General features: G+C 31.0%; 7 protein-coding genes across 15 annotated transcripts; 1 reads left to right on the plus strand and 6 right to left on the minus strand.

Annotated features, from left to right (window-relative positions):
- Positions 1–249: 249 nt before the first annotated feature.
- LOC113523501 (uncharacterized) lies at positions 250–1914 on the minus strand. Its single transcript, XM_026909484.3, has 2 exons — positions 1513–1914; positions 250–913 (listed from the first exon to the last, which is right to left on the minus strand). The coding sequence occupies exons 1-2, from the start codon at positions 1836–1838 to the stop codon at positions 685–687; spliced, it is 555 nt and encodes a 184-aa protein (XP_026765285.2). The 5' UTR covers positions 1839–1914; the 3' UTR covers positions 250–684.
- A 1570-nt stretch (positions 1915–3484) lies between these two features.
- Positions 3485–12117, minus strand: LOC113523335 (mitochondrial ornithine transporter 1). Of its 5 annotated transcripts, none has more exons than XM_052895673.1 (8): positions 11858–12117; positions 11511–11599; positions 11016–11099; positions 10488–10588; positions 10267–10413; positions 8731–8863; positions 5210–5407; positions 3485–3701 (listed from the first exon to the last, which is right to left on the minus strand). In XM_052895673.1, the coding sequence occupies exons 3-8, from the start codon at positions 11083–11085 to the stop codon at positions 3580–3582; spliced, it is 771 nt and encodes a 256-aa protein (XP_052751633.1). In that variant the 5' UTR covers positions 11086–11099; positions 11511–11599; positions 11858–12117; the 3' UTR covers positions 3485–3579. The 5 variants fall into 5 exon arrangements, with proteins under 5 accessions (XP_052751633.1, XP_026765064.1, XP_026765062.1 ...); XM_026909263.3 differs by having other exon boundaries at positions 10488–10732; positions 11863–12116; XM_026909261.3 differs by having other exon boundaries at positions 10488–10732; positions 11858–12116.
- Positions 12118–16112: 3995 nt separating this feature from the next.
- On the plus strand, positions 16113–20200 carry LOC113523416 (histone-lysine N-methyltransferase Suv4-20). The gene is made up of 3 exons (XM_026909385.3): positions 16113–16407; positions 16725–17056; positions 17138–20200. Exons 2-3 carry the CDS (start codon positions 16736–16738, stop codon positions 18893–18895), a joined length of 2079 nt encoding a protein of 692 aa, XP_026765186.2. The 5' UTR covers positions 16113–16407; positions 16725–16735; the 3' UTR covers positions 18896–20200.
- A 3216-nt stretch (positions 20201–23416) lies between these two features.
- Positions 23417–28109, minus strand: LOC113523580 (RING-box protein 1A). Its single transcript, XM_026909574.2, has 5 exons — positions 27901–28109; positions 27787–27814; positions 25005–25126; positions 24383–24468; positions 23417–23763 (listed from the first exon to the last, which is right to left on the minus strand). The coding sequence occupies exons 1-5, from the start codon at positions 27991–27993 to the stop codon at positions 23751–23753; spliced, it is 342 nt and encodes a 113-aa protein (XP_026765375.1). The 5' UTR covers positions 27994–28109; the 3' UTR covers positions 23417–23750.
- Positions 28110–30962: 2853 nt separating this feature from the next.
- Positions 30963–47641, minus strand: LOC113523502 (proton channel OtopLc-like). Of its 3 annotated transcripts, XM_031907551.2 has the most exons (11): positions 47528–47641; positions 46624–46746; positions 39219–39335; positions 38652–38769; positions 38117–38204; positions 37725–37933; positions 33625–34056; positions 32607–32822; positions 32017–32240; positions 31482–31680; positions 30963–31175 (listed from the first exon to the last, which is right to left on the minus strand). In XM_031907551.2, the coding sequence occupies exons 1-11, from the start codon at positions 47599–47601 to the stop codon at positions 30987–30989; spliced, it is 1989 nt and encodes a 662-aa protein (XP_031763411.2). In that variant the 5' UTR covers positions 47602–47641; the 3' UTR covers positions 30963–30986. The 3 variants fall into 3 exon arrangements, with proteins under 3 accessions (XP_031763411.2, XP_031763412.2, XP_052751620.1); XM_031907552.2 differs by lacking the exons at positions 46624–46746; positions 47528–47641 and adding an exon at positions 40433–40771; XM_052895660.1 differs by lacking the exons at positions 46624–46746; positions 47528–47641 and adding an exon at positions 39834–40131.
- LOC113513878 (piggyBac transposable element-derived protein 4-like) lies at positions 43831–46048 on the minus strand. Its single transcript, XM_052895661.1, has 2 exons — positions 45925–46048; positions 43831–45819 (listed from the first exon to the last, which is right to left on the minus strand). Exon 2 carries the CDS (start codon positions 45189–45191, stop codon positions 43995–43997), a length of 1197 nt encoding a protein of 398 aa, XP_052751621.1. The 5' UTR covers positions 45192–45819; positions 45925–46048; the 3' UTR covers positions 43831–43994.
- A 3677-nt stretch (positions 47642–51318) lies between the features above and the next one.
- LOC113523367 (proton channel OtopLc-like) lies at positions 51319–71363 on the minus strand. 3 transcript variants are annotated; one of them, XM_052895670.1, is made up of 14 exons: positions 71208–71363; positions 63202–63305; positions 58367–58528; positions 57086–57250; positions 55358–55472; positions 54790–54892; positions 54385–54495; positions 53833–54281; positions 53642–53741; positions 53248–53420; positions 53057–53171; positions 52483–52637; positions 52242–52388; positions 51319–51522 (listed from the first exon to the last, which is right to left on the minus strand). In XM_052895670.1, the coding sequence occupies exons 2-14, from the start codon at positions 63303–63305 to the stop codon at positions 51349–51351; spliced, it is 2073 nt and encodes a 690-aa protein (XP_052751630.1). In that variant the 5' UTR covers positions 71208–71363; the 3' UTR covers positions 51319–51348. The 3 variants fall into 3 exon arrangements, with proteins under 3 accessions (XP_052751630.1, XP_026765113.1, XP_026765114.1); XM_026909312.3 differs by having other exon boundaries at positions 54385–54498; XM_026909313.3 differs by lacking the exon at positions 71208–71363 and adding an exon at positions 63565–63816 and having other exon boundaries at positions 54385–54498.
- Between the last annotated feature and the right edge of the window lie 63343 nt (positions 71364–134706).

Here is a 134706-nt window from a genome sequence, read left to right on the forward strand (position 1 = left end):
TTTTTTTTTTTTAACAAAAATAACATTCTAAAAATCTAGTAGCGTAAAAAAATAATTTAATCATTGATTAAAAAATAGGGATAATGGAAACAAATTATAAAACGACAGAGAGCTCCTTGACAGGCATAGTGCATAATACGACCACTTTTTTTTTTGTCTTAATTTTAATATTTTTTAAGAAACAGATCTTACGTATACATTGTACAGGTAAAATTAAGAACACACCATATTTAAAAATATGTTTTAATGCCAGTGCACATGGGGCCTGATTAAGGGTTAAAATACGCATATAACTCTATCAAAATGTTAGTTCAATAATTGGGTACAAAATGTTTATAATTAAAGTAGATATAGTGTTCATCTATAAGGCAGAATCGCATATTTTTAACAAATTACTTTTTTATAGTAGTTTAGACATGCGAAACTATGGAGTTTTAAATATGAGTAAATTCTGAAATAGGTATATTTGATAATTATAACAAAAGTTATGGACCAACAGTCGACAACAAGTAAGACCTACAGAAAAGCGATCCAGTGTTCATTTATTAGTTACACTACCTTAAATAAATAAAACTACAGGGCCGTTTTAGATAATTCAAATTCATGTTAATAGATTAAATTAGGCGGTAAGTGCTTAAAAGTATGTATTTAGGTATTTAAAATAACGATTAACAAAGCGAAAAATTATACAATACTAAGAAAATTATCATAACCTATCGGATATGTTTCCGAAATAAAAAAGTTATCTATACATGTTAAAATGGGACTGTTATATCGTCCAAGGTACGAGCCACAGGTAGCAGCACCCAACAATATGCCAAAAATAAAAGCTACAGCGATTAATACCAATAGTATATACTTGTTCTGTTTCAAAAGTAACTCTTTACAAGAGTACAGAAAATCATGCAATGGCCTGAAAACATACAATGAATAAATAAGTATTCTATCTATCCGTACACGCGGATTTCGGAATATAAGTTAAATCTTCAAGAGTACAACTGTGAAATGCACATTAAATTTGGTGTAGTAATTTTTGTTACGTCACCAAACATACAGAGATTTTTTTTTTTTTAAAATTAATGTTTGGATTTTCAATCGTATAATTTTTTCCTAAATACGTACAAACGTTGTCGAGTTACAATGTAATTAGTATTCGTATATGTTTAACAGAATGTTTATTATATATTTCAACTATCATAGTAAGTTCCTTAGTTCTTAGGAAAGGTAACGCATGAAAAGTATACTTTCATCTGACACAACGATATTGTCTGTTATATTTCATATCTATAGGCGACAGTTATCACTTTCTATTAAGTAGGCCGGCAGCTTGTTTGTCATTCTAAGTTGCATAAAAAAATTAATATTCTTTCCCCTATTTAGACCAGCATTTTCATTTTAAACAATTTCTCATATTAACATTTTAAAATAATGAACATATAGTTCGTTCTCTTTTTTATTTGGTATATATATTAAAAATATGGGTCTTAGAATATGCTGGTAAAAATTAGATACCTGCTACACCTTGGATTATCACTAAGTAATTTATCAGTTTCATCTAGAAGCCTTTGAAGTTGCTGTTGAGCTAAATTTATAACAGGGCACTTTTTATGCAAAATATTAGCCGCGTCTGCTTCTTGGTCCACTTCGCAACTGCAACCAGGAGACGAGTACACGAAATCATCGTTTCTTAGATCACTTCTCGGAGATCTCTCATTCATTTCAACATTCAAATTTTCCCTTGGACTGTGTAATTCGTGTTCTTGTGCTCTGCGATTCTTTTTTAACGTCTTTCTAGAGTATCGATATATATTCTGTATTTGGCAATCGTCAGACGACATAATAAAATGTTTTAATGATTATCACAGAATTGGAACAGAAATAAATAGAAATAGAAATTTGACAGTGCTAGTCACACGAATTTAAACTTCGAATAAATTACGTGTATAACCAAGGGTTACAACAAGCAACGATACCATAGATGATAATAATACTAACCTAGTTTAGTGTACTTTGTTTCCATTTGTATTGTAAAAAAATCGAATCGACTTATAAATATTGGAATATCCTCCTATACCTCTTACAAGACAAATCAAAACATAAATTTCTAATTTACTTTGACAGTTATAATATACCTACGTAACTTTATTTTTTTAAAGTATGATAATGGAATGGTAATTCCGCCTGTGTTATTGGTATACGATACCCCCTCTGTAAGATATGATAAGTGAAAATGAAAGCAGGTCAGTCAGCCCATGGTGAAGATTTCATAGAGAATTAACTAAAATGATTTTCAGAGGGAACCGTGTGAAAATCAACCTGACAGGGTATATCTGCTAGCATTATATAGGGCTGTTAGATTCCCATTACTAACAATAAATGTTATTAGGTAAGAATTAAGTCAGATCAATTGGCCCATTATTCCCGATTCAAGATTCCTGGGTTTCCAATGTGTTCTATATAGTATGTTATATAGCCTACCTATATCACGATGGGTCAGAGACTGATAGAAATGAAGACAATTAGTCGTCAACCCCATTTCTAATGATGGCAAAAATGATCTGACCGCATCCTTATTAGCACAGCGTAATCCGACAGCAGAAGCACCCCGCTATCGCTATCGGCTTATGGTATCATTCCGTTTTCACTCAAAAAATACATCAAAGACACTTTACTTGAAAATACTCTTAGGTGACGTATAAAAAACGGATGTAAATGCAGGCGAGTAAAAATTTACTAATAAATGAATCTGTAAGCGCATCTAGTGTAAGTAGGTACATTAGAATACAATAAATCAATGAAAACAAATGCATTTCTAAACATAGTTAAGTTAGAAAATAACAAAATGTTTTATCTGGTAAAACGATAACTGTTATCGCTTCATATAAATAATGACAGCATTGGAAGCAGATTTGGGTCTGTAATCTATTTACGGGTCAATAATGTATAGATAATAGAGTAAGAACTGGATATCGTTGCGTCACAATAATAGGATGTGGTACATATTTACTTTCGCTGGCTATTTAGACTGTATATTTTGTTAATAATTTACGTTCAAAAAGATCCTTGTTTTTAGATGTAAAATCATATTGTGAGAAATTTCAAAATGCGTATATAATACAATTATACTAACCAATTTCTTCCAACCCTTAATTCTAGCGCTATCTGGAATCGGATCTTCTCGTACAGTGGCGCTAGGACACTTTGTTCTGGTTAATCATGGGAACTAGATTCAGTGATTTTATTTCTTTGATATTATATGCTAATCAACTATTGATTAACATAAATTTGATGGGGTTATTTTATTACAAAGTTCCAATAATAATTTTCCACCTCCATCATAAGAGCAGTCAATTTAGTGTTTTAAAAATTGAATAAATCGTCTTAAATCTAAATCTGAAAAAATAATTAAGTACCTAATAGGTAGTTAAAATTATATGAAAACTTTTTCAGCAGTTTCCATGTAATGTACAGATAAATAAAAAAGTTTCTGGGTATACAATTGTAACAGTTTTTATTATAATATTCAATATTAATTACAACAGTAACAATAAAATAACAACGATTTTAACTATTGATAGTTTAGTCACCAAACGTGTTGTGCATAAATTTTTTTGAATATTCGTATACAACAAATAAAACGGCAGTTGCTGGTATGGTTCTAACTAGAGTGGGCTTAAGTCCGTTATACAACGCTAGTATGCCTGAAAACAATGGAAATATTTGAGAAATCAGCTCATATATACACTTAAAAGATCCTAACTAATTAAAAAATTAATATTAAACTTAAAAAAAAATAACTACTGTTTCGATTTGAAATACATGATACGGCAGTAGAATGGGTTTGGAAGTAACTAGTCTGGCCATAAATACTCTTACATAAAAACTTTTCTTTATTTCAACTTTTTAATTATTTTGAATAAGGGAATACGTTTATAATTTTAAAAACTTTGGATTTCGCGCCATTTCACATATTTTTTCTTGTTCATTATCAAATTACAATATGGAATGGGGTGTTAAAGAAAATAGGATTGCAGTAATCGCCTTGAACAAAGTGGGTATGGACTCGCTGGTCATATTGCAGACACTTCAAAAGCTTGGTATCAGCCGTATGTTCGTATATCGTACTATCAACAGATACAACAACACTTCCTTCGTCGAAGGCCAGAAAAGATTGGGGCGGCCGCGTGCTGTTAGAACAACAAAGGTTGTCAATGCTGTTAAAGCCAGAATTCGTCGAAACCCCATTAGGAACCAAAAAATATAGAAATGAAGTTTCCCGCTAGGACTCTGTCACATTATTTAACATATTATAAAACAAGATCTAAAGCTCGGTGCTTATCGTCGATATACAGGACATGCCCTAAATCAATCTTTACATTTAAATAGAGTCGATCGATCAAAGGTGAAAGTTACAGAAATATCCTCTTTACAGATGAAAAAACTTTCACAATTGAAGAACACTACAATAAGCAAAATGATAAAGTATACGCTCTCAGTTTTAAAGCATCCTGCGTCAGTGATGGTTTGGTGGGGCATATCTTATCAAGGAGTCACAAAACTACATTTTTGTGAAAAAGGAGTGAAAACTTCAGTCAAAGTGTATCAAGATACAGTCTTGGATCGTGTTGTGAAACTTCTCAGCAATACACTTTTTAAAGATATACTGTGGATTTTCCAGCAGGGCTATGCACCTGGTCACAAGGCACGAACTATCCAAGCCTGGCTTAAAACCAACGTTCCGGACTTTATAAGAGCTGAAGACTGGCTCTCATCTAGCCCAGACCTCAACCCTTTAGACTTCAAATTATGGTCAATTTTAGACGGCATGCTGCTCTAAACGACACAACGACATTGAGTCTCTTAAAAAATCTTAAGCAGTGGCGAAATTTGGAAACAGTGCATAAATCAGGTGAACAGTCAACTTGTTTTTTAATGTGGGTACCATAAAAAAAAATTCCTACGTCCTTTTATGACCCTATAATATTTTATGACCTATTATAAATATGACCGTTTCCTACCATTGAGTGCCCTCTTGAGATACTTATTTTAGCCCGAGACTTTGTCCCTGTGACTAGAATAAACTTATTGAACGAGATAAAAGCAGATTCTATCCTTTTCCATTTCAAATACCACGAATGCTGTTAAAAGCCATGAGATCGTATCTCATATGCACTTTCACATTTATATAATTGATAAGAATTATACAAACCTTCTTTTTTAACTATTTCATAGCCGACTGTTAAAAACTTTTGACTTTGATTTGATATCTGTACTCGAGATTTAATTACATCAGAGGGAAATATAACAGTCCATAGAACCAATCCACCGACGGCTCCAGAGATCATCGTCTTTACAAAACCTATGTCATCTTTTGATTGGCCTGGTTTAGTAAGTAAGCTTCTTGTACCTGTGAATATTATCAAAACAAATTACGATTACGCCAAGTTACGCAGTCACTTATATATAATATTCGGCTTATTACGAAAGGATATAAGTAGGTAATTGGTTTGATTCCATATACAAAACTTGCTAATTTATTTAGAACTAGCTATATTTCGTGGCTTCGCCTGTATAAATCAGTAGGTATAGTATTTTTTTTGCTTTGAAAGCACCTATATATATATATATATAATATATATATATATATATATATATATATATATACGTATATATGTATATATATATATATATATATATATATATATATATATATATATATATATATATATATATATAGTATATATGTATATATATATATATATATATATATATATATATATATATATATATATATATATATATATATATATATATATATATATATATATATATATATATATATATATATATATATATATATATACAACACAGGGGGCAAACGAGCATGCAGCTCACCTGATGGTAAGTGACTACCGCCGCCCATGATCACCCACAACACCAGCAGCATTGCAGCCTTTTAAAAAGGAATATACTCTTTTTTGAATTAAACTTTTGTTCTATTACCAATACAGCGCACACGACGAAAGATATTTTATAGCATTTTTTACACCTTGAGTTACGTTACTAAAGTTTTAGTAAGGATCCCTAATCTTTTCTAGCAATAAATATTGACAATTATTGACAATTAGCAATAAATTTTGAAATTGGCAAAGTAGTTTTTGAGTTTATTCATTACAAAAATACATACAAAAATACAAATCTTTCCTCTTTATAATATTAGTGAAAATGTAGTAATATTAGTGAGTATGTATGTATATCAAGTCTCTCATTTGCTTGTGATTTTGAAATTGGGCATAAATTCATAGATAACTTTGATATTATACTTCGTACATGGTGACAGTTGTAAGTGTTAAATAGCACCATCATCAAAACAATACCAGGGAAGCAGAACAAAATAAAACTATCGCGCGATAAGTGGTAATACTCGTAGGCCTATTATGGGAGGAAAGGATTGTTAGTAAAGAGATGTGAAAACCCCATTGCTAGAAATATACTCTATCAAGTTGACGTTCACGCGGTCTTTCCTGGAAAACATGGTCATTAATTTTTAACGAATTCATCATGATGACGTGACGTGACAGGTTTTTTAATGGGCGATAATGGAATTGTAATCTCGCCTGTCTTATCGATATACGCTGGCGGGGTACCACTGAAGGATGATGGCTGAAAATGAATGCAGGTCAGTTAGCTTATAGTGATAGATAAACCGTGGAGGTCGGATTGGGTATATCGCTACCAATAGAGGACATTAATCAACTATTCTCCCGCGCAACGGAGATATAATAATAAATTTATCGAAAAACACGGTATAAGATTTGGCACATAAAAAAAAAATCTATGTCTTTTTATGAAAATCGAACTCCACACAAAACAGCACTCGTCAAATCGCGTTCCAATGCATCTCTTTTTAAAGCGGGCGCCAGTGATCGTGTCGCGACTTGTCAACAGTGCCTCTCGCTCTTTAGAAACGGTTGTGTGAAGTTTTAAAGTTTTTGAGATATTCAATATTTAGTCGTCGTTTCGACGAATGGTTAGTGTTTGTGTCACTTTTCATATTTAAACAAATTTTATTTCGCAGTTTTCTTTGTGATGCAAAAGACCACTATCGGAAGAAGATAACTGATGCTATTCAGAGAGTGAATTATGCTGAAAATGAAGATAATGATTTAATCGGTGATTACTCGTCGTTCGAAATAACATAAACATTCTCCGATCGACGTCACAAACACCACTTGATTTAGGTCCACATTAACGGACATGACACAAAGTAAACGTGGTAAAAAATGTTTGGGCCACCAGCAAAGGACGTTCTGCAGAGCGCCGATTAATCCTAGAAAACTCGAGCTGTTAAGCACTGGTGTTGTTCAGCCAGTTCTTTACAGATGAGATAGTGGACATCATAGTGAAGTGGACGAATGAAGAAATTGGTGTCAAAAAAGAAAACTATGACCAATTATCTTCCACGCAGAATAATACGTGTAACGAAGGCTTATCGGCATTCTAGTTTTGACTGCAGCTCTCAAAGACAACCATTTTTCGAAGAACTCTTCAACACTGAGTATTCTGGTACAAGATACGCATGTTACGATTTGTTACTTTTGCGATGTCTTCGATACGACAAAACGTTTCGATTCGACAGAAAGATGATTTTTACACGATAAGAGAGAATGGGAAACTCATAACTAAGTGTCGAGATAACTAGGAAGCAACGTCACAATTGATGAGCAACTGTTGGCCTGTGGGAGATGTATATATATATATATATATATATATATATGATCGACTGTGCTCCATATCTTTTCTTGCTTTGGGAGAAATAAATATAGCATCTATGTTACGAACAGAAACGTGAATGATAAGCTTCTAACCCTTGGCGAAACAATTACTTCTGGAGCCTTATAGACTGACAATTGTGGGTACAAGATCCAATAAAAGAGAAATTCTGAAAGATTAGGCAAAGTAGTTTTTTGATGGTTTATTCATTACAAACATACATACGCGCGAAAAATACAAATCTCGAGACACATAAGCCAAATTTATAATATAAATGAAGATTTGACCAGATGTGTTCGGTGATGACTTGTTTAACTTGTGATTTTGAAATTGCTTGTATCAATAGCTACATAATTCATATGGTAACTCTGGTACAAAAGATAATGAGCCGTTGTAATTATATGAAAGAATTGCATTCCCAATAGTGATGGATGAAACACATGCAAAGCCCACAAACATACAAAAACGAAAATACAAAATGTAAGATTGGTGATGTTGAAGGTGGGAACTGCGTGGACGTCGAGAAATGAGTCTGTATCAACAGGTCATAATATAAGAAAAAGGTAGATATTGCTACCAATAGAGCTGTTAATCCATTTGCTCCCCATTAATGAACATAAGATTGATCCTATTGCGCAGACAAAAAATAGCTTTTATATATTTTTTTATATTACGATCTCGCTATAAGTACTTAAGAGAAGATATTTTTTTTTGTTTAAATAATAATTTTATAACGTTTTTTTGACATGAAAAACACGGCCTTATAAAAATGATTTATAAATATTTCTCATTACTTTAAAAAATGTCTATGTTATTTAATTGTTCAGAAGAATTTAGATAAAAATCAGCATAATTCACCTAAAAATACCACGTTAAAAACACAAACGACGAATGGTTAGTTTTAATAGGGTACTCTGGAAGGTTAGTGGTCTAGGGTTAATGGATGGTTGTAATTACCTTCATATCCTCCAAAAAAGAAAAAATATCCTGGCATTTCCCTCATGATTGTCGGTACAAGACCTCTAAACAGTCCTTGTATTCCATATTGTCTAAAAATTTGTTGTGTTAACTGTAAGGGCGTCACTTTAATCTGTGAAAATATAGACATAATGAATTAATAAGATATATTATATACATAATAAAACATAGTTACTAATGACGATATTACATGAAACGATTGGTATATGTTGATAATTAATATTATATACAAACAAGTGATAAGCAAATTATGTTCTTTTAATTTAGAGACACACAATAGTTTTAGATATCAATTTTGAATTCGTAACTTTTATAATTTTACTCTTGTCTATCGAATTACAATTTTTGTTTACGATAATAGCATTAAATATGCAATTTAGTGGCTGTTATGTCTTTAAATCACTAATTCATGCAAAGCGTAATTTTATTCAGGGCAAGCGAGTTTAATATCATGTCGAGTTCTAGTTCAGAAGATATAATTATTTGATTTTCTTTGCATCTCCGATAAAGAAGGAAGCGTAATGATATTTACATTCTATTGAGAATAAAGTCAATATTTATATGTTTATGATTTGAAGAATTGATGTTTTTGAGACTTTTACATAAATTACAACAAGATTTTGAACTCGAGTATGCATAATTATCATAACGCATTCGTGATGAGTCAATTGTCATCGTCATCATATCAGTCATTAACTGTTTATTACTGAACATAGGCTGCCATAAGAAACGATTCCTAACCACCAGCATCTATTGACTCTCTGCCATGCATTACACGTCATCATTTACGCCACTCAGGACTTTCCTATCAGTCGTTAGTTATTTGAGTTATTTGACCAACCCTTTGTTACTTCGATTTGCTTATCTTTCAGGTTTGTCAGTCACTTTAGTTCTTCAGCAGATATCCTCATTTTGTTAAGTCAATGATGTATTTCAAATACATATAATACTACTGCCCATTCACTACTTCTTATGCTACTGTGTTAGGTTGACTGGAAGAAATCTCTTTTAGAGATAAGTTCGTCTTTGCTGACATTGTTATTAACTTATTGTTGTTATCGTATGTTTTAGTGCAATAAAGAATATATATAAAATTAGTAGTGAACATATGATTTCACACTTATCAATATAGACATGAAACATAAAGGTATTTTTTTTAATGTTATTGTATACTAGTTATATACTACATATATATTATATACTATTGACTAAAATTTTCATTGGCAAAAGACTATGCGATGATGTATTATAATCAAAATCCATATACTTCATCTTGTTTTTCCTTATTTGACAAAATAATAACATGTTCATTAACTAAAAGGTCTTTATATGTAATTGATTACCAATATATTGTTGATATTTATTATTTCTTACCAGTTCTATTATTAAATGAGTAATATCAGATTGTTTTATAAATATACGTACTGTATGTCTAGAAAAAGCAGCATAGCAAGTTAAATACTATAACTATACAGCTTATTCTACTGAGAATTAATAAAAACAATTTAACTTTACAGCTGTCTGTGAGCCTTGCACGTTGACCTCCCTCATCGCTTGCAATTGACATTTGATCAGTTCTGTCGGGCACAATGTGAATGATGAGAAGAATGCGGCAAGGAAACCTGCCGATGCATTACCCAATGCTGAGAGCTGCTCTACACTCTAAAACATACTTTTATTTACATAATGAAAGAAATGGAAAGATAATGTATTATTAAAGTTTGTTAAACAATAACCTGTGTTCCTGTTACTGCACACACAAACTTCTGGCAGTAACCATAGGCAGCAAACAAAACTGAGTTTTCAGCAACATTGGCCAAGATGGCAGGAGTTGTGCCTGCATATAAACCACGTATTACACCATCACTTCTAAGAGTTTGTTTCAAACAGTTATACATTCCTGTATAGAGATGTGGGAATGTTTGCATTTTTACTTTTACAGTATCTAAAGGTTGACCAACATACACAACTGCAACACCACCTGTCAACACATTATTAATAAATAACATTTAAAAGAAACTGTTTAGGCATAAATTGAGATTGCATGCATGCATTGCAGCATGGCAATAGTGATACCACTTAAATATTTCTTTAAAATTTCTAATAGATTATGACTCTATATTTTTTACACATTACTAAAAATCTCACAACATAGACCTATTTACAGATTCTTTTATATACAGAATGCTCAGCATGTGAGTTAATCTCACATTTGACCAGTTTTATTTCTATATGCAACAAATAATAGTAATACTGAAATTTACCTAAAGAACCCGCAGTGAAGTCAATGATACCATTCTTCAAGTTTCCAGATGTATTAGCAGAGTGAGCCATATTTAATATGTATTCTTAAATAAGATAAAATAACATATTAAGTATATTAATTAATTTTGAAGTTAAAAATCATTCTACATAGTGCTCTAATGAGATCTTAAAAAATCATCAAAATTAATATATAATTGATGAAGATATTGCATAACACCACAAGCAAATTTTGCTCCATAGTAACGTAGTTTTAGAGATGATAAAAATAATAGATATTTATAGTTCATTGTAGTAAGTTATACTGTATAATTATATTGTTATAATATAAAAGGAAAACAGAATGTATACACTTGTTAAGAGAATTTTTTATCAGCCAGGATGTGGAAATGCATGATATGAGAGAGTCCTTTCCATTAATTGTTTGATGAATTATTTTAGATTTATTATACTATTTCAAAATCTTGAAGTATATAAGGTTTTAGATAAGAACTTACATAAGATCCGTCCTCCAAAGTATACAACTCTGAAATGTCCAGTTTTATATTTTATACCTATTCAGGTATCTTTTTATTTAGGCTAGCTCCTGTTATCAAAATAAAAAATATATTTTTCAGTGGAAATACGGCTTCTGTGAATGAGACTAGATAAATAATTAAGTAAAACTTACAATTTAAACTTATAATTTTTTTTTAATATAAAATTAATATTTTAAGGATGCCACTAAAATAAGTAGCATCCATTGTCTACTGATATATAAAAATAATTGATATATAAAAAATAAAAACATATATATTTCAATGTGTTACTTTTACATAATTTATAAATTTTGGATAAAATTTACCTTACTTTTTTCGAATAAGCACCTACATACAAATAAACTATTGAATAGTTATCACACTTTATTGCAATTAATATCAAAATTCAAAACTTAATTCTATTTACTAAAATTTATATTAGTCAATATAAAAATGTCTCACTGTTAGGTTATGATAAAAAATTCATTACAATAGAAAAACCAAACAATTTATCTCTGAAGTATTTAAATAATAATTTATCTTATCTGTGATTTGAATTGAAGCATGTATCTTTACGAAAAGCAAACTCTAAAAAGTGTTGCCATAATCGTGCAATTCCATTCACAGACCAAGGAGTATAAAGCAAAGATAGAGATGCTTACCTATGTTTATTAGAGTTAATGATATCAATATAAACATCGTTACAAAAATATTAAATTAAAGTATGGATAGAAAGTAAAATCCGTATTATAATGCTCATTGCATCTACTGTTATCGATGGTAGATGATTTAGCAGGCTTGCGCTAGACCGTTACTAAAATAAAAATAAAAAGATTCAAAGAGATAGAGTTAAGATGAGATTTTTTCTAAATCAATCAGCTGAGTATATCTAGCACTTAAATTATAAAGTATACAGATTGCAATGCACGAGATAGAAAATATAATAATCTGTATAATCTGAGTGAGAGAAAAAATAGGATAATAATTTTCACAACATAGGCTATAAGCTGTTTTGACGAGAGAATGAACGAAATAATTCAATCCCAATTATTTTTACGTATTGAAGTGGTAATTTCATTTCAACACATAAAAATAATACTTTCAAGTAAATGTAGTTAGTTATAATAATTAAGAGTGCTTTATCTGAATGTAATAAATAGAGAAAACACAATTTCATGTTTTATGTGAACAACATTTTAAATGCAATATTTAGAACCATAACAAATATTTTGCATATGAATCGACAGAGAAAATTATCACATTTAATTTGAGCCTTATAAGTTAATATTTCTAAGGCTCAAGTATTCAAATGAAAATAATAACAAATACCCATTATATCTACAAATTTTAATTTCAAATTCTCGATTGTATCGATTCAACAAATTGACAAAGGTAACAGACTATTATCTAATATATAAAATTCTTGTGTCGCGGTGTTTGTTACCAAACTTCTCCGAAAGGACTTAACTGATTTTTATGAAATTTTGTGTGCATATTGGGTAGGTCTGAGAATCGGTCAATATCTATTTTTTCATAGCCCGCAATGATAAGTGTGACCCACCCTTAAATTTTAATTTTTTTGAAAATTTTTTTATTTTTATTATTTTTATGATTTAGCATTGAAAAATACATACAATTTCAAATTTTTACCCTTTAACGATCAACCTCTGTTTTTTAATCGCGATTTTTATTTTCCAAAATAGGGTTGCAAGATGGCAATAGAATATAATAATTGTAGTACGAGAAATTATTATGTATAGTTTATAATTATAATTTACTTTAATTATATCTTTTTTCTAAATTTAAATTAATCATCAACTCCTACCGGTCGATAACTGATCAACTACCAATCGATCAGTTACATCACGTAGTAGGGATGAGAACGAAACCGGCCTACTTTTTCTCACTTTTATTCTTACAGTTTTCGTCTATTTTTTTTGTGTTTTATATGTGTCTCGATCCCAAAGACTGTTATACGTCATCATATCATTTTAACTTTTCAGTGCAAATTTTATCTTTTAAGTTGCTATTAAGTGGTCATTGGTACTATGGACAAGGCATGGCCGCACTGTCATGCATTTAAATTTAAAGCCAGTCGAGATGTGTTGCTCATCAGGAAAGTGCAACTAACGGAAATTGAAGCACTAGTAGAATCATTTCATGGCTTATTTATCGGTACGGATCCAGATTCTATCATGTTCCTAAAGTTAATTAGCACATTCAATTCATGTTTTCAAATGACGTCTTTCAGAGCAACAATACTAACTGAAAATATTGCTGCAAACGGTCAAAAATTTAATTCTACGTTCCAAATCAAAAGCCAAGTTTATTACAAAATGGGCTTATTGTTGCCAATGCTAAGAAAATTTCTTAAATTTTTACTTTATGGGTGGCAAGGATTCCAATCGCGCACTTGACGTGGATTGTGTATCGAATACCAGCAAGATGCAAAGTCGTCGAACAATCAAATTTAGAGTCATGCAAGATAGAAGAACACAAAGATCTGATCAACAAATTCGACAAAACAATGCAGATAATGAAAAACGTTTATCGAAGCCAGCATTTTGAATGGCAAGTGGAAAATGTATTGCTACCACAAATCCCTATGATTCCTATTCATTCAATTTCCAATTAGATTCCCAAATAGAATGACAATCAATAAGTCACAAGGCCAAACGTTGTCTGTTTGTGGCTTAGATTTGGGTATACCATGCTTTTCCCACGGACAACTACATGGGGCATGTTCTCGCGTGAGGAAACTGTCTCGCTGAGAGATTATTCTTTCTTAATTTTTTAATTATTAGTAGTAAAATAAAAAATAAAACTATTATCGATGTATAAATAGCTATCAAGAAATGTAGTTTAATATGTATTTGTTATTTTGAATAATATACTAACTTAAATAAAGTATATTTTAATTGCCTACAATGCTTCATTCCTCTTCTAATTATAATTACATCCTAACACGCTTATAGTGAGAGGAAAGGGATTGTTAGTAATGGAGACTGAGAATCCCATTGCTAGAAATATACCCAACCATGTCGACCTCCTCGCGGTTCTCCCTGGAACCTATCATGGTTAATTCCTGATGAATTCATCATGATGGGCTAACTGGCCTGTTTTCATTTTCATCTATCACCCTTCACTGGTGCTCTGCCAGCGTATCTCGTTAGCGCAGGCTGGGTTAGCCTACCATTTTACTCATAAAAAAAAAAAAAAAACATATAGTGTTAGCTATTTTTGATTGAACTAAAACACCTATTTTCTAGAAATAATGTATATGGCAAAACAACGTTTGCAGGGTCAGCTAGTATTGTATAAAGACCACAAAGTTATTAATTTTTTAAAAATGTAATTATTTTACAACAGTTATTACATAGTATGTACATACTACATACTCGTACAATTTATTATATTACATATGTACTGAAGTTAAATAAATGATTATTAACTTTAAATTACTAATCTATTCTTATAATAAATCTGTAGAGAGGTCAGTTCTGTACATGAAATATATATCCAAAGTTGTGATCGATACTGATGCCAAAATTGCAATCAGTAAAATTTTTGTCTGTCTGTCTGTATGTTCGTTATAGAAACAAAAACTACTCGACGGATTTTAACGAAACTTGGTACAATTATTCTTCATACTCCTGGGCAGGTTATAGTATACTTTTCATCACGCTACGATCAATAGGAGCAGAGCAGTGAAGGGAAATGTTAAAAATGTCCACCCGTGCGACGCGACGCCGGGACGGGCCGCTAGTAATTAAATAAAATTGAAATTTTCGAGTTTCGATTTACTGTATACAGAATCGATTAATTATCTAACTATAGAATTTGTAGCTACTACGCTACCTTTTGCATTTCACGCACACAAGTGTACTATATTTTCGTCTCGTTTTTGTTACTGTATTGCCAGTCTGTTAATACGTAGTACGGTATACTAAGTTTAAGATCTAGCATATTTGTATTCTTTAGTAGTTTATATATATATATATATATATATATATATATATATATATATATATATATATATATATATATATATATATATATATATATATATATATATATATATATATATATTTATTATTAAATTATCCTGTAGATTATGGTAATTTTTATTTTATGAAATGGAAGAACCAAAGGGCTCTAGGGTTGGTGTTATTTAGGTTTCCCATACTGTTACTATAACAAATAACTCCAGTTTAGATATAAATCATACTAATAAGTCATATAATTTAAACAGAAAGGAGTTTCGTTTTTGGAATATATGTAGACATTGCAATAAGAAAAAGTGTAAAAATTATACTTATAGCTTTGACTTTGAAAGAGAAATGGCTAATGGCAACCCTAAAAAGCCGAGGCCAAAGAAAGAAAAATTAATATATTTTTGTTGCTATCTTTGTCGTACTATGTAAAGTATTTAATAAATGATTTTCTTCCAAAAGCAATTGATATTTTAATATAAATTGTTATACTCAAATTACATTTATATTATTTATAATATAACCTTATATATCATAAACTTAAAATTTAATATATGTAAGAAAATAGATAGCTATCTTTACAAATGCAACCGACGTAGACAGACCATATAGTAAAATACAATCATATCTACGGACTGAAAAAAATTAAGCACACGAAAACATGGTTGTTTTTCAGCTTTCCTTGGGACTTATTTTGAAGTCTGTTTGATTCCATGTTAATTTGCACTAATTAAGAATGAAGTATAAAAAGCGAATTTAAAGTTAAATGACTTGCTATGTAATTATATATGTAAATAACTTCAGGTTAGCGTCTCGAAGTGCTAGTAGTTAGTAAAGTTGTTACTCGGATTAAACATGATTCTTAATCGTATTAAATGATTTATGTAAGTGTTATAAAGAATTTATATATTTTACTGTGTTGATATTTATGATAGTAGATAGGTTTTTTATGCTATATATTGAAAATAATGTCAAGTTTTGACGTGTCGTTTTTTGGGTTCATGTTGGGCCGCCATGTTTGTCCTTTTATTTAATAGAAAATTGTAAAAAATGCTTTGAGAGTCAATATTATGTTAAAGTTTTACCATTACGTGACACTCTTAATAAATAAATATTTATTTTAGTTAAGATAAATTATTCTGTAATTGGAAAAAAATTGTTATTAACCGTTATAAAAAAATCTTGCGTCCTTTGTGTACAGGTATTTTCAGAATGGTTGTTGGATCAGCAGCATACCCAGGGAGGCAAGTACTCCACAAAATGCAGCCGATGGGAATGACCCCTCGTGAGCTCTCAGAATACGACGACTTGGCTACGGCACTTATTGTGGATCCCTATTTAAATATCACTACACACAAAATGAACATTCGTTATAGACCTATCAAAACAAATAAGGAAGAACTTAAGCAAATAATTAAGGAATTTGTACAGACTCAGGATTATAATAAAGCATATTCTAAACTAGCCAGTGGTGAATGGATGCCAAGACATTTTAGTAAAAATAAACATCAACAAAGCAAACTTAGAGAACATGTAAGTATAGGTACATCATAATTGTAATAATGAATGAAAGATGTTAGTAATAATAAAAATGTTTTGTTATTTATATTTCAGATATATCGTTACTTAAGGGTTTTTGATAAAAAGGCTGGCTTTGTTATAGAACCTTGCTATAGATATTCTTTAGAAGGCAGAGTTGGAGCTAAAATTTCAACAACAAAGAAATTTTTTAAGCATGAGAGAATAGATTTTCTTGTTGGTTGTATAGCTGAAATGACAGAGGATGAAGAAAAACAACTTCTCCATACTGGGAAAAATGATTTTTCTGTTATGTACAGCTGTAGAAAAAATTGTGCACAGTTATGGTTAGGACCCGCAGCATATATAAATCATGATTGTCGACCAAATTGCACTTTTGAGGCTACTGATCGTGGCAAGGCATTTGTTCGTGTCTTGAGAGATATTGAGGTTGGTGAGGAGATTACTTGTTTTTATGGTGAAGATTTCTTCGGAAATGGTAATTGTTATTGTGAGTGTGAAACATGTGAGAGACGTGGGAAAGGTGCATTTTCTGTTAAAAGTGCGCATAATGATGAACAAGCTACAAGATACAGATTTAGAGAAACTGATAATAGAATTAATAGAACAAAAGCTAAACAAAGTCAAAAGATTAATGGGAAAAATTCTGAAAAACCCCGATTGACAGGTAGACAAAATTCTAATATAATATCTCCACTCAGTATGAAAGAAATGAAACAGAAAGGATTGACAAAATATGATGCTGAACTTTTAATAGCCCAAGGTTGCATTGCAGATGTTGCAGTCAATAAACAAACACAGGGCAGTAGGGAATCTTCTACTTCAAGCCGAGGTGAGAGATTACGACGTAGGACTGATAGTGGTCGTACTGCAAATGGTATTATACCACCTAGAGGTAATACAAAACGTCGGGCACCACCTTCTCGATGTTGTAGTACTGCTAGTTCACGTAGTAGTAGAGATTCTCATAGTGGAATAGTGTTGAGAAGTCACAAACGTCTTGATAATTTTGCACAAACTACTTGTGCTAAAATGAAACAAATTTCAAAAGATGGGTCGGAACTGAAAGAAGAAGGGAACCTTGAAATACCCAAAGGTGAGCCTGATTTGCCTAATTCTTTAGAAACAAATATTATTGTTAAAACTGAACCCATACATGATGTACAGAAAGAAGATAATTTTGTTTTGGAAGATGTTTTTAATATAACTAAAACAGAATTAGGGCACACAGAGAGTGAAAGTAATGTAAAAGAATCTCAGCAAATGAGTTCACATAATGAAGGAAGAATGGAAAGTCTGCCAAATAATTCTGATATTAAAGAACAAAAGACAGATGACAATGATGATTGTACAAGTGATAATGCATGTTCTAAAAGTGAAATTTATGACTTTAGAGAAAATGTAAACCCAAGTGAATCAAAGGAATGCAGATTGAACAAAAATAAAATAGATATAAATAATCGGACTGAAGAATCGAAAAAAGAATTGGACACTGCACCACCTTGGTTGGTAGATAATTCTAATAAGAGCAGTGAGTGTCCATGTACTCCACCACGTAGAGGTTTAAAGTTAACATTACGTGTTAAGAGAAGTCCTGTTGTAGAAGAAGTAATGGATTGTGGTGCCACAACAGAGGTGCCTGAATATGAGGTGTTGCGGTTGGAAGGTGTGGATCCTGAGACTGTAAGACGTTTAAAGAAACGCCGTCGATCGAAAGATCGTCATCGAAAACACAGTCCCATCCGTCCCTTACCCCCCATGAAACGCTTAAGATTAATTTTTGGCAATGAAAGTCGTACTATAGACTTACCTACTGCTATATCGGCAGACTGACAGCCGCAACTACCTTATGGTTATTTTTCCACCGTTATTATTCAATTATTAGTTTAATTTTCATTGACTAGGATATTTTATCTAGTATTTATTTTATGATGTGAACTTCTGGTTTAAGTATTGTGTGATAGGCATCAGATTTTTATTTGATGATTCCAAGAAAAATATTTATTAAAACAAAAAATCAGAAACTCTAAAATTTGTTATTTCATAGCACTAATTTATTATTTCCCGTTTTTATAGAACCTGTTTATGATTTGCCAAATAGGCATGTCTGAATTATGTTAGATCATATTATGTATAATACATAAACCCCCAAATATATACAGGGCGGAATAGAAGGGTATAACAATCTGAAATGCAACGGTTGTAGGTATGTATTTGTAAATTTAAACTATTTACCACACATTTAATGTAAGTAAAAACCAATCAATGTAATATACCCTTCTCGGCCACGTGATAGAGTCAATCCATGATTTTTTAGATGTTTTAAATTTTACAAATAGCCGTTGGGTTTTAGATTATTATATCTTATACAATGTCTCATGTAATATCCATTATCATATGGTTTTGAAAATATTGCTTTTATGTAAAACATTACGGCGATAAAGAATTTACACAATTGTTGTACTTTGCAACAAATTATATTTTAAATTAGTAAACTTTCTTATTTAATTGTCATGACATAGGCGTATTTAAGGTGATGGGAGGGGGGGGGGGATGGTTGTAGCTATTTGCAAACATCTTTGATAGTATATAATGTGCGCCTGATTAAGGGGTTGAGCCTCTTGGAAAATTAATCTTAAATACGTCGATGTAAATTAATTATTGCAAATAGGATATAGGTCTGACCGATAAAGAAAGCTTATATATTAATAATTGTGCTGACGAGATTTATTTGAATATTTACATTTAACAACGGAATTACTGCGAATACAACTTTACCAAATAGGTAGTTACATAAACGTCAATATTGTTTTGTGTTAATAGGCTTTCATGTAAATGATTTCGTTTATCACTTTCGACTGAACTAAACAGAAAAAAACAGTTTTGTAGCTATCACGAGTTTTTGTTTGTCTGTGATATTGTAACATCAGAACTGTTGAACCGATTCTAATGGGTTTTTTACTAAAAATCGTTATTTAATTCGGTCTTTCGAGCATAGTAAAATATTAAATAAATTCTCTTATTTTTCAGAGGGTTTATGTGTGGCATAGGCTAGGTGTAGTCAAATTTAATTTAAAGTGAATTTCTAAATATTATAGGTTTTTGAGTATATTTTACAAGGACTGATTCTATCTACACATGTCACGTCACGTCAATGTATCACGAAGAAAGAAATGTCCAGGTTTGGCGCAGTATTTGATCTATTTTAATTAATTTGACTTGTTAATGTTTTGCAGGTAGATAATAAATAGGTATTTTTTTTACTTTCGCATGTATGTCCGACGTGGCAGTCAAGTTTAACTCGTAACATTATTCAATTTTATTATGTAAACAAATTTCTATGTATATAATATTGCTAAAAACAGAATTATGAACCTAATTGTAGTTTATCATAATTGTTAGTGGTATCTACCAAATATGTTTTGTATCAAAATGCAGTTTTCCATGAAACAATACCTATATACAAGTGGACAAAAGATCCATTATGTAGGTACTTACGTAATTGGTGCACCAATAATTTATTATAGATTTATATAAAACTTATAAAAATATTTCACGCAAGTTTAGTTCGACATTACATGTTTTACAAATATCTACTAGGTACATGTTCATCCGAATCATTTGAAGTTTGCATTAGATGTCGGCGGCTCACTGCAGCACATAACCATTTTTTAAAACCTTGCGTTCATATTGTAGCTAGGTACCTACGTAATGAAATTATACAATGACAGCATCCAAGACATAAAATACTGTGTAAAAATTTTATACGACGGAAAATAAGCATACAGCTTGACTGATGGTATGTGGCTACCAAGGCAATACTGATGATGTGACGTGTTTGCCAACGTAAAATTGTGGAAATGATAACACCTCGAGCTTTAGATTTGTAAGAGTATTATTATCTCCATTATTTAAAAATGTTTTGGTTTAACATGGTTAAAACTCATTTCGACCATTTTTTTAATTTACTTACAGAATGCTTAATAAATACCTACTTGGTAAACGTTGGTCACATCAGTAAGTACTATGCGCATCATTTATTGGGCAGATAATGTGTGTGTGGTATGGTATAATGGTTGTAATGTAGTATCTGTAAAATAAATTGCTAGTAAATGAACTAGCTTTTGTGATATTCCTTTGTGGAATAGTATGTAAAAAGTAAATTAGTCGAAACAAGTTGCATATTGTTGACAAATAAGCTATTATGAAATATTTTCATTTAAGTAATCACAATAAAATGCCTCAAGTTTCTATTATTTTAATTACTTACCCTATGCGTTTAACTGGAATGCACCTTCAAGAGTACATCGCTAATAATAACAGTTTCATTTTTGTAGTAATAAGGACGAGCGGCGTTATTGCTAGCAATAATATCCTATAAGATTGACTCACGCAGTTCCCCTGAAAACCATCGTGGCTTATAAATTCGTCACCATGGGTCTAGATATGTTTTCGTCATTTGCCAGCGCCAACTGGTAGCGCCCCAGCATACAAATAAGCGACATTCATTTTATTTACATATTAAAAAAATCTTATCTTTTGATCCTATGGGAAAAATAGCATGTGTAGTTTCTGACATTATACATAACACTAGTCCTCAATAGCGGGAACGTCATTGACTGCATAGTATATACTGTAATGATCAGCCCGTTTACTATTTCCAGATAGTAGTATTTCATTTGGGTTAAGGGATTCTTAGTAATGGTGGTCACTAGGTACATATAAACTTTTCTAATGGATGATAATGTAATGGCAACCGCCTGCGCTAACGGTATACGCTGGAGGGGTACCAGTGAGGAATGATAGATGAGAATTAAAAGGCAGGTCAGTTAACCCATCGCGATGAATATATCTGGAATTCAGCACGATGGTTTCCAGGGAGGGGGACCACGTGGAGAACGACCTGCCAAGGTATATTGCTAACAACAGGACTGGAAGTCCATATCACTAATAATGTTTTCTCCTCAACCATAGACTTAGTATTAATAATCTAGGATAAAAACATTACGCCGACCCCAAAATTTATATAATTGGGTTGTTTTTTTTTATGGATAAAAATGGAATGGTGTACTCGTTTATGCTAATAGTATCAAGGGCGGTACATCAGTGGAGGATAAACGATGAGAATTTTTTTATACCACGAAGGTGGCAAACAAGTATATATGGTACACAGTAACTGTAGCCTATGGAAGCCTGCAACAGTAAGAATCTCGGGTGCGCGTTGCCGACCCTGAAGAAAATTGAATGTACCCTTTTTGACTCTTCAAAAGTATACTGTAGTCTCTAGGATAAATGACAGGCAGCTTGTTCAACAGTCTTAGCGTTCGTGGAAGAAAACAAACGACACTGTACTCGACAATTAAGGTTCAAGCGTGTGGGGATGAAATCCTTGTCTATGGCGATAATAAGTGGTGCAGTGATTGTGGGCATCATTTCAAACAATTCCTCAGAATACAAAATAAGAAAGCAGGTCATTTAGTCCGTTGTGACAAATTCACTGATACTTTTTATGGAGGACCGCGTGGGGGTCGACCTTACAGAGAGGAATCCGGAAATACCTAGGACGGGATATTAGTTACGTGACATTAGATTGTTCTTTAAATATCTCAGATAAAATCTGAATTCTCATAATTTAATTGTTTCTTCATATATCCTTATATAGCTTATGTACATTTAAATTTGATCTTGAACAAGTAATTATCACTAAAAGATGGAGTTATTTTCGACCAAAAGGAAAACTTATACTAAAACCGTAGCTGTCTCACCCATTTCTTGCCGTGAAGCAATTGTTTGCATGGCTGTATTTCAGTTTAAAGAGTGGGATATGAGAGTAAAAGTACAGGGTACATAGGAATATGACAATAGTCCCTGGAATGTTATCGTACCAGAATTACCATGGATATCATAGTGTATTATGCGGTGTCCATGGTGTGGTGTCATGACTACAGCAACGGTTACCACACTTGAAGACATTAGAGTGATTCTGAGGTGGATTTCTCTATAAATCTATTAATTTAATCTTATCTTTTGATTTTCGCGAAATTACTGTTTTATGGACAATCATGAGCCAAATTTATAATAATTATGATTCAAATTAATATTAGAAATTTAGTTCATATTGGTCCTTAGAATAAAGACTTCACTATGATATCAAATTGAAAGTTTAATTTCAGAGATAAGTTTAGAGAAATGGTTCAGAATAGATCCTGTTGTAAGTGCAATTACTTTTTTTTTAATAACTTCTAACCTAATATTATATATGAGCTCTAACAATATAGAAGTTGCCTCATTTCTACCTTGAAATTTTAAAGTTGCTTAACATATTTCATGGTTTTCAGTAGGTAAACACTACAATGCAAAATGTTTTAGTAACTTTATTAATTTACAAAGATTCCAAATGTGTGTTCGGCACGCTCTTGGTTTTTTCTTTAATATATTACAGTAGCAACATAATTTCAAAGTGAATAAATTGTTATCCAAAAAAATAAACATTTCATATTGTCAGTCAGAATATTTACTATTTTTATATTCTTCTCGTTACAAGGTATTTTTTAATAAAACAATTTTACAGTAATTCGCGAAATTAATAATGAAATTCTAATATTGAGTAATTTTATTAAGAACTTAATGCGATTAAGATATTAATATTACGGTTAGATCTTGTGTTTGAGTCATGAAGCCAAGCCCTCTAATGTCCATACCTGTAATAATGAATAACAATTAATGAGCTTCGTAATTATCTCTATTTCTCTTCTACTAATATTATAAAGAGGTAAATGTGTCATTTGATTTGGATGTTCGGGGTAATCTCTGGTACTACTTATCCAATTTTGAAAATTCATTCACTGTTAGAAAGGTATATTATCCCTGAGTGCTATAGGCTTCTTTTTATAAATTAAAAACAAATATTTTCAATAATTACAATAAATGTAATTACAGTCGGCAAAAATTTTATAATATGGCGTGCGCTGCCTGATCTATGTCACTCTAAGATGTTAGGTAGATTCTTTACGACAGGGATCTAATAAAAATTAGGTGTTTGTTAATGTTTGCTTGGCGACCGGAGGTGGTTGGCACCTTACATAAGACATGCCGTCAACTGCTTTTCATCAACCGATTTGAAAAAGGAGGTTCTGAATTCGGCCGTATTTTTTTCATGGTTGTTACATAAAAAATATGTCACGATATTAATATCTCCGAAACTGTTCAATCAATTTTAATGTAATTTTGTAAATGTGTATTGTTTGCAGATAACGGTAAAGAGCAAAACAATATTTACCGGATCAGCTAGTAATATAAGAAATAATATAAATATCTTACTTCTGGAACTCCCATTCTCTGTTGTCTAAGGGACAAACTTGGCGCGTTTTCAACCAACGTGAGATGCAGTGGAAATGAAAGGCATGCTGAAAAAGATTTTTAAAAACATTTTATTATCTAATGAAAAATACTACGGCTTCATTTAAAATAACTTAAAAATTTCAGAATTAAGAAACATTTTTACAGAAATATCTAAATATCTCACTGATTATTGATAGCTTTTTGACTAAAAAATATTGGTTTCCTGATATAAAAGATATTGCAGAAGGAAGAGATTTTTTTTATAAATGTAGAACTATAATTTGCACCTATAATCATTATTTAATAACATTCATTGTCTAAGTGTATTCAATCCAATGTAATATAATGATAAATGTATGGAAATAAATTAAAAAGAACATTTTTATTTTACTATTATAATTTCTTAAAATCTAAAGCTCTCGATCTTGAGGCGTAGATCTTATTTCTAAGTAAAAATTCTTTAAAATACTGATAAATTTTTTTTTATTCTTCTCTATAAGTTGAATAGTCATTATATTATTAGAATCACCACCTTATTATGATATAATTTATTTATTTATTCGCATAATAATGTTTTATTGATAATTAGATTATAACTTACATTACAGACTCCCCATGCAACTGTACATTCCTCGCTGGTGGCTGATGCTTGATTGGCTTGACACTCTATACACAAATCCATTATATGATTACGGCAGATGGCGCAGTTATCCACCACAATGTCTAAAACAAGCAAACTCATCACATAAAAAAATTTAGGCATTAAAATTCAATTTACATTTTGTATTGTGTATTAGGTTATACCTATATTTTTTAAAAACAATAATCTATAATATAAAAAAATCATAAGAGTGGCAGTAAATGGTATGTAAATTGCCTAAACAGCTTATGTGGGCCATTGTAAATGAGTCGAGGTCATGAGTCTAGTATAGCCACACAAGCTCACCCAAGAGGATAAATATCAATTAAATTATATTGAATTCCTTTAAATTTATTTTTATTTATTCATTTTATAGTTTATTGAACTAGTTATAAAATAAAAAAAATATAGAAAATTTTAATGCAAAGTGACACAAAATGCAAACTTATCCCTAAGCAATATAGATAGATATATCGTTTATTTGTTTGTTACTAATCACACACAACATGTACATAAGAATAGATAATACATAAAACAACATAAGATTTATAAACGTGTGTTATTATGTGTGATCTGCAGCAATACAAAAAGGTCGAAGCTCAGCGTGTAACATTGTTCAAGGAACAAAACACTGATTTTCAGCTTTAACCCATTTGAGAGTACGTGAAAATAATAATTAAAATAAATATAAAATAAAAAGAGCAATATTTTTGGTGTGTGTCTGTGCAGTGTGTGTATAATAAAAATAATGTAAATAGTTCAGAGTATAATTTGATATAATTTTAACTGAGTGGTAAGAATAAAGCGAAAAAAAAAAAAAAGAAAATATTAATAAGAGAAACATAGAAAAAAAAATATATTAAAAATCATTACATGAGATTGCAACCGCTAGCTAAGAAATTTCTGTGGAATGCCTAAAATTTGTTTTTTTAATAAGTATTCTTTGTGATGTTTTTTAAAACTGTGTACGGTAGTCAGATGCCTAAATGGTGGCGGGATGTTGTTCCAACATTTTGTTGCTTGGTAGCGGAAGCTGCCAGTAAATGCTACAGTTCTGTGTACTTGAAATGATAATTTCAAACAAATGAATCTGCATCCAATTTAGTTTTTTAAAGAGATAAACTGGCTGTTCACTTATCTTTCAGATAATCTTGGTGTTGGACATTAAGAAAAAAGACAAAGGACAGGTGGTGCACTATTCATTTTTACTTTTTAAAATTACATATTTTGCATATTTATACTGCAAAAATAAATATTTATTACAGTCATAAATTGGGAAAATTAGGTTTCTATAGATATTCACAGATTTAAATACTAATGATGCTTTTCAATATCTGTGTATATTATATTCTAAACAATTTTGTGCATGATATTGCAAAGGGTTACAAATCACTTTACTCATGACTTCAGTTGACCAGGATAAAATATAGTTTATGCGATTCTGTACCCCAAACAATGTGTATACCAAAAAAATTTCATAATTATTGGTTGAGCTGTTTAGACATCAAAAAGTAAATAATGAAGAAAAAAACAAACTCATTTTTCACATTAATAATATTACTAAGTATAGAGGGATATAAAAAAATATATAACTTCCAAAAACTAATACACATATACTTGAAATTGAGAAACTTGATTTAGACAATAAACTGTGAAGATAATTTTGTGTTATGTTTTACACTATTCTTTTTTTCTCAGCTGTTACGTTATAATATTTAATGACAATCCTAAAAATTAAAAACACATAAATTTATTAATAATAAGGTTTAAAATGATATATTAATTTAATTAAGTTTGAAATAGGTAAATCCTTACTTTAAATTAGAAGATGAAGATGTAATAAAAAGTTTAGAATTAATATGCCTTAGTGGACCAGATATTTAACACATCATGTCACCATCTAAGATCTACAGGTTCCATTCCAAGAGTTTTCTGGTATAAGTATGTATAAAATATATTAAATAGACCTGGACATTATTACACAGCACTATCTAATCCCAAGCTTGTAGCCAGAGTTTGCACTATGAGTATAGAATGTATAGTGTCTATTTATTATATTTCAGGGCAATTTTTTTTATTATATTAATTTTATTGTATTTATGTGTTAGTGATTAAAAATATATGAGATATAAAGCTCCATAACCTACATTACCTTAACACAATTTTTTAAAAATTTATCTTGTGAGGCTTAAGAATAAGATACATGTAGATAGATAGATAATTTATTTGCATCACTTACAGCACACAAACAGCAAAAGATACAGAAGCAAAGTAAAAAAAGATAAAAAAGATACATGTACAAAAGATTAAAAAAAAAAATCAAAAATAAAATCAGAATGTATAAAATTAGTAAAAATTTTTTTCTTCATGCATGTGCCACAGTAATACAAAATGGCTTATGTATGTACAAACTAACAATTTGTTATCAATTATTATAGAAGTAAGAGATTTATTTGAATTTATGAAATTTGCACAGAAATGATAGTTTATAAAGTTTGATGTTACTATTTTGACAAAGTTGAGTGCACATTATGTGAATATCTAGTTAGAAAAAATAATAAAATAAATTTTATGATGTCCATCCTATGAAGCATTACCTGTACATAACTCATCATGAAAAATACAATACGCATTAGGTACTAAATCATGCAAATCTTAGACAATGTAATAAGTGAATAGAAAATATTTGAATTTTAAGGTTAGTTTTTGTATTTTCTGATATAAAATTTAATGACATACATACCCCAGGCCCACAATGCGACGGCGTTCCACTGTAATAATAGGAAATAAACAAATAAATAAACACAAATAACACTTTGCATGAGTAACATGACAATGCATGAATTGTTATTTTTACCTTTTTAACTTCGAATCTTTTTTTATCTCCTTTACCACTACTCGAGGAAGCCATCTCGACTTCTTCTTCATCAACGTCCATTACAGAAGCCATATTTTTTTACAAATACCTTATTTTATTAGAAATTTATTTAATTTGTATACAAATTTGAGGGCAGTTTTGTATTGACGGAGAAAAAAGAAGACAATACTACAAAACTGACATAAATCATTGCGTTATATGGGAGTGAACACTTCCCTTTCATTAAGAAGATTGGAAAATAAATCTATGCAAATATCTAGAAATAAGAGCATGATAAAATAAACAACTAGTTTCTGTATTTTATGACTAATTACAATTAGTCTTTATGACACTGTTAAAGATCGAATGAAAAAGGTTATAATGAAACATTTTTAAACTCAAAGAATTGGATGCATAGATTTTGTTTTTTAGTTTGAAGTGACTTAGGCCTGGAAATAGTAAATGTCAATCAGACAAAGACAACAGTAATCATCAAGCATGACAGTGAGAGCCTTAGAACAAGGTATCTTTATATTTATTATGAGAGTTACAATAGTTAATCAAATCGAAACATTGAATCAATCGATTTTTTATTTGCATTATTATTAAGTTCTATTGAAATAGACAATAAAAGTAGGTAGGTACTATCTCCCAATCCTCAAATACCTCGAAGTCAAGAATCCAAGCAAACTGTAAAATACGTAATCAGGCGGTGGGATGTTTTTGATCGAAAGCACGTTACTGACGATCATTTAGACGCAGCTCTTAGCAGCTTTCTAAAGTAGCTGTAAGTTTGGAAAGTCGCTAGTCGTAGTTCGTTGACTGTTCAATTTACTTCAAAACGATATACATCTATCTATGTCTGTTTAAACACATGTTATGTGATATTTTCGTCCATTGCGAGTCTATTTTGATGGTTCTTCTACCTATTACCTGATTATAGACCAGATATGCATTAGTACGAGGGTCAAACTGAAAGTCCTTAGAAAATAAAAAACTGATTAAATTAGTAAGTTTTTACCTTTATTTTATCTTTTCAAAATAGTATCCATTCCCGTCAATACATCGCTGCATCCGATAGAACCACTAAGAAAAGCACTTTGTCCACTCGTCCTTAGGGATCTCTTCCACGGTCTTCTGAAACGTAGCCACAGTTTCCTCGGCGTCCATAAAACGTTTTCCTCGAAGTTTTTCTTTTATTTTTCGGAATATATAAAAATCGCATGATGCGAGGTCGGGGCTATAAGGCGGATGACCCAGTAGTTCTACGTCTGAGGTCGCCAAATAATCGATCGTTTGCCTAGCGGTGTGCAATGATGCATTGTCGTGGTGAAAGAGAATCCTACTGCGAGGTCGTTTCTCACGCACTTTTTCCAAAACACGTAACAAACAATTGTTACTGTACCACTCTGCTGTAACTGTTTTTCGATCCTCTAAAACAATTGTCGTGTAATGATCTGTCCTTCCAAAGAACGAGGCTACCATCTTTTTTCCCACGCTTCGACTTCTCTTTACTTTAGTTGGCAACTCGGAAGGAAACACACACTGAGCTGACTGTCTTTTAGTTTCGGGATCATAACAGTAAATTCAGCTTTCGTCTCCCGTAACTAAGTCAAACACAGAATTTGAGTCACCTCCGTTAAATCTTTCATGTATTTCACGGCACCAATTAACACGACGGAGTTTGTGAGCCTCGGTCAAATTATGAGGTATCCACCGGACGAAGCTTCCTGACCGCCAAATGTTCATGGAGGATTTTGTGCACTTGACTCATACCAATCCCTAAGCTTGCCCGGATCTGCTGATAGGTCACTATTTTGTCAGTCTCTATCATACGCCGCACAACACTGATGTTATCATCAGTCGTCGCCGTAGAAGGCCGTCACTCACGCACATCATCGGTGAGATTAGTGCGACCACGTTTAAACTCATTAAACCAGTTGTAAACAGTGGCACGAGACAGGACTTCATCGTGAAAGGTCAATCGTAGTCTATTATAACTTTCTTGTTGACTTAGAGGACATCGAAAGTTATAAAAAAATCATCGCACGAAAATTTCCTCGTGTTAATTTCATGATAACGTTACACAGACTATTTTCAATTTGCCGCCAAACCGTAAAACATTATTCGTAGTGTTGCATTTTCAAAATTTTAACAATTATTTTAATTATATTGCTTTCAAGTAGCCAGTTCTAAAAATTTTCAGTGTAGCCCTTGAATCAAGCTCAAAACAACTTGCTATCTATATTTTCTTGTTGTTGTTATAAATGTGAAAGCTTGTGAGGATGGATGAATGTTTGTCGCTCTAAAACTACTGGGCGAAATTCATTTAAATTTGGTTCACGGATAGGTCAGGTTCTAATGTACTACACAGAATACTGTATACCTATACTATAATAATTCAAGCGGGCGAAACTGTGGGATACAGCTAGATGATTATATCGATTAATCATTAATATCTATTGTTTATAATTATGAATTATAAACATTCTACATAATTCGAATACATATACATAATGATAATTAAATAATTTTGAAAGATGTTGATCAATATTAAATTAACAAAAATCAACAATTAAACATGTAGGAAGTAATAAAAGAAACGAAACCGCGTGGAGGTTGATCTTGCAGTGTATATTGAGGGAAAAGAAGAAGGAGAGAGATTACTAGAATTGAGAACTAGCAGCATTCAGGTTCATTTTTTATGTCTAGGTAAATACCTCTGTTATTTTATATGTCTACATGTGGATTTCACGCATAGAGATAAGTAGATATTATATTATTACTATGAATGTGAAAGTTTTTAAATATATTTTTGTGTGTTTTGTTACTCAATTATGTTTAAAGGATTGAACAGATTTTAATGAAATCTGGAATATGGTTATGATACCCATATTCCATTATATTACATATCAATTTACGCAGGCAAAGGCGCGGGGTAGAGTAATAAGTAGGTAATACCTATATCATCATATCAGCCTTTAACTGTTCACTGTTGAATATAATACATATATTAATAAAATCATACCAGACAAAGGTATACAACAAAAAAAAATACGAAATAAATATGTGTATTACATTTTTATTTATGCTACGTGATTTTTTAATTCAAAATCTTGCTCCTCTAGGCTAATATCATTGTTATATTTTTTTCTTTTATATGAATTTTTCCAAATTTCATAAAAACACACAGTAGCTTGAAATCTGTAGCAAACGAGAAGTGGTACGGATACGTGTGTGATTAATGTCCATGCCCAGACGCCAAAAAATTCCATCTGAAAATATAAAAACGTAGGTACATAATTAATAAATAGCTAAATAATTATCTACGTAATATGGAACTAATTAATATTGTTATAAGGAAGCGTTTTACAAAGTGATGTTCCGAACTTTTTGTCGTGTTTCGACTTATATTTAGGAAAAATATCAAATTTCACGCGATATCTTCACCACTTTTAAACAGTTTTTGTTCAATATATTTGAAATCGATAGAATTTTATTCTTGTTTTAGTTTCATATGTACTTGTTTGCGGAGCAAAATGTATGGGTTAATTACGATTAGGTACTTTTGTACAGCGTACCTGCAGTGGATGAAATTCCGCTCTAGCGTTTTTGACTCGGTTTAGAAGCCATAGAGCAAAATTTCCAACGAGAAGGAAAGTCACTAGTTGGCGTCCTGGGCGGCGGCCTGTTGTTTCTTCACATCTACGAGACCATGCGTCTAATATCAGCAGGGTCTGACAGGAACATTGTATTACTGCACATAGAGGCACTAAAATCCTGCATAACAGAAGTATATTCGTTAAAAAAAAGTAGTAAAAAAGAAGGAATCACCCAGATAATATTTCGCATATGTATGTAAGTAGCTAAGTAGGTATAATATGTATGACATATTTATGTGTTGTTGAAACTGACAGTTTAACGATTACAAGCGTATCTTTAGTTTGTTATTTTATTAAAAAATACTATCACCGCGCCTCGTTATAAGAGGCTTTATACGGTTAGTATGTACTATATATAAGAACCGCAGTCTTTCTACACGTCGTTGGCATCGAGCGTGTATCAAGCTCCTTATTAAAAATTTTACAATTCGCTGTAAGTATAAAATATAATCACCGAGTAGCTCGCCTCTCTACCGAGTATTTATGCACCAGAAAACCAACACCAATAATTTGAAACAAATAGTATAAATAAACGCCGAATTGAGTGACCAGTAGTAAAGCATGTTCTAAAGGCAATGCAGATACAGTTCGTTTTAGTGGGAGCGTGCGTATGCGCTGAAGACATGCACCGGATCCTACTGTCATTAATACAAACAGTATTGTCTCCCAAATATTTATCTGAAAATAAAGATGATAATAAGAATAATGTTGTTGTAAGTGCCGTGGCTTAGTGTTATGCTATACAGTCTTATAAATCCCAAAAGTCCTGACTTCGAATACGGCTGACGCCAAATGAATGATTAAGGTTAAAAACTTATAAATTATTGTCGTATTAATGTATAATTGAATATTGTACAATTGATTGCAAAATGCTTAAAATTTGCTTAGGTAGTTTGCTGTAATGAACTTCAACAAAACCCTAGACAACGAAGCAAAACCATAGACAATGCGCAATTAGCTTTTTTAGTGTACATGTCTTACAGTACGAATATTTATTTAAATAGTTTTCAATATATTTATTGGTATTAGACACGTGATAGATACCTGTAGTAGTGCTAGTTCCACATGTTTTTCCTTTTGAAAAAGACCATTAAAAAGCATAAGACTAACTATGGTGCCAGCTAGTACTACGACTCCCGCAAAAAGCCCCCTATGGGCACTCCCGCAGTCCACTGAGAAATGGTTGTTTGATTTTATACGTTCACAACATTGCTGTACTTCTTTGTTTAAAACTGCATTAGGAGGTCCTTTTAGCCATTTCTGAAACAAAGAAATTTTATTGAAATTTAATGAAGATGATTAAATCTGTCCAATAAAGCGTTTTATAATTTGTACAATAAAAAATTCATAATATTGATTAATGTCATCTCGCATTTGTTTCATCCACCTTTTTTTAAATGGTACAACATTCAAATAAAATTTAGGTTTGAGTATAAAAAAAATGTTTCCCTTATACAGGCGTTTATATTTATTTCTACATAGGTTTACGCTAATTGAAAATTACGTATAGTAATACATTCAGTGCTAAATTTGTTGATGAATAAGCACATAACGTTCCTATTTCTAATTAAGGCGGAGAAGCTGAATAGAACAGATTTGCAAAATAGGATTCAGTAGGATAGAGTGTCTATAACGTTGCTTTTTAAATCTATTTTTAAACACCATAATTACAATTTAGGAAATACTGAGATTTCTTTATATTTATTGAATTGGATTGATCTTTGTTTCTTTTTGTTCTATATTTTAAGACCGTTTATATTGAATTGTGATATCGTTTATTCATATGTAGTACCTACTAATTAAACAAAACAAAAAAAAATAACAAAATAATTTTCAATAAGTCTAAATGTTTAGTTAAAAAGTGTTTGTTGGTTTAACACTTACTGTATACACTTTAAAATTTCGGAAAGGATGTTCGTAACATATAAAATATATGATCAAGCATGAAATATATGATATATAACAAAAAAATATTACATATTATATATAAATAAATTAAATGATGTGAAATATAAATCTGTGACTATAACAATGAAAAAATGATTTTATTAAAATAACTTACTGATCCAGGAACAGTGCATATATCGTTCCATATGACGATGATAATGATGGAACACAAAAGGCTGTACTCCACACCACACGACCTTAAGTAAGGATTGACGCTCCTTATTAATGGTGTAATCATATCAGAGACATTACAGCTCCAATTCTGTTTCTGCATTGACACATTTATGAATTCCATGCCATTTTTTGGATTCTGACCTCTAGGTTTTTCAATAAAAGTTACATTATCCAGTTCATCTGTTATTACTACAGTTTTATATGCCCCGCTTATGTTAGCGTACCGAAAAAGTGTCGGTCTATCATACGCCACAGCGACTATGTCGTCTCTTGTTTCTTGGATAACAACGTTGAACCATTCACATACATTTGTTGCAATCAAATGCATCAATCCAAATTTGTCTATTACTACGCCTCTCATTGGATCCAGGATCTGTAAAATAAAACATATATACTGCAATCCAGGTTACATAAATAATATCTATATTATAAAACTATCTAATAAATATGAATATTAGTAAGCTAAAATTAGAGAAATAAAAAAATAAAATAAAAGCCATGTTCTTATTTAATCTTATGTATAAATTCATGAACGCCACGTTCGGAGACATGACTTATTCTTCAGATGGTAAGTTATTTAGAAAGATTGTACCTAAGTATTATTATAGTATTTATGAGATATAGGACAGTTTAATTCGTAAATTTGAGTAGAATTATTTTACTTGCGTTTCCAATTCTATATCTGTTTCTATACAGCAATGTACAGGAAATATCTACGTATATGGGGCAAATTAGAAACCAGTGCTATTTACACTGGGTTTTGGTAATTATTTTGGATGTTAAAATTAGCTTTTTTTTGATATTCCAGATTAATATCTAATAAATTATTTTTTAAGTAAATAAATACTTGTATTTAAAAGGTAAACCGTACCTAACTAGGTATTAATTAATTTATTTAATGGTAATGCAGAAGAGGCACTTTGATAGTCACGACGTCTTCTGTAATGACTATAGCGCTATTTTTGTCTATAGACGATGATTTCTATTTTTCTTTAGATAGACCGTCAGCTTGTTTGCCATTCTGTTTTATAAAAATATATGTATTAGGTAATTATTACTACCTACATATTTTGTAGTTTGAAATCTCAGAGATGGCAAACTATTTTGATAAACTGTTTATTCATTAGCATGCGGATGTTAACATAAAATATGAATGCACGTGATATATTTATTAGTCTTAACATGATAAACATTTTAGGTACATATGAGTATATAACAAATACATATTTGTTATGCTGAGGCATGTAAGGAATAGTTGTCTTATAAATATACGATTAAAATTTCTTTCCAGGGACGCATAAATTCAGCATAAGCATTTTAAAAATAAAAAAATTTAAAATGCTAATGTTTTGTTTATGCGTACCTAATTATAACGGGCTGTTGTATATTTTATTGAAGTATTTACATATATGGTGTATAAGAAAAATTGGCCATATGAACGCAGCCATACTTTGTTTTATAAATAGAAAGGTATATACCATATATAGCCGTGTGGTCCCAGCATAGAATCGGCCACCCCTTCCTTTCCCGTGGGTGTAGTAAGAGGCGACTAAGGGAGGACGAGGGATGGGCAGCAGCGTCTCTCTTAAAACATCTCCAAAGCCTAACTGCGGTTGCCAATTTGCCTGCTAAGCGTGGCAATTACTGACAAAACTTCCCAAGGGGGAAGCTTATGCGCAAAAGGGGACTGTTAAAGGCTAATATAATGATACCAGATAGAGAAAATTGTTATCTATATTAATATTATAAAGAAGTAAGATTTCATTTTAGTATTTATAATATTTTAATATTTCTATTACCTATAGAAATTTATATTATCAGTGAGTATAATGTGGCAAAACTAGTTATTTTGATTCAAAAACTACTACTGAACTGATTTTGACAAGACTTCTATGGAACCAATCTACAAGTATATTCCTTAAGTAGATAAATAAATGAATTTTCCAAATCGGTTTACAATTGACTGAGTGATGAGGTAACAAACATGATTAAAATTTGTTTACAGGAAAGCATAAATTCAGCATAAACATTTTATAAAATTTTAAAATAATAATGCTTTGTTTATGCATACCTAATTATAACTGGTACATACTGCTGTTTATTTTCCTGTAGTACTTACATATGGTACACAAGATAAAAATGACCATATGAACGCAGCTTTACTTTATTTTTATGAATACAAAGGTATATACCATATAGAGAAAATCGTTATCTTAACGTAATAATATTATAAAAAAGAAAGATTTGATTTTAGTATATTAAAAAAAAATTGTGGAACCAATTTGTAAGTATATCCTTTAAGTAGATAAAAAAAAATTCCAAATCGGTTTGCAACTGAGTTATGAGGTAACAAACATGAAAAAAATGCAACCGAATTGAGAACCTCCTAATTTTTGAATTTGGTTGAAAACGGGCTATTATTTATAACTTATTTTTTTTTTTAAAACATTTGATTTCACAAAATGGCATTAATGCAACCTAAAATATCAAAATTTTGCCAATTAAAGGTAATATAAAATACTAATTTATTTTTCTGTCTATTCGAAATGTCTAGGCGAAACCGAAATGGTATTTAATAATAAATACATAAAGTAATAAGTAAATAAAATACAAAGAAACACAAGTAATTTTTAAGCTTTGGTTTATTATTAAAGGAAAAAAAGACAACAGAAGTTAAAAAGTTAAAATGCAACGATAGGGCCGTCATTCTAGAATGTAAATTTAGCGTTTATATTATACTATAAGCATAGGTGTTTTTAATACTATAAATTTTATACATATTTGTTTTTTTTTTAGATGAAAATGGAATGGTGGTTTGCCTGCGCAATCGGCATGCTCTGACGGGTCACAAGTGATAGATAATAAATGAGCATAAAAAAATATAAATGAGCATAATAGTTGGCCGATTATAACGAGTCCAACAAGAATTAACCACGATAATTTCCTGAGGTGACCACGGGGGGTTGGTTTGGATCTCGTTACTAATAATCCCTTTCTTTTCAATATAAGCACATGTTATTATAATATACATATTATATAGCTAGGTTTTTTGACGGGATCACAGTCTGCCATCAGTTTCATATACGAGTATCCCAAGCTAAGATTTTAAGGCACTTTTGTTTTGTTTTAACGTCTTATTATGGAATTATGACTAAGTAACGATAGACAGATTAAATAAATGATGACGAGTTAGTGGTCTCTTGGCTACTCGTGTTTGTCTATTTAAAAATTACTTTACAAATAAAGTAGGAGACAAATTACATAGTAGTTAGCTTATCTCATTATGCTTTGAGTAAAAATGTTTTAGAAATTTGTTTGTAAGACTAGGTACATACATGTACCAACACTTAATTTATACATATCAATATTTGATTAATATAAGCGGTTAATAAAATAACTTGTGCTTGACATAATTAAAGATTTGCTCCGAAAATGATAGCATTAATCGTGGCACAAAAACACGAGAACAACACAGTGCAAAGACTAGATATTAATTGAAAGAGAAGAAATGTCAACGACCTCATCTGCTTGACTAGAAAAAAACTATTTTCTAGTTAAGAAAACGAAGATCTATTATTATAAAAGTAGATCTTGGGATACTGACCCTAACATATATGATTCACTTAGATTATATAGATAGAGCATCGAGTCTCAAAAACGGGTCAACTTTTTATTAGCTAGTTGTCAAACTAGCTGACTTGTTTTTTTATTAGTGTTCTATATACTTACGCACACAATTTATCTTGACGTATTTATATTTAATTACTTAATAAATAAAATTAGTATTTACGTATTAAAAAGATGCATAAATTATAAGACAAAATAAACATAGAGGTTATAAAAGAACCAGTCATAACTATTTATCATGTAAAATTATATGAAAAACTTGACCTGCTTTTCTTGAAGGATTTGTATGGAGATGGTCGGTACCCCAAATTGACTTATTTTTTAAGTAGCACACGTTACTTTACTAATTGAATTTATAATATTAGCAATAGGAAAAACTTCTTACTTTAGCAAAAAACAAAATATCATACTCACATCTGTATATGAGAAGATAAACACCGTCTGGGCGACCATGAACAGTACGCGAAATGTTGGTTTGATGGCAACAATGATTAGTTGGCAGTCGCCAGTGAGGTCAAAGTATCCACCAAACTGTAGGCACGAATAGATGATGGAGCCCACACTAAACCCAGCCACCCCCATATGAAGATAAAAACTGCCATATCGTGTACGCCTTGCTTTTTCTGTAGACAATAGTTTGACTATTTATTTAAATAGATACCATTATCCTCAATTTTATTGTATGACCAAAGAACTGTTTTACAATAGTCATTTGAAAATAATTAGGTACTTTAATGATTTTAGATTATTTACATACTACATAAAATTTAAAGAAGCGTATGTCTAACACATAAGTATTTAAGTACCGTTTTTATCCTTTTTCGCCATCCTAAGGTGATAAAAAGTGTAAGCAAGGAACGCCATACTGACTACGTATAGATACATTGTGAATACCTGCAATAATAACAAGAAAATATTATCTATACTTATATAAAAAGCACAAGAGTTTGTTTGAACGCGATAATTTCTAAAACTACCAGTTGGATTTGAAAAATTTCTCTTTTCATTTGATAAGGTCATTTCTTGAAGTAGGTTATTAGTTATTCAACGTTATGATACGAGCACGCGCAGCTACGGGCCACAGCTAGTTAGCAGTAAAAAAGTTAAGTGAATTGATTTTGAAGCATCAGTTTTTAAATCTATTTCTGAATCTAAATTTTCAATTTCACACATATTGCTTAGCGAAATCGTTAAATAAGTACATATGAGTATCTTTGTCAATTACACGTCTATTTTGATCATTCTATCTGTTATCGACAGGCGGGAAAAATCTTAAATAATAATTCTAAAGTGAAATATTACTTACTGACTAATAAACATAATAATAAAAATAATACTTACATCAGATGTAATGTTTGTGTTAAGTTCATTTTGTATAGTGCTGGTCACAGGGAACGCTACTCCTAAAACTATTAATAATTTCGCATAAAACGCTGATAATACTACTGTCATTGACTCGCTGAAACAACATGAAATATAGAACTAATTATTGAAATTGCATAAACTGCAAATATGATTCAGATGAGTAACGACTTTCGTTAGTTTGTTAAATACATTGTGGTAGGGCTAAATCGATAATGTTTGTATTGAAAGATAAAAAATTAGATTATGTAGATTATAATTAAAATATCTAAAAGTGATGACAATTGACACAACCATTTTCATGCTTATTAAAAAGTTTTTGATTTGATGAAATGATACTTGTAAGAAAATAAATAAAGATCATCGAAATGATGGATTGGTTGTGTAAATGTTATGTTACGGATCATGAAGAAATTATTTCTTTTAAATATAAATTGGAGAAGAAAATGGATGAACCTTATTTAAAGCTACGAAAAAAATATTATGTCAGTAGAAATTATGATTAAAGAAATAAAACGAATGTTTAAATATTGTAATAAAACTTACTCTCCCTGTGAGAGTGCTCGTCTTGAAGGCGGCCGTGGCGGGATGTCATCGATGCTGGAGGAAGTGCTAGCAGGTAGAATGACGCTCAATCGTGGCAGTGAATGCGGAGATTGTTCACTGGAAAAATTTATATTACAAATAGGTATAGTTCATAGGCATATTTAAATAATTATGCTACAATAACGTAATATTGGTATTAAGTCCGCCAAATATGCATATATCCACTCTGTGCGTTAGTTTAAATAAATAAAAAGAAATAAATAATGACTGTTTCGTGTTTAAACTTAATATCTATACATAATGATTATTGTACTGTTGAAAATATGTATATTCTTTATTAGAACAGCAATGCCATGTTTTATTTTTTTTATTGTAGAATAATAAGTTGAAATCAAATTATTTACAAAATTTTGGGAAACTTTTATTGTAACTATTTTATGAATAGGCTATGTAATGTAAATGGCTTCTGTTGACCTTGCTACAAATTAATTTAATTGTAGTTATATATTAGGTACTGATAATATGCTGTACTGTAAAGTGTGCTACATGTATACTTATAATCCCTTTTTCTCAGACATAGTAGGTACACAGTATGAAAATAGTTTGTAAGATTACCTTAATCAAAAAATAAGTTGGTTGTAGGTAACTAACTAATCTACATTCAATTATTTCTACTGAGTTCTAAACAAAAAGCTATTTTAAAATTGTTGTTCGTTTGTAGATAGGCAATCTAATGATTTATTTACTGGTCTCAATTAGGGCGAAAAACATTTAATAATTCTATATTAATTGTGTAATCAGATGCACACCTATAGACATTGTTTAAGTTACTTTTTTTATTAAATTACAAATCGTTACAAATATTTGCATTGAAAGTATTGCATAACATTTATTTATTTTGTAAAATATATACTTAATAGTCTTTCTGTATGCTCAGTAGGATTAGAATAGGATTAATTACTTATCTGGATTAATTTGACATTAGTCATACATCATTTTGTTATTTTCCATGCACTCCTGTATAAGGATAATTTGTAACAGCAACTTATTTTTATTTTCATTCCAATTCAATAACAACTTAGATTGAAACAACTATGAAAAATTATAGAGTAAAGCAACTGATGATATAATATTACAGCGGAGCGAAGTTGTTTTGTTTTAGTGAACGTTTATCGACTAATAGTGGGTTTTAATGAAGCGCTCGTCGGACTCACCTTTCATCCTCAGGCACGGAGAGTAGCGGCTCAGACCTCTCCCGCCAATCACGTCGCTCCTTCACCGTATTTTGATTAGATTTATCTTTATTTTTCATTTTTAAGAATATTCTTAACTCTATTTAACTATTCGTATAAATCACCCGATTAAAATTCAAATGAACAATATGATTGCATCATCAGCTCATTATAAAATCCTTGCTAATAAATGAAAACTATAATGTAGGTATATAGATTGTAAAACCATTTGTTAAATCTTCAGTATAAGCACACAGTGTCGATAGTCGTGGTGCAAACCATGGACTGTGCGCTAAGGCCCCTCTGAAGTGAGTAATACTGGCGTGTGTAAATAATTAGTTATAATTTGTGACAGAGGTAATATAATATGTAGGTTAAGCATGTGAAAGACAACCCTATTAAAATAATTGAATTATGAATAAATGGAATGGTACTTGTAATATTATGTTTAATAAGATTTTTAATATATTTATGTTATTTTATTAAAAGGTTTTTGGATGTTGCTGTGAAATAAAAAATGTATTTATTTGAAAATATATGTCAACAACGCGAAAGTTTAAAATTAATATATACTAAATTTTATCATGTATAAGCTATTATAATATTAAAAATATAAATTAAATATAAATAAAAATATTAAAAATAATTATTTTAATTAACACTTGATACATATTAAAATACATAAATAAAATTCTTTCTTTCTTACATACTTATACTTTAATTTGAAAGATAAAGCATTATAAATATTTAATTGGGCTTATTCGTAATATCAGTTTTAATTCCACACAGATTTACACAAGTTCACATAATATACAATATTTATAGAACAGTTTTGTCTCTTTTAAATAGACTGTAACATTAAGTTAAAAAGCTCAAAGTGAAACTAAAAAAAACATATTTTTAAATTACAATTAAATGAAAAATCAAGGAATGATTCCTTAGCATAAAGTAGGGGCCTTTTATTTTTATAATGTCTTCTTTATGATTTACGATTGATCTTTAGTGAAACAGAGTTCAATCACGTTGAAATATTTATGTTCTTACGTGTTCACTGTAACACAGCCGCGAGTATGCGTCATATTGATTAGATAGTCATATCACACTAGGTAATAAATTATTTCACCTTGTAACAATGACAACAACGGAAGCTTTTTAGGATCTCTTTTTTATTTAACAACAATGACTAGGCACACGTTATTTATCTATTAATATATCAGATTGAGAAAGAGAATTTTGTAATAATAATAATAATAATCTCAGTAGATAATAATAAAATATGTACCTAATCTCCGTTTCAACACTACCATTTGTAAAATTTTTTAGCTCTGAAGATTTTGAGGTTAATCATGTAAATACGACTATTTTAAGTGTATGAAAATAAAATTTTCATTATAGGTAAATAACTATTTGACAAAAATTTAATTTTGACGCTTCTTGGCTAATAACTTAATTAAAAAAAAATTTGAATAATAAAATATTTTAGATTTATTCGTTCATCTTTTACCCCTGTCACAATTACTACGGGTTCGGTCATGCTTTGTCGTGTTTTACTCCCTCTTACTTTTGTGACAGAAGTCCAAATATATTTTATTTCCGTTTGCAAGATTAAGATTGACGGACTTTTGAACAAACTTTCAATTCCCGTGGTACTCCTTCAAGGGAATTTTCGAAAATTATTTTTGAAGAGGCGCCTACGCATTTTCTGTGGGATAAAAATATAAAAAAGATAGTCAGCTAACCGTAACTGTAATGTGTTGTTGATGCGTCATTTTTTCATACTGAATGTTGAAGAGGATAATAAATGTTTAGTATAGGGAGGAAATCTATAGGTTTTATATTAAATAATTTTCTGATAATAATTTTATTGTCAAAAAATTTTGAATGAATTTAATTTGTATTTTTGTTTTAATTTTTATTATTTTTATTATTTATTAGTAACCTTTTATTGATTTCTTTTTCAATTTTTGTTCCTTCTGAATTAATTAAAATACCTGTGTAACTTTTATAACTCTTTAAATATCATTATTCATGTAAAACTATTGAATAGGGTTGTATAAAATTTGGTACATAGTTATGTTATACCCTAACTTAACACAAAGGATACTTTAAGTTCACGCGGGCGGAGCCGCGTATTACAGTTAGTTATCTATATATATTACGATATTATTTCTAAATACTTTATTTTTTTAGGATACTCTTTTTTTTATAACACAGGGGGCAAACGAGCATGCGGCTCACCTGATGGTAAGTGACTACCGCCGCCCATACTTATACCTAAAATGGTATACACATTGACGGCCCATCTAATGGAAAGTTATAATTGTCGGCTATAGACAAGAACAACACCATAAACAATACAAGATATCCTATTTTACCCATGGTACCTCTCTTGTGTTACCATTCCTGACGACTACTATATTATGTCTCCATATCCTAAGTCGTATGGTCCGGTATAGAATAGGTCACCCCCTCCTTTCCCATGGGTGTAATAAGATGTGACTAAGGGATCTTATGGTGCAGTGTCCTCAGGAATGGCAACGCATGGGGGGTATCATGGGCGAAACAGTATACTCTGTTATGTCCATGGTACTGCTCATGTCTATAGACGACGGCTACCACTTTCCATCAGGTGGGCAGCTTGTTTGCCATTCTAAGTTGTATAAAAAAAAGAGATAGATTCCTTTTAAAACATCACGAAAAGCCAAACTACGGTTGCCAACCCACCTGCCACATGTGGTAATTATTGGTAAATATCATGGCAATCCCCATATGGGGGAAGCTATGTTCAGGGGTGGACGCTTAATGGCTATTACAACAACAACCTTGTAATAGTACCTAGTAGGTTCGTGGATTTAAAATGGTGGAAAATTCAAAATGGAGTTGTAAAAGTTTCTTATAAGGTTTACAAGTTGTAAGGTTTGCAATAATCTTGTTTGTGATAGAAAGATAATATCTTTCTTCAGTAAAATATTGCAGCGCGCAAAAAGTAATATCAGAATCAAGAAAAAGAGGATTTATTTATCGTTGCAGTAAATCTGCATCGGCGGTCAGAAACTTGTCCTCACGGGTAATTAGCGCCGAAGGTGTCACTTTCAGGCGGCCTTACTAACGAGCCACATATACCGACCGTCTCTCGTCGCCTGCACTCCTCGTCTCCTATGCGATTAATTAGACGTCCAATTCCAAACGGTTTTAACCCTAGACCACTAACCTTCCAGAGTACCCTATTAAAACTAACCATTCGTCGTTTCGACGAACATGTTTTTAACGTGGTATTTTTAGGTGAATTATGCTGTTTTTTATCTAAATTCTTCTGAACAATTAAATAACATAGGTTACATTTACAAATAAAAGTACAAAAAATAAAGTAATGAGAAATATTTATTCAAACTTAACATTTTTAGTAAGGCACTTGGTTTTCATGAGATCAAAAAAACGTTATTCTTTGGAAAATTAACAAAAATATTTAAACAAAAAAAAATCATATTCTTCTCTTAAGTACTTATAGAACGAGATCTTAGTAATATAAAAAAATATATAAAAGCTATTTTTTGTCTGCGCAACTAGTGCAGAAATCAATCTTATGTTCACCGCAGATTGCGATGCTGCACTGTGAGCAAATGGACTTTGTCATACGCCGTTTCTTATAGGAACATATACCGCAAATTTTCCTTTTTCTTATATTATGACCTGTCGATACAGACTCATTTCTCGACGTTGACTGCACTTTGTCACGATCACCACCTTCAACATCAGTACCAATCCCTAATACATTTTGTATTTTCGTTTTTGTGTGCGTGGGCATTGTGGGCATTTGCAGTCGTGTTTCGAGCCACGGTTTTACAAGTTGGGAATGCAATTCTTTCATATAATTACAACGGCTCATTATCTTTTGTACCAGAGTTGACACATTATGGCAGTAAATTATGTAGCTATTGATACAAGCGATATTTAGCATGTCGTAGAAGATGCACATGGGCCACCGATTAGTTTTTCTGTTGCAAGTCATCACCGAACACATCTGGTCAAAAGTGTCCACACCACCTTTTGTGCTGTTGTAAAATTCAATCAAATTTGGCTTATGTGTCTCGGGATTCACTGTACCTTCTTCATCGCAGGAAGATAGCACGTAGACCATTTTTGACGGCTTCGGCTTGTACGAAAGAAGCGTAAGCGGACCATTATAGCAAAACATGGAGGTATTTACATTCCTTGAGCGACTATTTTTTATCTCTTCAGGAATTTCTCTTTTATTGGATCGTAATGTACCCACAATTGTCAGTCTATAAGGCTCCAGAAGTAATTGTTTCGCCAAGGGTATCGACGTAAACCAATTATCCATGGTTACGTTTCTGTTCGTACCATGGATGCTTCGTGTAAGTTCCTTTACAAAGTATTCTCCCAAAGGCAAGCCTCCAGTATCAGTGCCTTTTCCAAGATATGGAGCACAGTCGATCATATATTTAGTGCCGCTATCACAAAGCATTTCTAATTTGAGGCCATACTTTGCAGGCTTGTTCGGAATATACATTCTGAATTTACATCTCCCACGAAATGCCAACAGTTGCTCATCAATTGTGACGTTGCTTCCAGCCTCATAGTTATCTCGACACTTAGTTATAAGCATTTCCCATATCTCTCTTATCGGTGTAAAAGGATCATCTTTCTGTCGTTGTAATCGAAACGTTTTGTCGTCGAATCGAAGACATCGGAAAAGGAAAGCAAATCGTTCTTTACTCATACATGAGACGTATCTTGTACCAGAATACTCAGTGTTGAAGAGTTCTTCGAGGGATAAATGGTTGTCTTTGAGAGCTGCAGTCAAAACTAGAATGCCGATAAGGGCTTTGATTTCTTCGTTACACGTATTATTCTGCGTGGAAGATACTTGGTCATAGTTTTCTTTTTTGACACCAATTTCTTCATTCGTCCACTTCACTATGATGTCCACTATCTCATCTGTAAAGAACTGGCTGAACAACACCAGTGGATCCACAATACCCCTAACAGCTCGAGTTGGTCCTCTAGCAACCCGAATAATATTTATAGTAATAATATTTATATATGACGGTTTTTACCACGGATATTACTTTGTGTCAATGTCAATATGTTAGTATTTGAACTTGAATTTTCTTGACCTAAATCAAGTGGTGTTTGTGACGTCGATGTAGACGGCTCAGGAATGTTTAGTGAGCTATCTTCGCGATCTGACGACTCGTCTTGAGCATCACTTTCCACATAATCATCTTCTAAATTATCTTCATTTTCACTGCATGAATCCTCCGGTATGCTCGTATCATCCTCTTCTAACAGTAAACGAGTAATATTTTCTTCCGATAGTGGTTGTTTTGAAGCCATCACAAAGAAAACTGCGAAATAAAATATTCAATTTAAATATGAAAAGTGACACAAACACTAACCATTCGTCGAAACGACGACTAAATATTGAATATCTCAAAAACTTTAAAACTTACCTGCCGCACACAACCGCTTTCTGAAAGAGCACGAGAGGCACTGAGTTGACAAGTCGCGACACGATCACTGGCGCCCGCTTTAAAAAGAGATAGCCTATTTTGTGTCGCGTATTCGTCGATTTGACGAAGGTTAGTTGTCCAGGGTTAAATACAAACCCTTTTAAAAATATTAATGATAATGAATTATGTTTTTTTTTATACCACTGAGGTGACAAACAAGCATACGGCCCACCTGATGGAAAGTAGCTACCGTAGCCTATGAACACCTGCAATACCAGAGGTATTACGCGAGCGTTGCCGACCCTGAAGAAACCTCTTTACCCCTCTTTTGAAGAACCCCATGCTGTAGTCTCTTGGGAAAATCTCGGCAGGGAGCTCATTCCACAACCTGAGTGTTCGTAATATTAATTTAATATCCAGTACTATCCGAAGGGGAATTCAAGACATTCCAGAACTGCTGTGCATGCGTGAGATGAGTTATGACAGTAGAGTAAATAGTATTACGTTAGGTACCTTTTGTCAATATATGTAAAATAGTATAATTTTATCATACCAACCTTTAACTGTCTACTGCTATCTGCGTGGGTATAGAAATACCCATGCAGATAGCCTTTGTATAGAGTCCCCATCTAGTTTAATAAGTTTTTAGTTTCAAAATTATATTTATGTATAAAATACTTATATTTTTTAAATACTTACCGACTATTGCGAATTTTCCGTTCCAAAGCCCTGGTGCCTGGTCTACGGGGAAGATAGCGATACGAGGTATGGTCGTAGCGCCCTCTAGATGTTGAAGCTTTGAATATGTTTGCTTCGCCTGGCCTGTTAAATTTCATTGTATGTTTAATCAGTGTATTCTCTTGAATAAAGTTACTTTTTATGTTCAAGTTATTTTGGATAAAGTAAAGCTATCACTCAAGAAATGGCGAAGTGGTAATATTTTTTTTATTTTATATAAATATAAAGTGCAAAATATAGAGGTTGAGATATGATTCTATCTTCGAATACTTGGACCACTGTTAACTCTTGGATGAACTGACCTTTATTAATATGAAACCAACACGAGAGTGGACTTTATTGATTGCAAAAATAATTAACAATTTCAGTTTGTAATTAATGAAGGTATTGCAAAAGATACATGTGATTTGACAATCTTCTCCTTTTAGAAATCACTTCTAAATATTATATATACTGGAAGGAGCAAAAAAGCTGTCAATCTTACTAACGAAAAATTATCACCGCCACATGTAGAGATGAATAATACAAAATACTTTTTTTGTGTTACTAGTTTTAGAATTTATATAAAAGTCGAACCTTGCACTTTCATTTTCATCATTTGAATCCTAATAAGTATTATTCAAACTTTATGGAATGCTATTGAAATTGACTGTTTTTATAGGAAAAAATATAGGTCTTAGAACCTATTTTTTTTATTAATATTATAAACTAACTTTGTCTTACTTTTTGCATAAATTTATTGCTATTTATTATCGCTTCTACTATTTATTGAAATTATTATAATTAGTAATTATCGAAATCTACATTAATAATTGTATAATTTTTATTTACTTACGAGTATAATGTGTTTGTTTAATATACTCACCATTCTTCGTCCTCTTGAATAATGTCTTCCATGTTTAATTGAAATATTTGTATTGACGGATTTAGATTTCTCATCTCTTTTTCGCACAATTAATTTCTCAACAATAAGGTACCACTAGATCTTGTGAACTCGTCACAGCAATAATGCGGCATCCGACATAATATTCTCTTATCTATGACCGTCGCAGGCTTTGGATAGTCTCAGATAAATGTTGATGTAATCCAAATCATGGCCAAGGTGTTGAGTAGATTGTTACTTCGTTAATATTTGATATAATTAAATAATCCAGTGTACAATTAATATCTGCCAATTGATGTTATGACTCTACGAGATGGAATATCGGCCGACTTCTATAGTGTGAAATTTGAAAAACTGAATAGATATGGTGGGTAATTTTGTAATAAAATATTTAAATATGAAATAATGTTGATCATGGATTATTATTAATTAGCTCTCCGAAATTTTATCTGTTTCAACAGGATAAAAACAACCTATGCTGGAATGGAATGTATATTTCTGTATTAAATTTCATTCAAATTTGGTCAGCCATTTAGGTGTCTTTTAGTAATAAATAACAAAAACATTTTTACAAGTATTTATAATATTAAGTAGGATTATATCAATCAATACATATAATAAAATCGTAACTGGTCGCTGTCTGTACATGTAAGATATACAAGAAAAACTATTGTAGGTGGGCTTTATGAACGCAATAGAATCTAAAATAATGATTTTAAGAATTTTTGTCTGTTTGTCTGTACGTTTGCGTGTGTTAATCTCAAGAAACGGTTTAACCGATTTGAAGGCAGTGTTTACTAATGCATTGCGCTTTACTTTACTTAATATTTATTGTTTGTTTTATTTCAATCCGTTACTAAATAAGAAAGTTATGTTAATCTAAAGGATCGCATATAAAATGCTATAAAATAACTGATCAGTTGAATTGGCTGAAACTTTATGAAGGTATTAGGTACGTAATTATCATTTAAGTGTATAATACAATATAAGACCAGAGACATAAAGAGTTCCAATGGGAATGATATACGGGAACTATATAGTTAAAAGCGACTTTAAAAATTATTTGAGCTGACTTTAAATATAAAATAAAACATATACAGCGTTATAGAATGATTTCATTATTTCATTAAATATTTAATCTAGAACGGAATATATAATGAAGTGTCTAAAATATTAACTCATTGATTGGTAATTAAGCTCAAATATTTATCCATAGAATAAATCGTTTACCCATTTTTAAATATACCTATAATATAGTCAATTGTGTGACCTACTAATATTCCTCGCTAATATTCAACTACAACTTGCACTTGACAGGTTTTATATAATTGCTATTCAGAGCCTTTGTACGAAAACCACAAATGCATGTCACTGCATTGATTTTGATGCGTGCAGTTAATTATGATCTAAACCTAATTAGAAATTAAGTTCAAGCCAGTGGTAAGTATTCATTAATACGTTTAAAAATGCTTTCACGACTGTAGTCTAAACAGGGTACTCTATTTGTTTATGACACAATTAACTTGGTTCTAAGAATAAAAAAAAACTTTTTACTTAATTGGAATGCATATTCGAAACTTACATGTTTTTAACTGGAGAGTTAGTAGAAAAATTTGCAAAAAGTTTTAGTGCCGGTCAGTATCAATTTTATATTCAAGATATTTGCCTTTGACAGTCAGGTAGTTGTTTGCTTTACATTATATATAAGCATGCCTAGTATCGAAAATAAGTTCATCTGATACGAAACGAAACTATTTCTCGAGATATGAATTGCGACAAAACAGACAACATATTGCAGACAACTGTGATGACCATGAAAAACCGATATCACTTACAAGATTTACATTATTTCCCTTAGTTTACATATGCTTTGTGAGAAACACACTATGCTCTTTGGTATTAGTACATCATGACATATTCTACATTTAGATAATTACCTATAGTTACTTACTTACTGAATTAATGTAGATAATTCGCGGCATTGTTGCAATCGCATTATCACTATTATATAGGACAAAGGGTTTCGAGTTAATTTCCACATCGTGCTCTACACCATAGATATAGATTTATGGTGACGACAATAGATACCTTAATTTTTAAAAATGTGCCATCCTGAACGGCATTAATAAGCACGGTATGTTAATTTGTATAAATGAAATGCTAGGTTTGATTTTCATTCGGTAAATTTTAAGCTAACGAATTGTGGTATGTACTTAGTTTTTTGCTGTCTGCTTTTTTATAATACAGAGACTTTTAATTTATGGATGTAGACATTGATGTAGTAATAAATATCTTTATAACCATTTTAAATGGATGTCTGAAATATTTTTAGACTATTTTGATGTAAGTAGAAAGGCAAATTTTTTTGCGACATCGATTTAGATAGTTAAAAGTTTCGTAAGTACATGCTGACATACGCGATAGTCCTTCCATTACTTCCTTCAAAAGAAAACTGAATTCACACCTTTTAACCAATAGTACATGATTGAATTGAATGAATTCTATGCGCTTATACATATGTATATACATTTATCTATTTACTTATTTATTTATTTATATATTTATTCACAATTTGTGTTTGTTGTATTTACATTATTTTTACTGGTACCTTTCCTGCACTAAATTACCCAAATTAAATTATTTTCTCTCTAACTATACTGGGTTGGCTGGAAGAGATCTCTTTCAGAGATAAGTCCTCCCTTGCTAACAAGTTGTTAAACTAATCGTCGCATGTATTGTTTAAGTGCAATAAAGCATATATTATATTTAAATGTAATAATTATTAAATAATAATCAACTAGAATATACGTAAGTTATATCGGTAGTTAGTAGGTATATTAAAATATAATCTGTTTAGATGTATACCTGTGGCTGCTGTACGTAATATGCAATTAATAAATGTTACAATTCTTTTCTTGTTTCGGCTATTCGATCATATAGTTTTAAAATTAACTTTATATTATTATTACTATTACTCTATATTTGGTATGATTTTTAAATTTAATTACATGTGAAGATTCATAAAAAATATACCTTAGCATTTTAATTTTTTTTTACTTATATGCCTTATTAGCATTGGGCTAGACACGTTATTTCCCTTAAAAGTATTTCCAGGTGATTTGGATGCGATAAGTTCTATTCTTGATCAGGCAATATTTTAGGAAGGCTATTTTTCAGAATTAACTCAGGTTTAGGCTTGTTTCCAGATATTTGTCTTGTTCATTATATTAATGAAGTACTCAACTGAATAGACCAGTAAGTTCAATTAAATATATTGCCTGCAAAATGTAAATAATTAAACCTTGCCGGTCAATTGGTTATAACGCCGGCACCCTAGATAAGGCATGTGAAGTTTTCATGGTGACATTATCTGAATAAACATGATGTCTACCATGTTGGAAATTAACGAGAAAAAATAAATTGTCATTGTATATTTATAAGATGCTGTGAGGATCAAATTTACTATGAGTATTTTAAGACCTTGTTTCTTATTAAATTCAGACAATAAAAATATTTCTACAGATAGTGGTCAAAATAATGTATTATTTTTAATTTGTAAGATCAAACGTAAATAGATACCAATCTAATCATAACTCTACATATGTCTAGTATTATACATGCCAGTTTATCTGTTTATTTCTTATCGCCATAACTGTAAAAACAGCATGAAATTTGGCATATCAAAACCTATTCAACGTAATCAAAACCTATTAGATAAATACAAAAGAGCAGGTTATAAATTGATATATTTGGAAGTAAAAAAAAAAACAAGAAAAATTTCATATACTTTATTAATTATAATTTTATACATCCAAGTATATTGGTTTATTCTTGAAACTGTGTCGCCATATTTCAAAGAGGCATATAGTAGAGTGAAATCTGTAGAAGATGGCGAGTGGCATAGAGACATGTGTGATAATAGTCCACGCCCAAGGTCCATAGAATGACAGATGAGCTGGCCTGAACTCCGCTCGATTCTGTAATGGAGATAATTAAGCAATTACTTATGCATTTTATTCAGCACAGATATTATATTTCGCAATCAATATTGAGACGTTGTTGATTTAATTTACTTCACTGCATCATCATTTTAAACATTAATTGTCTACTTCTGAACATTTTCCTTTAAAGACTATCATAAAAAACCGTCTTAGTCGCCTATGTCTACTGACTGATTCAGATTTTAGTTTACCTCATTTAGTAGACGCTATTTAACCATATCGGTTATCAGTTCCTTGAGCGAATAATAAAGTATACTAGAGCGAAAAATATACTATACTACTAATATTAGTACTAATGTAGAAAATTATAATTATATTCCAAAAAAAAATGTTTTTGATTATGATGTATACATAGTTAAATCGAAATGCGATTGCTGCTTCACTTTTTTATTAATTGGTGTAGAGTTATTGTTTGTAATAATAATTATATAGCAAGTGTAGCAAACAGTTTTAATATATATTCATTCAAGTTTATATATATATATATATATATATATATATATATAATTGTTGTTGTAGTATTATTTATATTGTTATTATTTGTATTTATACCATATATATACGTTTTGATAAGAAGATAGTTTTTTAGTACTTAAACGAACATACATCGTCATCAGCTAAGGTGAGTTATAGGTCTAATTAAATTTACACTATTTGTTTGCTATTTCTATCAAGGTAAAATGAATGTACATTACTTTCTCAAGAGTGTTAATAGCCCACATTGCCATGTTAGCGACGAGTAGGAATGTGACTAGTTGTCGTCCAGGCTTTTCTCGCCTTTGTTCTGATGTGGTACTACGTCGCCACCAAGCATCTATTATGAACAGAGATTGTAATATAGTCTGCAAAGGAAAAAATAGGTATTATTATAATTCTGATTAAAAATTAGAACGGTATGTTAATTAATAAATAAAGATACACAATTTCTGTACCCACCTGATTCAAGGATAAAAACTCTGAGAAAAAGCCGGTGAGGCCTGCACCCTGGTCGCTCTGTAAAGTATGGTGACAGCCTATCAAGCTGAACATACAATATACGAACATGCCCGATTGCGCAAGGATCAGGAGCGATGTGTCTAGTCCAAGAACCGCTGAAAAAGTGAGTTATATATGTATGTATATATAAATATTTAACTTTATATATTTCATGTTACTGAAATAATTTAAGATTTTGTTTCACAAAAATGCGACTTTAATCCTGGCAAAATTAATATGTGGTCAAATTGGAATAAAATCCTTTCATTCTAAAAGATAATTGGGTCAGTATTTGGCAAATATATCGGGTAATGTACTTACACATAAAAAGGCGTAGTTCAAATTATACCTACTTTTCTTACGTTAAGTATTTGCAAAATTCTCATTAGTACGCCACGGTTTCATTTTCTTTACATTTACCTACGCTTTATATATTTGTTCTGTGTTTATTTTCGATATTTATTGGCTATGTTTTTGTTTTAGATAAAGTTTGTACATTTTATATAAAAGTAACTTAAAGAGATCATTAAAATACCTTCTGATTTTCTTTTATACGGTAGTACTCTCATTTGTTTAAGAGCAGCCGCTGCAGCTATGAGAGTCAAAGAATAAAGCACTAACTCGCATATATTGACTTCGAATATAGCATCCTGAAATTTTTAATAAAGTGATTAATGATAAGTTAGTAGTGGAATAATTTGTTAAAAAATATAAAATACTATTTACATTGACGGTATCGGGGTTGTTCACTAACACGAAGAACATGATGAGAGATATAATGGTGATGACGATAAGCAGAATCCCACCAAAGAGGCCACGGTGTGCATGTGAGCAGTCTACGGAGAAGTGATGCAGAGCTGCGCGGCTCCCATGCGGAGAACTCACCCCTAGCATACCCGCTGTAAAATAAAAGCAAATGTTTAGAATAGTTACATAATGCGGTAATAAAATACGTAAAACAAAATTTTAAGACAGGATAAGTTACGATGAATTTATTATGGGGCACAAACCGAAACACCAAGACCGACTAAAAGTATTAAAATTTATTTTCTAAATTGATTTCACCAAGAATCAAGTTAGATTAACGAAGTCATCTCTATTTTTTAAGTAACAGTATTACCGAATTGTTGAAGAATTTTCTCAGGTGTCACAGAATTATTACGTGACTTGGCTTTGGCATAGTTAAATTTTTTTTCAAAGTCCTCTGGCGTACACTTCACCTAAAAATTATAAACATGATTATAGTTAAATATATTACAAATATATAATGATATTAAATCTAAATATTTATGTTCAGTATAGCAGTAGTACCTCTTTCCACATTTCATATAAAATGACAGCACAAATAAGAGAATATTCAATGGTGCATGGAAAAAGAAAAGGAGATGCGTTTTGTAGAAGTGTTCCCATAATGTTAGATCTTTGACAAGGAATTTCAGAGGTGTCATTGAGGTGGGTGCTGTTCGAAATATGATGAATTTCTAAGTGATGTATCTCGTGTTTCGTTTCCTCAACCAGAACATATAACCATTCACACAAGTTGGTGGCTATCATATGCATAAATCCGAATCTCTGAATCAACTTGTAACTGCCAGCTTCGATGTCTTTGTTTGTAAGAAAAATGAATTGCATTTGCGCCAGTGTTAGTGTCATTCGCAGACCAGGAGTTATAACAGCAAGAACGGACCGGCAACGATCTGTTGTCTCAAAATATTCGCCGAATTCTAATCCACTGTATACCATAGAGCCAATACCGAAAGCTGAAAAAATTAATAATTTCTTAAAATGGTCGAGTCGTACATAACAAACGTAGGTATAAGAAAAATGTAGCCATAAGAAAGTAATGAATATTTGATCGCTTACCAATAGCACCTAGTCTTAAATAGAAACTCCCATAACGAGATATATTGCTCTCCTTCAATTTAAGTTTCTCGCCAGGCGTCGTTTTGCCATTTTTTTCTTCTTTTTCAGGGTCTTCTGTAAATATTTTAAATGGTTAAAACACTAATCGTTAGTGATAATTAACAATATCTGTATTTACATATTTGGAGAGGAATTTTCCGGTACATTAATACGAATGGCTAAAAACGTTAGTGGAATGGAAACTGAAGAAGGCAATATTCTTTGCAGTTGTAATTATGCAAACAAGATGTGATTTTAATGTCGCATTTTGTAAAGCAAATGTGGCTAATTACTGAAGTGTGTAGTTGTTTTATTTTCCCATTTAGTTATTTAGATTAAACGAGCTAAAAATAATTTATGACTTACCGTAGGTATGTATAATTAGGTTTACAGCTTTCTGGCGCATTAGAGTTGCATATTGAAATATTACGAATAGAAGTGAAACTAAATAAAGATACAAGTAAAAACCCTGAAAACGAAAAATTTATTTTTATTTATAGAAATTTATAGAAATTATATATTATATATAAAATGATTATATATTATAAAAATAATTATATATAAAAATATTAAACAATACATAATTTAATGATGTACATTGTTAGTAGTAATACCGAAAGCCAACTTTTTGGTGATAGTTGTTCAGTTTTCTAAATAATATCACTGGCGGTTTTTTAATAGATGATAAAGGAATGTATACGCTGGTAGCGCACCAGTGAGGGATAATAGGTGAGAATGAAAAGGCAGGTCAGTTAGTCCATCGTGATACATTCAGCACGATGGTTTCCAGGAGGGATCACGTGGAGGTCGCCCCGACAGGGTATATTACTAAAAATGGGTTGGTAGTTCGCATTACTAACAATCCCTTTCCCCCTGACGGTTTAGTGCACCTATTAGAAATAATCCGGTGAGTTAGTATATTAAATCTATGTACCTGATAATATGCGTTTGGAACACCATTCGCGATAACTTCAGTGACAGGAAAAGCTAGACCAAGAACAACTAACAGCTTGGCATATAGTGCAGATAATGCTTTGCTCAGAGCTTCACTGCAAATTGAGAGTGTAATAATTAGTATACTATCTTAAATCAATCAATACATATAATAAAATTGTAACTGGTCACTGTCTATATATTTTATATGTGATTCTTTAGATTGGTATAACTTTTTTATTCGGTTCATAACCGATTGAAATAAAATAATTACTAAATATTAAGTGGAGCAAACCGCTACTCATCAGAGAAAACCACATTCAAATCGGTCGAGCCGTTTCTGAGATTAGCGTGAACAAACGTACAGACAAACAGACAAAAATTCTAAAAATAATTGTTTTGAGTTTTATTGCATTCATAAAGCCCCCTTATAATAGTTTTTTTTTATATATCTTCCATGTACGATTTTATTATGTGCATTGATTGAATTTGATTGCTTAATTTTTTTTTAATATATAATATTTTATTTTAATAATAATTTTTAAAACACAACAGTGTTGCTTTTATAGATAATTTATAACATGTTTGATAAGGAGATAGGTATACTGTGTGCCAGGAAATAATTAAGTGTATCATAGGTTGTTATTTTGTCTCTATCTAAGACGAATGAAACTTGAGAATCTGTAAATAACAATCCTAATAGTCGACGTAACGTAATAAATCTAAACAATGAAATCACTATCCTCTTAGAATAGTTTAATAATATTAACAGTTATGTGTAGCTGATTAGATCAATTTATAAGCATCGGTTACGCTTATTTGAGTGCGTCACCAGTATATGTATTGAAAACAATTCCACATTTTAATTACATTCATGTGGAGGTGTTTGGACTGAATGTTCACAGAGGCATTGTCAACCTGTCTGTCTATTAACAAATAAAGGGTGTGCTTTTGAACAGTGTTGACGCGTTGTAGGCGCTACGCATTGTCGGCAGTACAAAGAGGTCGCTGTAATGTTATTTAACTGGATTATATTCAATTCTAAATAGCTCTGGCCTTTGCTTATTAGATTTATAATAAGAAAAGGCCAGAGATTTTGAAATGATTTATCGTATTGATCTTATTTTATCATATATATATATATATATATATATATATATATATATATATATATATATATATATATATATATATATATAAGATCAAAGAGGTCATTATTTTTGGATGGATAACAAATATGTTTCATATTTGACATTATAATATTTTTATATAGTAATATAGATAAGAGAATAATACAGAAAGATATAGATGCCATTTTTATTTTAGATCTATTACAAGTTGAGAAAATATTGTTTCTATAAAAAATAAACGTCATTTTCAGATAATAATGTTATTTTTTAATTATTCTGACATCATTACTTGAGGTAGTTGCACAATATGTAGAAAATTATTTTAACTATGGTTATACATGATCTAAGGTTATATAATACTTACCCTAGGTACCATAGGTACCTATTATAAATATATACATAAGTACCTAGATAACCAAAATAACCTACGCTAATTTCAGCAATTATATAAACCAAATGATATGTTTTTATTTCATAATTCTCCACATTATACTCATGGATTCACTAAGATAAGCCAACAGTAAGCCGCAGGCAATGTGGAATCAGAAACAAAAGCCAGTGGTAGAAATTAATTGGACCCGAATAACAATTAGACTTACTGTCCCAAAATTTCTGCAGCGGAAGGCGGATGTTCGTGAACGGTGGAGGCGACAGAGGCTCGCGAGTGTGGTGACAGCTCGGACAGGAACCGTCGCTGCGTTGCGGCACATAATGCAAGCGCCTGCGATGGCCGCCGGAATGCTGCGATGATTGCTGACGGTCGTCTATGTGTGGATGTAGTCATATTAGCTAGCCAGCTAGATATTTACAGATTTAATTCTCTTAAATTTGAAGAGGCATTGTACAGTTTAAGTCTATAGCGTAATATATACTGAACCCACCGATCTGACGTGACCGGGCTGACGTGCGTGCGTCATCAACATCGATGTCATAGGTACACAAACTATAGATGTTCTCATCCATACGCAATTTTGTACCGAAATTTGTACCTGGGTGTACATTTACTATAGTAATACTTCTCGCTTTGTATGAGTACAATCCCAATATCTATTGATATATGTAATTAATATTATTTATTTGTATGTAGCGCAGAACATGGGTTATGAAATTTATTAAATGCCATAATATCATCATTGCAAATGCATATGTTTTTTTAAATATAGTATATATTGTGATGTAAATAAAGTAACTAGTTATAGCTAGATACAATTTCTAAGAAAACGTATACAACAAGTATTCTTAAACTGTTATTTCTAAAAAGTATAAGGTTAGTTATAAAACGTGTATAATTTACATTATAATAGTAACGATAAATAAATCCTCCAAATATAGTCTTTAAATTGTTAAAAATAGAGTAAGAGATCAGTTGTACTCAAATTTTGCGCACTAACCTTTGACTAAAGTTTTGACTCGAATATTTTTTATGTACGTCAGTGTTACATGTATTTGTAGAATATTTTTTTATACTTTGTACATTCTAGAAATGTTATGAAGATATAGGTAGATTGTAGGTCTTTTATTTAAAGCTATAAAATTTGTCTTCAATTTCTTAAGAGAATTGGCGTAGAATTTGGTAAATGGAATTAAAATTTCGACCAAAATTTTTTCGCCTAATCTTCTAATTACTTAATTGGTGTAAGAATATCTAATATCTACGTTTGCAATATCTCTTGTAGTGGACGCTGCCCAAATTATCTAAAGATGATCCACATTTCACTGAGTATGTTTGACTAAAGAGTTTTGTACCATATAAATACAAAACAATCCTTTACAATGCGACTTCATCTAACTGTTTGCCACAGTGGCATATTTCACAAACTAATGCTATCTTTTCTTGTAATATACAATATACTAAAAATAAATATTATTTGATTAGTTACCTAGTATTAAGGTTAGCTGCGAGCTTGCTTTCAATGTCAGAAGACATCCGGCGGCTGTTGGGCTGTGAATGTGCGTGCTGCACCAGCGGCTCCGCGGGAGTCTCCAACATGGCGCGGGTGCGATCTCGGAGTCGCCCCAAGTCCGAATAGGAAGATTCATCACTGCACCATAAATAATTTTTTTATTGCATATTTACATATTTTTACATACAGCGAGCTTCATGCTGTAAGTTAACCGTTAGGTAAAAACAGAAGGCGATCTTATTATTATTGTGATTTACTTTAATAATTTAAGAAACTAAACAGATATAAATATAATTATACCCAAAACTGAACATTGTAAAAGATAAAATTGTTATAAAGTATAATAATTTGTCTTGTACTTTTTAAAGGTTAAATCAGTAATAGATTACTGAAATAACATTTTCTTAGATTACGTCATTAAGAAAGTGCATGTAAAAAATTACTAATAATACGTCTTATAACAATTTTTTATTATCGCTGTAGAAACTCGGTTAAAGGCGAGAAATAGCAAATGTATTATATTGGTACATCACTTCTATCGATGTTCAAAGTGTACATAAATATCTCGTAAAAACAAAATATTTTCCAAAGTTAAGTAAATATCTGTTGCGTACATAACGCCGTAGGTAATATCAGTACAAAGCAGTCTATCAAACGTCATAAATATTGCTGAAGCTTGTGCTGCACCGAAATCTCTTTGTAGGTGTATATGTATTTTACATTTCCCTAGATTCATATACAGTGTGTTGAATATTTTTAGGATAAATTTCGCTGATTTTATAGACTACAGACATTACGGTAGGGTTCCTGCTAAATTTGTATGCCTAGAGGCAGGTTAGCACGGCTTTATATAAACAGATATAACTTTGAACGATCGGCTTTACCGATCCTGTATGAAATCATGTTGTGCCAGTAATTTGGCTGATATATTATCATCATTATCATTATGTCAGCCGTTTACTGTCTACTGTTAAACATAGACCTCTCCAATAAGGGGAGCTTTACCAGCAATTGTCACCCTTGAAAAGCGGGTTGACAAATGCGATTAGATTTGGTGTTATTGTAAGAGGGATGCTGTTGCCCATCCTTTGACTAATTCCCTTAGTCGCCTCATACGAAGCCCATGGGAAAGAAAGGGTTAGTCCATTCTATGCCGGGACCACACAGCATGGATGATATGTATAAATGCACAACTCATTTTGTCAAATCAAGTAACGTGAATATTTATTACCTTTATAATATAGTTTAGGATAGAGCCAATTGGAGAAATATACATAAAACCTTGACAAAAAATGAATTTTTTTAAGTTACAAAGAACAAGAATTGATAGTGATAAAATGAAAGCCGAATACCTAGATCAAATAAAACTGGTGGTTGGTCGAGAACATTGTGTTACGACTAAAATATTTTCAAACTTAGTAATTCGTAAATTATGGTGTAAAATTATTAATCATCAGACAGATGATTCATTAGTCATAGGGGTCTAATTATAAATTCCGCTTGTTTGTTTACTCACGTTATACTTAGGTGTCAAGAACTATTTTCAACTGACTTGATAAAGAAGGAGATTCTCAATTCGGTTGTAATGTTTTTGTTACCTCAATTAATTTTTTTTTTTTAGAATGGCAAACAAGCTGACGGTCCACGTGATGGAAAGTGGTAACCGTCGCCTATAGACATGAGCAGTACCATGGACATAACAGTACACGTACATACTGTTTCGCCCATGATACCCATCATGCGTTGCCATTCCTGAGGACTCAGGTGTTATTCCTCTGTACCCAGTAAATTCACGCCATATCCCACCCTTCAAACCGAAACACAGCCATGCAAACACAACTGCTTCACGGTTGAAAGACGAATGGGACAGAGGTACCCAAGCAATCGACTTTTGTACAAAGTCTCCCTCCCAATTGTACAACTCTATCAGTTATAAAACGATTTGAAAAATTCTTTTTTTATATGAAAGAATATACTTATAGATAGGTCCTATATAAATTTTATTAAATTGGTACAGGAGTTTAGTTTTAAAATGGAAATAACTAGTTGTGGGACAATTGAAGTCTGCTTTTTGTAGAACGCAGTCTTAAATTATTATAAAGAGATATTTATGTATATGATTACTTTTTGAATAACATTTTGTCGTATTGTCTATTTTAGCAAAATTAATAATTAAAAAATACCACAATATTAAAATTTATTAGTACTTTAATATTAATACTATTAAAGTTTTATTGCTTTTCTTTTTATTATTGAAAATGTGCATCTCGGTTTATATTCAGCAATTTTTATGAATAAAATTAACAGTGCAAAAAATTATATATATTATAGACAGTTATTTTTGGTAATATTGTTATATCCACATGTTATGAAATACTACATCTATTTGCTTTAAAGTTTTACAGCATAAAATCATTAAATAAAATAATATTGCGGCACCCTGTGATTTTTATATTTAGGGAAATGGCGCTGTAGGTGTAGATATTGAACTATTTGGACTGCATAGTTGAGCGCAAAATCTCCAAAATGTGCATCCGTTCGCCGGAAATGTCTCTCTAAGCTGAGTTGTATCCACTCGAACCTTTTCTGAATATCAAAATATACGCGAGACTTTATTCATTCTTTTCAAACGTATTATATACTTTTCTATTTAGTGATTTACGCATTTTCTTTTTTCCCGTGGATGTCGTAAGAAGCGACTAAGGAAACTTAAAGGTCGAGGAATGGGCAGCAACGTCCTTCTTAAAATACGAGTATTACCAAAGATCAACGGTTGTAAACCCGCCTGCCAAGCTTGGCAACTATTAGCATTACCCTCTTTCATGGGGGGGAGGGGGGGTATGTTCAACAGTGGACTGTTATAACGAATTGTCTTCCACGTACGAAAGTAATTATATATTTTACTATCCACAGACGTATATCTGGAATCATACATATAACTAAAGCCAAATAATGTATGAAATTTTCAACATCATTTAGTTTAAAATAAAAAATTCTAGTCATATTAATTTATGTAACTTTGAATAAACTAAATGATCCTACTTTTTTATTTATATTCGTATGAACAAAGTCGTGAGATAAAGCTATAGTAGTAATAATAGACTATATATATGTATATTGCACGTAACAGCCCTAGTGTTGCAGGTGTCCATAGGTTACAGTGATCGTTTATCATCAAACGGGTTGTATGTTTGTTTGCCACCTTTGTAGTATAAAAAAGAATTCCACCTACAGCTTCGCTTATTAATTTCGTTTCAAAATTTGTTCTTTAATTCTTGTTTCTAGACATAGTAATGTCGGGTGTGTTTTGAATCAATTTCATTTATATATATATACTGCTTACTTATCTAAATTAAAATATAAATAAATAGAGGGAATGGACAATCAGTTATATACGTTAATATTTTTTATTTAGGACTAGTTAAACTGGAACAAGTATTCAATATCCCAATTCAATGGGTCTTATGTGATATCAGATCTTGAATTTGTATTTAACGAGATCAAATATTTAAAAAGTCATACTTAAAAAAGATTCTAGCAGTTGTAAGATGAACTCATGTAATTTTGCTTACGATATAAACAATTACAAAATATGTTATTATAATTAGGAACCTTTTCACTTTGTCCTCAAAATAAATGGTAAGTGATAAGGAGACGGTACCTTAAATTAATTTTGTAATATATTTCAAAGATATTACTTATACATACCTACTTAAATATATTATACGTACAACATATGATGTGCGGTACTCAATTTGTTCTTTGATTTAAAGAGAATTTTTTAATTGGTGTAAATAAAATACTAAACCCGCTTGTGTTATCGATATACACTGGCAGGGCTTCAGTGAGAGATGACAGGTGAGGATGAAGCAGGTCAGTTGGATAATAGTGGCGAATTCGACTGGAATTAATCACAACAGTGTTCAAGATGAACCGTGTGGAGGTCCACCTGATAGGACATATAGCTAGCAATAGGGCAGTTAGACTTATCTATTAACAATACTTTTCTCCCCGGTTTAAAAAAGTTTGTGTCAGTTATTTATTTAATATATAAACCTATGAATTTAACCATAATAAATAAGTTTCATGATCTATTTTTATCAAGTTTAACAAAACATACAATATTTTGCTATAGAGGAATATATCTGTACATTAATATGCCTAACATACTAACATAGAGGTAGGGGCAACATAACAGATTAAAAAACATAAATATCGTGAAATGATATGATAAAGCTTAAGATAAAACTGAACTAAGAGGACAAAAGAAAATACAATTCAAAAGAAACTTTAATTAAATGGTTAGGGCCTGTATTACGCTTTGTTTATGACAACTATCTGGTGTCTGCGATGCGACGTATTCATTTCCCGTGTTTTTCCAAAGAATAGCTTTTCATTTTGCATTAAGCCGCCAATATGATTAACTGTAGGTACTTATTTTACAATATTATAGGTATAAATTATTATAATATGTTTATTAGAATAGTTATTTGCCTCAACTTGTTATAGGTATATAGTTTATTTTCTAATTATAATACATTTTAGCTAATCTTACCTCTTTATAATATTATTAGTATTAGTATATTAATATACGTTAAGATTACACTACGAGAAAAGCTGTGTAGTATAGATAAAGTAATAAATAATCTTTTTTTAAGAAATTAAAAAATAGATTATGAGAAATATATGTTAATGTATTATAAATTTTAAGTAATAGATTGTTATAAATTTACTAAGTGATTATAAAGTCTTAATTAAGATGATATGTGAATAATGCTGAATATAATATAACAATGTAGTAAATATCTTACCTATCGTTGTCATTTTCCTCGTGCACTGTATCCATGTCTGTGACGGTGAGGCTCGGACGCGACTCGTTTGCGTCGCACAGCGGCCCGCGTTTGCCTGGACTCATCTACCAGTATATAAAATCACATTATTACTTTCATGTCCTCTCTTTTGAATTCCTAAATTGCCTTTCGGTACGTTCATTAGACGGAATTTGTTTGTGATCTCACAAACAATGGTGACTCATTATATTTTACGATTGAACAACCGCTACAGATTATCCGTGTACTCACTTTTTGTTAATATGATTTTGTGTTAACCATAATTGTTAGAATATAACTTAAAAAATCCAGAGTATATGTAAGTATATAAATTATAAATCGTACCTGTCTATCAAAATCCTTAAATGTTTGCTATATTTTTTTCTGGAATATTTTTTCATTGCCCTAATCTCAGAGGCAACACTGGGGCGTTCTACGTAGGTAATTGAATTGACACGGTACATCCAAATTGCTTCCAGTAAATGTTTTTTATTTTATTTTCCCATTTTTTGTCATAAGGTAAACTAGATAAAGGCTATTCGAGGCCGAGACACGCGACTTCAGCTAAAGTGAGCCTACTAACTGTTACGATTCTGTGTACTTATCCATGTGCTTACTTACTGTCAACCGTAGGCTTTAACCAAGTTACGTCATTTATACGATAATCCTTTAATGTCTGATTGTTTATGTCGACAACGTATTTTATTACAACGTATTGAGAATTACTTCATGTTTTTAGAGCTGACACCTTTGAGCCATAGTCGGTTTTGTCTCGTTTTATGAAGTATAAATTATTAACTTCAGAAAATTGTAAACTTATTTTGAGGCAAATAAAATTATTTATTATTATTAAGACGTATTCTAATTAAATCGATAATCTATTTAGGTACTAAATAATCATAATCACCTTACTCCAGAATTTGTGAGACTGTGAAATACTAATATTAAAATATGTATATAACATATATAACATACTGAGGTAATGAATACCAAGCAATGTCTAGATCCAAATATAATTTGATGAGTCTGTTAAAGTTTTAAAGTCGAAAAGTTAGATTTACAAACACATGGAATTTATCATGTTTATGAAAATTTTGTCAACACAACATAAAATGTAGAGGGTGGAGTTTGCAGGTAAATCTTATGTATAAATAATAAGTAAAGTAAAATAATTATTCGTATTAGTTACAATTAATTAATAATTTGTCCTCAAAATTATTTCAAACTTGTTACAATTTTAAGCGGAAATAGAAACTATAGAATATTTTATATCTTAAATTACTATAGATTTATAATAATAATAATACAATTTTTATAAGTTGAAATGTACAGTCTTGTATTTTCCAACACGTAGAGTTATAAAGTCTTACTTAAAACGTTAATAGATATTTTATTTCTTTTCGAACTGTTTCATATTGCGATATTAAAGAAAATTGTCCAGAGTACATTATACTAAAAATATATATAAATAACATACATCTTTTACTTCCTTTATGCGCTATAATTATTTTAAAATTTTTAATAAATGTTGAATAAGAATTTTTATAATGTAGTTTTATAATCTTTTTTAAATTTCATAGTAAGACAGTATAAAATTATTTATATCAACTAAGTTAATGTCTTTGGAATCTTCTTTATATACGTGAATAACGATATATACAACACATACATGTTGAGTGTGGCCGTCATCGATATCACGACTGCGATGTAGAATAGGTACTTTTATTTTAATGTATACAAAGTGAGATTAAAGAGTAAGTTTGTTTGTTTTGCGTCCGTCGGTTGGTCCGCTCTAAGGTTGTTAGGTTGTTGAATAAGTTTCTGAATTAAGAGAACTGAAAGTTTTCTCATCTCGAGATTACAGCAAAGTGTTTACCGTTTGGCTAGGATGCGGCCGCGTCGCGTCGCCCGGCGCGGGCACCCACCGCGCGCTCTGCGCCCTAGTCATGTCTCACGACGCTCCCCCTACATATACTTACTCGATATCGTCTAATTTATTTTTTAATTGCTTTCTTGACTGAAATTCATAGCCATTATTCACAGAGCGTTATCGACTCAGTAATATGTTCTATGTAAAGAAAATAATGAACTAATTATGTTTTCGTTATTGCAATTGTAACATTGTAAGAAAATAATTTTACCTTACTTACTCGTATTTTAGCAAATTCTTAATTCACTTAATGCAATGATAAATAATTTAATATAATTTAATTCCACGAAAAAAAATATTTTAATCGTAGCAAAACAAAACAAAAAATTTTAATTGTAGCAAAACAAAAAAAAAATTGAAAAACCAAATTACTGGACCGATATAATTAAAAAAGAACTTTCAGATAAAATGGAATTTTCCAAGTTGGTTTATAACTGATGAAATTATGAGGTAACAACAAAAAATTATAACCGAAATGAGAAATTCCATCTTTATTTAAATCGGTTGATAAATGCTATTTTTTCTCATAAATTTTATACTTTATACCAGTGGTTATAGGAATCATTTATTAAATCTCATCAAACTTAAAATCAAGTTGACAATACTTAATAATAATTTAAAGGCGATAATCGTAAATTAAACTTTTTGATGTTATAATTTTTCTACACAGAATTCTAAGTAGTTTAATGAGCAATAAAAATCTTAGTTCGTAGATTCTTAATTAGTATTTTAAAGTTATAAATTTTCATGTGTATATTTATTTACTATATATTATATATAGTTTAAAACTTCAACTTTAGCGTATGATTTGTGAAATTTGGCTTTTAAAGTATAATGCTACATATGAATAATTTTAGCGCGACAAATATCGATATTTATACATCCCTACCGTTGAAATTCTTGGTATTTTCATAAAATATTTGCGTGAGTGTATCGCACCTGATGCCGTGCGATGTCGCTGCACTCTAAACTTTTAAACTTCTGTGATTTACGTAAACAAAAAGCCACTTACAAATATTGATGTAAAAAGTAACTTTTAAAGAGGCCTCTTCTATTTGCAGGAATTTAGTGCTTCATTTTTTTATCTTAATTTGCACCATAATTAATTTTTACTGATCTATCAACGTAAAACAAAAAATGCATGGAAAAATGGATCTAAAAATTTAAAAGTTTGCAGTTGTGGGCAAAATTTTAAAATAATTCCAATTTACGACTTTTTTATACGACATAATATGACATGATATGATGCTATACGATACGAAACGATACAATACATACCCTTGTATTAAAATGCATTCAAATCCGAAATAATAAAAATATCCATTCATACATTCCCAAAAACTCGCTTTTATACCAATACTATAAATGAGAAAATGAATTTTTATCTTTGTTGTATTATGTCTTAGCGCTTTAATTCCTCATTAATCATCATGAAATGTAGTATTAAATCGGACGAAGTCGCGAATATATACTAGTATTAATATAATAAAAAAAAAAACTTATTACTCGTAGTTTGACGTTTTTCTATTTTATAGTAAAACTTAGCCATTGCCTGCAACTTCGACCGCGTTATCTTTCATTTCCATAAGAATCATGAGGATGATATATGTAACATCCTTTTTCAATGCTCACTTATAATATGAATGATATTTTTGTAAAAAAATCAAGATTATAAATCTACGGATTTAAAATGTGTACCTATAAGTCCTATACGTATAACTATAAGTCGAGGTTCATAAGTTTCTGGTATTTAATAATAAACTAATTTCAATAATATTTTCTCTCATCTCGTATCCGTTTTATTCCTAGTTTTATAAATTGTAACAAAGTGCATTTGAAGATTATTGAGCAAAAGAATTGCTTTAGGTACTTTTATTTTTATTAAACGAATATAATAAATGGTATAGGGTTATTTATATAATTAGAAAATACTTTCACCAAATGTTTCTGGTGAGTTCAGATCTAAATAGAACCCACCTAATTATTATAATTTGTACTTGTTGGTGTAAGTTTACGAGTATAATTAGCAAGATTTTTTTTAAGAAACTTTTTTTTTTATAACAACGGGCAAATGAGCTTGGGGCTCATCTGATTGTAAGTGACTACCGCCGTCCATGATCACCTGCAACACCAGAGGCATTACAAGTGTGCTGCCGACCTTTTTAAAGTTTTTTTTTTTAACTTAGAATGGCAAATAAACTCACGACCTTCCTGATGAAAAGTGGTAACTGTTGCATATAGGCATAAACAGCACCATAGATATCACAAAATGCAATGTGTTGTCTATTTTTTGTTTTACAACACAGGGGGCGAACAAGCATGCGGCTCACCTGATGATAAGTGACCGTCTATGATCTCACAACACTAACGGCATTGCAGGTGTGCTGCCGGCCTTTTAAAAAGGAATATGCGCTTTTCTTGAAGGTTATGTTGTCGTATCGGGTCAGAAATACTGCTGCTGGAAGTTGATTCCAAAGAGTGGTTGTGCATGGAAGAAAGTGCCTTGAAAAACGCACGGCGGAAGACTCGTCCAGACGAAATATTTGTTTATAGTCCTATCGCTAGCAATATATCTTATCAGGTTGACCTCCACAGTAGTTCTCTCTGAACACTGTCGTGCTTAATTCTAGTCGAATTCATTACGATGGGCTAACTACCCTTTTTCATTCGGGAAGAAGGGATTGTTAGTAATGCGGACTAAATAGTCGCATAGCAAACAATATAACCTGTCAGGTCGACCTCCACGTGGTCCCATTGAAAACCATTGTGCTGAACTCCAGGTGTATTAATCACAATGGGCTAACTACTGCGGCTGCTTTTTCATTTTAACTTATCAATACTCACATCACCTCTCACAACACGTATACCTTTAGCACAAATGGGGTTACTATTCCATTAAAAAAAAACCCTTTCTCATCCTTACCTAACATCTCTCAGTGGTACCTTGTCAGAGAATACCGATAACGCAAGCGGAATCACTATTTCATTTTCATCCATTAAAAAACCCGTAAAGGAATTTTTAATAAATAATAAGATCTGCTCTAATTATTTTATTATACATAGCTACTATGATATTAATTATCTTAATATTATTATGATAATATTAAGATAATTAATATTAAGATAATATTATGATAATAATTATATTAATATGATATTATCTACGTATAAGTATACGAGAATAGGTGACCTTTTATGTGTTAATCGATTATTATAATGCATGAAATGCTATAAAATTAGACTATATTTTCTGGTTAATTTTAAACTTTAACCTATAAATTTTATAATATTATGTTTTAATTTTATGATGTTAATAATGAACTCGTATCTTATCTCGTATTCTAGAATTTTTTTATATCATTCAATAAGACTCAGTTCAATAATAATATCCTATGTAATTCTATTTTTATTTGAGGGAAATTAAAAATAGTTTCAATTTATTATAAGCTGAGCATTTGTAGGTAGTTTATCTTTCTGATATATGGTTATAAAATTATACGCTTTTTAAACAATAGGTATATCATCATCATTATCATCTCAGTCATTATTTGTCCACTAAACATAGGCTTCCTCCATAGACATAGATAAGAAATGGGTCCAAGGCACCTGCATTCACTGATTCCCTGAAATGCATGGCGACTATCATTCCGTCTAATGGGAATGAGGGAAAAAGATTGTTAGCAATGGGATCTATCAGCTCTATTGGTAGTAATATACTCTAACGGGTTGACCTCCACGCGGTTCCCCCTGGAAACCATCATGGTGAATTCTTAATGAATTCGTCACGATGAGACAACTGATCTGCTTTTATTTTCACCTATGACTCTCACTGGTACTTTGCAGTTGTATAGTATATCGATGGCGCAGGCGGGATTACCATTACATCTTCACTCATTAAAAAAATAGGGGATCGACTTGCACTGTATATGCGTATATATTTGTGCAATAAAATTAAAATACTTGAATATATAATATACATTTTGTATATTAATTGAGCTGGATTGAAATAAATTGAATTACATACGAATGATTCGTATGAAGTAGATATTTTACCCACCAGATCAAAAAGCCGCAATACAGATTTATTGAAACAGTAATGTTATTCTTTGGAAATTAATATACTTTGAAAATTGTAAAGATAGAAAATCATTTTAACTCCGTACACTGCGTGTGCGATAAATAAGTAATATTAAGCAGAGAGCACTCTGCACTTGTTAACACCGTGTGTCGTGATCACTTCCAATTTGCATCTGTACTGTACATATTATATTCAAAGTGTTATAACTAATTTTACAAATATTATATGTATAACCGCGAACCATAAAATTACAAGTATTTATTTTCGTTATTTCTATTACTCTGTTTATTTTTATTCTATTAAACGATAAATTCTATGAAACAAAATAAATTGACGAAAAGTGAAATCTATTGCTTATAGATAAAAACTGTGCCAGCTTCTTTATTACATTTAAGGACCAACATGGCAATTGTATTAGAGATTACGCAATCGGCTACTATACAATTGATACTGCGTGATGTCGAACTAAGCATTTAGAACATCTGCTTTTTTAAAAATCTATCTTTAAATAATATAAATTTGAAAGTAAGATTGTCTGTTTGTTATATCATGGTACACTAATGGCCCAATCAATCGTAATAAAAATGGGTATGTACGTAATGTATGGAACAGAAAAGGACATAGGCTACTTTTTATTCTGGACAATCAATATAGTCTGGTCGCGTAGACGAAGTCGCAGGTAAAGACTAAATGAAATAAATAATTAAGTTTTTATTATTAATTTCAATGACATTCTACCTATATTGATGAGCAAAACACATTAACAGATATGCCTTTTATTACTTCAGTTTGTCTTTTTTTGTATACCACTGATGTGGCAAACAAGCATACAGCTCACCTGATGGTAAGCGGTGACCGTAGTCTATGAACGCCTGCAATACTGAAGAAACCTCTTTATCCCCCTGATTTGAAGAACCCCATGGTGTAGTCTCTTGGACACTTTGACAGGGAGCTCATTCCATAAAATGAGCGTTCGGGGGAGAAAACATCTCCGAAACCGCGTTATACGCGACCATTTAGGCTCTAGGGATACTGTAAATCTCAAATGATACTTGTATATTACTTGATACTTGTAGATTATATCGATTAGTCATGACATTTAAGCGTTAAAAGGTAATAAACAAATTTCATATTTGTAATATTAGTAAAGATTTTAATCTTTAAAAAAAATTTAGATTTTAACTGTAAGTTGTAGGTACATAGATAATATTTTTATTATTATTTTGATTATATTATTATCATTACAACCTATTAAGGCTCCTGTGTAAATATTTTCCCATAAAAAGAGCAAATAATATGTAAGCCAGGAAACTTGGTATAGAGTTTTATTACCTTTTTCTTGTCTCACTGTACTGTATTTTGTTCTCCTAACACTCTTGTAGTATGAATTTTAAGAGTTAAATAAATATTAAAAATAATAAATAATTCTTATCATAATGCAAAGAAATATAATATTTATTATTATTTTTATTATTAATTATAATTCCTATTAAACTAAATATAAATTACTTTAAATGAAATTACATTTGTCTGTTGATAGATGTTATATAGAAAAGCTCCTGGATAATAATATTAGATTTGCTTCAATTTATTTCAGTTACATTAAAAAAGAAACCGTTATAAATAAGATACTACGTCTAATTTATTTTTCAATTAGGCTTGGGCGTGTTTTTTACTTGTTTACGATTCGTTTCGGTGTGGCAACTACCTATATATGTTTAAAGTGATTTTATTTATATGTACATAAACATTGTTTAATACCCTTAAAATATTTTAGGAATTTCGCTATATACTTAGTCATTCATATAATTGGAAAAAGTAGAATAAATAATTTGCAGGATTCTCCAGAAAGTCAAAATAAAATATGAAGTTATCTATGATAAAATGAAAAATTGTAGAGTTTTCTTCATCCTTTATTGATTTATCGATTAAAAATAAATTAGGGATTATTAAAATTAAATAAAAAAAGGAAAGACTTACCCTAAGAAAATCAGAATTGTTATATAATCCAAATAAAAGAACGAACTATTTATAAAGTAAATAGTACGAATTTACTATGTGAACACCATCCTCGTCGCTCCACTTACTGAATTTCGACGATTTCGTTCGGGCCTTCCGTCTCCGTGCTAATAAATATATTAATTTTAGTTGCACGACTTAAATGTTTAGTATTGTGTCTTCTTTGTGGTCAACTGTAAAAATAGCTACATTTTTATGTGGGATTTTTTAATTGTCATGTAAAGCCAATGAACTTCGTGACCGCCAATTGTTTGTGTCACATTGTGGCGAAGATTTAATATATTAAAACCTGAGATAATACTAATTAGGACCATTATTAGATTACACTTCTGCAAATAATAAATTAGCAAACTTTTATTGTTTTAGTTACTTTATGATTTACAAATTATTTATTTGTATTTGACAACAAGTACCTATAACCTATAAGTAGTAACCTATTTTAGAACATTTTAACGTATTTTTTTAAATATAAATAAAAACACGTACTACTAGAAGAGAAATCTTTTTTATTTAAATAAACTTAATTTCAAGTATTTTTGAATAGTTATATTAATAACTATATATGTATTTGTTTCAAAACTAACATAACTAGGCACATGAATAGTTTTAGATAATGATGAGGCCGTTAATTGTTCAGTTTTATATAATAAATTCTTGGAATTATCAATATCCTAAAGAATTCTTTCTGGTCTCGTATTGTCGTTTATAAGGCATCATGGCTATTACATGAATATTTGTAACATTCATATTATATATTGTCGACATTGCATTGAAAATAAGCTGGTGATAATTATTCTGAAGTTACTAAATTATGTTATTTAAGAGACGCTGTTGTGACGTGTGCACAAATTTGCATTGCTGGATTTTAATATGCTTTATAAAACATGGACGACGCACGTTATCGTCTGTTATAGAATCTATATTAGTAGAGATATCGTGCATAAAACATTAATTTATGAATATTGCATACAGCACGATCTAGACTCGATAATGACATAATTATCAATATTCTAACTTTTATACGACTGCAGGATAACATCGAAATCATTAGCAGCTTTATAAGGAAGTGTTCGATCAGCACCTTATATTTTTATCAAAGAAATAAAGTTGTAAATGATGAAACATTTTAAGCTCTCCATACTGATACAGTGCACCTGGTTGTCAAATTGAACACTTCTTTTGAAAAAAGTTAATGATTTCTATTTCTCTCTGTATATTGTTAGCAGTACTGTGACTGTGGAACGAGATTTTCCCTAGAGACAACAGTATGGGGTTTATGGGGTTCTTTTGAAAAAGGGTATATTAAGGTTTCGTCAGGGTCGGAAACGCACACGTGACAGTTCAGTGTCACAGACGTCCAGAGGCTACAGTGGCCGTTTACCATCAGACGTGTTTTATGCTTGTTTGTCATCTTTGTGGTATAAAAAAACTATATATTTAGAAAACTATTCTGCTAATCATGTTATTCAATCGACTTCAAAAAAAGGAGGTTCTCAATTTGGTTGTGTTTTTTTTAATGTTGTAAATCAATTTAAAAAATTCTTTCTTTATTTGAAAATATATCCTCACAAATTGATTCCATAGAAATTTTATCCAAATCCGTTCAATAATTTTGTTTTAAATTAAAATAATTAGTTTTGTTGCAATTCAAGTCGGTTTTTTTTTGGAACATAATTTGATTATATTATTAAGGATAATAATAAAAACATAGGGATGTTTTTTTATGTATCGTAATATATTACAATGAAATAAACAAATAATATGTGTATAATATATGCACAATTTTTTTAATTATTTAGAGACCTTATCAAAATTACTATGATATAAATGATTAGACGTCTATCACAACGCAGCAGAAGTAATAACGTATTCCGAAAGATTAGTAAGTTGTAGTGGCAATGGGTTATCTATATTGCTTGAACGGTCAATATCCGATGGTAGAAAAGGTTTCTTAAATAGTACCCTTAGTACCAATTACAATGTAAGACAACTTTGTACAAAACAAAGTAAGAATCTGAAAATTGTAAAACAGAGTCAATGTATGTAGGTGGCAAAAAGAAAGTTAAAGAGAGAAAGTTAAGTTAAAGAGAAAGAAAAACGAAATATGTTGAGAACTATTGTCAGCAGTGGTAAATGATGACGAATCTAAAAACTTTTAGACAAATATTTCTTATGTTAAATTTATTTATTAAAATTTCTAGAAAAAAAAGGTCAATAAATTCTATGGAGAGGAAACCGCGATATCCCTATTTTGATAATGAACTAATAACAGTTAAACTTGACTGCATTTTTATTTCTGTATGGTAACTATCAGTACATGAACTGATTACTGTCGTATCAAAGTTATTTACAAAGGTGCAGGGTTTTTAGTTTACAGGCATGGACATGTTCAAAGCTTTGCTGTCGACCACAGAGTTTGTACGTCACGCGTAAGCTGCTCTAGTGACGCTATGCCTACACTGTCTGCAACCTGATTGAAAATGCTAGGAAATGAGTGAAACTTTTGATAGTCAAAATTGCACGAGTACCTATTAGTACTTGAATATTGTCGAAAATCTTGATTTTGAACTTAGCGGTAGTAAATCCAGATTTATATGCTGTTACTGTGGCAGATATTGTGCATCTAAAATACAAGAGAAGGATATAAAAAAAACATAGGAAAATTTACTTTCAAATTACTAAAGTTATTGTAGTAAAAATATCACTTATTATAATACATACATTATCGTCCACCAATCATATTAACTATTATAATGAAATACTAAAATGTAATAAAATAAAAAGAAAAAGCAGATTGAAAGTAATGCACGTTAAATGCCACAAATGTCGTAATTATAATGACATTAATGAATTAATTAAGATACTCCCTTTTGTGGCTATGGGCAGAGCTTTGCGTAAATATTTTCTAAGCGACACAAAGGAAGGCGCGCTGATGCCGCGTGAAATTATGTTCCGTAAAATGAAGTTGAATTTTTTTACTCTCCTTTGACGTTCAAAGTTGTCAGAGTTAATTCAATTTATTGTCTCTCTTAAAACGAGACTCCACAGTAATGTTATTTATAGGGTTCACCTACGGCTTGTTGGCATGCCCCGAAAAGCGAGTGCAGAAGCGCACCGGGCGCCTAAGTGATTCGATACACGTTCAATATGTTTCATTAGGGAACAGCGCGTTCGCTTATTCAATCATATCGGAGGACGAGGCGCGCGCGCCGCGCAACAACGCAACCTTTCTCTGCACTTCACTCAATTCGTACATAATCAGTTCTTCCGAGTCGGTAATGGTATACATTCAATTTATAGACTTGGGAATATATTCTCCAATATATGCCTCTTAATATATGTACCTATACGTTCCATCAAAATGTTATATAAATAATAGGCTATATACATATTTGTTGTTTCGTTGGGGTGATTTCTAGAATAAAAGGTTACAGATGTGGAATCCAATTTTGTTGGAAGTGAGTGAGGTTATTGTAATTGTAGTGTTTCCTTCCGGCGGCGGCACTGAATGCGGAACAACTCGAGGAGAAGCGTTTCTTCTCGAACGTTGTCTGCGTCCGCTGCCACGGGAAATGGTAATTACCGCCTAATCTCGCCGGGAGCGTAGGCGGCCCGACGTCCGGATATGAACTTCCGTTATGAACAATTTAGCGCGCGAAATTGGACGACGGCATGCTCTGCATTCAGCCTATCGCAGGTGAATCATGTGATGCAACTAGGAGCAGACGTGTGCACGTACGGTAGGTGGTACCCTATTCATAGCACTTGTGCGCCCGCGAATCACTAAACTCACCCTCACTGAATACAAATCTTATCTCTCTTTACAGAGCAATCTGTACGAAATTGCATTTTTATTCAATTTAGAAAGTTAAGTGTGGAAATTTGCTGTCTAATTTATTTTACAGTACAGCACGCAAATTCCCGAGACTGAATTTTAGCCTTCCTAAACACGTAACTTTCCTGAACTGAGAAACATTGTAAACCTTTTAAGCGAAAGTTACGTTTAGCTATTTGAGAGGTAACATCTATATGCTTTTTAGGGATCCGTAACCGAAGAGAAAAACAAAGTCAATTGTTGTCACTCTTATGTTTGTCCATTTTTCCCTTAAGAATACGCAGTCGATAAAGAAAAAAGATTCCTTGGAATATAATGCATCGCGTTATGGAAAAGCTATTACAAATATGAAAAATTACTGAGGCATTGAAGTTGATGATATTAAATATTTTAGTTAAGGATTCACGGAGAATACGAAATACATTATTGGTGAAGAAATATCAGTCAATGTTGGAAATATAATAATTAGTGTTATGGGAAGTCATTATAATTCAAGCCACAATACAGGTAATACACATAGTAATTTACCTCACTTTTACTACATGCAAAATGTTGTTTAGTATATTTACGATAATTTAAGATTTTGCTACAAAAAAAATACCTGTTTAACTAAAACAACTTATTTTTATTTAAAACTAAATAAATTACTGACCCATTTGAAAGTATGTTCTTTCAGATAAAAAAAAAATCCAAATTGGTTTAATAACGGTATCGGTTTAATACGGTGTAAATGAGAGCGTTATGAGGTAATAAACTGAATTGAGAATTACCTCCTTTTTTTAAATCGGCTGAAAAAGAATTGTGAATGTAATGAAGCGGTTAAAATATAATAAACGGAGATGCGAAGAAACTATGTACCTAAGGTAATAAATCGCGTTTGTAATTGTCAGAGCGAAAGTGACTGAAAAAGAGAAAAAATCTTATGAATTCAAAAAGAATGTGTTGTTGCAAATAAAAATTATAATAAAATCTAATGATAATTATATAAAACGGGTAAATCTAATTAATCATATAATATATTACTAGTATTTTCTTTAACTTTAATATCATGATTTTCAGAAATAAGAAAACAAATGAAATAGGCAACTTCTAGATAGCGTATCAAAATAAAATTATTTTCAGGTACGCAACAGTGAAAATCTCATTCAAATTGGTGCAGTATTTACATGTATTCTAAATATTCTAAGAAATATTATTTTGATTACTATTGATCTTATCAAGATTTATCATATAAATTTTTCTAAAATATTTCCTATGTCAGACACCGTTTAGTTACAATTTTATTATATGTCTATCAATTATATTATATGTATCATTATAATGACCTTTTTTATTAGTTATTCATGTGTGTAAATACAAGTCACAGTGCAAATTATTTTTCGAAGTTTAAAAAACACAGAACTTATAAGAGGATGGACAGACCTGTGGAATGTAAAGTCACATACTCCGATTTCTAGTCAGTTAATAAATTGTTTCTGGCTTTTATTTCTTCTTCATTATAGACAGTGAAGTGCAGCGTAACTTTAGAAAAGTATGGATTCTTCTATCCATTACAAAGTTTGTTATGTCTGCCTTCTATAAGGATAGGCAGAAACAATGGAACGCGAAACGCTTTGATTTAAATAAGCCTGTTTCGCTTCCTCCACAGTCATCAATCTTTTCATATATGCTTACTGGTTACGTGTCCTTTTAATTTGGCCCTTATTCAGCACTTCGTATATTTGACCGATATATGTCTGTTTAGAGCGATATTTATATTTATATCTTATTGATATCCCTATCTTTGCTTCATTTTTGCTTAATAAATCTGTTTCGTAATTTTTCTTTCATCCATTCTTTCTAAATGGCCAATCCAACAAAACATTCCCTTTTCGATTTTTGTCCGTACATCGTCTTTCAGTCCACACTTCTTTCTAATCATACTGTTTCTTACTTTATTTTTTAATATAATATCACACATACTGCTCAGAGTTATCATATCTATAGCATTTATCTTATTTTCATGCTACTTTTTGTCATACCCACGATTCGCTTCCACACATGTGTGTTGGCGTCAGTACTCCCTGAAATTACAAAGTCATAATAATTATTATAGAAATAAGGATAGATAATATTGATACGATCACTTTAAATGTTGATAAGTAATTGATTAAATAGCGTTTTATAACAAAGCTATTAAATAAGTGCTTCCATAGGTAAGTAAGATAAGTAAAATAACTGACTGAGTTTTACATGAGGTCTCAAAACTTTTTGTAGTGAAAGAACTACGTTGAGAGACTTCGAATTGTTTTACATTCTGGTTTTGATGGGATCACATTTCTTTTTGTAGGTCATGATCTTCTTTTTCTCGGGTAATATATGCATATATATCTTGTCTGTCAACTATAAGCACGATGAGTTATTTAAATAAAAGAACGTAATTTTTATTAAATGAAAAATTATGGTATTAAAATGAATAATAAAATATCGGGGTTTTTTATTTTTTCCTTCAAGTTTGTCAGATTGCTAGAAGTACCTTAGAATTTTGATGATTTGATGATGAATGATGATGATCTTTCTAATCACTAAAAATTTTAACTTCTTACTTTATCCACAATGAAGTTGCACGGGGATTTAAATGTGCCGTAGGTTGCTTCAAGAATAGGATGGCACGGCTGAGCTCGGCTTGGCAGGCGTACTACCATGCCATTTGACTTAATAGGGGTAGAATGATGAATGTGATAAAAGTTTGCCATTGTTTTGCCCATCTCAATGGGAGACAAAAGTAACAGATATGTTTGTATTTATTTTACCTCGTATCTCAAAAAATCATACCCATATATTAAGATGTGGATAATTTTAATTACGAGCAAAAAACGATATTGTCAAATATTAAGATTTCATACATACATATACATATCTGTCATGCCTGTCTCCCATTAGGGTAGGCAAAAACAATGGAACGCCAAATGCTTCGATTCAAACAAACCTCTTTCGCTTCTTCCACATTCATCAATTTTTCATTCATTTCAAAATTTTGTCATAGTGAATTACAGACTTTGGAGCGCTACAGACATTATGCTTGAAATGTCATAGTCATATGTAAATGATGATTCTCAATCCAACTAAGGTTAATGATCGCCATTCATTGTGATCTGCATTGATACAGGTCCATTATTACTTGTCACCACAAAGCTCTGTCAGCTATATGTCAATGGAGTGATAGCTAACCAAGTAACCTCTATGATCATAGACCAATTAGACTTTGGAAATTGATCCATTGACCTTGTTTATTAGCTTCTATTGATTAAATAGATATATAAGGAATTGGGAATGAAGATTCAGTTCCTTGTAAAGGAAACCAGACAGAATAGAGTGCTGAAAGCTTCTGTTCTGATACTTTATCTATTTTTTTATGAAAAGCTTATTTAGATAGTGTAGTGGTTTTTTTTTAAGTTATAATAACCATGAAAGATTGTGAAATTGTATCGATGTTTGCTACGAGTATTATTATTTAATCATGCGTTCATTACTAAACGGATTCGGTATATATAAATAGACAGAACATATTCCAGCTTTTTTATATTTAATGGTTAGCTGGTAGATAATGTCATTGTCAATGCGGCATTCAGCTCGCCATTTATACCAAGTTTTGTTGTGCAATAAAGAATAAATAAATTACACATAGACTTTTTATTTAAAATTTTAAAACTGTGATTTTGTACGCAACATTGGATATCACAAAATTATTTTTATCTTTCGATTAGTTATTTAATTAATTAGTTATTTAATAAAAAGCTACCATGTATTAGATTAACATAAATCATATATATATCCTATCATAAAACAAAAGAAATTTTGGTATTTTCTCGAGGATCATTAAAATTTTACATAACGTACGTATTCGACTGCTTTAGTAATTAAGTCGGCAAGAATGGCGAGAATTTAGTAAAAAAAATACTCGAATAAAGTCGACTAGAGTTTAGTTGTTCAAATAAATTAAGCCGTTGCCATACTTGCCACGTGGGAAAATCACTAAAGTAGTTCAAAGAAGGTTTTAGTGGATGCTCAGTTTACATCTGGGACCAATGTGGAAATCTCAAGTTTCTAGACTGAGCAGATTGCGTTATGTCTCAATAAGCTAATCGGAGCACAACATAGAGTATATTCTAATTCAAGCCTACAAATTATTAATAGTTAGTTGTATCTACAACTTCGTGTGCATCATCAGGATATAATTAATGGTCCGGGATAACAAGTAGTTTAGAAAATTTTTATAAATCGAAATTATGTTATTGCGAAATAAAGCCGAGTATTTAAAATATTTGTTTTAGCTTTAATGTGACAAAATTATTATAAGACTAATACAAGATTAAATGTTATCGATTGAAAAGACAATTATTAAAATCGATTTAGAATCGGCCAATATCTCGCGTAACATACACACGAAAATATACAGGCGTATTGAAGGCTTTTTCTTTCTGGAAGTGGTTTGAAAAGTAATTTATGTCCTCTTTCATCATGTACACGTATGTTAGATGTATGATGAAAAACAATATAAGAACTGTGTGTGATTTCTAGATAAAAATTTATAAATGCATATGAACATGAATAAAATTAGTAGGATTAGTAATTACAATATTGTTAAGGATTCATTAGAAAAATAATTTAAGATGTTTGTTCTACAAAAACAAACGTGGTAAAATTAGTTATTTAAAAACTAAACTACTGAACTGCTATTAATAAAATTTCCATGGTATCAATTTGAAAGTATATCCTTTCAGTTAAAAAAATATTTCTCCAAATCGTTTAGTAACTGACGGCTAATAGAATTGAGAACCTCCTCTTTTTTTAAATTGGTTTAAAAGACTTTATTTAATTTTTAATGATTCTCCTAATCTTGAGAAATCAATTGAACGAGTAAATTTGATCGATGACGTGAAACTGTGGGCGCGAGCTCTAATAAACTGATGTATTTCGATATCCAATACTTTATAAAATTGAACTTGAAGGGTTCTAGATAACGGAACGAAGAGCCTATAATTTGAAAATTCACTTAACTGTAGATTTGTTTGTGAATGACTCGATATCAGCTTAGCGAGTACTCAAGAAACTGAATAGCTTAATAAATAAGATATTTCTACTACGTATAGGTATTTTTCTATGATATGTTGTTATAATAGGTATATAATTTCTCTGGTTTCTCCTTATGATATTAAATTAGGATTTTCACAACTATTCTTGAGTAAATAGTTGTGAAAATCCTAATTTAATATCATCCTAATTTAAGATCCTAATTTAAGATACCTAAAGGTATCTGTGATTAATTTTAATTTTTATGATCTGAATTTATGATTGTATGTCAACGTAAATTCATAGTTTAAAAGGTGTAATATATATCTAACAATTATATCTACTAAATTATATGTAATATAATTTAGTAGATATATACTTAAGTACAAATGATTAGTAAAATAATTATAAAAAAATATATATAATACGAGAAGAATGTGTAGATGAAAAAATATAAGTAATTAAAATAAAGAAATACTTATATATTCCATTAATATTTTTGTCACTTAAATCTTCAAGCGCAGCAGGAGGAAATTACAGTTTATTTAATTATTGTAATTTGTACTTAAATTATAATATAATATTACAAGTTAACTAATGTCGTTAGTATTAAGACAAATTAGACTAACTAGAAATTTTAGACAATCGGATTATAATTCAGAAGTTATTCAATTATTATATATTAACCAGCTTGTAGGTTGCATAGTTTTGGTAGCTACATTAATTAAAATTTTTTGAACAATATTAAAACGAACGAGGGCCTCAATTCGCTTGTATTCTTTATATACGCGTATCATGTGACGTATTTCACAATTCTGCAATTCATATAGCATAGTTAGGGTTTAATCTCGCGCTCTCGCGTTAGCCCTATATAATTTTATCGTTAATGAAATCGCTATTTTTTTAGAGCAAAATCTTAATTACTGACACTGTTATCTATAAAGAATAGTCTTCAATTTACAGCATCGAGTTTTAGTCTGGAAAGATAAGATAGTCCCTGTAGTCTATAATACATGAAGGCACGAGTCTTCAGGAATACTAACGTACAGAGGCACCGCATATACGTAACATCCATGGTGTTTATTCATATTTATATGTGTATGATGGTTAATATTTTCACTTAGGTGCACATAAAATTTTATATTACAAATAATTTCAATAGAAGAAATAAAAAAGTGAAAAATCTGTAGATATATAGAGTGGAAATGTGTGAAATTTTGATAATTCCGAACTATTAAATTTGATTTATCAATTGTGGCTGAGATAAACATTTAATTACGATACCCAATTATATTAATAAATGATAAGTTGATATACTTGATTGATAAGCTTCTTGCCAAATGTCGATGGTATATTTGATAGGTTGTATTATTGCATCGCTAAAATAAAATATGAGAGAACGGTGCGTCATCATATCACTGTATCGTAGTGATGAATTAATTTATCACGATACATACCTTTCAACAGTTTAAAATGAACATGTACGAATCAGTGTAAATGGCACCAGTCGAAATGCAATGAAATCGTGGAAAAATTATTTGAATATTCACAGAGCGAGAAACGAATGGTCGGCCGTTATTGTCGGCTCATACGGCGTCCAAATGGACTGCGTTGTTCAATTTCGATACTTTTACAACACAATAGATGGAGTAAGGCGTGCTCGTTCACCTGTCAAATTAAAAAAGCACTTGCATATTCAAAATGAAATAAAGGAAACATATCGAGTCGGGTCAGGACATAAGCTATATTAGAGGTCATATTTTTTTTTATAATGCAGACGTACTCGGGGCATGCATATAACTATATAACAATACACAGTACTTAAACATTAGGTAACATTTTTAAAAAAATTCAATGTTTTTTATATTCAATATAAAATTTTAGTATATTCTATCAAGAGTTAACAATTCAGCGTGAAAAAACGACGAATTAACCATCAGTCGTTCGATCGTTTATTGAGATGTTTTTGGACATTCCATGCTCCATGCCTATTTATATGATGTAAAAAATTAAGTTTATTATATATTTTTTTTTATTTTTTGATTACTTATTTCTAATTATATATCTAGATTAACTATCTCTTCTATTTATAGTTTATGGCTACTAAGATATAGCATTATGATGTACATATATAATAAATAATCGAATATTTTTAGTTTATTATAATATAAATACACCAATCAATGAATTTGAAGTTCCATGAATGCAGTGCTACTGTGGTCGCGCTTCACTGTTGCGCTGTACGATGGGTGGACCGTGTCGAGTGGTCTTCATAAGCGAGCCAGTCTGGTTGGTAGGTAATCCTCATACTCTCGTTGTGCAGTGTAGCAGTTCACCGCGCATTTTGCAGGTTTCGTCGACAACGAACCAAATAATCTCACGGTTACATCGTCCCGAAACCCGAATCATGTGCGGATTCTTCAATTTGTTAAATTTCTTCTAGCCACTCAAAAGTCATGTGCGGATTTTATAAACAATAACAAAATGAAAATTCTTCTTTTTCTTTCCTTCTTATAATAGTCATTTTGCCTCTGGACACTTTTGAATGTCATAAAGATTCATTTTGGTTGCTGCGCTGGATATATGTCTAAGAAGCATACTTAAAAAAAAAAGGATAAATTACATAATACTAACACTTCTTATAACTAAAAATTCCTTTGTAAGAAATAGGTAATCAATTAAATCGTATGAACATTGTCGAAATTTCTTAATATTTTAAATAATTATATAATTTTTCAATATTATTTTATATAAAAAACCAGAATAGAATTATATTAATAATTTTACCTTTATAAATATTTAACTAAAATTAGACCACATTATACTCATAGTTATATTTTTATTTCGATAATTAATTCTATAGGCTACCGTATTAATAGTCAAAAAGTCAAAAAGGGTTGTATATATAACTATTATAATTTCAAAAATCTTTTTTTCTTTACTATTGAAGGATCCCACGATTAATTATGATCTCACCTGATGGGAAGCGATGATGTGGTCTAAGATGGAGTCTGTGGGCCCTCGAATAGCCTATTTTCATTTGCTTTATATTGGTGCAGATTATATTTGGATGGAAAAACATGAGCAAGGAGAGAGTTTCATTCCTTGGCCGTACGTATGATGAGGACGCAAAACAATTCGTGCTTATAAATGGTATATCTACGACGTAAGGATAGAGGCTCTCGCCCCATCTGGTCGTTCGATGTCGAAAAGGTGGAAGAGGAATCAGGTCATGCAGTTCTTGAGCACACTCTTCAAAATGTATCCTGTAGAAAATATCAAGTCACGCAATTTTGCGTCGGTGTTCTAAATTCAAGATTGATATATTTTAGATAGTAAAAATGCGTTATGCCTTTTTTTTTAAATAATTGGATGATATTTATGTCTCACAAATGTCAATTTATAGTATAATTTTGGAGCTATACAAAAAATACTTTTATTCAGTGACGTAGTTTTAGATTTTATTAATTTTGTTTATTCTGATGACGCTTGTTAGCTGAGTTTATGTTACATAAGAAATTGTGTTAAATTAACTTAGGCTTCAAAAAAATAAATTATGTATTACTTATTTAATTCATGTGTATAAAATAAAAACTTATTTACACATAAACCATTGGAATACAGTTTCCAAGAAAACAAACTGAAAATCGGTAACGAAAATAGGTCGCATAAACAACATGTACTTATGTTTATGCGATATATATTAATAATAACACAGTATAGGAAAGAGAGTTCTTTATAATGTAGTAATAGTGAATAAAAAATGTTTAGGTTATTTATCATTATAAATTCTGACGTATTTTATTCGCAAAATTATGAAATGAAAGAAGTTCTGGAGGTTGACACCAAGTTCTCTTAAATTATGAAAAGAAAATTATGATTAGTCTTTATGCAAAATATGCTTTACCCTTATTTTAATTAAGAAATGGATGGGCAATTAATTAATTAGGCAATGTCCTTGCTTAGTAAACAAACGGCGTCGTGTTAGCTGACGCCGACTTTTGGCAGTGAAGGAGTGGCGTCGCTCACTGTTTCGTCGTTCTCAGGTACGTTATATTTATCAGTATCTACCAGTAAAGGTATTGGGCTATTAGAAGTAGGTAATATACACAAATACATACACAAATGTTTTGTAGATTGCATTATACGAAATAACGTTATCTCCCATAAACGTTAAAAGAATTCCTTATTATTTCTTATTGATAATTCCTCATTACAGTAATTTAATAATTTTATTTAATAATAGCAGCGATGCTATATATATATATATATCCGAGTTAAAATCTTAACTGCAAATTCAGGAATAAAAAGTATATGAAAAGTGATTTTACTATACCAAATCTTTTATATTGTGAAGTCTTTTGCGTGTGTGTGTGTGTAAGTAGTGTATTGAAAAGGTTGCAAATTTAAAGGACGCTAAGACTTCTAGAACTGTCACAACAAGTTTCTAGAAAATATTATTAATTAATATTAAATACCGTCTTATAAACTTAATTTGCAAGAAATAAATATTAAAAATTGATTTCCTCTTGTAATATATTTTGCTCCTTTTATAATATATTTACAACTATTGTTTGGATGTCATTCTTGTATCAGACGATGCAATTATTAAACATATCTCTCCTGTTTAATGTCGGCTTAGAATCCAATGTTATTCTTGTATTTAACTTAACTATTAATTATACGTTAATGGAATAAAACGAAAAAACTAGACCACTATTATAGTAATTAATCGAACGAGGAGTTTGTTTTGGCTGTTGTCCGTCTGCCCTTCAAGATTAACGCACGTCTAAGCATACTCTCTCGCTCAACAGATGACCAATTGTTCGTTCTCCCATAACGGGGACCGCTAAAAGTTTTCCCATTTATTCAGTGCTCATACGTCAAGTAGCGCGAAAGGCGCGGGGGTGCGGCAACGGCGCGGTGCGGTGGGGGCGCCGGGTGCGACGGGCGACGCGTTCCGGCGCGATAAGGCGGCGGCCTATTGTCGCGGCGTCGGCGCACGTTTCCTCCGTTGCCGTCGAGCCTAGCGCATTGTTCCCTCTCGTAATGAACAAACTTATTCCCGAGGCTAATGCTACAAATGCCGACTGCCGAATTCGCTCACTACGTTATCTCGCAGATTGTCACGCCGCACCTACATTAAACGCATGACGCGACAATGTAATAGTCCAAAACCCATCGGCCTAGTTTTGTTTGAATAGTGTATTGGATGTGTACTCACATTAGCACAATTTGGTAAGGGTTGTTTGACGAAGGACCCGAATTATATCAAGACACACAAAAGTAAATTTAGTCACGTACATTGTAATCGATGTCAAGTTTGCTTTATTGAAATTTCGTTATGATAATATAACTATTTTACTAGACCCTGTAATATGTATTTATTTCATAAGTACACAGGTAGAAACAGTAATCTAAAATCAAGAGATAGTCAAAATAGGTAGGTCAAAATTTCTAACAAATATTTAAACGAAAATTCCAGAGAAGACATTTCATTAATTAGCAGGCTCTGTGAACAGTTAATTGATGGTGTACAATTTCACTAAACAGATTTAGAATGAAATTAAAACGTCTTCTGCAAGTGGTTCAATAACGAAATAACAAAAATAAATAAACGATTCGGTTGATCTAAGGAAAGATAGTAAATTATTTGAACCAACAATTGTATTAGAGCCGTTATCTATTAGCTAATCGTGTGGTCCCTGGAGGCAAGCGGGCGGCCCCGACAGCTCCCGCTAAGACACCCGCGCCCTCGCGCCCGGTCTACGCCACCCCAACTCTTCGTCTCGTATTATGCATTCTCCGTGGCGCCAAAATTTCTTATTCATTCGAATACATTCAAAAATTTCGCATAGTAGTAGCGCTCCTTTTTCAATAGCGAAAAAATTGAGACGAGCCGGCAATAACTCTGAAGGGAGAAAATCGTATTTCGATCGAAAAGAGGGCAAATCTTTTATGTAATATGAGATTGTCATCGCGATTATTACAGGCAAATAGAATACGCCGGATCAGTAAGTAGGTTATCTTCTTGCTTCCTTTGGCTGGAATCAGTTTATTGGATGTTGCGAAGGTGCTTTTTACATTTGTTACATTGTACTTTAGTGCGATACTTTATATACATATAGGTAATTAATACAGAAATATTAGAGAATAAATGCCACGTGATAGTCACCTCAAACAAATATTTTTTATTCTAAGCGAATGTCTATAATAACAATTGTTAATTATTAAAATTAATCACTGTTAGTGTTGAAAATGAATATTTGACGATGTAACAGCATGAAACAATGTAATCTAATAGTTATTATAATTACTTTTCAATTAAACATGTACGACTATAATAATTAAGAGTGCTTTGTATATTATCTGTAGCAATGGGGACTGAATAACAATAAAACGTGTCCACACTCTTTATTATCAGCAGAATGTTGTAACAGACGATTAAGAAAAGAAAGTATTGTACACCATGCAGAATAGCAAACTTGAAATAAAACATCAGCAATGTAAATAATAGTCTAATATTTTCTTCTAATGGGAAAAGACCCCTACCTAGTAGTAACACGTTAATGGGTTAATATGGTTATATCATATATTATATCAGATATTTTTAGATAATATATTATCAGACCTAGAGCATACTATAAAGAATTGGTACCTAAATTTTGTAAAATTGGATTATAAATTGCAATTTTACCATATAGGTACATATAATGTGTTTTCATGTACAAATACATGCACGATATTTCTATCGAATTTTCATTATTTTCATATATTGTCATATAGTTACAAAGAAAATATTCGTAGACATGTGCTCGTCACGCTGCGTATGGGATATGAATCAAAAGTTTTATCGAGGGGTGACGTCAATTTGTGTGAAATGCTTTCTCCCGGTGACTCGAATTACTCCCAAACAAATGTCTGTCACCGGGTTGTTATCGCGTAGTTTATAAGAAAGATATGTGCGGTGTTGCAAAACTTCTTAACTATGAATGGAACGATGGCTTTCTCAACAATTTCTTAAATTTCATATTCTTAATATTTAGTTATTTAAATAATATACGTAACGTACGTTTGAAATCAACCTCTAGCAGTTGTATTTCGGACCCGATACGATATCATAACTTTCAAGAAAAGATCAATTCCTTTTTAAAAGGCCATCAGTACACCTGCAAAGTCTCTGATTACAAAACCACCCACAAAAAGAGTGCTCATGAGCGGTAGTAGTCACTTACCATTAGGTGAGCCGCATGCTTGTTTGCCCCCTGTATTACAAAAAAAAAAACCTATTGTATTATAAAGTGAAACGTGTTTCTAATTACTTTACTGTGCAGTTTTCTAAGTATAAATTGAAGTAAAATGTAAGTGATGCATGGTTGTACATTGCAGCTACGCTAATTGTGATGCGCTGCTGGAAGCGTGAGCCGTTGGCGGTACAGTACGGGGGCAGATGTGCGGAAAAATCAGAGATTATTAGCTATTACTCAGATGCGATGCGATGCAGAGACATATTCATATTTAAATGTCACACTGCGTCTGTGAGTTGGCGTGTTAACTCACGTGTGCTGTAACGATGTGATAATAATCCCTGGTATATCACGTACTAAGAATTGAGAAAATTTAAATAGATTTATTAAATTACACAATCATTTTTCTAAATTGCCTCTGGTTTGGGAGTTTTTGACTTTGCACTTAGGTGTTTATTTTATTTTCCTGATGATATAGTGTGTCTTGATGATAATATAATTCTAGAGCGTTAACTTTATGATTTTACAGTCAATAATTAATCACGATTTTTTAACACCTACCTTAGGTATACGTAAATAAAATTTTACTGATACAATTATAATAATATTGAGTTGAGCATAACTAAGAAGCTATTTTTATCGTGAAAACAGACAAAAATTAATTACATACGGACGACGATGGGGCATCGCTTTGTATATTTATTTTATATGGAGTTTTATAAAAAAATAATAATATTTAAGTATTATCCTTCGAATAAGATAGACTTGTGAAGAAGTAAGTTCTCTTTTTTGAATGCTTCGTCATCAAAAAAGTATCGAGATCTTTGTCATATAAAGTTACGCGACAAATGTAAGAAACATATTTATTATAAGTGTAGTTTGCTGTATTTAATAGTTATGTTTTGAATTAAAAAAAATTAAGTAGATGTATTTTACGAAGTATATCGTATGTACTTATTTAAATTTGTGTAATTATAACATTAATTTTGTTAAAAAAAACTTAACACTTTTTATTCTAATTTTGTTATCACCCAGAGAACATTTTTTGAATTTCCCCTAGAGTTTTCCCCTACAACGCTTCCGGATATCAAAAGCAGTGTCGTTTTCAAATAGCGTTAACTATGTAAAAAGTATCGTAAATGTACGATTAGGGAAAAACTTTTTTGTATAAATCCAATAATTATAAGACATTTGCGAAAATAAGAAATAATAAACTATTATTGTTTATAAAATATAATTCCTCTTGAATCTAGAAGTTGGCTTTGTTAGGTAAAAAATAGGTGCATAGAATAAATAAATAATACATACGTGATGAATATGTGATATTATTAAAAATACTTGAACGTTGTTTATTTTTGAAGTAGTGAATAATAATTAGTGTTATAGTTAGTAACCGGCTCCAAAAAGGCAAATGCTTTAGATTTCACAATTTTTATATTTCGTGCTCGGTGAAGTTGTAAAGGTCATCTGTGGCCAACAGCAAGTATAGGTCGAAAAAAAAAATTTTATGCTTGTCTAATATGTATTCTAATAATGATCCAGTGCGGCTTCGCACTATTATAGAATTTTTGAAAATAATAGCCTATGTTATTCGTTGATAATATAGCTTTATATAACCAAAAGATTTTTTAAAATCAGTTGAGTAGTTTTTGAGTTTATCCACTATAAATACACTCCTCGCAAAAATTAAGGGAACATAAAAATTTTTGAAATTTTTGGGTGATTTTCAACAGGCTGTATTTCAGTGAATAATAATCATACAGGAAATTTAAAAAAAGGGTTTTGAAGCTTGAAAACACTAGTTTTCAGATTTTTTGGTGAAAAAATTTTTTGAGCTCCGGTTTCCATGCAATTCTTAAACAAAGCTGAAAATAAATTTTTTCTAAATTTTCTAGGTTTCGTTTTTCACTCTATGGGCATGGAAAAATTTTTTCGAGCTACTCCATTATATAGGTCTCTTAGCGTGTTTATTCAGCTTCAAAAATCGCTTTGGATGGCTCAATTACGACCATTCGTCTCCGAGATATCGAACTTTGAATGCAAAAGCATCCTTTTCCATTCAACTGCTAATATCTCTGGAACTACTGGTCGCACAGCAAGCGGGCGCCAAGTTTCTTTATCTGCATAAAATTTCCAATTAAGCACAGTCAAGAGTTAGTGAAGAAAAAATTTTTTTCCACCTCTAACATTGAATTGAAAAAAGTGGAAAAAAGTGACTTTTTCTCCTTTGGTTACTTGGCTGTATCTTCGCTAATATGGGCGGGAAAGCTAAGGTTTGAGGAAAATTTTACAGTCTATTGTTCCTTAAAGAACCCCCTAAATCCCTGGAGCGATTGGTTCAACGGTTTTTCCCGGACCAATTGATTGAAATTTTGGAAAAAATAAGGGAACAAGGTTTTTGTCCCTTAAACTCACCCTAATCCATTCAAAAATCAATAATTTCATTTGTTTTTCACTTTTTACTCAATTTTTTGTTTTTTAAAAATTCATTATCAAAAAAAAAAATCGAAAAAAATCAAGAAAATTTTTAAACAAAATTTTTGCTTGCTGTTCGACCAGTAGTTCCAGAGATATTAGCAGTTGAATGGAAAAGGATGCTTTTGCATTCAAAGTTCGATATCTCGGAGATAAATGGTCGTAATTGAGCCATCCAAAGCGATTTTTGAAGCTAAATAAACACGCTAAGAGACCTATACAATGGAGTAGCTCGAAAAAATTTTTCCATGCCCATAGAGTGAAAAACGAAACCTAGAAAATTTAGAAAAAAATTATTTTCAGCTTTGTTTAAGAATTGCATGGAAACCGGAGCTCAAAAAATTTTTTCACCAAAAAATCTGAAAACTAGAGTTTTCAAGCTTCAAAACCCTTTTTTTAAATTTCCTGTACGATTATTTTTTACTGAAATACAGCCTGTTGAAAATCACCCAAAAATTTCAAAAAATTTTATGTTCCCTTAATTTTTGCGAGGAGTGTATACAAAAAAATCAAAATTTTCCTCTTTACTATATAATATTAGTATAGATAATAATATCAACTATATCTTCGTGAACGTTCGTGAAACAGATTTCGTAAGAACTTTGAATTACTGTTTAATACAGGCGTAAAAATTAAAGGATCTATTCTTTAACCAATATTTCGTTAAGTGATCAATCATTTGTGTTTCCGTTACGAATAAACAAGCGGTACAATATTAAAAGTTTAAATTTCAGCAAGAGTGGAGTCTCGACCACAATGAGCACCGCGTTTCATCGACAGACAATCAAAACGAGTTACAAAATTACAAAGACTAAAAGGATCCTCTCTTAAATTTCCCAACTACAATACAAAGGGATAAAAATGTTGGTTGCAATTTTGCGGAGAGGCCACGACTCAATCCCGCTCCGCTCCGGGGAGCTAAACCGAATTTATGGTTTGAAAATTAAACTTAAATTGGATATCGTCGAGTTATTTTTAAGCATTTGCATTTAGTGATTAATTACGCCGTGATAAATTTGATGGTAATTTTATAGAGGGCTCTGGAAATTTTCTCATTTTCCTTTCACGATACTTTATGCATTAAAATATGCATCAATTTAATATTAGATTTGTTTACGTCAGGTGTATTCTACACCTGATGGAAATATTATTTTGATTAGAATTTTTTAAAATATGAAAATCATAACTTAATAATTATTGAGTAAACGAAAATGTTTATATTTTTTCTCGTTATATTAATAATATTATTAAAAGAACAGGTAATTCTTCATCAGAAGTTTTCTATTTATTATCTAAAATATTCTTTAATTTTATGACCACTCATAGACCTTTATTACTATGGTCCGTCGGCTACTATTAAATTAATTTGTCCAAATTTAAATTACTTTATTTTTTTATCACATTTAGAGAAACGTGATATAATAAGATATAACTTACCCGTGTACCAAATTTTATTTAAATCCTTTCAATCCATCCATTCTTACAAATTTTTGCATTTATAATATAAATAGTATTTAAATTAAATACATAATAATATAATATTATTATAAATAATATATTATTATTGCTATTTCGACTACATCAAAACATGCTGTTTAAAAAGAAATATTGAATCTGGTTTTAGAATATGCAATTGATATCTTTGCAAATGATACCTGGATACTTGGATTTAGTGGGCCAATTGTAAAATTTCAACCACTTCACAGCAAAGAAATTAATGTTTTGTTTTTAATTATTTCATTTGCTATAAAGGTGCTAGGTCTAGAATTTTTTTTATACCACTGAGGTGGCAAACAAGCATACGGCCCACCTAATGGTAAGTAGTTACCGTAGCCTATGAACACCTGCAATAGCAGAGGTATTTACACGTGCGTTAATAATTGCTTGACAGGATTAATAATTGCTGAAGTATATGGGTATAAAAGACAGATGGACAAATTCGTAATATTTTACCCTTTTTAGCACAAAACCCTAGAATATATCCTAGCTCATACACAAGAGCTAAAAAGTGGATAACAACAAGAGGTTGTTTTACAGGATGGATTTTTTAACACACTATCTTTATAAACACTTGATTCTTGTATAAAGAACCTTCTGTTAGTAATTTTATTAATAATATAAATGCGAAAGTCTGTAATGATTGATGGATGGATGGATAAATGAATGTTTGTTTCTCTTTTATTAAAAAATAATGAACGAATTTTAATGAAATTTGGTATACGGATAAATTACATATTAATTTAGTACAAAATATATTCTATATACTCATTTACGCGGGTGAAGCTGCCGGATATAGCTAGTGGTGAATAAGTCAGTCTGTACTTATTGTTTTATAATACTTAAGATTAAAAAAAGAAAAATATTACAAAATTTGTAAAATAAATTCATTAAAGACGGTTATTTATTGATAACTATTGTATTGACCATTTATATAATGTAGTTTAAAAAACGAATATAAATTGGGTTGTAGAGACGCTAAAGTGCATTCTCTACAATCCAATTTATGTTGTACTGCTCATGTCTATTGGCGACGGTTATCACTTTCCATCAGGTAGGCCGTCAACTTGTTTGCCATTCTAAGTTGTATATATATATATATATATATATATATATATATTTTATTTACATTTATACTTTGATTATACTAGGTATTCCACAAATTCCTTTAACATAAAACGCATCTACTTACGCGATCTGATTGTCGTTTATATGTATTCACTAACCACTAATGAATACTTAGGATCATTCTCTTTAAAGTTGTGCTGGTATAGCTGTCACCTTCACGCTGCATATCTGTAACAATTATTAAAAAATCTAAACTTAGATTTGGAAATATTGGTACATTATTATGACATATGACAGAAAACAGTTTCCTTTAAGTTAAAAAGAATGTTAAGAAACTGCTTTCATAAAAAAAATATTATTATTGCCCATAATAAACTAGTATTATTACCTACTAGCCGTGTGGCCCCGGCATAGAATAGGCCACCCCTTTCTTTCTCGTAGGTGTCGTAAGAGGCGGCTAAGGAAGGGCGAAAGATGGGTAGCAGCGTCCCTTTTAAAACATCTTTAAAGCCTAACTGCGGTTGCCAATCCGCAATGGCAATTACTGGAAAAACCCCTCAAGGGGGAGGCGTATGTTCAACAGTTAAAGGGTGATATGATGATGATGATGATTATTTTTACCTCTAGTGTGACATTTTATTCTATAAATAGGTACCTGACCTTTTTAAATATAAATAAGGATTTAAAAATTAAAATATGATATGTCAAATCATAAGAACTGAATAATTTTGTTTTACAATTTTTTTCTTGAAACTAAATTAAAAGAATTTATTATTTTACAAAATAATATAAAATATTAATAAAAATACTTTAGTAAATCCAATAGAGTGTTTATGTAAATTAAAAGTCTTAAACCAACTATTATTATTTGAAGTTTTTACAAAAGAGGAAAGAAAAAAGAAAAGAAAAAAATGTTGAGATTACTTTTGTACACAGTGTTGACATTGCAGGCTTTTATCACCCTTTTTATAGGGGAGAATTCGCTGACACATATTTAAATAGGCAAACAATACAGCCGTGAGAACAAATACAACTAAGGAACCAAGTTAAAAGGCGAAATGGAAATAAATGAGACTTTTACTCATTTATATAAATTTATTTTAGTTTGTATAGTATATTAGAATAATATTTGAAATTAAGGGTAATGAATTAAAATATTATAGAAAGAATACGGCCAGTTCTAAATCTGGATATGGATTTTAATTTTTATATAGTAATCTAGGAGGTTTGTGGTTAAATATTAGTAACCGCTACTTAGAGATAGCATATTGGTTGAATAAAAAAAATAACGGTCAGTTGCGAGTTGAACTCACACGTCGAGAGTTCCGTATATAAAATATAATAAGATATGATAAAATCACCTTTCTTCCTCATAAGAAATAGACTTCTAATAGTTATTATTATTGATATTACAATGTGTAATTTGTTATTTTCGGACATATTTATAGTTAAAAAGTGCTTCACATAACTTTGTTTTTGAAGATTTTTTGATAATTTCTCAAAAATGGTGCTAGTCAAAAACATTGTTTTCTTTTCCCTGTATTACTTACATACATATGTATAAATTGTAATTATTTCAGATTTTTCATTCTACAAACTTCGGAAATATGGGGAGAGGATGTATTTTCTTATATTTGCGATCATTAAAAAAATAAGCAGTATAGAAATAATAAGAAATCTGTTTTCAAATATACAAATAAAGCCCTATAATATAATTCCTTATTTAAACTAGTAGGTTAATTTTGAAAAATTGGGTACTGCTTTTGGACTCGGTAGTAAACAAAGATATTTTTTCAATGATTTTCATTACAATATGTAAGGACCAACAATATGTAAAATAATTCCAAATCGATTCCTTTAGTAGTTGCTAGGATATAATACTGTGACAGACAGACGGACGGACGTACAAGATTCACCATAAGAGTTCCTTTGTACCTTTTTGGTAGGGAATCCTAAAAATGAGAGAAAGATATGAAAAAGAGTCGTAAGAGATTCTCTGCAATATAGTTTGAAATGTGTTAGAAATACGTTCTCAACGTATTTCTAAATAGTAAATTTAACATCGAATATGGTTCGAAATCGTTTGTTACCGCAATAAATATACAAGTGGAATAAAAAAAAAAAAAAAATATCGACTTTAATTGTGGAAAACCAGTTATTTTGATTAAAAACTAAACTACTGAAGCGATTTTGATAAAAAATTTATAAAGCCACTCTAAAAGTATTATATATTGTTTAACTGTCTTCCTACTTCATAAAAAAAAAAATTCCAAATCGGTATATAAAATATAATCGAATGTAGAACATCCTCTTTTTTTTAAGTTGATTAAAAATTAAGAAGAACATGTGTGTATGCACATAAGAAGATTTTTATTTTCAATTTTATTGATGATATTGTTTCAACTGAGAATATATATCTCGACCCTGTTTACGCGAAGAAACATTCCATGATAGTAGTTTAATAAATATTATTATGATATGAAACAAAATGTAACACCATTTTAAATAAGTGATTAGGTGCATTGTTTACTAGTTCTTTCAAAAACTAAACAAAAAATTTATATATTTTGAATTTTATTATCATTGAAGTTAATAAATATTCATATTACTTTTGAGTTCTGAAATGTTTCAACATAATATTATTAATTAATAACATAAATTGAAATATTAATTTGATTTCATGATACATTATTATTTTTATCAACAATAAGTTATATACAAATGACGAATTAATTACTGGTTTAATATTTAGAATGAATGTATAAAACTTTGTAAGTATCTCTTTACAATAATAATTTTCGTGTAACAACCATTGTACAAATCTCGCTATACAAACGAGTAACCAGAGCCGGGAAGATGACACGGCCATATTTTAAGTATCAGAGGAAAGTCGACACGAAGGCGACACCAAGCGAAGGAGACAGGTGTTCACTACCCCTATTTCGCCTTCCTCCCCTCTTTATTGATATTACGGTGGGCGCATTAACCACTCCACGCGTGGTGTATTGGCTTTCACATGAGGGCCACTACAATAAAACGAGGATAGTGAATCGTGTGCTACTCGTAGAATAAAAATGTCAAACCCTGGCTTAATTGACCCTAAATAATTTTATGGCAGCTAAATTTCTTACGCTTTTATTCTTTTCTTTTTTTTATGTCAATTTACATTAATTTATTTTAAAAATAGAAACCTATTTAAAACCCCTTTTATTAGTATTATTATACGTTTATTTTAGTTAATCGTTCTCAACATTTAGAATGTATAAAAACAACTTTTTGTTGATCATCACTTTAGTATTATAATAATTCATTCAAAGGCCATTCAGGTAGCCGGTTCAAACGACAGCAAGCACATTGTCACCCGTCGCCTAACCCGACACAATAATGAGAGAGCTCCACCATTACAGAAGGAAACCTAATATATATTTCCATATTCTATGACGGTCATTGACGACGATTGCTGCCTGTAATTGTGTCCGGTTCAATCCCACCCCGCAGCGGCATACAAATATACAGTATTCAGCTATCACTTTGCTACTGTGCCTTGCCAAGAGCTTTAATTATGATGCTCTATCCACATGAATCCATTAGAGTGTGCGTCAAGTTAGATGGTCGTAAGCAGAGGCCATTTCCTTAGTTTAGAAGTTGGTTCCGGTATCACCAGGGATAAAAGTTTATGTCGAGCTGGCGGCGCCTGACCACGGGTGCCGCAACAACTGCCGAACTTGGAAACACTTTAATTAGTATTTACTCTCCTTTTACTGCGCTTATTAAGTCACAAGTTGTTGGGATCTAAGCCTAAGGAAAACTTCTTTCGAAAATAAATTAAATATTCCAATGTTTTTATTTTTATAAAACAAAGTTTGGCAAAGGCGCGTAAAGAATTTGAAGCAATAAAGAAATGATGGCGAACAAGCAATTGGTAATTTATAATTACGAGTTGGTAGCTAGATAGATACTTGGTTCGTTACAGTTTCATGTTTCAGATAAAGTTTTATGTAAATGAAATTTTTTAGTAGGCAAACTGATTAGTCCAATATTTTACATAATACTCATATTCTGAAGTTAGTCATTGAAACCTAAAACTATGATAATAATAAGATATTTGTATTTCTCAATTCGGTTAAATCTGATAAAGTGTTTAGGATATTTCACAACATGTTAGCATTGTATAAGCTAATAATTTCATCAGCAGATAATATCGTCAGATACGAAAGTAGAAAATGCGCTGCAAGTAGGTATTATTAACTTTAGCGTCGACTACAACCTATTCGGGATTTCCCTGCAAAGCCGTTCTCAATAGATGGCGTCGGGTAATAAGCTCACCGATGGGCTATTACAGCGATACGAGAGAGATTCGTAGGTATCGCAAAGGAGCCCACGAGGTATCAATAGCGTGCAACTTTTATGGACCATTGCTAGATTGAACAGTGCAAGCCTCACAATCGCAATCGATTAGGAATAACCCACAGCTCCGACTGTCTGCAAATTACGACAATTGTTCGTTGTGTCGCGTTGCGTCCACAATTTTCTATAAAATTCCGTGCTAATATTGCAGATGCCACTGTATTCATTTAAAGGCTATTTCTATTTTACACGTGTAGAATGCTTAGATTGCTTAGTAGGTATATGAATAGTTTTTTTATTATAATTTATACTACTATTTTAGTTTTTTTATTATAAATTTTGTATAATTAATAAATATTATGCTAAGATTAATTCAATTTAACGCATTGAATAAAAAATAAAACATAATGTATTTAAAAGAAATTTATAAATTAGCAGGCACATAAATGGGATAATCAACGATGTATTAATTGTAAATATGTACCTACACTTAATTTAAATCGAACATATATTGTTATTAGATAAAATAACCCTTTTTATTAGAGTATATTATCTATTCAATGGACTAAGTATAGTTAGAAAACAGATTCAATTGAACGTAAATATTAATAGACAAACGAATCAATTTTTATTAATAAATCATGTATAGTATATATGTATGTACATTTTAGTTACGTACGGTAATTCAAGAAAGATAATCTACAATGGTGGTGTGGTTTTAAAGTGGGTACGCAGTTCTAAACCAACAAGCCTTCTTGAAGAGGATAAAGACGGCTTGTCTAATGGGTTGTTGTTATTTTAATGTGTCGGTTGGCCACCAACGGTTCTTACGTGAGAGTCCTAGAAGTTCCTACAGTCAGTATCAGCTGTTTTTCTTAAATGTAAATGATTGTATTGTTTTTTTTTATTCTAAAACCAAATTTATACTATAACCACCTGCTAAATAAAGCGTTAAAACAATAATAAATAATATTATTATAAAATAAAATCTTTTTACTTAGATAGATAGATAGATAAACACTTTATTTGAGCCATTTTATTATTTACTTATTTAAATATAATTTACTTATTTATATTACTTATTTAAAAAACTTGGTTTTAAAATTCTAATGCACCTAATAAAAAAATGGACGGATAGAAGAAAATTAAATTGGCAAGAATTAATTCAGTGTTATAATGTTGAATTTTCTGATCAACCAATCAAATCAGGACAATGAACAAGGTAAGGCTGTCACCACGTCCCAAATGAGTTGGCTGAGATCGTTATAATGTCGCCAAATTTAATTGAATAAGGCTCGCTTACATTTTACGACACGGCGAGGCGACGCGGCGGGCTAAAGCCGCGGCGTTAATCTCCTTGCTAAAATCAATTGCCAAAAATTGTATTTACTTGGATGTTAGCCGCTTAACTTGTTACTTTCTGTGAAGGGGTTAAGCTATCTTTTTGCATGACTAGAATGCACGGAAGGAGAATCATATCAAAGTAAATTATTTCCCCGTATAGTGTCGTTTGCGAAAGTGCACATCTCTCTAGCGTCGTTTGAGCTCAGAAATATATCTTAGATTGTGTCCAGAAAGTTCATTTTGCAGTGAATTGTTTGGATATGAGGTTTTTATTGGGAAATTTATAAAGCAGCGTTTAAGAGCGTCACCGTGCGGGTCGCCGTTGCCGCACCCGTCGCCACATCGCACGGCGGCGGAGAAGACAACTCGCTGCCCCTTTATTGCTTGCTGCAAATTAATGTCTCAACCTTACAACGGAGGATTTTCTACTTTGTGGTGCTGCTTATCTGATTTTATTACGAAAATATTTTATGAGAAAAGAAAGCAATGATAATTTAGCTTGTAAAGTAAACCAACAATTCTTAGAAATATTCTTAATAAAAGTAAAATTATTTAATATACCTAGACACTATGTACTATCCTTAATCTATATTAAAAATTAGCTTTTGCTCGCTATCTCATACGCGTGGATTTGGAAGGAGGAAGTCAATGAAATAGACCACTTCCAGATGGTAAATCAAGATGAAACATATACCTTTAATAATACAACTGTGAAAACTGTAATAAAATTGGTGTAGTAGTTTTAGCGTGATGCCGGAACAAACTAATAAATATAAAAAACAAACAAAATTTATAAAAAATAATTGACTTAAAATTGAATTAAAATTATTTGACTTCTATTGCTTTTGTTAAGACCCGTCATATAATTTTTTTAAAAATATTTCCCAGGTACAGACATCATCTAGATGTAATTTATATTAGTAAGATAGTATATGAAACTAAATAGCATAATAAAAAATTGGCAATATAAAATGTTATGGAAAATAAGTATTTGTAAGTAGTAAAAGTCGGATGTTAAGATTTTATTACTTAAATGGCTGAACAGATTTTAATGCGACAGGTACGTAGATGGACCTATCTTTGATTAACAGATCGCGTAGTTCTTTTTATCCTATTTTACTTGAGCAAAGCCACAGGATATATTTAGTTATACTCGTAAAGGTAAATTCAAAATAAGTTCAGAACTTAACAATATGACGAGCACGAACAATATGCGACTCATCATTGTTACTAAATAGGTGGTGAATGAGGTAGTTTGTCAATGTTTTGTTCAGTTTGCCGCTTCATGTGCCACGGGGTAAGAAGAGGGTGTGAGGGTGGGAGTGCGTGTAATTTTCAGATTAGTTTGTTCAGTAAGCGAGCCGGCAGCCGCCGCCTGCCGCGCAACGGGCCGCAAATATGTTTCCAATAATAACCACACTATTATGACCTGCGACACTGACCACTCTCCATGGTTCGTCATATTTCTATAAATTCCTCATTTTGACTCATATTTTGAGATATCTACTATTATTAAATAAAGCGCTCGAGAGAGTGAGAGATAAAGAGAAGAGAGGGGAGAGAGAATTATATGAATATTATTTGATAATAATAAAAATACAACAAGGTAGCCTTATCGCTAGAAGCATAACTTTTAATTTTTTAATTTTTTTTAATTTTTTTAAGGCACTTGTTGAATAAAGGAGTATATATTAATGAATACTTAACAAAATATCATAAAATAACTTTTAATTTTTTTGATATTTATATATTGAGTAAATTCTTATCTCTAAGTACATACACAGTCGGCATATTCCTATAATGTAAGTAAAGTTATGTATTATCTCAGTCTAGAATTTAAATAAAGCTCGTTATTTGTAGGACCGTAATACATAAGACAGGGAAAGGGATTTCAATGTCGTAATGATTCGATTGAAGAGGTATGCATAATCTATTAAGTGCACAATGACATAACATGCATCTGCTCTTGGTATTCTATTTTACCGATTACTAATACAATATTACATTATTTGTGCAAATATCTATGCTTTAACTTCAAACAGTGTCATTAGAGTATATATATATGAAGACGAGATTAGATTGTAGATTTCAGCAATAATATTTAATATTTTAATAAAACTTTATAATTAATTCTTAATTTTGTAAGAATGGCCAGCTTCAATAGTTTTCATGCATTGATTTTATTAGTAGGATAAATTTATCCCTTCAGTATAGTCATATAGTGGAACTATAGTATTATTAACTTTCCATTGCTGAGTCCCACAATCTATTCTCGAGAACGAGATTAAAAGATGATAGTGATTTTTATTATATTATTGGATTTAATATGTCACTTTTATAGGATATTAAGTATACTTTTATACGTTATTATTTATTATAAAGATTTTAGTGAATATTCAATATTGTATATCTTATTATGTATATAAACTTCAAAATTTCAAAATCAACAGCAGCATCCAGACGGTTTATTATCAATTTGGTTTGTGATAAATAAAGTCGTATTATATACTTGAGCGGACGATCTCGCAGCTCTATAAATCATTTTTATTGTGCTGTCGAAGGGTCCCTGTAATGGCGGAGTTCGAAGCTAAATTGGGTCGACTCCCACAGTAAATAGATGATGCTTTACACTACAGATGTACCTTGATTAGAGACTGGGTTGCTGCGATTAATATGCTATATCTTATTTATATGCTATCTCAGGTATCCTACCAATATTATATACAGCAACTTTTTATTTAATATATCATATATACAAAGCAAAAATTGAATAACTTCAGTTTATAAGAATTACTGTTCATTTATTTTTCAATTTGATAGTATGGCTTAGCGAATTTGAATGGGATCTCATGTTGGTTCAATTTTTCAAGTATAAGTATCTATTAAGTTACCATGAAATCATTACTAATATTATAAATATGAAAGTGTGTTTGTTTGTCACCATTTAGTGTTTTAATGACTTAAAAATCGTTATGAAAATTGGTATAAATGTACTATAATAATATAGACGTCGGCTACTTTTTATCTCGATCAGTGAGTATATCGTGGTCACATAGAGGAAGCCGTGAGTAAAGATTAGTCATAGAGTAATATATATTAATTAGCCATTAAGATTTACACACTGTAGATATACAGAGATACATTTTACTGCGATTTGTACATCTAAAACTGTAGTAGACATTAACTTAATTAATAAACAATTAATAGACTCATTTAAATGTAACTGTCTGGCATACGCGGATGATATAAAATTATATAACGAAATAACAACTATAAACAATTGCATACAGTTACAAGAAAATCTTTCCATATTGTACAACTGGTGTGAAATAAACCATATGGCCTTGAATATTGCTAAATGTTATGTAATATCTTTTACGAAAAATAAAAATATACACCAATTTGACTATAAAATAGAAAACAAATCATTAAAAAGAGTTACGGTTGTGAAAGATTTGGGAATAATATTCGACAGTAAATTATCTTTTCGTGATCATTATAATTCAACAGTAAAAAAAGCAAATCAGTTGCTTGGATTTATCATAAGAATGTCAAAACCTTTTAAAAGGGAAGCCACCTTAATTATTTTATTCGTCACGCTAGTTCGCAGTGTGCTTGAGTACTGTCCATCAGTGTGGTCGCCAATTTATTCTGTACATGAGGACAGAATTGAGTCGATCCAAAAAAATTTTATACGTCATATCACAAAAAAATATGCCAACAAACGTGTATTGACATGCTATGAGAATAGACTCAAACATTTTAACATGAAGAGTTTGGTTGCGCGTCGTAAAATTATTGATCTAACATATTTATATAAAATTGTAAATAATGAATTGGAGGGTAATTTATTGGAGTACATAAACCTGAGAGCCACTGAACACTCTTCTCGTACAACTAAACTCTTTTCTATACCGTTCGCAAACAATAATGTGTCATATAATAATCCAATATACAGAATGTGCAAATTGTACAACGACATTGATTTTAAATCGGATATTGACATATTCTATCAGAAATTTTCATTGTATCGAAGACTTTACATACATTGATAACTTAATAGTTTTTATGCATAGTTTGGTAGTTTTGTTTTTGATTCTTGTTTTGTATCTAGTTTTTATCATTAATTCTTTTTGTAGTAAAATTAACCTATTTTGTTTCATCTCTGTGAATGTTGAGTACAACTATAATTGGATTGCAAACTTATAATGCTATTGTTGTATTCTATTGTTAAAAGTTTTGTTTGTAATCTGTTGTTGTATCACAAAAATAAAAATAAAAATAAAAAAAATAAAAAAATGCTCGACTAAAGCAACCAAATTATAAACGATTGATTTAATGCAATGTGAAACAGGAAATGTCCGACCCAAATTTGTTTTACTTTTAATTCAACAAAAAGATACAGCCATATTGTACACGGTCGATTAGTTCAATTCAATTAAAATCAGTGCACAATGCATGGAAGAATGTTCATATCGATGGTTGCGGCGCGTGCGCTACCCGTCGGTCGTTCGGAAACAATGAAAGCTTTGACATTACTTCCGGTAGTTGCATCGCGGCACACAACACGCCTCATTAGTTCCTACTCCTTCACAAAGCACCTATATGGACTCAGTACGCGTTAGGGAGACCTTCACTTGTAAAAATGTTGCTTTGTACAATACTAGTTGTTCGTTACATTTACAGGTAGTGGGTGTAGAAAATATAGTGTTACACAAAACATCATATAAATTTAAAAAGTAGATACTGTAATGTAGTTTTTAAATGATAGAAATATTATTTCATTGATGTATTTTCGGTTTACATACGAGTAAATAAAAATTTCATATTGTTTTATATCATCATCACATCAGCTGTTATTTGTCCATTGTTGAAAATAGGCCTTATTCATAGACTGCTATAAGAAACGGGATCATTCCTTACGGCAGATTACCATTAGGGAATGTTGCCATTAGTTACTTTGACAGGCGGATTGGCAACCGTAGTTTGGCTTTCGATGATGTTTTAAAAGGAACGCTGCTGTCTATCCCTCGACAATTCAGTTTTCTTAGTCGCCTTTTACGACACCCATAGGTAAGGAAGGGTGGCCCATTCTATACTGGGAACACACGATAAATTAAAAATTAAAATTAGTTTATAGGTATACGAAACTGAAAAGTTTTCTAATTTAAACATTTGATTATAAATTTTTGTTATTTTCTCTTCAATAAAAAAGTATTGAGGTGATGTTTAAAAATATTATTGATTACAGAAATTATTGATTACTCCGTGATACCTAATAAATTTAAACAATAAATAATTATCTCAATACCTCAATTAATTAATATTTAATGTAATTCATCAAAATATGTATTTAATGGATTATTCTGTTTGTATAGCAGTAAATAAATATTTAATCAAGTGACGGTTTGGTTGACAGAGCCATTATTATGTAAAGTGAACATTTTGTTTATCGAGAACTCTGTATCATGTCGCTTGAACGCTACAGGTTTGATATAAAACTCCGATATAAAGGGAGTTATGTGGTTTCGCAGGCAATAAAGCGGTATTCTCTGAGGACAATGAAACCTACGAGTATCTACATTGTCTACAACCTCAAATAGTTTTAGAATATGATGCACTTTATTATTATATGTACTAAAATGTGATACTACATATAATTATGTATATTTATTAAGTAACTTATATAAAAATATAAGTAATTATTTCAAAATTCCTGTTCACATTTAGTATTCTAGTGTTATTTATAATACGTCAAACTATATGATAGAAAGTCTATGTTTAATCCTATATAGGTCTACAGTTGTGAACATAATTATATTATATAATCATAAAGTATATTTTTTTATTTTAATAAATAAATAAAAATAAAAGTGTAAATTGCATTATCTGCCTTAGTTAAGATTACACTAGTAACATTACTTAAAATTATAATTTGTCAAGTTCTGCAAATTTGACAAATTATAATTTTAAGCGATTGTATATCGATTCGTCTCATCCCAATTTGTATCCTGAGATATCGTGTTTGTCAAAGCAGCATGCAACAAGATCGGAAGTAGGTTGCGGTCGAAACAACAAAGACGACTGGCTCGTTAGGGCAAGAGGTCTCCAGACAATTGCTTCGACCCCGACAGATAAGATTTTACTAAGCAACCGCTTAAATTTAGTATCGAAGATCGGGCACCAGATACATTTAATTGTTATTATTTCTAGAGAAATATAATAGAAATAACTATAACCTTAATTGTTATATGATATGGACATAAAATTATTAGTAATGAGAGAATGGACCAACTACCAACAAATAATTTATTTATTTATACATTTGATTGACTGTAAAGTCTGTAATAAATCATTTTATATGTATATATATTAAACGGATATAAGCTTTTTAATATAGAGGATTAGCGATAGCAGGATCAGGTCGAATTGCATGGGACAAAATATTCTGCTCAAATATAATTTACCTTCGAAATAAATTAATATTTAAGGGATTACAAATTATCGCTATATTAATAGATACTAAGAACCTAGGTAGATAATAGACAATCTGTAGTATCTAGGTATTTATTTAAGATATATTAGTTAGTCCAAAAAAATTTAGTGTGACCTTTACAAAAATACAATGAAATTAATTTTTGGAATTTTTTTAAATATGCGTATTTAAAATTATAGTTATTATGAGTTCGATTTATTATCAATTTATTAAGCACGCAAAATAATTTTAAATTGTTTTACAGAAAAAAATAAAAAAAGAGAATTGCACTATTGAACTGAAAAAGTCACCGTATTTTTGATAAAGCAATTCCAATAAGCGAATGCACTATTGCTCTCATTGAGAGGATTAAACTACAGCGTACGTGTAACCTCTGGTTCATATAAGCACGGACGCAGTTAGCTTGCCTGGAAATTTTAAAAAATCCTCTGAATGTTTCTCACAGGTCGGCTTATTAAGCGATCCTAGAAGTAATTGTGGCAGACTTACAAAGTTAAGCAGTCAGTGGTAAGCCGCCCGCCCGCTATGTACGCTCATAATCGTTATTTCGTCTGCGGACTTTATAAATGTTACCGAAGCCGACCGATGTTTCCGTACTACCCTCGTTATTATTGGCCTTGTGAGGGGTTTAGTCGTTATATTGTATAGGAGATATTGAAGGTTTACAAATGCGGATTACTTGCACCAAACAACTGAAATTATACTACGAGAAGGGAAAAATCAGTCGTTTATTTTTGGAAATAGGTACATGTGTAGGTATATAGTGTATATAATTATATAGATATAATAAAATTGTAATTGGACGGGGTTTGTAAGTAGATGTTTAAAAAATTTATATTAGGGGTCTTAATAAGAACAGTAGAAGCCAAAACAATTTTGTTTTTCATTTTAACTATCTGTATGTTGGTTCTAGTTTTACTTAAAAAGAATGCACCATATTACATGCAGTTCTCACAGTCAATTTGATGGTTTACCTTAAACTCAGATGTAAGTACGTTTTATCTTGATACACCATCTAGAAATGACCTATGTCATTGATTTTCAGAGGGAGACTGTACAAAAGTCGATTGCTTGGGTACTTCTGTCCCATTCGTGTTTCTACCGTGAAGCAGTTGTGTTTGCATGGCTGTGTTTCGGTTTGAAGAGTGGGATATGGCGTGAATTTACAGGGTACAGGGGAATAACACCTGAGTCCTCAGGAATGGCAACGCATGGGGTATCATGGGCGAAACAGTATACTCTGTTATGTCCATGGTACTGCTCATATCTATAGGCGACAGTTACCACTTTCCATCAGGTGGGCCGTCAGCTTGTTTGCCATTCTAAGTTGTATTAAAAAAAATCCCATTTCAAAAATCGCGGATAAAAGCAAGAGTTATGGTATGTTATACACTGTGTTATTAAGTCGTGATTTTAATAATAATAACAGTTACATAAACGATACGTTTAAAAGTTTAAATCATAAATTGTTTTAACGTGAATATAAAGGTATACAAACAATCGTGACATAGACAGTAAATAGATACATTCACTCGAAAAAGATTTCCTTTTCATCTTGTGGCACTAAGATAAAAATTGTGTATTGCCACATCGCGTTAAAATTTGCATTTTATAGGTATTTAATTAAGGAAAAGGGAAGATAATTAATTGAAACGATAAAATCTAAATTATATTAAATAAAGAACAAAATCCGAGCAAATTACGCTGTGGATACTTGATAATATTAAGGAGTAAAATATCTGATGAATGTACATGGATAATTTTAATGTGACAACGAGATAATATTGCAAGAATCCATAATAGTCTTCGCAAAAGAAATAATTTAGTTTAGTATTTACTTTCGCTCCTAGTATAGTAGATAATATTTTATCTGTGGTATCATTAAAAAAAATATTTAACTAAAAATACATTAAGATACCTATTTTTTTTAAACAACTTAGAATGGCAAACAATCTGACGGCCCACCTGATGGAAAGTGGTAATCGTCTCCTATAGACATGAGCAGTTCATGGACATAACAGAATATATTGTTTCGCTCATGATACCCCCCATGCGTTGCCATTCCTGAGGCCTCAGGTGTTATTCCTTCGTACCCAGTAAATTCACGCCATATCCCACCCTTCAAACCGAAACACAGCCATGCAAACACAACTGCTTCACGGTTGAAAGACGAATGGTACAGAGATACCCAAGTAATCGACTTTTGTACAAAGTCTCCCTCTGGTATTAATTTTAAGTATGACAGTATTATAGTATAGTGACTAAACTGAGTAAGAATGTAATTGTATCACCACACCTTTTCATCTTCCTACCTATTACTTAATTATGTACCTACCTACGTACCTTCCTACCTTCCTATCATCCTTAGGACGTTCTAAGGGGCCGACTTTTATATAATGAATGAAAATGAAACGAAAACCCCTCCTGTGCTACCGGTATACTCTGGTGAGGTACCAGTGAGGAATGATAGATGCGAATGAAAGCAGATTCGTTAGTTTATCGTGACCAATAAGAATTGACTACGATGATTTCCAGGGAGAACCGCGTGGAAGTTCACCTGATAGAATGACTAGTTCTCATTACTAGCAATGCCTTCTAACTAGCAATCTCTGTGAAAGCCAATTAGGGTAACTCGAGGGGAAAGGGATTATTAGTAATAGGGTCTAACTGCCCCATTGCTAGCAATATACCCTATCAGGTCGACCTCCACGTGGTTTCCCCTGGAAACCATCGTGATTAATTCTAGTGCAATTCATCACGATGGGCTAACTGACCTGCTTTCATCGTCACCTATCATCCCTCACTGGTGCCCCGCCTGCGTATACGGTTAGTGTAGGAGGGGTTACCATTCCATTATCATTCATTAAAAAAAAATAAGGGTAACTCAGCACAGTACACTAGTACAATAGAAAAAATACCATTCCAAGCTACTTGGCTAGCGTAGTAATAGTAGGTTTATATTTTTCTCGTAAGGAGACAGACTCATATTCAGGAATGGGCCGTTACTGAGTTGTTACGGTAAAGTTACCTACAGTTAGAAATTGGATCATACTGCATTCATATCTAACGAATAAATGCAATATGAGCGAATGATTCGAAATGGCAAAGTTATCAAATCGGACAGCATTTGAGTGCATACATGATTGCCAGTACAGGACACGCCACACCGCAATGCACGGCGCGCTGACGCGCGACGTCGACGTCTATTCACGCCAACACGTCGCGTTCTCTACGCCTACTAGTACGTGATCACAATAGCTGCTATATGGAAGAGGCAGAATTCGATCAATCAACTACTAACTGACTAGTACGGTCTCTATGCCTGCAATTGATAATATGTTGCGCTTATTGTACGAAATTCTAATATTAATTATTATACAGCAAAACGTAACAGTGGAAATGAAAATTAGGAAAATTAATTTTACGTTCATACTTGTATCTAATTCTAGATTGATTCAGTAGGAGGTATTGACAATTTCCTTCTTTGCAAAGTTTGCTTAACATAGTTACATCCACCGTAGCTAGCAACGTAAAAATAATTCAACAATGTGCTATTAGCATATATTGGCGGAGTACTACCATGATGATTTCACCAGGAATTAATCATGATGATTGCTAGAAAAAGGCACACCATGGCACGCAAGGTCAACCTGATGGGGTACACTGCTAGTAATTTTATAAATAATAATTCTCTCCCTACCTTTAGTTTTACTATACAAACGTTCCCAGGTTTTATTTTAACCAAATATTCAATTTGGTCTAATATGAACTCACGGCCATTGAGACCAATTTATTCAGGGTATTGATCAATAAACCAAAACTTAAAGAATAGTTAATATATTTGTATATCTCTCTAGTGCTACGAACAGAAGATTAATTTCATTTTTGATGTGGATTTTCGCAGAATAACTCTTAGTTCAGTAAAAGATTCATTTTACTAAAAAGCATTCAAAAAGCAATTGTTGTACTAAGATAATAAAGTAAAATCTAGTATATTGTTAATAGAGGACCTGCAGATCATTCGTCTAGTAAACAATGATAACGGGCGCAAATATACAAAGCGACAGAGGCCTGCCCTGTCCTAATTACATTCCAGTAAATACGAGTTTGAATATGGACGACACCAAAACCGAGTGCAAAATCAAACTCAAGTAAACCTCCTATGACGGCAAATGCTGATAACGACAACGGTAAAAGTTACTGGAAATTCTACCACCCTTTTATAGGATTACAGTCGCAAACATATTTTATGTACAAGTAAATATTTATGGCTTCCATATATCATTATTTTGAATCTTTATTGAGAAATCGACTGACAAGAAGTTTGATTGGTTTCAAATCATACCAAGTTGCGGAAACGTTAAAACTCATTAAAAGTAAACGGAATATGTCTTGCCTTACTGATCAAATATGACTGATGTTTTATTTTGTGTTATTCGGTATATATTATATTTTTCTCTAGGTACTCAATATAATTTGCAATTACTTATTTTTACTTTCAATAAAAAAAATAAAGAAAATCTCTCTATAAATGTATACATTTACAGGATACTATACTTAATTTTTATTTATTTTACAGCCGTACCGATATTTGTTAGTTAATCACGCTTAAACGGCTGAACAGATATGATCATAAGTTGGTACACAGATAAATCATAACCTAAAATTAACACTGAATACTTTTTATATTAATTTCCGTTAGGTATAGTCAGTATTAGGTAATTATAAAATAATACTCAACAAAAAATATCTGCACAACCCCGGGTTAGTACAAAAATACGTTGAGAGAAATAATAATAACAGTATGTGTAGTACAGTGTAGTGGCCATGCCTATTACCGACTGTTGCATTACTAGATGACTGGACGAGCGACCGGCGGTTGAAAAGCTTGAAATATCCATTGTTATTAGCTACAGTTTTTTCCCTAGCAACTTTTTTTAATGACAATGAATGTTTTTAAAATTATTGTTAATTTGATAGGATTTTAATTTTCGAATAATTAAATTATTATAAAACTATTAAGTATAATAACAGTTGTTCAATATTTGACAAAATGTCTAGCATTAATATAATACGTTTATTTTATTTTTTTATTCAAATGACAAATAAGCTGAGGACTTTCCTGGGGAAGTTGGTAAATGTTATGGTAAACGTATAGTTTATGTATATTAATATATCAATAACGGCATTTATCATGCATTGCCATTCTTGGGATTTAAAGTGTTTTGTTTCCATATCCTGTAATTTCATTGTTACATCTCTCCCTTCAAATTGAAGCACACATATTAATTATTTATTTAATAAAGTTACATACATACATGACCGAGGCTGGGGTGAAATGGGACTTTTGGAACATTGACTTGAAGTAAACAAAACATTAGCTTAATTGATAAAAAAGGCATGTTTAAATTCCTCACGTTTATTGGCTGTCGCATGTTTTTCACGTGTAATCGATTTATTTAATTTTTTAATCGGTTCGTTACATTTGTTTGTACTCCATATTCCACTTATTAATGTTATATACTTCTTGTGTAAAGTTATAGGTTGTTTGTTATATTTAAAATAAAATAAGCTCTTGTAGTGAATTCATTTTCAGACCTTAAATTTGAGACAATTATAGTCGAATAAAACGTACATATATTGAATATTGAATATTTTAGAACATAGAATCTTGGATTTCAAATTATTAACCCGTGAAAAAGGGGAGATGAGTATATTCCTAGTGAATTCATTACTTTGTCCCAACAGATCTGGCTTCATCTCCATTTATCAACCTTCACTAGTACCCTGCCAGCCAATAGCACAGACGAGATTACCATGCGAGTTTCATTACGTAAAAAAGCTCTACTGTCTGTAGGTAAAACTAAACTGTCAAAATACTCGTATATTTCGACGATAAAAATATCATAAAATTTGTCTATTTATTTAATGAATACTTTAACTTTTTACAAAAATATCTGAAATTTAAAGTGAAATTTATATTAATACTAATATAGAAATAAACTCGTTTAATTGTAAGAATTATCATTTTTCTTTTAGATAATTCATTTACCGTTTAATAATTGTTTTATACCCCAGATTATAAAAAAAATCAAATATATATATATATATATATATATATATATATATATATATATATATATATATATATATATATATATATATATATATATATATATATATATATATATATATATATATATATATATATATATATATTATTGCTTTATTAGTAAATAATTTAGAAAAAAAAAATTAATATAATTTAGATATGAAAATGAATCTTTGCATACTCGCACGCATTATAAAATAATCTTTTCCTTCGAGTTTAAGCCATCATCTCAAGGCTCGGATCCATAAAGCGACATTAGTTTTTACATTATTGTTCTATGAACATAAAACTTAGAAAGAGATAAAGTAATTTTTGTAAATATATCATAAATCTTAGAAGATTAATATTCTATATGATATCGTATTTTGTAAAAGTAATCCATAGCACAAGAAAATATATGTACCGACATACGAATACCTTCTTACGCAAATAAATATAGGTCGGTAAATACAGATTATATCTACGAGTCTGTTTATTCTTTGGCTTACAGTTAGCGTGTAGATAGTCCGCGCTTCATCGTATCACATTTTGAGATGTATTATTTTTTGGGGTTCTGTATTCGAAAGCTTTTAACGGAACTTCATTGTTGTGGACAAGATTGCAGTTTTTTTTATAAGAGGCTTGAAAATACTAATAGAAATAGATGTTTTAAAATTTACAAATAATACACATATAACCTAATAACTTTTCTTGATATAAGAGATGGAATTTATTTTATTATTACTACGCTGACTAGCCTTGATATAGGGTCTTTGAGATTTTCTTCTTTTGTACCGTTGAGTTGTGTTTACGAGGATGGCGGTATTATTTGTATTCTTATTTCCGGATGGCGAAGAAATTATGTACATATTATACTTAAGTGTATATGGACTCGTGGAGAATGGAGGCCACCATAGAAAATGGTGTTTATTTAAGTAAATAAATATATGAAAGGGTGTCCATCCCATCGAATATTCATAGCGCCTATAGATGCTTGATCTGTCATAGAACATATTGTATGATACGTCTATAATGCTTTTTTGATTGTAAGTTATATTTTGGAAACTGTGATAACAACGATAATCTACATTTGTATATGATTAAAATAGATTATTTATAACCAATAAATAAGATTGTCTGCCAGCTGTTAATAATAAATTAAATGTAATATTTTAATATCATTATTTTAGTCAAATACATAAACTTCTATTATTGTAATAAATATGTTTCAGTATTATTCTATTTGTATATAACATAAAAAACGTAATTATTATTTTTTAATGACTGTGCTAAAAATGAAAAAAAATCAGTATGATCATTATATGATTATAGAAAAAAAAATTATACTAAAAGCCGGTATATTTTTATATATAGACGAGTATATGCCATTAAATACATATGTATATTGTCAATAGATGATTACGATATATGACAAATAGGTACTGTTAATACTATTTTTTCTGCTATCAAATAGAAATTTCTTATTACTTTTTAGTAAATTTACAAACACACACACACACACACACACACACACACACACATAAGGTATTTTAATATTCTAAGTATTATATATACCTTTAAACTAAGAAAAAGGATATTTATTATATATTAATGTATTATTTATTTAAATAATACATTAATATATAATTTTGTATAATGAATATATAAATATATAATATATATATAATAATAAAAAATTCTGAGTATAACATTTTCAGTACTGCAAAAAGTTTTCCATAAGTACATAAAATAGATATAGATAGTATAGATATGGAGTAGCGTAGGTTACGGAATTGCATATTAGAACAATATGTAAATATTATAAGAATGTATTATTTTAATTGCATCTATTTTTTACTGCACACAAACTGAATGCGGTTTTCACATTTGTGTTCCCGGAGGTCAAACTCTAAATTTTGTGTATTTTATCTTGATACGTCATTTAGAAGTGAGTATCTACTTCCAAATCCGCGCGTACGAAATAGCGGGCAAAAGCTAGTTATTGATATAATAATTGTAAAAAACATAATGATTAGTATTATTTTATAACAATAAAAATTAAGTGCACAAACGTATATGCGAAATTAAACGAAAAATAAAAAAGTAGACACTATTAAAAAGTATTTTTTAAAATAAGTATTAAAGTCACGAATAAATAATCCCACAGAATTGAATTCAAGTCGATATCTTTAATTTTATCTGAGTTAAGAATGTTTACGAAAGGATATGATATCCATAAAATTGGTGTAAATTTACGAAAGTATCCATACGCATTAGCTCTAAACATTTACACGCTGTAGACACATAAATTAATACGAAAATATTCTTAAGACGATCCCTGTGATTTGGCGACTAGTCTATCTGAAAAGATTGGTTTCTAATCGAGTGAAGTGTTCACTTACCCTCGAGGCGGGCGGACGGCGAGAGGCGATAGTGAGGCCAGCGACTGCAGCACACGACCTCACCTTCCAACCCCACGACCACAACTGATTTTCCAGCGCGAAAACTTCCCTCAAACGCGTCATCACTCACCCCCTTCATATCCTAACCAATTGGAAACGGCCGCAACGGTCGAACCTGTACGATGATGCCCGAACTCATACGACTGATGGGGGTGGCGATTGGATCTTTTAATCTGAAACGTAAATGCATACAAAAAGAATATGAGTGAGCTGTAAGCTTCCGCGAACGGGATATAGGTTGACTGAGAGCTCGTGCAACAGGTAAAGGTTTTCAGACTTGAGTTTCAGGCTCGCAGTATATTTTACACGTCGATTCATTAATGGTCTTAGTTGCTCTATACATTCATTTTAGATAAAATCATATTTAATATAAAGAGTACAAGTAATATTGTATTAAAATGTAAGATTTGAGATACCGAGAATACATTATACTTGAAATTATTAACATATCTATGTATTGCGCCTAAAGAGAAAGAGAGGCGAATTTGTCAAATTATGAATTACCTAATTTACAATTCTAATTATTTGTTTGCAGCTAACAGTGTGACAGAATTAAATTGTAAATTTATTCTTGGGACAGCTTTTTTGTTATTTAGCCGGAGGTGACATTTTTATTTTTCTTGTTAATTGAAATATATCTTTATTTTATATAATATAAATAGATTTTTTTTACAAAGTTTAATTGTATTAATCAATGTATCTATAAAAATTGTGATGAAATAACTATTCAATTACAATATTTGAAATATTAGAGATTCAATGCATATCAGTTGGCTATGGGTCTACTGCCGATTGTTTATTGCAGATTGTGAGGTTACGCTATACACGATACTAAAGGTACCTTATTGTAGAATACTAATTAGGTAAATGAACACATTCTTAAATTAGTTTATGTCTTTATAAAGATAGTCTTAATATAATAATTACATTAAAAGTTTTATTCATATAATTTTATGTATTATAGATTAATATCTTAAATAATCACACACAAAACTGCATAGGTAAACAGTATATTTTTAGTGTATATTTATTTACTATTTTGGTGGTAATATATTTTATAAGAATTGAGATTATTAAAACTTAGTGGAATCCTACTCTTTCACAAATTGCCAAATTTATCACCAATTTCGATATTTAAAACTATTACCAAAGGACATTTGATTTCTTCATTTTGTGACATCAATTAATGTATGTATATAAATAATACTAATACGAACAGTAATAATTTGTGATTTCACGTAAAATTTTGCGACGGCAATAATGTATTACATAAATGCTTATTCAGAATAATCGTTAATTCCAAACGTGTACAGCAAAAGTCTGTGTGTAATTGAAATCCCTTGTAGTAGGATTGTTTCGAGGGGATACGTTACGTGTGGGCCATTAGATTACTTGTTTAATTCTTGACCACGAGAGCCGTTTGTAATCTAAGTTGTAAACTAAATCTTGGGGCCTGTCTCACATATCCCCAGTAAGCCGGGCTTGGTTGCTATTTGAATGCTCCTCGAACAACCACGAATTAGTATGCGCGCTTCATTCGGGTCCACGGTCCCGTTGGGACGCAGGTCACCTATTCTATGTATGTATAATATTCCAAATTATGTTTGTTTACCACGACTTAGTTTCATCACTAATGCTGCATAGGATTTAGTAATTTGGAAGGTAAGTTTTAATTGAATAAATATAGTAATATATATGTATGTAAATATTCAATTAAATATGAATAATGTACGGTATAAATCTATACCAAAATTATAAAGAGGAAATACATGTTTGATTATTTGTTTGTAATGGATAAACTCAAAAACTGCTCAACCGACTTTAAAAATTCTTTCACATATAAAATAATAGTTATATTTTTGACAAGTAACATAGACTACATATTATTTTCGAAAATTATGTTTACCCGTCCGAAGCCGGGTCGGATTACTAGTTATTTATAATTCAAAGATATTAAATTCACTAGCTTTTATATTCCAAATATTATATAAAAATATTGTCAAAACATATTCTAGTAATATTTTGATGCTGAATATTGTCAGAAATTAATGTAATTTGAAATTAATCATAATAACTGAGGACTCGTTTATTTCTTTCATAGATTTATTTTAGAAGAGCAACACAGGTCAGGCTATATAATTTATATTCATATTATGAAATAAAATCTGTGAAGAAATAGTAAATAGCATTGAGATAGAGGTACCTAAGAAAACGACAATTTTTTATACCAATAAGGTGGCAAACAAGCAAACGTTGATGGTAAGCGGTTACCATAGCCCATGAACGCCTTCAATACCAGGGCTATTATGCGCACGTTGCTGACCCTAAAGAAACCTCTTTAACCCCCTTTTGAAGAACCCCATGCAGTCAGTGCATGTAGTCTCTTGGGCCTCGACTGACATGCAAAGATAAAATTTTTGTTGTTTGAATAGAAAGCGCAATAAGAGTTATTATTTATTTATTTAGAGATAGACTCTTAAAACGTATAAAAGTGATTACAATGATAATAGAATATGCTCCCAACGCAGTTCAATTTGTTAGTGGGATCTTGGGATAGGTTCATTTTGTGTAAGTATTAGAGAACTAGCACGTAACGATTTCGCTGGCCGCGCCGCCGCCGCCGTGCCGTCTAAATTATGTAAATATGCATTCGAATACGTATTCACGTAAATATCGTGGTTTATCTTATATATCCAAATGAAAATATAAGTTTTTAGGCAATATAGTGACAAAACATATATTTTTTTAAGAATTATGTAAGGTTTTCTTTTACTTCAATTTGGACAATATTAGTATGAGACCAATACGGGAAAACTTTCGATTTATTAAAATCAAGAATTTGCTCCTTATTGACGGTCGTTATAAACAAATGAATGAAAATGTTTATAATGTGCAAAATGGTGTCAAGTTGCCTATATGTATACAAACTACTTATGTATAAATTCTTTCTTCTCTGGATTCATGAAATAGTCCTTATATTAACATCTAAAACCCCGCCTGAGCTATTAGTTTGGGCTGTAAATACTTCTTTTTATCTTGGTCAATCAAAGTATTCCGGTCATGCGAAAGAAGTCGCATATAAAAACTAGTATTTGCTTAGTAAATATTTTGTTTTGAGGTCTAAATTACGAGGTCATAATGCTTTCAAATCGAATTTTAACTAGAGAAACTTACAACTGACTTATCTAACGTATTTACATGTAGGTACGCTTCTAGGTAGGTAAATAAAGCATATCGATGCAAAGTTCTGAGGCGGCTTTTATGTACCTATCTCGATGTAGCTAGTTTTCCTTATCTTCGAGCCCATAAGCATTGTTTCTATTATTACCTACCACAACTCTCCTAGTAGTTCTATTTATGTTCTAGTATTTCCTACCGGCATCAAATTCTGTCATAGAATGTTAGTCGTTGTGAATAATTTCTTTTACATGCAAGATTTATTTAGATTGTGTATTAATTGTGATTGATATAATGGGATCTAGGAATCTACTGATAAATTGTCATTGTACGTCCAGCGTTATCATAAGCGAATGTAGGACTCCATCATCATTCTTAAAAGAACTGAGCATTCTATAGGGAATTGTTAGTAATGAGTAGCTTATTCTTATTGGATTTTTGTAATCGATTTTCACATAGTTCCCCTGGAAAACATCATTATTAATTTTCTGATAAATTCTTTACAATGACCAAACTTCAGGATTGCTAGATGCGATTTTTAATGTTTACCCAAATGTTAAAAACATTTTCTCCAAATGGATATGATTTTGTTGACTTTTATCTAACCACAAGCTTGTGTTACCGGATTTTATTACATTTTGTCATGTAACCAGTATGCAAAGAATTAAATAAAAAACAGTTTCATTTTTCCAAAATTTTGCGAAGGCAAAAATTTTTACCCAAAATTGTGTTTTCAATTTAAACATATCTAATCTGGCAAAGCTGTTAGACTTTTATTGTACCTATGAATACCCTATATCTATAGGCGACGGTTACCACTTTCCATCAGGTGGACCGTCAGCTTGTTTGCCATTCTAAGTTGTATAAAAAAAACCCTGTCAGTTTAGAAGAAGGGATTGTTAGTATTGGGGATCTCCACGCGGTTTCCCCTGGAAACTATCTTGGTTAATTCTTGTGGAATTCATCACGATGCGCTAACTGACCTGCTTTCATGCTCATATATCATCCCTCACTAATGCCGCACCAATGTATACACATAGCGCAGACGGAGTTACCATTCTAACCGTTTTATCAATCATTAATACATATCAATATACTGTACATATCATAATACAGGCAGGGTTACCATTCCATTTTCAACTATTAAAAAGCCCGAGCAATCTGGGGGAGGGTATTTATTAGTAAATGAGACTTATGTTAAATCTCGAATATATGATACACACTTCTAATCGATGCGTCAAAAAACATGAGGCCAATATCTATGGAGCTACAAAGTAATTTAAAAATTTATCCCTAAGGTGTCGTGCCTAGTTGTCTATATTATGCGAACAAGTGCGAGCGCCGCCGCCACCGCCCGGCCACCGAACTACAAACGCTATGAGAACTGCAAAAACCGTGTACGCATACGGTATCTTACTCGATACACACGTATCGGCATATATCGTTCTCAATATCCTGTCCGATAGATACCTAGTATCAAAGCTCAAGACAAAATTCAATGTAAATTATTCAGGATTTGGGACTTTTGCAGATGTTTGGTCATTGTTGTTGTAACTGTTCGAATATGATTGTAGTTATTCATTGTATATGATTGTATTATTTATATAATAAATTATATTATATGTAAGATTCTTCCCCTGTTTATTTCTTTATTTTTTATTATTTCTTGATGATTAAAGCCTTAAAGATTCAAGTAATCGTTATGAAGTTAGGTGCACTATTTAAGATGGAGAATATATTGTTTAATTCTGTTAATGAACATATGCCAGTCACGCGAACGGAGACGCGGTTAAAACTAATTAGTAATACTCTTAATTGCTTTCATTTTTACATAAAATATAGCGTGAAAATAATGTTATTTTTTAACCAAACCACCAAACGAACTACACGTCGATTGAAGTAAGCAATCATACGAGTATCTTATTAATTCACCGCAAAAAAGAAATGAGAAATGACCCCTGTATCTGTAAGGTAACTGCAATTGTTTGCATTAATAGTTGAATGTTTGAGTTGCTATTTAACAGAATACAAAATGTAATAATATATTTAATTTAAAAGTATACAATTTAAAATACAAATACAATTATTAAAAATAAGTTATATTAGTTTAATGTTTCTGTATTGTAAAATTTTCTTTACTTGCCAAATTTCGAACAGGTTAAATAATGAGGTAGAGTTCTGAGAAGAGTTAAATATATGTATTAGAAAAATTTGCAATTTACTTATAGTATTAAGAATAACAAACAAGCTGCTGTAAAATTATAACCATTCTTTCGTTGCAATTTATGAGTAAGTTACTACAACTAAAAAGTTACGTCTTCATACCCTGTATTATAAGTTATGGATTTAATACTAGTTTCAAAATTTATGTCTGTTATTGGAACTAAAAACTTAATTACGCTTACATAATAATATTTGTAATATAAAAAATTCGTAAAACTTTTTTGCGCGCTCTGAATTTGTTTAACTCTATGTTATTTCCTGGGTTGGGCGCGGACGGGGGGCGCGAAGTAGACTTGATTGGAAACCCTATTCCATATTTATTATGGGCCTATTTTGTCATGTTTATTGACGTACCTGACGAGATACATATATCTAGCTGTACACTAGCAATGTTATGTGGATCCCTTTTCTTTCAGCATGGTTAGATAACACGTATAATACGATAGAGAACACTGATTTAAAGTGATAACGGAAAGATTTTAAGTACTAAGTTTCTAAATGAGTGCGGAATTTGGATATTTCGATGTTTGACTGTTTGTTACAAGCTTAAACGACTAGACGGATGTTAATAAAATTTCGAATAACGATAGATCATACCCTAGAACACATAAGATGCTTTTTATAATAATTTAGACGAGGAAAGTCTAGATAAAGGTAATATATATAAATAATTATAAATTTTAAAGTAAAATATATGTATAATGAAAAATCTACGTTTAATTAAAACAATGGGGTACAAATCGCATATGTTAATAATATGGAGTTTAAACTGAATAAAAATATTAATGATTAAGATAGAATAATACTGTAATGGATAAATCATTTAAACTTTTTATAGTGATAATTAATCAAACATTTTATTAAAAGCCTATTTTAGAGAAAAAAGAACAACTGATATTTCTACATCGTATTTGAAAAATGTACAAAATGTGTTATTTTGTAAAAAATTAAGTTATTAACTTTCATTGATCAGAAAAAATAAAACAAATAAGAGAAAAAATGGACGTAGGTGTATGTATGTATAGGGAAAACACTTAATGTGAGGTCGAAAGTCTATCAACAAGCGAACAGCATGACTTGAAGGCGAAGCGGTCTGGATGGTTCGTTTGCACGCATTGCAATTCTACTTTAGTTTATTTTTTAATTTATACTTGTATTACTATTACTTGTATACTGTACTGCTAAAATAGAGATGATATGTTATTAAAATTAGTAATCTGTTTTTGATTAAAGAATAGAAGGAAAGATATTTCTGAAATTGTGTTTCTGTCGTCAAATGGCAGCCTACTTCGGTATTACAGTGAAATTGCAGAGTAGATATGAGGACATTATACATAATTCATTGTGTGTACCCCGACATAGAATGGGCCACCCCTTCCTTTCCCGTTCGTATCGTTAGAGGCGACTAAGGGAGGGTAAAGTAATAGCTACAGCGTCCCCCATAAAAGATCTCTAAAAGCCTAATTGCGGTTGCCAACCCGCCTACCAAGCGCTGCGTTGCCAAATTAGCAAAACTCCCCTTATAGGGAAGACTTATATCCAGCAGTGGACAGTTAACGGTTAAAATAATAATAATAAAAAATTAAGAACATCATAGTGTATTCAATGACACCATTCATGTGATGTTCATTTCTATGGATGACAGTTACTTTTCATCAGTTACTACGTTAGCTTGTATTGCCATTAAGTTATATATAAAAAAAAAAATATGAATTTCTAAATTGAGAGATTCTCATTGAGGGTTTTGAAATAGATATCAGAATACTAGTAATATAATTCACGTTTATCCTAAATTCAGGCTTAACAAAAATAGTTTAATTAGATTGTAAATAAGAATATAGGTAATTAATGTAGAAATTAATGTATTTGCAACACTTATTTTAAAAAAGGTTGAATAAACGTCAAATATTTTTTTTAATAATGCATTTTTAACATGTAAAGCTAATAAGTAATTTATAATACGATAGAAGGCGCTCATATTGGTTTCACAAGAAAAAATATATTTAGGATTTGATGTAATATTGGTAATAATTCATTTATTGGCATATTTGACATTAACAAATGTGAGGCATTAGAAAACTACTGAAATACTCTATGCACGTTCATAATACTTATTATAAATGTGAGAGATTGGATAGTAAAAATTTTTGTTATTCAGTAACACGGTTGAAGAATTTTTTATCAGATTTGATATACAAATGAATTGGGTTAACAAACAGGAAGTCACGGGTTGCAGCAAGTATTACATATTTTATTACAGTTTGCAAGTACACTTGCCAGCTACAGTACGATCAGGTGCGCCCGGAAGCGTAGTTAAAGGCATTATTATCCGGACGGTCGCGCTGCAAATAAATCGTCTGCCGAGCTCTTTCGATTATCCTCAAATCTTCATTACACCGACATATGCTTTAACACCCTATATACTAGTATATTTGACCGTATGAGAGCACAATTTTTAAGATAATATAAATTACGAAAATATAATAACGTTTTAATACAAATTATCTTTAGAGTGAGTACACACTTTTTAGTGGTTTTAAAAAACAGAAGGTCTTTAATCCCCTTTTAGATACTTTAATGTATGTTATTGTACGTTATGATCGAGAATAAACTTTATAGATTGCGATAAGGATTATTAAATCTATTGTATCTGTTATAAAATATTTGCCAATTTGTAGTCTTTCATTTTAATTACAAACTTGCAATTTGACATTGTAGTCATGACAAAATGTATTAAAGTTTTTAATATTTTTCTTCATATCATTCTGAAACTTCTTCTGGATTTTTATATTTTATCTGAATATAACATTTAACACCTTCAAATGTAAATTTAGCTTTAGAATTAATAAGGCACAATTTCTCATAAACTAACCTAAAAGTTGTATTTGAAAATAAAAAACGAAGTTCACTGTATTTACATTCGTTTATTACGAGTATCCATGTTCTTGTACGTGGATCGGGTATTGCAAGAAAATTTCAGTTAACATACTGCCAACTATATGAAGCATTGGAAACTTCAGTTCGATAACAAACTTTTAATGAAACACCGTTAGTAATCAACTTGCGGAATATTTTTACCGTATGATTTTACAGATGTATTTTTACAATAGATAAATATTCATTAGTGTCGTTGTATCTTTAAATTCGTAATTTCTTTATTCATTAACTGTACGAAGAACGAGAAGAAATTGTTAGTAAGTAGTAGTAACAGGGGCCGTGTGGTCCCGGCATAGAATAGGCAACCTCTTCCTTTCCCGTAGTTATCGTTAGAGACGACTAACGGAAGGCGAGGTATGGGCAGCAGCGTCCCTCGTAAAATATCTGCAAAGTCTAACTGCGGTTGCCAATCTGACTGCAAAGAGTGGCAATTACTGGCAAAGCTATTTTTTGGTGTTGGATTATGTTCAATAATCGACAGTTAAAAGTTGATATGATGATGATAGGATGCGGAATAACAGCCTCATTGCTTGCAATATAGGGAATATAGGGAATATAGGGAAGAAGAAAAAAAATCGAAACCAGTAACCCAGTTGACCAGTGTGGTATCTAACAACAAACTAATATCCTGCTTTTGTGAGAAAACCCGTGACCAGTAAAGAGACTATAATGGCTTATTATGGATGGATGGCATTTTATGAACAATGTATAACTGTTCAATAATTGGAAATAAAGCCATTTTTCCTTATTGTGGATCCACGTTTTCCTTGTCACGGATTCACTGAAATTTGTAGAGGGAAAACTCACAGAGGTCGGAGTATGGGATCAAATAAGTTTCGGGCACTACGTCCAGATCATTGAGTTGTAAGATGTGAATGTCAGTGGTCCAGACTGGAGAGGTTACATGTAACTTGAGGAAATGGTTAGCGATTTTATTCAGGGCCGGGAGTCGGTGTCGCGCCCACCGGATATTGATTTACAGAGGCCAATGGAGCCCGGTTCCGCTGCAGCTTGATACACTAGCATATAAGCTTTGTGAGCGTTGCGGCTAATTAATTTGAGCGAGGGCGATTGTGCGAAGCGATGGTTTGAAAATACATATTAAATACATATAGTAACAATAAATTGCTGAATGTATTTAAGAGAATCACTTTATAACGATTAAAACTATTTGGCATTTTTTTTTTGTTGTCTTTATAAATGTCTAGATAAAGTTCTTTAAAAATTAATAATTTATCAAACAGCGTTTTAAATTTGCAATTCATTGTCGTTTCAGAAGTCTTTTAAAAATAACCCGGATATTCAATGTAATAACTAGTCTACTGTATATAGTTATGCTGTGCCTGTAGGTAGGTAACAGGTAAATCACAACATTTGAAATCAACGTAATGCTCTCTAAACGGTTGATATGGTATGAATAACATCAGAGGCGCGTTACAAATGGATGAATCGCATACAGCACTGACACATCCATGCCTAGCGTATCAACTGCTGACGATATTTCCTACTTATTTCAATATACTGGATGTGGCGATTTCGTTTTAAAATATTACTTATTCGTTTGTAATTTGTTTTGAGATTTTATGCTAGATTTCATAAATAATAGTACCTACGTGTTTTCCTTGTCTACTCTAAGAAATTGTAATGAAGCATATTTTAATATTATAATATTAATTTACTAAGAATCCAAGTCTAAAAACTTAAATGTAATTACAATTATTATGTGAGTTTAGGAAATGTGAATTTTTGTTCGATTTTCAATCCAATTAGTTGATGAAATAATTTTTTTATATATAAAAGATTCTAATAATTAAGGAGCAAAACTAATTATGCACTTATAAATATCCCTTATTTAATAAAAAAAAAAGAAATTCCTTATTTTTTAATGATTAATAAGTTCCAAACGTCAACTTCTACCCTCATGCAAGTAGTATCTTATATTGGTTGTAAGAAGATAAAACGTTTTTTTAAAATAAAAAAGTGTTTCCAGGTCTCCTTACCGGAAAACTGATTGACGATTGACGTGCTCTCTGAAGCACAAACTATGTGACGTACACTCTTGAATAATCAAAATACGGATATATTTTGGATTAATTCCCCAAAAATGCGCTGGTTTTGGTCTTGGTATTCTAAGACTTGCAGTCAAATATGATTCAAGTTATCACCACTCACTAAAACTAAATTTAATAACAGTAAAAAAATTTATATATTTACCAACGTAAAAAAAGAAACGTTTTTAATGTAGTTGTTCCACGATAAAGCCGTAGCTGGGCCGGGCGGGCGAGCGGCCGGGCGGCGCGCGGGCGGTTATAGAGGGCGCGGGCGGCAACGGGCGCGATTTTCTCACTCGACAGATCACCTGAAAGTGTACCACTTAATAACTCACATCCTCTCCCGGTTCACTGGGCATCCGCTGGATCGTCACATATCTCTAAATATGGCCGCCGGAGCGTAACGTACTCTACCGCTCGCAGATTAAGCTAGAACCTCCATTATGTTTTTCTACCTACGTGATTAAGAGCAAATTATCTTTGTCGCCTCTTTTATCTTTTAACGTGTATTAATTCTACTTTTAAAAGGGTTAATGAGTTAATTGGTTGTACTGGTTTTATAAAGGTCGCTTCGTAAATAAACTAAAATATTAAAAACCAACAACAACTATGAGTATTTTTATTATTTCATTATGCATTGATGTTGCTTACATGTTTTTTAATACTAAAATGTGTATATGTTGTTTGTAATTTTAATTTAATCTAGTAAATTATTTTTTTTATTAGGACTTTTACATACTTAATCGTCATTTAATTATAATAATATAATCATAAGAAGTTATTTTGAATTAAGTATGCCTAGATAGGTACTTAATATTCCGCGTCGACAGTATTATTAAAGTGAAAAGTTGTGAAGATGTTTGACTAATAGGATTCAAAAGAAATTTGCTACACAGATGAATAAGATATATAACTATTGCTATTCACATAAAGCGTACCTGTAGGACATAACTAAACCAATTTATATCATAAATGTGAAAGATGACTTTTAAATGAATGTTGCTTAATCACATTAGATGTAATTTGGTGCCCAGTTTAAATCTATTTATAAAATTGAAAAAACAAGTTTTAATATTAGGTTAAGTTAGGATAATCCTCATTTAACGTATCTGTTACTTTTATCATAATCTACGCAATTAATACTGCTGTTACTACATGTAGTTTAATTTTAAACTAACAAGACTATATTATACTTTTATATATTCTGTGACTATATGAGTATAATAATAGGTCAACTTTCGACAGAAGGTATCTATACATATGTACGCACCTACTTTGTTGTTTATGCAGCTTATTTCTGTAACATCCGGGATCGTCGCGCAGGTTTACTTAACAAGGATAAAGTACATGGAACTATTGAAGAGTTTAATAATATTCATTGGGCTCGGGCAATTTTCCGGGCGAGCGGAGGCGCGTCTTTGATCAGCGCGACTAGCCTGAGAATAGTCAAATTGACGAAGTACCTAACTATAGCTTAACAATTCTGTAAGCTACGCCTTAACTTTGTATACTTTTACTACTATTTATATAAATATATAGTAAAAATAAATAAATATCACTAGAATGACGTTTATTATTTACATTAAGTACGTTAATAGTAAGGTAATAAATAAATGAATGAATTAGATAATAAAGTCTAAGAAATAACATAATATTGTTATAAAATGATGTGACTAACTAATAAGATGTTCTTTAATTAACATCAATATAATATCAAAAACAAGTAATTAAAAAAAAAATAAAAATTACATTATTTTTTTCTTTTTAATTATATCATTAAACATATTATACAGTTCCAAATAAAGCAATGTTTGTACTATGGGTACTTGACAACTTATAGATATGTTTAAATACTTTTTTTAAATACATTGAAAATATTCAAACTAATACAAACAAACATACTAATGAATGCAAACGTTAGCATTGTGCGGGGAACGAAGCAGCGACCATCGCGAGGTAAAGCGGTGTATTCAGCCACTAGACTACCAAGGTATTATTTTAAGGATATTAAATATTTTAAAAATTCCCATCAAGTTTTATCAAGCGATTTCTGAAATAAAAGACCTTAATTCGCTTGTGTTTTTTGTTTGTAGTTTACGCGATATCTTTGCTAATTCTCCACTGATTTCAATAATTCCTAAGAAATCTATGACATTTACTTTTGTATTAATATTAACTTTATCGTGATTGAATAGGTTTACGATATAATATGAAATTAAAATATATTGCACTGTATTTTTAATTTTCCATCAAAGATAACGCCTTGTTGATACAGTAAACGTGTATATAAATAGAAAATTACAAGCATTTTCATTTAATTGCATACATTTTGCTTTCCTATTAATACTCGTATTATATCGTAGCTACTGATAACACCGTGCGTATCATGTCAGGCTGGGATAAATTATAAAAGAGCTCATTAATGCAGTGTCATCGGTATTATTCTGTACTACATTTTAAAAAGATGAAACGGGCGGCTGACAGTAACCTAAGCGACCGTTTTATGGGTGTCTTTACAGAAGCTAGGAAAATCTAATTGTGTTTAAACATATTATACTTCAATAGACGTAGTTGTTATAATATATCAAATATTATAAAATAATAAACCAAACAAACAAAAATGTAGACATAAGTTTTATACTTTTTTACTCTCGGACTTTTTTACTTACTTTAAATAGCGTGAATCGTCCGTTGCAAAACTATCTAATTATATCAAATAGTTCAAGTGATCAATTAAAATCTATTGATGCAAGTTTATATCGAAATTATTAGTATCTTTTTTAATGAATGTAAGACTATTTCTAAACGCATGCGGGTTTAAAAAAATAAAACAATAATGATTCACCTCATAATAGATTCAACTAATAATTATTATTCGTAATAAAAAGTTTTAAGAATATGTATTTACTTACCTATATAAGGTAGAATATTAAACATTTATTATTGTCAACTGCAAAGTCATGATCAATTAATGAAATTTTATATTTTCTACACTAACATTATAAAGAGGAAAGATTTGTATTTTTGTGTGTATGTTTGTAATAAATAAATTCAAAAACTACTTTGCCGATTTCAAAAATTCTTTCACCATTAGTAAGCTACATTCACCCTGAGTAAAATAGGCTATATTTATTGCTAAAAAAGATTAGGGATCCTTACTAAAACTTTAGTAACGTAACTCAAGGTGTAAAAAAATGCTATACAATATCTTTTGTCGCGTGTGCTGCGGAAACTATTGGTAATAGAACAAAAGTTTGCTCTACAATATTGAAGAAAATATCAAAAACTACAAAAAAACTTCGCAATACTATATGTCCAACTATTATCGTTGTGTCACAATAACCACTTTTTAAAATTTTGTGAAAATGTCCATCCGTGCGAAGCCGGGACGGGCCGCTAGTCATTTATATTTTAACAAAATTCACAACTCCCTTTTTAAGAAGTGAATATGGCAAATTAACTTCAGAGCACCAGATTTTTCGAAGGAACTATCCTATTTGTGATGATCCAGAAAAGCCTAACAATATCGCTTTCGAAGACCGTTACTACCATTATTATTAATTTTGCAGTTGGATGCGCCATGTTAGTATGGGAAGTTTAAAATTTCTTGTCGTTGTTTGACTCATCTGTTGGGAAAATTTTTCAGTAATACTGGCAGAACACTCTCTTGAAAGGATGCTAGTGATTTTAAATTTTACGTTTTTTAAATAGATAGTAACTGTCGGCTCTAACTACACTCACCGTTATCTCTCGTTTCTGTAGAAATTTTGAATATTTGTATACATCCAGTCTCTGTAGTTCAAGCCATGCGTTATATGTCTATCAGCATATGCCGTGTTACAATTCTACTTAATGAAACAACAGTTTTGCTTATCACCTGTCACCCCGAAATTACTAAAAGCGTCCTCCAAAATATTTGTTCCCCACAAGTAATTCGATTTTACACCCCAAATAAGTCGGCCGCGAACACGTGCATGTTCATAATGCGTTCATTTGTCTACGGAGCGGTGTATGAGTGTATATATGATGAAACCTTCAGAATAGGGGTTGGGCCGCGTCTTCGAATCCAGTTAAGGCTTTTAAACATTATTTCCAGCGTGTGTTTGAGTAATTATGCATAGCACAACGATCACAATCATTATAAGCTTGGCCTTTAGTCGAGTGAAAGCATTTTGATGAGGTTCAATAGATTTTGTATATCTTATCCAACCGAATGGCTACGAGTATCATATGAATTCCTGCAATCTATAAACAACAAAACAATATATAGGGGATAGGTATAAATCTATAGATTTTTATTCATTATTTCTGAAGTAAAAAAATGTTAAAATAATGCTCTAGTTTTTATTTACTTTACTTTCTTTAGTAATTTCCAAAGGGAGGAAGTTCTCAATTGACTTTTATTTTTTATTTTATGCGTGTTACACTATGTCTTTGCCAACATACGTTCAACAAAGATATCGTGTATCATACACAAAGAAAAAAATACTGTCGAATTGTGAACCTTTTCTTTTTGAAATCCATTAAAAATAAGAAAGGATGAAGGGCACTTATTTCATTACGGTACCGACCAAAACTCTTTAACACTGTTACTTTCAAGGAAACGGTGTGATATATTAAATCTATTGCCAAACTTTATGTATTGAGAAATGTAATAAATGAAATTTGTAGTAACAACCTTTATTAAGAGTCTACGTCAGATAGTTTCTACTGTAACATAATATATTATAAAAGAAAGCAAGAATTAAGTTAAATCCTCTAATAATTTCTATCTATAGGCGAAATAATAATTTGTTTTTTGTAATCCTACTGTTTTAACCAAAACTGTTTGAAAACAATTTCTATTATTAAATCAACACTGTACCTATAATTATTGGGAATGGAAACAAGCGAAGTTGAAACGCGGTAGGTAACTGTAGTAGAATTTAATGGGATTTAGTAAACTTCCGCAAACCCATTTAAAAAAATCGAGAAAAGGGACTTTTTTAGTATTATTTTCCAGTAGCGACAATTAAGTAACCAGTTCCTGTTCATTATTCACATTGCCTATGCTATATTATCTATTTATTATAATTATATTATCCGTTAGATATGGATTACAGATTAATATTCATAACATAATTATAATAAAGTATCCACAACAAATAACAATGGAATTATACGATTGAAATTATTTAATTGGATTATTTTATTATGCATTGAATTAAATAGATAGATAGATATTATTGTTTCCTCCAAAAAATTACAATAGTAACTTTATTATAAATATAAACAATTACAAGAAATAATCACAATGAGAAAACAATTGGCGACCTTATTGCTAAAAGCGATCTCATCCAGGCAATCTTTAGATGGAAAGGAGTAATTATAAACAATTTGATCGGAGGCACGATGAAAATTATATTATTTATAAATATGGTGATGTGATATATATAATAATGTAAATATAAATTCGATTGTTTTTTTTTTGTGATTATGTTATCAGATTGAAACGCCAATTCTTAAATAATTTTCACATTTAGTATAATCTATAAAGTTTAATTCTGTTATGGTCCAATACTAATATATTTGTTACGAACTAAGCTACCATTTTTAATTTGACATTGGACAAATATTTCATAATGAAAAGTATTTACAATACACTTCAATTGTGAACTGATTTTCACACTTATTAGTGTAAACTATAAGATTTTATTCTATAATTCTGTTAAGGTCCCACATTCATAATTTTGTAACAAACTGCAAATTAAAAAATAATAAACACAAACACCTACTCACACTTATACCCATAATGAATCCACACTGTGTGTACAGGTTCACAATAAAATAAAAAAAAATTTATTTATAAAACAAAATGTACTTCTTCATTAATGACCTCAAATACAATGTTTAGTTTTTTATATTATCATTATCATTAAATTTATTCCTTCGTAAACACAATCAGTCAGAAAAGTATTTTAATAACAAAAAACGAAACTCACTTACCATTCAATTGATGTGTAGTAAATCGGAATTGGTACTTGATGTCCGTTAACAGACTGAAGGGTTTTAAGGCGACGAATGGAGTACCCTCGCTATTGTTTCAGTTCTAATCCCATTGATGTAGAGGTACTACAATACGTGGTCAGGCATTAATGTTCGTTCTTCTTCACTATATTACAATCTAGCTACGTTATTTGTTGATGTATTTTTTTATTTATGTTGCACATTACTTAATTGGTTTAAGTATTTTAGAAAAATGTTTTTCATTATATTTATCAAGTGTAAGCTACAGAGTTGCGTAATATTGTTTTCTCGAACAGATCCTGAAAGTTTTTATTTTTTTTTCTGTAAATACCATAGGAAATATTTAAAAAAAAATTAAATCTAGGGAAACATTGTAATTTTTTAGTAGCCTAATAATATTTTTTTACACTTAATACTGCATTGGAATGGCAAAAGCGAACTTATTACAATAAACTTGATTGCACGGATTAGTATCACAAGTCTGTAGTTCACAGTCTAATTTTGTTCATCACAATGAGAAATAAATCTGTTACGTGTGCAGTATACAAGCAACTAAGTGCGTATGCGCAGGTCACGGGCCATGGGGACGCTTCCGGAGCGTTGTCGCGTCGCGCCCTTCCGGTGAGCAGGCATGCGCGGGCGCCGCCGCCGCTTATGTTCTGAAGCGTGACCGCGGCCTAGTATCGCACTATTATATGCTATTGTGACATTTAGTAATTGGATGTACATATTATGTCTAACTGTCTATTATATACGTATGAGACAATGGTAGACACGAGGAGGATATTTAGGTTATAATAAAAATATTAGGTCAATAGCAATACACGAGGAGACCATGAGCATCACAATTATTCTGCAGTATTCATAAAACTATTTATATCTATAAATGATGATTACTACTTTCTATTCAGTGGGCCGTGAGTTTCTTTGATATTCAAAGATATATTATAAAAAATGATAAACACTTACCTTATGAAATAACATCCACAAATGTTTGCACGCACATGTGTACAAAATTTCTAATGTTCGGTATGTAACACGTCATAATTTTAGGAAAATAGGATAATGTTTAATTGCCTGACATAACATAATATTTGATTTCATTAAAATAGATTACACTAAGAACAAAAACTTAGTGCAATATAAATTTGAGATTGCACTGAATAGTAACAGCGGTACTGATATGTCTTTTTATCACAGGCTGCTCATTTTCTTTCTTAATTTACCAATATTGTTATTTATATTCATTCTGGATATATTATAAAAACTGTAAACATTAAAATATTTTCATATTAATGACCTAATACTTATATGATTAAAAAGAATTGGATAATCATTTTACTACTCGGAATTGTATTAACGAAATTTCAATTGTAAAAATATTATTTTATTATTATATAGTTTATACCAAATTAATTAAATAAAATATTTTATCAAATACACCATTTCTTGGTAAAGTCGTGACAAATTAACAAATATATAATCTTAGTTTCACTCTTACAATTTTATAATATTAGTAAGTATGTTGTATCTTTTATATCTACGTACTGCGATCGAACATTATTTTGTGACTACATATAGATTTTCTTACAAGATTATTGGCAATATGTTCATTACAACAATTCCCAAGTAAAATTACAACATTATAACCATTTCGAAAGTTGATTAAAAAAATTTTTAGGCATATTTAAATTTGATTAGATTAAAGAAATTTCAGGTAGATTAAAGAAAACAAATAAAACTTATGACGTCAAACCGTGTCTATTTAATAAATAAATCAGCTTATTCAGATACAATTCCTGGTTTTTACTAAAAAATAAATATATTCCTTATGCCAAAGAATCTGTAGCTGTCAATGTCCATGTCCTTTCACTGCAAGAGTTTAACATATATCTACGAGAACACTCGAAGGAAATTGAAGACACCAAGTTACCTGTATTATTACGAATATACTTACTTGTAGTTTGTAGCCAATGTAATATAAAATATTTTATATTAGATAATAATAAATAAATAAACGAAATATTTTACAGATAGTATCTATATCGTGTGTATAGTAACGGATAAATAAACAGTCAATTTTATAATATAGGGAGTAGTGAGAAATATTTTTTTATATATATCTAGATACGGTATTTCCATAATTTCATTAGTATGAGTTTACTACGTATAATATAATATACTTATTAATCGCATTACCTTACTATTCATTATAAGGCTCGTAATATAAACCAATTACTACGCTTGGGAACAGCTTTTATGATGCAATTAATGCTTTCAGTTAAAGCATCGTGAAAAATAAAATGGTATTCATTTTATAGTGACATGTTAATGGAGTATGGCCACCTGAGCTATTATTAAAATAAAAATTACAAACAATATTTGTAGCGACCTCGATAAAATATTTATTTTAATTTTGAAACTCCGTTTATTACTACAGACAAATATTTAGTATGTAAATATCATCATTCGTGGGGTTGACATTAATTGTCTAATGTTTTTGTTTAACGTAATAAAGAAAAATATATTATAATATCATAGTATTTCGTAAGAAATTTCAAAAATGAAAAGTGATTGTGATTCAAAATTAGTTAATTTTACTTATACGTCTTACAAAAACATAACCCCAATGATTATTGACGCATTAAAAATGCCATTCATGTGCTCAAATTTTGTCAATACAACGCGATGGTTATTCAGAGAAGATCGGAAACAATTAGACAACTGTGGCATTGGTCAGCAGAGCGCATATCCGTACGATACGCGCTGTTCTACTGCTTTACTCGCGGCCAATATTTTCCAGAATGGTTTAGATATAGAAACATATTAACAGGCAACTTGGCGCAAATAATAATAAACCTTACTTGTTAACAGTACGATCTAAAATAACACTACATAGTCTGAAGTACTGTATGCAAAAGGATCATCGATACAGAATTTTGTATCATTTAAACTATTCGTTTTTCGGGTCAGCGACTAAATGTAAAATATGAATATAATTGGGCAGCTTGTAATTCGATATAACTGTATATCGATAAGGTTAAAGATGAGAAAAATTAAAGAATCTGATAATTCATTGAGAAATAAACGTATTATAAATGAATTATTAGTAATGGAAACACCATTCCGCATTGCTAATGATATAGGTAGGGTATAGAGAAATAACACCTGCGTCTTCAGGAATGACAACGCATGAGGAGTATCGTGAGCGAAACAGTATACTCTGTTATGTCCATAGTATTGCTCATGTCTATAGGCGGCGATTACCACTTTCCATCATGTTGTCCATCAGCATGTTTGCCATTCTAAGTTGCATTAAAAAAAAGTATGACATCCACCTAGTCTAGAAACCATCGTGATTAATTCCTAGTGGACTCACCACGTTAGAGTAATATTATCCACATCGTTTAATCTTTCACTTGTGTTTATAGAATATCAAACACGTATTTTGTAGCTAGTCTTGCGTTTTTAAACCAAAATACCAAACAGCACATTTGAGTTGAATCCAATTCATAGGTGTATGTCGATATAGGCTTTCTCGAATTCAGTTTCTAGATGGTGTATGTGACTATGGAAAACATGCCTAGCATAAGGTAATAAATAATATTTTTAGTGACTAAAATTTGTTTTTTATTATAAGCTTTTGAAATGTTTATGTATGTTACTAAAAAAAAATATTTTTCTTTCTATCATAATGTTAAAAAAAAAACTGATCAAAATATTTTTTTATCAAATAAATAATAAAAAAATCTACTGACCTATATCATACAGACAGATATACATATATAACGAAATTACAATGTATTATTTTAAGTATAGATTTTAGGTATATTGTTATATAAGAACATAATATAAAGTATGTATTGAAGTAAGTATATAAATTTGAATGCATAAAATGTGATGTACTTTAATTGAAATAACCTAATTAATAATTTGTGTAAAGCTCATGAACTATGATAGTAAGTAACTAGTTTGTATCACGGGCGTCGGCCGAGTTAAGTGCGGTGGCGCTACTGGACCGTCCAAGTACTTAACCTAATAATTCGGTGATTGCATTATGGAACCAACGTTAATTAACCGGCTCTCTAGGTTGGTCAGCTAAGATGCCGTATTGATACGTGCTTTGGCCACGACAAATGTATGTAATCTACTGCTTTGTGCAATATGTAGGCATATAGCTTATTGTTTACGCAATGCAAGGAACAACCTAAGTATTATTACGAGTATATATTATGTAGTACGACTGATGTTCATATATATCTATAAATGTAATAGAATATTATTTTGTGTACTCATTTATTAGTCACTTTAGATACTATAATAAAATAATTCGTAAATAACTTAGAGGTATTTTTTTTATGAGTGAAAATGTAACCTCGCCTGCGCTAACGGTATACGCTGGCAGAGCATCAGTGAAGGGTGATAGATGAGAATAAAAACAGGCCAATTAGCCCATCATGATGAATTCATCAGGAATTAACCATGATAGTTTCCAGAGAGAACCGCGAGGATGTCGACCTGGTTGGGTATATTGCTAGCAATGGGATTCTCAGTCTCCATTACTAACAATCCCTTTCCACCCAAGTTATAGGTATTAGATCCAAATATTACTTACAAAACAAAGTTGCTATTCACATCTGTTGGTTTTCTTCATCATCATATCAGCCGTTAACTGGTTACTACTGAACATAGGCCTTCCCCATAAGGTGGATTTTGCCAGTAGATGCCATGCTTGGCAGGCGGGTTGGCAACTGCAGTTAGTTTTGGTGAGGTTTTAAGAGACACGCTGCTGCCCACGACCTTTAAATTAAAATCTCGACCTTTAAAACCCCTTAGTTGCCTCTTATATGACATCTGTGGAAAAAGAAGGGGTAGCCCATTCTATTCCGGGACCACACGGGTTTTTCTGCGTATTTTGTTTTCAATGAAACTATTTAACAGATTTTAATACGGGTTTAACAATTTTTTTTTCTCCGGAAGGTTCGTAGGCGTAAACAGCAAGGACGAGTCACTAATAAGTAATAAATTATAGGTCAGTCTTTGACTAAGGACTATTGTTATTAACATAAAGAATAAAACATAAACTTTGTTTGTGCAATTAATTTTAAATAATTAAGTACATGTAATTAATCTCAATAAGAAAATGGATATA

The sequence above is a fragment of the Galleria mellonella genome, unplaced genomic scaffold (assembly GCF_026898425.1).
Source record: "Galleria mellonella isolate WM207_F2 unplaced genomic scaffold, CSIRO_AGI_GalMel_v1 utg300, whole genome shotgun sequence".
NCBI lineage: Eukaryota > Metazoa > Arthropoda > Insecta > Lepidoptera > Pyralidae > Galleria > Galleria mellonella.

Bases quoted from the DNA above. Each gene is read 5' to 3' on its own strand.
- LOC113523501 (XM_026909484.3), bottom strand. From the start codon at position 1,838: ATGTCGTCTGACGATTGCCAAATACAGAATATATATCGATACTCTAGA. The intron at 914-1,512 runs GTATCTAATTTT...GTATGTTTTCAG, and splicing joins GATAATCCAAGGTGTAGCAG to GCCATTGCATGATTTTCTGT.
- LOC113523335 (XM_026909263.3), bottom strand. From the start codon at position 11,085: ATGGCTCACTCTGCTAATACATCTGGAAACTTGAAGAATGGTATCATT. The intron at 10,414-10,487 runs GTTATTGTTTAA...AGTATGTTTTAG, and splicing joins GTGCAGTAACAGGAACACAG to AGTGTAGAGCAGCTCTCAGC. The intron at 3,702-5,209 runs GTTTGTATAATT...CATTGTTTTCAG, and splicing joins TGAAATAGTTAAAAAAGAAG to GCATACTAGCGTTGTATAAC.
- LOC113523416 (XM_026909385.3), top strand. From the start codon at position 16,736: ATGGTTGTTGGATCAGCAGCATACCCAGGGAGGCAAGTACTCCACAAA. The intron at 17,057-17,137 runs GTAAGTATAGGT...TTTATATTTCAG, and splicing joins AAAGCAAACTTAGAGAACAT to ATATATCGTTACTTAAGGGT.
- LOC113523580 (XM_026909574.2), bottom strand. From the start codon at position 27,993: ATGGCTTCTGTAATGGACGTTGATGAAGAAGAAGTCGAGATGGCTTCC. The intron at 25,127-27,786 runs GTATGTATGTCA...TGCTTGTTTTAG, and splicing joins CGTCGCATTGTGGGCCTGGG to ACATTGTGGTGGATAACTGC. The intron at 24,469-25,004 runs GTAAGTTATAAT...AATCTTTTTCAG, and splicing joins TTGCATGGGGAGTCTGTAAT to CATGCCTTTCATTTCCACTG.
- LOC113513878 (XM_052895661.1), bottom strand. From the start codon at position 45,191: ATGAGTAAAGAACGATTTGCTTTCCTTTTCCGATGTCTTCGATTCGAC.
- LOC113523502 (XM_031907551.2), bottom strand. From the start codon at position 47,601: ATGAGAAATCTAAATCCGTCAATACAAATATTTCAATTAAACATGGAA. The intron at 32,823-33,624 runs GTAAGTTATTTT...TCTTTGTTTCAG, and splicing joins TATGCACTGTTCCTGGATCA to AAATGGCTAAAAGGACCTCC. The intron at 32,241-32,606 runs GTATCTATCACG...CTTTATTTTCAG, and splicing joins TGGAACTAGCACTACTACAG to ATAAATATTTGGGAGACAAT.
- LOC113523367 (XM_026909312.3), bottom strand. From the start codon at position 63,305: ATGAGTCCAGGCAAACGCGGGCCGCTGTGCGACGCAAACGAGTCGCGT. The intron at 55,473-57,085 runs GTAAGTCTAATT...CTCAATTTGCAG, and splicing joins GCTGCAGAAATTTTGGGACA to TGAAGCTCTGAGCAAAGCAT. The intron at 54,282-54,384 runs GTAAGCGATCAA...TAATTTTTTCAG, and splicing joins TTTAAGACTAGGTGCTATTG to CTTTCGGTATTGGCTCTATG.